The sequence below is a fragment of the Berkeleyomyces rouxiae genome, assembly GCF_048999995.1.
Source record: "Berkeleyomyces rouxiae strain 22BRR77 chromosome Unknown BrBRR77_ptg000003l, whole genome shotgun sequence".
Taxonomy (NCBI): domain Eukaryota; kingdom Fungi; phylum Ascomycota; class Sordariomycetes; order Microascales; family Ceratocystidaceae; genus Berkeleyomyces; species Berkeleyomyces rouxiae.
This window is the reverse complement of record NW_027396493.1, coordinates 3,101,654-3,234,617: the sequence shown is the minus strand read 5'-3', so window position 1 is coordinate 3,234,617 and position 132,964 is coordinate 3,101,654. Positions and strand designations below refer to the sequence as shown.

General features: G+C 54.1%; 43 protein-coding genes across 43 annotated transcripts; 20 read left to right on the top strand and 23 right to left on the bottom strand.

The window, feature by feature from the left end:
* Positions 1-5,147: 5,147 nt before the first annotated feature.
* Positions 5,148-7,160, bottom strand: BROUX77_004076 (uncharacterized protein; the record flags this gene model as incomplete). The annotated part of the gene is made up of 5 exons (XM_073748798.1): positions 5,148-5,336; positions 5,401-5,503; positions 5,566-6,430; positions 6,489-7,007; positions 7,085-7,160. The coding sequence occupies 5 exons, from the start codon at positions 7,158-7,160 to the stop codon at positions 5,148-5,150; spliced, it is 1,752 nt and encodes a 583-aa protein (XP_073606501.1).
* Positions 7,161-8,690: 1,530 nt separating this feature from the next.
* On the top strand, positions 8,691-9,119 carry BROUX77_004075 (uncharacterized protein; the record flags this gene model as incomplete). Its single annotated transcript, XM_073748797.1, has 1 exon — positions 8,691-9,119. The coding sequence occupies one exon, from the start codon at positions 8,691-8,693 to the stop codon at positions 9,117-9,119; it is 429 nt and encodes a 142-aa protein (XP_073606500.1).
* Positions 9,120-10,165: 1,046 nt separating this feature from the next.
* BROUX77_004074 (uncharacterized protein) lies at positions 10,166-11,636 on the top strand (the record flags this gene model as incomplete). The annotated part of the gene is made up of 2 exons (XM_073748796.1): positions 10,166-11,451; positions 11,516-11,636. 2 exons carry the CDS (start codon positions 10,166-10,168, stop codon positions 11,634-11,636), a joined length of 1,407 nt encoding a protein of 468 aa, XP_073606499.1.
* Positions 11,637-12,069: 433 nt separating this feature from the next.
* On the top strand, positions 12,070-13,017 carry BROUX77_004073 (uncharacterized protein; the record flags this gene model as incomplete). Its single annotated transcript, XM_073748795.1, has 1 exon — positions 12,070-13,017. One exon carries the CDS (start codon positions 12,070-12,072, stop codon positions 13,015-13,017), a length of 948 nt encoding a protein of 315 aa, XP_073606498.1.
* A 283-nt stretch (positions 13,018-13,300) lies between these two features.
* BROUX77_004072 (uncharacterized protein) lies at positions 13,301-14,928 on the bottom strand (the record flags this gene model as incomplete). Its single annotated transcript, XM_073748794.1, has 2 exons — positions 13,301-14,599; positions 14,668-14,928. The coding sequence occupies 2 exons, from the start codon at positions 14,926-14,928 to the stop codon at positions 13,301-13,303; spliced, it is 1,560 nt and encodes a 519-aa protein (XP_073606497.1).
* Positions 14,929-15,441: 513 nt separating this feature from the next.
* BROUX77_004071 (uncharacterized protein) lies at positions 15,442-16,718 on the bottom strand (the record flags this gene model as incomplete). Its single annotated transcript, XM_073748793.1, has 2 exons — positions 15,442-16,558; positions 16,657-16,718. The coding sequence occupies 2 exons, from the start codon at positions 16,716-16,718 to the stop codon at positions 15,442-15,444; spliced, it is 1,179 nt and encodes a 392-aa protein (XP_073606496.1).
* Positions 16,719-18,553: 1,835 nt separating this feature from the next.
* Positions 18,554-21,596, top strand: BROUX77_004070 (uncharacterized protein; the record flags this gene model as incomplete). The annotated part of the gene is made up of 7 exons (XM_073748792.1): positions 18,554-18,643; positions 18,712-19,044; positions 19,103-19,166; positions 19,224-19,323; positions 19,375-19,489; positions 19,549-21,132; positions 21,216-21,596. 7 exons carry the CDS (start codon positions 18,554-18,556, stop codon positions 21,594-21,596), a joined length of 2,667 nt encoding a protein of 888 aa, XP_073606495.1.
* A 165-nt stretch (positions 21,597-21,761) lies between these two features.
* Positions 21,762-23,176, bottom strand: BROUX77_004069 (uncharacterized protein; the record flags this gene model as incomplete). The annotated part of the gene is made up of 5 exons (XM_073748791.1): positions 21,762-22,180; positions 22,267-22,331; positions 22,392-22,509; positions 22,581-22,899; positions 22,988-23,176. The coding sequence occupies 5 exons, from the start codon at positions 23,174-23,176 to the stop codon at positions 21,762-21,764; spliced, it is 1,110 nt and encodes a 369-aa protein (XP_073606494.1).
* Positions 23,177-25,424: 2,248 nt separating this feature from the next.
* BROUX77_004068 (uncharacterized protein) lies at positions 25,425-26,113 on the top strand (the record flags this gene model as incomplete). The annotated part of the gene is made up of 2 exons (XM_073748790.1): positions 25,425-25,833; positions 25,887-26,113. The coding sequence occupies 2 exons, from the start codon at positions 25,425-25,427 to the stop codon at positions 26,111-26,113; spliced, it is 636 nt and encodes a 211-aa protein (XP_073606493.1).
* Positions 26,114-27,464: 1,351 nt separating this feature from the next.
* BROUX77_004067 (uncharacterized protein) lies at positions 27,465-28,295 on the top strand (the record flags this gene model as incomplete). The annotated part of the gene is made up of 1 exon (XM_073748788.1): positions 27,465-28,295. One exon carries the CDS (start codon positions 27,465-27,467, stop codon positions 28,293-28,295), a length of 831 nt encoding a protein of 276 aa, XP_073606492.1.
* A 596-nt stretch (positions 28,296-28,891) lies between these two features.
* On the bottom strand, positions 28,892-30,046 carry BROUX77_004066 (uncharacterized protein; the record flags this gene model as incomplete). The annotated part of the gene is made up of 1 exon (XM_073748787.1): positions 28,892-30,046. The coding sequence occupies one exon, from the start codon at positions 30,044-30,046 to the stop codon at positions 28,892-28,894; it is 1,155 nt and encodes a 384-aa protein (XP_073606491.1).
* Positions 30,047-32,321: 2,275 nt separating this feature from the next.
* BROUX77_004065 (uncharacterized protein) lies at positions 32,322-33,339 on the top strand (the record flags this gene model as incomplete). The annotated part of the gene is made up of 2 exons (XM_073748786.1): positions 32,322-33,063; positions 33,155-33,339. 2 exons carry the CDS (start codon positions 32,322-32,324, stop codon positions 33,337-33,339), a joined length of 927 nt encoding a protein of 308 aa, XP_073606490.1.
* Positions 33,340-33,948: 609 nt separating this feature from the next.
* On the bottom strand, positions 33,949-34,820 carry BROUX77_004064 (uncharacterized protein; the record flags this gene model as incomplete). Its single annotated transcript, XM_073748785.1, has 2 exons — positions 33,949-34,610; positions 34,676-34,820. 2 exons carry the CDS (start codon positions 34,818-34,820, stop codon positions 33,949-33,951), a joined length of 807 nt encoding a protein of 268 aa, XP_073606489.1.
* Positions 34,821-36,103: 1,283 nt separating this feature from the next.
* Positions 36,104-37,285, top strand: BROUX77_004063 (uncharacterized protein; the record flags this gene model as incomplete). Its single annotated transcript, XM_073748784.1, has 1 exon — positions 36,104-37,285. The coding sequence occupies one exon, from the start codon at positions 36,104-36,106 to the stop codon at positions 37,283-37,285; it is 1,182 nt and encodes a 393-aa protein (XP_073606488.1).
* Positions 37,286-38,181: 896 nt separating this feature from the next.
* On the bottom strand, positions 38,182-40,523 carry BROUX77_004062 (uncharacterized protein; the record flags this gene model as incomplete). Its single annotated transcript, XM_073748783.1, has 2 exons — positions 38,182-40,432; positions 40,486-40,523. The coding sequence occupies 2 exons, from the start codon at positions 40,521-40,523 to the stop codon at positions 38,182-38,184; spliced, it is 2,289 nt and encodes a 762-aa protein (XP_073606487.1).
* A 2,694-nt stretch (positions 40,524-43,217) lies between these two features.
* Positions 43,218-44,510, bottom strand: BROUX77_004061 (uncharacterized protein; the record flags this gene model as incomplete). The annotated part of the gene is made up of 2 exons (XM_073748782.1): positions 43,218-43,369; positions 43,502-44,510. 2 exons carry the CDS (start codon positions 44,508-44,510, stop codon positions 43,218-43,220), a joined length of 1,161 nt encoding a protein of 386 aa, XP_073606486.1.
* Positions 44,511-45,410: 900 nt separating this feature from the next.
* Positions 45,411-47,317, top strand: BROUX77_004060 (uncharacterized protein; the record flags this gene model as incomplete). The annotated part of the gene is made up of 5 exons (XM_073748781.1): positions 45,411-45,423; positions 45,516-45,595; positions 45,672-45,850; positions 45,980-46,135; positions 46,222-47,317. 5 exons carry the CDS (start codon positions 45,411-45,413, stop codon positions 47,315-47,317), a joined length of 1,524 nt encoding a protein of 507 aa, XP_073606485.1.
* Positions 47,318-48,024: 707 nt separating this feature from the next.
* BROUX77_004059 (uncharacterized protein) lies at positions 48,025-54,366 on the bottom strand (the record flags this gene model as incomplete). The annotated part of the gene is made up of 4 exons (XM_073748780.1): positions 48,025-48,191; positions 48,262-52,789; positions 52,856-53,140; positions 53,863-54,366. 4 exons carry the CDS (start codon positions 54,364-54,366, stop codon positions 48,025-48,027), a joined length of 5,484 nt encoding a protein of 1,827 aa, XP_073606484.1.
* A 1,819-nt stretch (positions 54,367-56,185) lies between these two features.
* BROUX77_004058 (uncharacterized protein) lies at positions 56,186-58,170 on the bottom strand (the record flags this gene model as incomplete). The annotated part of the gene is made up of 3 exons (XM_073748779.1): positions 56,186-56,312; positions 56,387-57,528; positions 57,601-58,170. The coding sequence occupies 3 exons, from the start codon at positions 58,168-58,170 to the stop codon at positions 56,186-56,188; spliced, it is 1,839 nt and encodes a 612-aa protein (XP_073606483.1).
* A 974-nt stretch (positions 58,171-59,144) lies between these two features.
* On the top strand, positions 59,145-60,579 carry BROUX77_004057 (uncharacterized protein; the record flags this gene model as incomplete). Its single annotated transcript, XM_073748777.1, has 3 exons — positions 59,145-59,481; positions 59,545-60,511; positions 60,573-60,579. The coding sequence occupies 3 exons, from the start codon at positions 59,145-59,147 to the stop codon at positions 60,577-60,579; spliced, it is 1,311 nt and encodes a 436-aa protein (XP_073606482.1).
* Positions 60,580-69,503: 8,924 nt separating this feature from the next.
* Positions 69,504-69,833, top strand: BROUX77_004056 (uncharacterized protein; the record flags this gene model as incomplete). Its single annotated transcript, XM_073748776.1, has 1 exon — positions 69,504-69,833. One exon carries the CDS (start codon positions 69,504-69,506, stop codon positions 69,831-69,833), a length of 330 nt encoding a protein of 109 aa, XP_073606481.1.
* Positions 69,834-74,574: 4,741 nt separating this feature from the next.
* BROUX77_004055 (uncharacterized protein) lies at positions 74,575-75,466 on the top strand (the record flags this gene model as incomplete). The annotated part of the gene is made up of 2 exons (XM_073748775.1): positions 74,575-74,917; positions 74,997-75,466. The coding sequence occupies 2 exons, from the start codon at positions 74,575-74,577 to the stop codon at positions 75,464-75,466; spliced, it is 813 nt and encodes a 270-aa protein (XP_073606480.1).
* Positions 75,467-77,722: 2,256 nt separating this feature from the next.
* BROUX77_004054 (uncharacterized protein) lies at positions 77,723-78,163 on the top strand (the record flags this gene model as incomplete). Its single annotated transcript, XM_073748774.1, has 2 exons — positions 77,723-77,767; positions 77,855-78,163. The coding sequence occupies 2 exons, from the start codon at positions 77,723-77,725 to the stop codon at positions 78,161-78,163; spliced, it is 354 nt and encodes a 117-aa protein (XP_073606479.1).
* Positions 78,164-79,631: 1,468 nt separating this feature from the next.
* On the bottom strand, positions 79,632-80,246 carry BROUX77_004053 (uncharacterized protein; the record flags this gene model as incomplete). Its single annotated transcript, XM_073748773.1, has 1 exon — positions 79,632-80,246. One exon carries the CDS (start codon positions 80,244-80,246, stop codon positions 79,632-79,634), a length of 615 nt encoding a protein of 204 aa, XP_073606478.1.
* A 1,122-nt stretch (positions 80,247-81,368) lies between these two features.
* Positions 81,369-82,472, top strand: BROUX77_004052 (uncharacterized protein; the record flags this gene model as incomplete). The annotated part of the gene is made up of 2 exons (XM_073748772.1): positions 81,369-82,136; positions 82,197-82,472. The coding sequence occupies 2 exons, from the start codon at positions 81,369-81,371 to the stop codon at positions 82,470-82,472; spliced, it is 1,044 nt and encodes a 347-aa protein (XP_073606477.1).
* A 395-nt stretch (positions 82,473-82,867) lies between these two features.
* BROUX77_004051 (uncharacterized protein) lies at positions 82,868-83,390 on the bottom strand (the record flags this gene model as incomplete). Its single annotated transcript, XM_073748771.1, has 2 exons — positions 82,868-82,983; positions 83,123-83,390. The coding sequence occupies 2 exons, from the start codon at positions 83,388-83,390 to the stop codon at positions 82,868-82,870; spliced, it is 384 nt and encodes a 127-aa protein (XP_073606476.1).
* Positions 83,391-83,886: 496 nt separating this feature from the next.
* Positions 83,887-85,844, bottom strand: BROUX77_004050 (uncharacterized protein; the record flags this gene model as incomplete). Its single annotated transcript, XM_073748770.1, has 4 exons — positions 83,887-84,246; positions 84,320-85,168; positions 85,481-85,558; positions 85,704-85,844. 4 exons carry the CDS (start codon positions 85,842-85,844, stop codon positions 83,887-83,889), a joined length of 1,428 nt encoding a protein of 475 aa, XP_073606475.1.
* Positions 85,845-90,639: 4,795 nt separating this feature from the next.
* BROUX77_004049 (uncharacterized protein) lies at positions 90,640-94,836 on the top strand (the record flags this gene model as incomplete). Its single annotated transcript, XM_073748769.1, has 1 exon — positions 90,640-94,836. One exon carries the CDS (start codon positions 90,640-90,642, stop codon positions 94,834-94,836), a length of 4,197 nt encoding a protein of 1,398 aa, XP_073606474.1.
* An 875-nt stretch (positions 94,837-95,711) lies between these two features.
* BROUX77_004048 (uncharacterized protein) lies at positions 95,712-97,042 on the top strand (the record flags this gene model as incomplete). The annotated part of the gene is made up of 3 exons (XM_073748768.1): positions 95,712-96,189; positions 96,253-96,484; positions 96,565-97,042. 3 exons carry the CDS (start codon positions 95,712-95,714, stop codon positions 97,040-97,042), a joined length of 1,188 nt encoding a protein of 395 aa, XP_073606473.1.
* A 224-nt stretch (positions 97,043-97,266) lies between these two features.
* BROUX77_004047 (uncharacterized protein) lies at positions 97,267-98,655 on the top strand (the record flags this gene model as incomplete). The annotated part of the gene is made up of 2 exons (XM_073748766.1): positions 97,267-97,339; positions 97,427-98,655. 2 exons carry the CDS (start codon positions 97,267-97,269, stop codon positions 98,653-98,655), a joined length of 1,302 nt encoding a protein of 433 aa, XP_073606472.1.
* Positions 98,656-99,123: 468 nt separating this feature from the next.
* BROUX77_004046 (uncharacterized protein) lies at positions 99,124-101,282 on the bottom strand (the record flags this gene model as incomplete). Its single annotated transcript, XM_073748765.1, has 2 exons — positions 99,124-100,965; positions 101,025-101,282. The coding sequence occupies 2 exons, from the start codon at positions 101,280-101,282 to the stop codon at positions 99,124-99,126; spliced, it is 2,100 nt and encodes a 699-aa protein (XP_073606471.1).
* Positions 101,283-102,610: 1,328 nt separating this feature from the next.
* BROUX77_004045 (uncharacterized protein) lies at positions 102,611-103,593 on the top strand (the record flags this gene model as incomplete). The annotated part of the gene is made up of 2 exons (XM_073748764.1): positions 102,611-102,641; positions 102,698-103,593. 2 exons carry the CDS (start codon positions 102,611-102,613, stop codon positions 103,591-103,593), a joined length of 927 nt encoding a protein of 308 aa, XP_073606470.1.
* Positions 103,594-103,882: 289 nt separating this feature from the next.
* BROUX77_004044 (uncharacterized protein) lies at positions 103,883-105,793 on the bottom strand (the record flags this gene model as incomplete). Its single annotated transcript, XM_073748763.1, has 2 exons — positions 103,883-105,608; positions 105,732-105,793. 2 exons carry the CDS (start codon positions 105,791-105,793, stop codon positions 103,883-103,885), a joined length of 1,788 nt encoding a protein of 595 aa, XP_073606469.1.
* Positions 105,794-106,604: 811 nt separating this feature from the next.
* BROUX77_004043 (uncharacterized protein) lies at positions 106,605-109,909 on the bottom strand (the record flags this gene model as incomplete). The annotated part of the gene is made up of 5 exons (XM_073748762.1): positions 106,605-108,334; positions 108,391-109,237; positions 109,303-109,433; positions 109,497-109,674; positions 109,889-109,909. 5 exons carry the CDS (start codon positions 109,907-109,909, stop codon positions 106,605-106,607), a joined length of 2,907 nt encoding a protein of 968 aa, XP_073606468.1.
* Positions 109,910-110,282: 373 nt separating this feature from the next.
* On the bottom strand, positions 110,283-111,139 carry BROUX77_004042 (uncharacterized protein; the record flags this gene model as incomplete). The annotated part of the gene is made up of 2 exons (XM_073748761.1): positions 110,283-110,998; positions 111,064-111,139. 2 exons carry the CDS (start codon positions 111,137-111,139, stop codon positions 110,283-110,285), a joined length of 792 nt encoding a protein of 263 aa, XP_073606467.1.
* A 577-nt stretch (positions 111,140-111,716) lies between these two features.
* Positions 111,717-112,244, top strand: BROUX77_004041 (uncharacterized protein; the record flags this gene model as incomplete). The annotated part of the gene is made up of 1 exon (XM_073748760.1): positions 111,717-112,244. One exon carries the CDS (start codon positions 111,717-111,719, stop codon positions 112,242-112,244), a length of 528 nt encoding a protein of 175 aa, XP_073606466.1.
* Positions 112,245-112,816: 572 nt separating this feature from the next.
* BROUX77_004040 (uncharacterized protein) lies at positions 112,817-114,647 on the bottom strand (the record flags this gene model as incomplete). Its single annotated transcript, XM_073748759.1, has 3 exons — positions 112,817-112,975; positions 113,050-113,652; positions 113,706-114,647. 3 exons carry the CDS (start codon positions 114,645-114,647, stop codon positions 112,817-112,819), a joined length of 1,704 nt encoding a protein of 567 aa, XP_073606465.1.
* A 664-nt stretch (positions 114,648-115,311) lies between these two features.
* BROUX77_004039 (uncharacterized protein) lies at positions 115,312-118,052 on the bottom strand (the record flags this gene model as incomplete). Its single annotated transcript, XM_073748758.1, has 4 exons — positions 115,312-116,506; positions 116,574-117,382; positions 117,442-117,627; positions 117,948-118,052. 4 exons carry the CDS (start codon positions 118,050-118,052, stop codon positions 115,312-115,314), a joined length of 2,295 nt encoding a protein of 764 aa, XP_073606464.1.
* A 537-nt stretch (positions 118,053-118,589) lies between these two features.
* Positions 118,590-119,186, top strand: BROUX77_004038 (uncharacterized protein; the record flags this gene model as incomplete). The annotated part of the gene is made up of 2 exons (XM_073748757.1): positions 118,590-118,745; positions 118,809-119,186. 2 exons carry the CDS (start codon positions 118,590-118,592, stop codon positions 119,184-119,186), a joined length of 534 nt encoding a protein of 177 aa, XP_073606463.1.
* A 248-nt stretch (positions 119,187-119,434) lies between these two features.
* On the bottom strand, positions 119,435-122,537 carry BROUX77_004037 (uncharacterized protein; the record flags this gene model as incomplete). Its single annotated transcript, XM_073748755.1, has 2 exons — positions 119,435-122,135; positions 122,206-122,537. The coding sequence occupies 2 exons, from the start codon at positions 122,535-122,537 to the stop codon at positions 119,435-119,437; spliced, it is 3,033 nt and encodes a 1,010-aa protein (XP_073606462.1).
* Positions 122,538-124,093: 1,556 nt separating this feature from the next.
* BROUX77_004036 (uncharacterized protein) lies at positions 124,094-126,512 on the bottom strand (the record flags this gene model as incomplete). The annotated part of the gene is made up of 6 exons (XM_073748754.1): positions 124,094-124,774; positions 124,836-125,144; positions 125,204-125,427; positions 125,788-126,005; positions 126,078-126,288; positions 126,365-126,512. 6 exons carry the CDS (start codon positions 126,510-126,512, stop codon positions 124,094-124,096), a joined length of 1,791 nt encoding a protein of 596 aa, XP_073606461.1.
* A 420-nt stretch (positions 126,513-126,932) lies between these two features.
* BROUX77_004035 (uncharacterized protein) lies at positions 126,933-127,968 on the bottom strand (the record flags this gene model as incomplete). The annotated part of the gene is made up of 5 exons (XM_073748753.1): positions 126,933-127,144; positions 127,229-127,396; positions 127,456-127,513; positions 127,572-127,796; positions 127,870-127,968. 5 exons carry the CDS (start codon positions 127,966-127,968, stop codon positions 126,933-126,935), a joined length of 762 nt encoding a protein of 253 aa, XP_073606460.1.
* Positions 127,969-129,218: 1,250 nt separating this feature from the next.
* On the bottom strand, positions 129,219-132,567 carry BROUX77_004034 (uncharacterized protein; the record flags this gene model as incomplete). Its single annotated transcript, XM_073748752.1, has 2 exons — positions 129,219-130,811; positions 130,876-132,567. 2 exons carry the CDS (start codon positions 132,565-132,567, stop codon positions 129,219-129,221), a joined length of 3,285 nt encoding a protein of 1,094 aa, XP_073606459.1.
* Between the last annotated feature and the right edge of the window lie 397 nt (positions 132,568-132,964).

The following is a 132,964-nucleotide window of genomic DNA, read 5'->3' as shown; positions in this document are numbered from 1 at the left end:
CAAACTTCTTTGGGCTTTGTATAAGGACTGACTTGGACAAGAACAACTAACTGGTTGACTATACAGAACACAGTTATCTTGGCGGTTATCTGTAGTTAGTTACTCGGAATGCACAACACAATCTTACTGAGTAACTAGTGCAATAAGTCATCTCACCACGAGGCAGGCCCTTGGCTGGAGAAACAACGCTTACGGGCCGCATGTTAGAGTCATCCGTCACTCACGCACGCATGGGTCAAGCATGTGGATGCAATGCGGTGCTTTTCTTTCGTGCTTGTTAGTTTCTGGTAGAATAGACCTAGACCGACAGGTTTCGACTAGCAGGGACTCCGCGGCTGGCTTACATGTTGTTGTCTGTATGTGTGGCGAGCCCCTAAACACCCCCGTTATGCCTTGAATTTCAGGGGAGGCGAAGCAATTTTTCCGGCGCAGTTCTAGAGTTGCGAGACACTGTTGCAGGGAACAAACAGTACATTGTTTTAGGGACCCCATTGCTTCAAGCCATGTAGAACAGACATGAACACTGCCAAAAAAACAGGTTGAGAGTTGGCTCCATGTCCATCCCATGTCTTGGACTGCAGGGCAGGTTGAGGACTTAGGACAACGGACGACAAGCCATTCAGCATCCAGTATCTAGTATTGAGTATTATTCAGCCCAGCGCGACCGACTAGGCCCGCCAACAGGGCATGTCCAGTGCTCAGCTCGGCGGAAACTTGTACTGAGCCGAGTGAGTGGAGTTGACCCAGCCTCTCCGCATGCTGGTTTTTCTTATGCACTTTACAGGAGAAGATATAGCAAGAATCGGATAATAATGCCATAGCTACGAACCTGAAGCGGAGCCTTGCTATAGATGGCTGGCCTATCACCAAGGGCTTGTCGAACTTGGCCGTCACAAGGTCTATAGCGCAACGACGGTCGCTATAGAGAAACGTGTTTTGGGACGTGTGACTTGGGCAGCTGGGTTATAGTGGTCTCATGTTATGGCCGAGTTAGTTGCGTGGACAAACACAGCTTGAGTGTCTGTTGGGAGTGTGAAGTCATAGCTACACATGTCCAAGGATAAATGCTGTGTTTTGTAACTAACTATAGTTATTCGGTATGCCAACTCTCGACTCTTCCTCTTGGTCATATGCGCACCACACTTCTCACTGCATTTGGGCTCTCCAATTTCCGGGTGTTTTTTTCTGAGCCAAAGCATGACTTGAGCTATCTACCACCGGTTGAGCGCCTCCTCTCTCTCGTACACTACAGAGAAAATGAATAGCCGCAAACAATGCCATGCTGATGTAGACTGACCATGAAGCCCGCGTCCACTGCAGACTGCCTGCACGGGTTTTCGTCTCGCGCCAGTAGATGCAGTGCGCCAACACGGCATGGCCAACTGATTGATTGCACTGCGCATGTCGTCACTACCATAGCACGCATACACCGCAGGACAAGCTCGCTTGTCGTCGTGCCCTCCCGCGGCGCGACGCAGTGCTCGCTGGAGCAAAGTAGTGAGTGCTTGGTCCGACGTTTCTTTCTTTCTTTTTTTTCCCCCGCAGTGGCTTCGCACGGCGCTGGTTTGTGTGGTTTCCGTGGGGGATATGAAGCACGGCATGCAGCGACGACCACAGCGGCGGTCCGCAGACTGGACTGGTGTATGGCCAGCACAAAGGGCTTCTTCTAGACCGTATGCTGTATACGGGCGTACCGCAGCGTCAGAATCCAATACATGGTCAGCGACACATGTCACTTACAATTAGTTGACTGTTGTGCTGCTTTTTGTGTGAGGCTCAGCATGGCACGCAAGGCCCCTCCCCCACATTACCAGGCCACTAAGGCGCGTGTGGGTTTTGTTAGCTAGTAGTGGTTAAGCTAGCGTCTTCATAGTCACCAATGATTTGTGTTTGTTCAAGTATGTTGTGTGGTTGGAGGCTACAAATTCCTACGACAAGAGTTGTGGCTCTCTCTATACGGAAGTGTATAACCACACAAATACTCGCATGTATATTTGTCTTCTCACCGCCTGTGACGCCGTCAATCACCTTGTTGCTGGTTGCTGACTGGTACGCCACGCATGGGGACATGAAGCAAGTCAGATATGCAACCTGTGTCTAGTTATTCGTATCTCCAAGGCCCCATAGAGTGCAATGTTTGTCCGCAGTCACAGTAGCACAAGCAGAACAACTGGGCCCAGCATGTCCGCCGCTCCGCCAGAATTCTCGTTTTCCCCCCGGCCAAACAAAGTGCGCGCTTCTTATTCACTGGCCACTAAGAGGACGATCTAAAAAAAGAAACGACAACGTGTTGCGGGGGCACTGCAGGCTGAGAGTGGCCGACATCAAGCGCCATGTTTGCGTATTGAAGTGATACAGGCTCGTGTTCCGGGCTGTTCTGGCCATCCAAGACAAGAGCACTCATTTCCACCAACGGGTTAATGTTGATGTTCGGCGTCCCGCCTTGATTGCCCCAGTGGTGAATGTACAGTCCAGCCTGTAGGTCGTGGGGCTAGGCGTATCCTGTGACTCTGGAGGTGGTATTCTCACATACGAGCTGGTATTCTATAGTTGGGCTATCATATCTCGATATCTACACTGTGGCTTTCCAGCGCTTAGTCATTGAGATGAACGCCGAAGCCATTCGCCCGTCACATGGTCAGCTATTACCCGTGTGGAAGAGACAACGGCCGTTGGATTACGGCCGTGCTTGTTCGTATTCACTCCCCAGAGCACTCAACATCTTCGTCTGATCAGTGAGACAGGGCATGCGGACTGGAGCTGGAGCTGACAGTTAGTTAAGCTATGCTTTGAGATTTTGGTAGTTAGTTATTGGGTGTAGGTAATAACACTCTGCTATAACGAACACTCTGTCTCCTTTTGTATAGTCAACTGTTGCATTGCATTCTTGCTTGTTATTGTCTGGCTCGTCACAGAGTTTTCACCTCGGCACAAAACGTGGTCTTCCTGCACCGGAGAGAGATCCCTTCCTTTTGGCTTTGTCACGAGGAAGGGTTTAGAATACGCGCCTGCTTCTGGCTAGGTCCCCCGGGACTGCTTGCGAGCTCCTGACTAACCCGAAAAAAGCCGGTCCGATAGAACAAGAGTGCCAGACGACGACGAGGACCCGAACAGGGTAAAATGAAGAAGGAAAACCCGCAACGGCGCAACAATAGACTAGCAGCTCTAACTAACCGTCTTCTTTTGTTCTTCATATCACGTGTAGCAACTATCACTAGTTGATTTGACCTATTTGGTAAACTCCCCTGGCCCTAGGACTAGACCATGTGAGCCGGAGCACTATATGAGGTTGGCCCGGTCTCCGTTCCGGCGCCACCTCTCTTGTCTCTTGCTCTGTTTTTAGCAAGCCAGAAGGCTATATTGCGCCATCGGGTTCGAAGAAAGACTAGAAGGTCGCTAGTGCTAGGCGAAGTGTGTCACTAGAGTTGTGACCGTCTTTGTTGAGCCAAGAAAAACCAGACGCTAGGAAAAGAATGACTAGATTTTTTTTTTTTTTTGACTGGAAAAAAAAGTCTTCAAAGTGGGACCAGGAAGAAAATTTAGCCCTGGACGTCAAGTGGGGTTGTTGAGTCGCCCTAAGCCTGTCAAAGCGGGGCGCGTTCCAGTACATGGACCAGCTGGTCGATAGTGGGTAGGTCCCACTGAAGCAACGCTGTTACAGTGGGCTCAAAGGTAGGGCTTGTTTTGTAGCTTTGAGCCAGCTGAGAGAGATATTCATAGCTAGAACTAGCTCTACTTATATGCGAATCCGTATAGCTCCGCTGAGGGTGCTGCCATACATCGTCCGAGTGGCCGGCGGGACACACAGCCAGAGACTTGCTCAATTGCTGCCGGGGAAGCCATCTCCGAAAACCGAGCTAACATAAGACATTAGGGTTATATGCATCGCGATATCTAGGGTTGGCACAATACAGCATGTCGAGATGTCTGTAGAGATGGCTGGTATCCGGCCTCCTTGTCCTGTTCTTTTTTTCCGACAGTAACTCGCCCCAACTTGACACGTCAACACTGCAAGACGGTCTGCGATAGAAAAGAAAAGCAACCATGCCATGCGATGCCATGCCACGCCACGCCATGCGCGCACACTTCAGGCGCTGGCCCGCTCTTTGCGCTGCTTGACTTCGAGGTTGCACACCTTGCAAGTAAGCGAGAACGAGAGAAAGAGAGACCCCTGCCTTTGATTTTTTTTCTATTGTCTTTATTTTCCCTCCTTGACATCACGGCCTTGGACCTGGTATGCGCGCTGTGTTGTGCATTACCGCCTTGAAAGGCGGTCAGCGTCTATGTGTCCCCTGCCCGTCCCCGGTTATGTACGTACATACATACATGCCGTCGCCGCCTGGTGGACCGAGTACTGTTGCAGCCAGAACCTCAAGGAAGACCACCAAGGCCACGGCCTGGTGCATCTGCCCTGTCCTGCAATGGACCACTTCCAATGGATCAGGGTGGAAGTCTTTTTTTTCTTTCTCTGATCCTGTCGAGTCCGGGGGCGGGAAGATGGGCCGGGTTGGCAGAGTGCCATGTATGTGCGCCAAAACAACATGTAACTATAGAGTATATAACTAGTTACGGGCAACTAGAATACCATATGTGCCTCTACGTACATAGGCGCGCATGTGAATCGCGGCCCAATTGTTTCCCCGCGCTCGTCACCCAGACAGAAAAGAAGCATGGCTGCGGATCGTGGTGCCGCCTCAACGCGCTGTCGGCCCTGGATACGTCACCCTGCGATGGAACTCCGAGATGCCCGATCTCGGCCTGGGGAGGGAGGCGGCTGGGAAGAGGGAAGTGGAACTGGTGCTGCGTTGGCATTGGCACTTGGGAAGTACTGCAGACAATCCAGGACATGTAGTCCTCAAGCAGAGCCAGCTCATACAGTGGTCAAGTGACACCGTCGAAGGATGTTGAGCTGTAGAATGCTGAGACTAGTTCGCAGTAGAAGGATAGAGAGAGTAGAAATTAGTTCAAGTTATAAATCATCAAGGTGTAGAAATCCAAGGCAAGTCTGCCTCTAAAGGGTATGCAAATCCGTGGTCCTGTCCTTCCAGTCCCCCCCAAACTCCAACGTCCATATCCGTGATCCAAGTTCCAATCCCGATGCCCAGATTCCCATAAGCCTCATAGTCCTGCATATCATATACATGCTTCTAAATTCCAGTTTCCCACCGCGGAGCGTTCATGATCACGCTCATGATGGTCCCAGAGATCATTGCCGTGACAGGCAGGGTTACCATCCAGCCCAAATAGATCCAGGCAACAAGCTTGTAGTTGATGCAGCGCCAGTCGCCGTTGGCGAGTCCAACGCCCACCGTAGCGCCCGTGATGCACTGGGTAGTCTGTAGTTTGCCATTGTTAGACCGAGAGACAGCCATGTGGCCGGGTCGGAGTGTGGTGACTTACAGATACAGGAATGCCAAACTTGGTGGCCATCAAAACAGTCGCGGCGGAGGAGAGCTCCATGCAAAAGCCTCTTGAGGGGGACATGAGAGTCAGGCGGTTGCCCCTGTTCCACACAAAGACATTAGCACGAAGAGATCATGACGAAAAGAAAAGACCAAGACTCACAAGTTGCGGATAACATGATATCCATACGTCAACAAGCCCACCACGATGCCTGTGCCACCGAGCACCAAGATCCACAGCGGCACGCCCACCTCCGGCTGCACACGGCCGCTCTGCCAGATACGATACGCCGTAGTCAGCGGCGCGACCGAGTTGGACACGTCGTTGGCGCCGTGCGTAAAGCTCGCCGCCGCCGCAGTCAGGATCTGGACAAAGCTGTACATGTGCTCAGCGCGGTTGTCGAAGCGCGGCGCACGCGAGTGCATGTCGGCAATGTCCCAGTTGAGCACACTGTTCATCTTTTGCAGGCGCACCACGTCCTTTTCGACGCCGCGGAGCAGGATCCGGTTCGTCCGCCACAGCAGCACGGCCGGCCGCGTCCACGAGCCCGGTGGGCGCGGCGGCACGTCCGACTCCGACTCGGAGGCGCATGGTGCGCCGGCTGTCGAGGTGCCGCTGAGGTTTGTCTCGGAGAGCGTTGGCGGCGGCATCATGCTGAAGGCGTCGCAGCATTCAAGGTCGGGCGCGCCGCTAGGGCCGTTGCGCACCGAGTTGATCATGGCCTGCGACGCGCGGATCGAGGCAAGTTCCTCGGGCGTCAGATAGCCGCGGTAGTAGTCCTTGATATGGACCTTGTCGTAGCCCAGCGGCATCGGAGGTGGCGCCGGAAGTCTGAGGAGAAACGGACCGCGCCACATGTCGTACCAGCGCAGCGTCCAGTCTTCGGTGATGATTTTGCGCCACATGTAAGGCATGAGGAAGATGACGCAGAGGAGGGTGGCCGTGCTGGCGGTTCCAAAGACTGAGCCCAGTATTTCAGCCGTGCTGGGATCTTTCCGGAGCTGGATGCCATGAAGGACAATAAGCACTGAGTTAAAGCAGCGTTAGTCTCAACTGGCTGGGGGGAAAAGAACAAATCTACTCACTTGAAACGGCTGCTACAGTGACAAACGTGTAGAACGGCACCGAGTACAGCGCCATCTTGGCCGCATTCTTCTGTCTTAGCACGGCGTTCTTGGTTAGGAGAAACAGACTCAGGCCGAGCACTCCCGCAATTCCCGGCGCCACAACCCACGCAATAAACACCTGCGAGACGCCGCCGATGCCCCAGTTGATGTCTCGCATGCCCATGGCTGCAGTGCTGGCGCCGATGATGCCGCCCATGATGGAGTGTGTGGTGGAAACCGGAAAGCCGTGGCGCGTGGCAATGGTGAGAAAGGTCGACGACGAAATCATGGTGCACATCATGGCCAGGAGTAGCACGCTCGGGTGGTCTCTGAAGTAGTCGTGCTGGATGACATTTGTGCGGATGGTGTCGGACACGCGAGATCCTACGGATACGGCGCCGGAGAACTCGCAGACGGAAGCAATAAACATGGCCTGCTTCATGGTCAGAGACCGCGAGGATACCGAGGTCGCAAACGAGTTGGCAACATCATTGGCTCCTGGTTGATGTTAGTTGGTAGCATGACGTTGGGTGTGTAAGTGGACTAGGGTTGATGTGTGACATAGGGTTACTAACCTATGTTCCAGGCGTCCAGAATAGAGAATCCAAGGGTGATGGCAAAGATGTAGTTGTATTGCGCAAGTGCTGCCATGCTGATGACGGCAAACGACGGCCAGTAGCTGAAACGAAGAAACAGACACACAGAAACTAGTCCTGTTGTTCAGTTACAGAGACATGGTCGCTGTATAAGCAGGTGTAGCCGCCGAGATAGGGCTGTATAAAGAGCGGGTGTAAATATTTGGAACTGTTCCTGACGGAATGGTGAAATGATCGGCGTGATTAGATTTGCAATGATATTCTAGAAGCATAAGAGAATAACGGGCGAAGTGTTGTATGTTGATTAAGAGAATAGAACCAAGGAACAACAGGAAGAAAAGATGCAAAGAAGTGAATAGAGATTAACGCAAGATGCTAGGTATACAATGACAAAGGAAATGAAGAAGAAAGCAAATAGCAGTGTGCCTCGAGAAGCCCAGAAAAAGAGAGAAAGGGTGGGCAAAAGGGAAGGCCGTTGTTTGGCAAGCAGGTCTACGCAAAGCATATAAGTAGGTTCTCCTTGGGCGAACGAGACAGCATCCACTCACACCCACTTCCATTTCCATTTATAGAGCGAACATGGCAAAGCAGGACTTTTGACAGCCTAGCAATGCCTCCTTTCACCAGAACCATACTTCTTTTCTTGGCCAACACCTACTAGGCCGGCAGTTGGCATGTATCAGTAGGGGGGTCTCCTGGCCAGTTTGCTCCTGCGTGCGCCTTGTGGTGGCTTCCAGCCGGCTGGATACCGAGAGACCGGCTCTCTCGTGCTCTCTCTCAGCGTTGCTTCCTGGCTTCTTCGTCTTGGACTTTGGCCCAAGCCCGCCCTGGCTCGCTCTCGAAACACTCGCTTAAAAAGGGTGTTCTCAAATTAGAAACACCCGCCAGTGGCACGTTTCTCGCGGGCGAATAAACAGCGCCAGAGATGGGCTCCTCTGTCTCGTGTATCGTGTTTTCCCCGAGTCTGTAAAGCCCGAAAAGAGTTGCCCTGCATTTCCTTTGCCATGCATGCTCTTGAAACTGCCGTCCGGCTTCACGAGATGAAGTGAAATTGAGAGAGGCCTGGCTGGAGGTTGTAAGCCATTAACCCTAAGGCCCGGAGGCTATATTTGGCATATGTGCATAATATGCGGGGCCTGCATCCATTGAGCGAAACAGTGCATCAAACGGGGCAGCCCCCTGGCTCTCTCCGGAAGCCCAGAGCTTTTGAAGATCGCAAGCTGTCGTCATCTTCAGACTCCTTTCTGGTTCTGCCCACGTGAAAACAGCTCTCTTTTAGTCCTTTTCTTTTTGGCTCTTGTTCGCTGTTTCTTTTCTTCTTCTAGCTGGGCGATTATCTGCACATACCTCTCTCGGCTTTTCTGTCCATTTATTCTGGCTGGCTGGCTCTCCTTTTGCTCAACACCCCGCCCGCATCCTCTCGACGACACATACCCTGAAGATCTGCCTCTCTGCCGGCATCAGCATCTCGTCAGTCTCTTCAGCTCACGCCCACGTCGCTCTTTCCTCCACCTAGGCTCTCCTTTGCCCTCCACCGCGCGACCCACCTCCCCACCTCGGTCCCCCCTTCCCTCCAATCCGGACCATGAACTCCCCCGAAATTGCCGCGGCCTACGACGCCGTGCGCTCCGACAAGGACGCAATCAACTGGCTGCTGGTCGCCGACGTGCCTGGCACCAAGAAGCTCGGCCTGTCCAAGACGGGCAGCGGCGGCCTGGCCGAGCTGGTCGACGAGCTGCAGGACGACCAGGTGCAGTACGCCTACGTGCGACAGGAGTACGCCAACGACTCGGAGAGCACGCGCGTCAAGTTTGCCCTCGTCATCTGGATCGGCCAAAACACCAAGATTATGCGCAAGGCGCGCGTCAGCATCGAGAGCGGCGAGGTCAAGAAGGTCCTGTCGCACCACAGCATCCAGGTCGATGCCGACGCCCGGTCCGACTTGAACGAAAAGGACATTGTCGCGCGCCTGCGCAAAGCCGGCGGCGCCGACTACAACGGCGGCCGTGGCTGATGCTTTGTTCTCCATTGGTGGCTGCTGCGCAGTCCTAGTTCCAGCTTTGTAATGACTGGCAGCTCGCCCAGAGACACTGTTTGTGTGCTGGTTGAGGGGGCTGGGGCTGCCTTGTGTATTCTTGTCTTCTTTTCGTCTTGAGCATTTTTCTGTAGAACATGGTCTCATACAACTTTTCAATATATCCCCCGTGTTTGTGTACCTGTATTGTGATGGTGTGCCAAAAGCAGATGAAGTTGGTCTTACACCGGCGGAAGAGCACCGTACCCTAATGCATGCTGGCTACTAGGGTACAAAGGTGTTCGGGTCTACAACCCTAGCTATGTGCTACATGATAAAGTTATAAAACTTCGACAACATTACCCGAGCCTCCGACTCTTCATGACCGGCATGACACGCTAGTAACCTCCTGCCATCTTTTATGCCCAAATTCTTCTTTGTTTGTTTCCACCAACTGCACGTCACGTAATTCTCATCGTTCCACGTGTGATGCTAGTTCTTAGATCACATTCTGTCTGGGTCTTACAGCCACGTTCGGCCGGACATATTACACACTACGATGCACTAGGACCTGTGCCGTCTCTTTCTCAAAGACAGGACAAGCTGCTTTGAAACCCAGAGCTCTTCATTTGACCCCACAGCTCAGCGCATTAATCCGACTCCACAGAGCTTAATGCTAGCCCGTGTTGAGTGAGCCGATGCCTGTGGCTGGACGCTGGACGCCGTGACCTCACTCTGCTCCTACAGAAACGAGAAAAAAAGGTGGTCTGTGAAAAAAAAAAACAAGAATCGGAGTGGCCTTGTTCTGCTGTCATTGTCAAGCTTTTTGGGAGGTTTAAGCAGGATCTGCATTATAAAAAGGCTCGTGGCGGCCCTAAACGATAGAACAAAGACTGGCAAAGCAGGGATGTGCCGGCTTTGAGGGATCTTGAGCTTACTTCTGCTACATCGAATCACATCACATCACGCCTCTTGCTGGTCCAGATCTTCGCTGCGGCTTACTTTCCGACTCTTTGTTCTTCTGCTGCTAACTTACACGCCGCGCCATGCAAAGCAAAACGAGAATACTTCGCCTGCCCGATGGCCAGGCCTTTATGGTCACGTCGAAGCCGTCGGGCTTTTTCTTCAAGCACCATCAAGACCAAGAGTCTACAAATGGTTCTTTTGAGTGGACTGTGAGCATCACAGTTGGCAATGAGAGCCCTCCCCAGATGGAATCTCCCCAATACCTCGGACTGATGAATGTCGCTCCGGACACCGAAGGCAGCAGAGGAGAAGCAGAGATTCAACCGCCGTGCCCGGGTGTCTTTGGCATGGCCACACGCCAGGACGATTATCTCTGCATAACCTCCATGCTCGCATCTCCCTCTGCCGTCTCATTTGAGAGACAGGTGGCCATGATGCTATTCGTCACGCTCTATTGGTACTTTGATAACATCCATCCCGCGCGGAGCACCAAGTCTCCCGCAGCCAAGAAGACCCCGATCGAAGGCCAGCCCTACGACGAGTGGCGCGTCAACATCCAGCGTGACGGCGCCTTAAAAGACGACTGTCTGGTTTCTATGTTGCAGCAGATGGGCCTGATAGCGTCGCTGGATAGCCTGGTTGGCACAGCCGAGAGCCCTGCGCAGGACAAGCTGTTTGTTGCGTCCCGCATGTTCTGGCAGCTCCGCAACGAGCTGTTCCTCTATAGAATCCGGGGCGACGCGGCACAAGCAGCCGTGTATTCTTCCAGCTCGCAGCTGTCTGTGTTTCGCCAGCCCCCGCCGCTGATGTACACCACCACCAACGGCATCCGTCACTCTGTGCGGCCAAAGCCTCCCCGGATGGGAGAGCTGTTCTACACCCGCTTCAGCCGGCACGTCAACGCATACATTTCCTTCCGCGTCGCCTCCATATCGCCCACGCCCGTGGCCTACAAGGGGCCGACGGGCCCGGAGCCGGCGTCCAACGCCCACCTACGCGACATGTCAGACACGGCGCTGATCAAAATGTGGATGGCCAAGCCACGAGTCAGCCACTTCTGGGGCGAGTACACCGACGATTTCCTGAACTCGGCGCTGAGCGACCCGCACAGTATCCCGGTCATTGGCATGTGGGACGGCGTGCCCTTTGGCTTCTTCCAGATATATTGGGTCAAGGAGGACATTCTCGGCCAGCACGTTGGAGGCGAGGTGGCCCGCGACTTTGATCGCGGCTTGCACGTGTTCATTGGCGAGGAATGGGCGCGTGGCCGCGTGCCATGCTGGCTGAACAGTCTGGCGCACTGGTGTCTGCTGGATGATAGCCGTACGATGAGCGTCTGCCTAGAGCCGCGGATGGACAATGAAAAGTAAGCTCCCCCTTTCCCCTCCAGTGGCGTCTGGTATAGGGCGATACTAACCCTGAATTATCAGTTTCATTAGACATCTGCGGAACAACATGTTCCACCAGGAGAGGCTGGTTTCTTTCCCACACAAGCAAGCGTGGATGGTGCGCTTGCGTCGCGAGATGTGGGAGGCCCCGGAAATTTGGTAGTTGACATGGTAGAAGGAGAGTAAAAGTAGAAAGTGGAAGATCAAATAGTTGGTTGACTAACTCCGATGTTCATGTTCAGATCACACTAGCTGGTTTATATGGCTAGTGTTGTGACGTCAACTAGAGCACAGTGTTGAGACCGTGCGTAGATCTCTAGCCAATACTAAATATCAATTGGCACTGTCCAAAACACTGTACTGGCGCTGACAATCCTGCAACATGATTGGCCGACCTTTACCATGGGCACATTTTTCTTTCCTTGGCCGCCCGGCACGCTCAAAAAGTATCCGGACGGGCTCTCCATCCGAACAAGGATTTTGTTCTTTGTACTCGCGCACCTCCTACCCCGAAACTCTCAACGAAACTCTCAACGGTCGTCCGTTTTTTTCATCGAAGAGAAAAAAAACCCAAAAACCTCGGCATTCGCAGCCCAATGTCTACCACTCCTGACGTCTGCCCGGTCGATCACAAGGCCATGGCCGCCGCCGCCGCCAAAGCGTCACCGGCTACCTGCCCGGTCGACCACAAAAGCACGGCTGCGCCCGCTCCCGCCTCCGCCGACGCTTGCCCCGTTGACCACAACGCACGCGAGGCATGGCTGCAGCAGGCCCGCGCCGCCAATGCTACTGCCGCCGCCAACGTCGCTCCGCACCCGAACACGCTCTCCTCCACACCGGCGCCACCGGCCCCGCGGTCATGGTCCTCGACACTTTGGTCCTATGTCCCGTTCACATCCTCGAGTGTCGCGTCCAACAGCAGCAGCAACAGCAGCAGCACGTTTGCGCCGCCCGCCCACGCCGCTGCCACACCCCGCCTCGGTATCGACCGCGAAGTTTCCACGATTCCACGCGCCTCCGCAGGCCCCAACAGCGCCGTCGCAGCGCCCAGCGCACGGCCGTCCAACCACGAGATCGAGAGCGGCGCGGACCCGGTGTCGGGCAACTGGATCTACCCGTCGGAGAAGATGTTTTTCGAAGCAATGAGGCGCAAGGGCCACGAGGCGCAGGCGGCCGACATGCAGACCGTCGTGCCGATCCACAATGCCGTCAACGAGCGCGCGTGGCAGGAGATCAAGGAGTGGGAAAAGCCGTATCTGGCTGGCTCTGCGTGCGATGTGCCCCGACTGCATTCGTTTTCAGGCATGAGCACGAAGCTGACGCCTAGAGCAAGGTTCAACACGCTGCTAGGATATCAAGCGCCGTTTGATAGACATGATTGGGTGGTCGATCGCTGTGGAGAGACGATTGAGTATGTGATTGACTTTTATCCTGGCCGGCCCAAGCCAAATGGCCAGCTCAGCTTCTATCTCGACGTGCGGCCCAAGCTGAACTCGTGGGAGGGTGTCAAGATGAGATTCTTGCGCAGCACTGGACTGGTTTGAGGAAGAAACGGCTTGCTTCGTGTAGCCGTATTGTATTATTATTCGGGGCCCTCGTTTTGTTTTTAGCGTTCTGGGAAGGGAAATATCTTGGGCAAACAAACTTATTAGACTCGGCCAGATCAGTCTGTATAAAAGATCTGTGCCAACTGCATTTGTACAAGTAGGAAAGAGAAAAAACTCCAATTTCATTCATAAACTCGTCATGTCTCGTGGGGACCTCTCTACACGACTTGATTGCTTTCTTTTTGGCTCATTGTTTCTTCTTCTCCTACTGATTTCCTATCTAGTTGCCCTTTTTATCGGCGGTAATGATCCTTAGGCGCACAGGGGTTCCCGTCTCAAATGCCGCTGAGTTGGTGTTCCAGCCTAAGCTCTGTAGCTCTGCAATGAACCGGCCATCGCATCCAGAGCCTAGACGAAACTGGCTGGCACCAATTTCAAAGTCGTCAAGAATTTTAGCCTTGGGCCTGAAAGTGCTGGCCAGCTGTCCCGCTGAATACAGCATATCCGTTTGAGCACCGTCCTTGTGAGGCAGCACCCACGCTTGATCCATGGCAGCTGTCCATGCCTTTAGGGAGTCAACAGGCTTAGCCGTATCTTTGAGCATGATCTTGATGTTGCAGAGGTTGTCGCCCTCGGCTTCATGCATCCAAACCATAAAGTTCTCTCCACGAGCGAGTATTTCACAGCTCTTGTGAGATACTAAATCTTTGTAGCATTTGGCAAACGAGATTTTGGCAACTGGTTGGTCGTGTTTGTTGCACACAATGGGTGACCATAAAAGAATGCTCTCTTGTTCTCCAACAGCAATGGGCGTCATAATGCGACCTGACCGAAGGAAAGATCTGTACAAGATGGTCAGGCGTTGGCGGTTGAGGACAGTCAGGTTGACGGACCGAACAGCGCAATAGTTCATGTACAGATGCGCAAGGACCAGGAAAATCATGAGCCAAAAAACAGTCTGGCGATCTTGAAAGATTTGGACAATCAAGGTGCCAACCAACAGTCCAATCAAACCAACAGCAGTCTCTTGACTAGCCTCCTTGGCGTTTAGCTCGGCCATGTTGTCCTGTTTAGCAAAGTGTGACGAGAGTGCGGCTTTGCTGGACCCAGCTGCCACTCCACACATGGCGCGCAACGCCGATGAGATGCACAGAACAAAAATCATGATTGGTGACGGAAGGGCAGGCGAAAATAAGTCTAGGAAGAAGGCTGTGTCGTTGAAGAGGTCGGCCAAGAAGCGATAGCGCTTGCACTCAGGTTCAATAGCCAAGCCGGCTCTGTGCGCAAAGGCGATAGTCGCAAGACGTGAAACGACATCGCGGAAGATGGTCAGGATGAGTGCGTATGTGGCAGAGGTTTCTGCATTGCCGACTCCAAGACCCTCGAGTAGCGCTCGACCTGATAACAACGAGCTTATTGTTGAAAAGAAGGCCTGGAAGGAATCATATGTCTGGTATGATAGGTAGTCGGAGGTAACAGAGTGTGGGAATCCTACAGGTAGGAAGGAATCTGAGATGGTGCGCTTGATCTGGGCAAGATTGAAACTCGTGGATTGAGTGTTGCCATCAACGGTGTAAACCTAGAAGCCATGTTAGGTTGGCGATCAGAGATAGTTACTGGCGTTTTTTTAGCCAATGGCCAACATACCAATTCCATAGAGTCATCCGACTCCTGCGCCCATTTACGCTGGAGTACGCCAGATCTGTCAATCTCTTCAACCTCGACCCTGGCATCGGATTGGAATGGCTTTTTGGCAATGAATTCGCTGTTGATGTGTCTCTTTTCATTGCGATCGCCTTGGAAGCCGGGGATCTTACTGAGACGTCCGTCTTCACTGGAATGCAGGCTTTTCTTGCGGCGCTGCAAGGCGACCGGATCTGCGGCCGGGGCGGTAGCAAGACGCGCCATTGTGGCGAGAGATTCGTTGCGATTCTGTGGCTCTCAAGTTACAGGCGCAACAGTAATTGTGTTTTGTGGTAGGCAATCTTTTGTTGATGAGGAAGCAGAGACGAGGCAAGGAGCTGCGGATGAGAAGAAGAAAATTCAAGGCAAAATGGCCTGTGGGAAAGGTTTTATAGCCAAGATTTCTGAATATTAGGCCGCGCAGGCAACTGCCTGTTGTTTGGCATAAAGTGAGGCACTTGCCATGTAGTTGCTATCCGTGGAGAGTAGGAGCACTTTCTGGCGCTGTCCTCAGATGAAACCATGAAATACAGACCGAGAAGTTGTAAAATGGAAACACTATTCTGCTAAAACGCAACCCATGTTTTGTACTACTATTGACATGCACCAACTTTACGAAAGCTTCGAGGTTGTATGTGATGGTCGTCTTGGCGGCATTGCCCAAAGCCGTTGACTATTTGTTGTGCCCTATAATACTAATGATGCTACTAGTGAAATTATATCCAAGCTAACAAGCGTCTACGCCTTCAAAACATCGCCTGTTTCACTGACAAGAAATTTGTCAGTCTTCTGGGGACCCTGGCCAACACTGGTCATAATGACACGCTGGACACCCTCGGCCAGAGTAGTTCCCAAATCTTCGAGGGCAACGGCAGGGCTGATGGAGGCGTAAGCCGCGGGGTCTTTCCAGCCGCTGGCTTTCTGGAGAGCCGAGAACAGAGTGCCGACAACAGCGGCAGAGTCAGCCTCCTGGTAATAGATGACGGGATTGGCACCGGCATCAAAAGTGTAAGCCGCGACCATCTTGCCAGCAGCCTCGTTGATCATCTGGACAATGCGGACAGCGACCTTGGAGTAGTCGTTCATGTACATGATCGGGGGGTAAGTATCAAGACAGGTAGCATGGAAAGAGTTGGAGTCGCGCATGGTGACCTCGGCGAACTTTTCAAAGTCGCGCTCAGCAATGGCCTTTTCCATGGCAGCCATGTGGGCGGGAACGACCTCGGCAACACGCTGCTTGAACATTCCAGAGGTGGCAACGGTCTGCTGCATACCAGAAGTAGAAGGGACCAACTTGCGGCCAGCGCTGACAACCAGAATCAAGGCACGCATCTCGGGCCAGTGCTCAACCGGAGCAACAAGATCAGCCATTGAGTCAGAGCCATCCTCCTTCTCACCCATTCTCCAAGCTACGTAGCCACCAAACAGGGAACGGCAAGCTGAGCCAGAGCCCTGGCGCGCAATCAGGGAGAGCTGAGAAGGGGTATCGGGGAGCTCGTAGAGATCGGCAATGGCACGAACCAGAGCGGCAAAGCCAGCAGCCGAAGAGGCGAGGCCGGCAGCAGTAGGGAAGTTGTTTTCGGAGACGATTCGCAAGGGCATAGTCGACAGCTTCGGCAGCGAGGCGTCCTTGTCCTCCAGAGCGGCGCGGCGAGACTTGAGCTCACGGAGACAAGCCTGGGTGCGGGCACCAGAGACATCTGAGTTCTCGCCGTTCAAGATCAGCACATCACCGGCGGGGTATGAGGCCGAGCAAGAGGCCGTGGTCAGGGTTCTAAGGTCGTCTTGCGACAAGGTGACTGACAGTGAGCTGTTGGTGGGGAGGTTGAGTTTGGCATCGCGCTTGCCCCAGTACCTATTGGGCAGCGAGGGAGAGGGTTAATAGGGGCCCATGGGAGACTTGGTGAGAGAACACACGCAGAGGGTGTTTGGCAGATCAGACCGACCACTTACTTGACAACGGCGATGTTGACGGGGGCGGTGGTGCTAGCCCGGTAAACCTTGGAACCGGCCATCTTAACTTTTGTGGAAAAATAAACAAAGGAGGGGTATCAAGAAGGGAGTTGAAAACAAGAAAAAGGGAACACGGAGCAAATATCAAGCTGAATGAAGAACTTGATGACCTAGCTGAGAAAATGCTGGCAAGATATGAGACACAAGAAAGAAAAAGAGACAAGACACGTGCCTTGTTGATAAGTGGCCAGAAGGCTATCACGAGCAAACGGAGGTGTTCTGAACGGAGATGTTGCCGTGAATAAAGAAAGCACTGACTGCTCCTACTAAGCGCTCCTGCTAAGCGTCTTTGTTTTTTTCGAAGGCTGGAGCATCGATCACGGCCTAAAACGGACTAGACACCCTGGCCAGCTGGACCTATAAGTATGTGTACACGATACATGCATATCTGGATATTCTTATGTCGGGGTGCTAGTCGGTGGCTATTGTGAATGAGGAAAAGAAAGGAGAGACGGCTTTCATTGTTGTGAATGGCAACTGGATTGTCATCAATCTTTAGCTAGTTATCCATGTGTTTGTTGTTGGTTTTTGTTACTCACACAAACTTCCCCCCTTCTCTCATTTTATCACATGTGACATGATATGCAATGTTGTCACGCTTAAAAAAACCCAACCATTGGAACGCATATTACAACATGAGATCCGCCTAGAGACTATGACCAACAGCTGGCTTGAGAATGCCTCCCCTTTTTTTCCCCCTTTTGGCTCACACAAGCACGCTTCTAGGTGCATCTCGGTGTAGTTATTGTGTTTGGGAACCATAATGTATCCAAGGCAGCTACCAAGCACATCAGTCTATATCAAACGGCTTGGACCGAAACTGACCCAAGCTCTCCAGCACCAACATCAGTCCAAAGACTATATTGGCTTTGGCTTGAAACCAAAACAAAAAAAAGATATTACGCAAGCGGGATCTACACAAGTAACACAAGTAAAAGTAAAAGGTCCATTGTCTAATGTAGTCGTACAGCCACAGGAGCAGAAAAGTCAGTCAACCCTCCATGGCTACGAGCCACGTCTTCCGGCAATACAAAACTGGAACTGCGAGGTACATTACACGGACATTTTGATTGAAACAAGCAGCGGTATGGAACATTTAGAATGAGACCGGCGATAGTAAGCATGCGAACTCGGGTGACACAAACATGGTAGTGCTTGAAGTAACTACTTGGATGGTAGCAGCTCAACAAAAGTCCAGTTGGAAAGAGCATCAAGGCCACTTACTTTGCCGCTTTCTTCAGTCAAAACTCGATGCCTAACAAACAAGGAAGAAACTCTAAGCCACATCACCGCCTTTACTCTCATCTTCAAAATCTGGCGCCGACTACTATCGCCACATCAAGGCCGGGCGCCCTCGTGTCGCGACAGCCTCCCCCTAACAAAATTGCATAAGCCTGTCTAACATGCTGCAAGGGGCAATGGAGATTTCGAGACGCCACTTGGCCGTCATACAGCCCGAGATTTGACGCACGGTGAAACTAGCCAACACCACCAAGTCCCGACCGTCATTCTTGAACACAGCCAGGGCATCCTCTCTCTATCCTGACGGTATGCATAGCTGACATGCTGTGTACCAAGCTACCCGCCCGATCTAATCTCCACATGTTGGGGGTCTCACAGCTGCCATGTTGCTCCCGCAGAAGCCAAAGGAGCCACAGGGACGGTGATGGATTGCCAGAATTCCAGTGCCGCCAGGGGCATGCAAGACAAACGGATAGTGTGAAGCCCTACATATAGGAAAAGTCTTGTCCACATCGGCAGGTGAGTAGACGTGATGTCTTGTGCTTTCATTCATGGCTTCCGTGGTTCTGAGTACTTCGTCTGCTCATCGTGAATCATGCATTTCCAAGAGCTGATACTCGGCCTACTAGCAGCCACACGTGTTTCTTGTACTGATGTGCAGAAATACATTGTCGAGTTCTCCAAGGTACGTCATAGTTATATGATTCTGTCCAGCACCACGAAAAGATTCGAGATACTGACCTGTTTTAATAGACGCACCAATCCAACCCGCTTGCAGCCCGTGATACTTCGCTGACAATACTACAAACATACGACTCTGATGTTTTCAAAGGTGCCTCTGTGCAAACTTCAGTGCTGACAGAGCGTGAAATTTTGGCACTGGATGGGGTTGAGAATGTGTGGATAAACCGTGTGGTCTCTTTACAAACACAGAATATCGCCGCCATCTTTGCAGACGATGCGGCCTCTCCTGCCTACTCACAGCACAACATCACGGGCGTTTCAAAATTGCATGATCAAGGCATACTTGGTCAAGGTATCAAAATTGCAGTCGTTGATACTGGCATCCAGTATACTCACCCAGCTGTAAGAATTCCAGTCTCATCTTTGGACATATATTTATTCAAACTACTAATGTTTGCAGCTTGGTGGATGCTTTGGGAAAGGGTGCAAGGTAGCTGGAGGATACGATCTTGCCGGTGATGGATGTGAGTTCTGATTCTTGTTCTGGGCTCTTATTCACTGCTAACAGCAGTCTTTTGTAGACTGGCCTGACAGCGGCCTTCAGAAACCCGATCATGACCCATTTGAGATGCAGTTCCATGGCACTCATGTTGCTGGTGTTCTTGCTGGCGAGAGCGCTAAGTGAGTTCCTAATAGAATCCTCTATCGGGATTATTACTAATGATTCTGCAGCTGGCGTGGCGTTGCCCCCAACGCAACTTTGTATGCGTACAAAGTGTTTTCTTCCTCAAAGGATACGGATGAAGCAACATTGATTAATGCTTTTCTACGTGCCGATGCCGATGGAGTGAGACACACACCACCCAACACTCCCAACGTTTCTACAAAGAGACTAACCCCCTTCAGGTCGATATCATCAGCTGCAGTGTTGGCAGCATGCTTGGTTGGTCTGAGAATGCCTGGGCCAATGTTGCCAATCGTTTAGTGATAGAAAAGGGCATCGTGATTGCTATCGCGGCTAGTAACGACGGAGCGGCCGGCCCTTTCTACGCAACTTCGGGAGCATCCGCTGAGCACGTCTTGTCGGTTGCATCAGTAGAAGGCGAAGTAGCAGCTCAACCTGCCATTACGGCAACCTTTTCCATGGGAAACAGTACTAAAAAGGTCAAGATTGGATATGTTCCATCCAATGTTTGGTTTGCTGTCTCAGTGGTGAACTGGCCAATAGTTCCACTCAACTTCAACACATCAATACCGGACGAAGCTTGTACACCTTACAAGCAAGGCGCATTCAACCTCACTGGCATCATACCGCTGGTACGCCGTGGTGGCTGCTTGGTGAAAACAAAGCAACTTAACCTCGCAGCTTTAGGTGCAAAGAAGATTCTCGTATACAACGATGGTGGACCGATGACAGCTATATACACCAATAACTACACGACTCAAGTTGGTCTTATCGAAGAGTCCGCTGGTCATGCAATCATCAGTGCCTACGCCTCCGGTGTCAGAATCACAGCTGACTTCTCAGCTGGGCCAAAGGATGTTGTTAGCATCAGTCGCGAGTACTCCAGTCTTCCCTCACGGTTTTCTTCGTGGGGCGGGTTATATGACCTTAAGCTCAAGCCGGATATTGCTGCCCCTGGCGGGACTATATGGAGCACACTCCCGACAAATTCATACGGTATCCTCAGTGGAACAAGCATGTCTACCCCCTATGTTGCTGGTGTGGCAGCCCTGTATGCGACTGTATTTGGTGGCCGAAATTCCCGTGGCCCACCAGCAGGACTAGACATTACACAAAGACTACGATCTACAGCAGGTTCTGTACGGTGGTGGGATCAAATAAGTCCATCGTATGCGCCACCAATCCAAATCGGCACAGGGCTCGTCAACGCTGAGAGTCTCCTTAACTCCAAGACCAAAGTCACAGCCAAAATGATGGCACTCAACGATACAAAGAATTTTGTGGAAACACATAGCTTTTTTATCACAAACCAAGACGATATAGATGTCAGCTACACATTTGATATTGAGGCAGCTGCCGGGATTGAGATGCTTGAATCGTGGAACCAAGATCTCAAGTCGCCTGTGATCAAGTCCTTTGACAATATTTCCCCCGTTAACATTCCTCTTGTAGCTGCCATTCCCAGCGAGATAACCTTGGGCCCAGGCCAGTCCGCCAATCTCACCGTTGATTTTCGACCACCAATGGTGGACAACAGCTCAGTTTTGCCGGTATTTAGTGGAAAGGTCATTATCAAAACAAGCACTAATGAGACCCATGGAATTCCTTATATGGGCCTGGCGGCAGACCTCCGCAAAGAATTCGACAACTTTTGGATGGATGGCTGGCCACGAGCGACAGTCACCAAGCAGTCAATCAGCATCTGGAACCAAAGCTCCTGGAATAACGATGTCTGGAATGCAAGCATGCCTTTTCTAGCCCTCGAAACCCGCGCAAAATGGGGGACGCGACAGCTGCGGTTCGATGTAAGTTCTTTTTCCCAGCAAAGCCAAATGTTTCAACGCCATCTATGTCTATCAGCAAGTCAATCTCTAACATGTCGTGACAGATTTATGAGGCGGGTTTCAAAGAGACAGACTGGGAGTACCCCCCTGTTGTTGGCTCCAAAGGCTATCTAGGCTCTGCCACGTACTGGAAGCGTAGCAATAGCCTGTTTTTCGATACCAAGCGGAACTCTTCGGATCCAAACGACACAGTCAACTTTCCCGAGGTCAATATGCCACGAAATGCCGACTATACAACGTACAAGCGGAGCTTCTTCTGGTTCGGTAAATTGGCCAATGGAAGCCAAATTGATCCGGGAAAATATTCACTGCGCATTGCAGCACTCAAACCGTTTGGCGACCCGGTGGTATCCGACGATTGGGCTGTATATAAAACACCGGAAGTTGAGATTCTGGGAAAATACGGGCCGGCACCCCGTGTATAGTAGACCAAGAATGAATAATTACAGGTAATAGAATAGAGGCCAGGACTGGTAATGGTTCTGGAAGCATGTCATGTTTCTACGCAACAATGGAATGGCTGGGGGTCTGAGACGGTAAATTTAGGTGTTTGTTGGAAACATGGAAGACTATCTATTTGCGTGTCAGGTTTATACTATCTGCGTTACTTTACTCAACTTAAATCCATCTTCTGAAGGCCGACGGCTATGGCTACCGCCATCCTCAGCTACAACCGTCGCCGTCCTACTTGTACTTGGCCGCTGATGATCCAGACAGCTTGAATCACTCTTATCCGTGACACTCTGGGTCTTTGTCACCAAGATATCCTCATCGGGATCCACGACACGCGAGCGCCTACCCGAGCCCGAGATGGTAGCGCCCTTGGAGCCGTTTGGATTGCTCGCGCCGCCATTGCTGGGGACCGAGTGCGGGAGCGAGCGCTTCTCGGCCGAGTTGAGGTACGATGTCTTCATGCGCGTGATGAGCACGCGCAGCACGGGGATCGACGCGGCCATGATGGACGTGCCGACTTCGGCGGCGGACCAAATGACGAGTTTGGCGCCATGGTCTGGCAGATTGTGTGATGTTTTGGTGAGTTTTGTGGCCCAGGCTTTGTTTTGGCGCGCGTGTGTGTAGCAAGACGGCACTACTTACATGTAAAGTCCCCGCTTGAGAGAGAAGGAACTGTCGAAGCTTTGACGCAGGCGGTGGCACAGGCGCTATGATGAGTGATAGTCAGTGTGGGTTGAGAGGACAGACTGGTTTAGAAGGAGACTTACAATACGCCCATGCTCATGGCGGCGCCAATGCCGATTTTTTCCTTGGTCTGCATTTGTAGGCCCCAGATGATCTTCCAGGGCAACATGGCGAGGAGCAAGTCGATAGAGCCCGACAGAACTAGAGGTGGGATGGTGTGGATGTTAGAAGCTGGGGCAGTCCTTCTCTGTAGGACCTGTGAAAGGACTCACCAGCACTGAAGATTCCATAGTCTACGACACCCTGGTTTCCTGCGTCGACCCAGATGAAGGCAGCGCTGATGCCCATTGACACGACGGTGACGGCAATACAGGCCCAGACGATGCCGCGCAAGACGCCTTTGGTGATTCGGAGAAGAGTCACGGCAAACGACACCTTACTCAGGATGGAAACGAAAATAGAGATGAAGCCCGAGACATTGCCGACGAGCGCCAGCCGGGAGAGATTGGTGGGGTCGATATAGTAGATGTGTGTTCCCATGCCAATGCGGCCGTTGTACTCGGTCATGCACACATTTGCAATAAAGATAGCCTGCGAATGTTAGTTTCAGTTGGTGTGTACCCAACAACACAGCTTCCGGCACACGTCGGCATCAAAGGACCCAAGATTTTAGACTCACATAAGCCAGCAGGAGGATATAGTCGTCCCACCAGAGCCCCCGCGCATTCAGCGTCTTGCAGTACACGCGGAGAGCAACAAACACGGTCGACAGGCTGAGCATGATCCAGCTGACGATGCGCATGCGGTCGCTGAGGTCGTCAGACGGCGGCTCAAGGGCCATGCCAGCCCCTTGCACGAACGCGCTCATCAATGGACGGAGAAGAGGGGGGGAGAGGTAGAGCAGGTTGCGGGAGTGACGGGGCGGCTCGATTGCGCCAAGGAAGAATAGACCAACCTAGCACCGGGGCACACCTCGCAGACGCGGAGGGGAGGGAGGAGCTGCAGCCGTGGTCTATATATACAACAACAGCTGCGAGGCATGGTGGCAGCAGAGCGACAAAGGGGAGCTGCTTTCTATATAACAGCTTGCTCCTCCCGCGTCAGCCATGCATCCCTTTGTCCAGGCGTCAGACGGTGACTCTCCGTGCAGAGAAGCCTTCTGGCATCGGATTCGAAAAGGGAGACACGGCTCGTTGTCTTGATATTTACACTGCAGAGCCCAGGCTCAGAGACAAGCATTTCACATAGGAGACCGCCAACACGCAGGCCAGACACTCACTACCTGGAAGAGACAGCTCGGCTACCTAGACACATACGTAGCCTAAGCCATTTGGCAGCGACGGCCGACGTGTCTTTGGGGAGGGTAGGGAGATGGCAACAGGAATCGAACGAGCAGGATCCCTTTGGCGATGCTGTTCCGTGTCCAAGAACAGTCTACGGGCGGCAGGCGACACCAAAACGGACTTGTTTTTTGTCTTTTTAGCTTGCGAGCGAGAATGCAATGGTAGTTTCTGTGAGACATTCCCTTGATTGTATCATTGTCGCCGACGAGACATGTCCATTCCTGGAGTCGGCGGTTGGACCAGTGGCCGGCGCAGTTATCGGCCATCCGCAGAGTTGGCTGACTAGACGGATACAACGCTTGTCTGATCTCCTCGATATTCAGCAAATACTCTGTCTATGATCTTCTCAAGGTTGCCGAGTGTTCGGGCAAGCCTCTGTTTTCCTAGCCTGCCGTGGTCTCGCTTGTCTCGATATTTTTCTCCCTTCCACCACCCGAACAAGGATCCGCCTCTGCCCCCCTCCCCCCATCTCACTCAACTGTTCTTTCAAGGGATGACGAGCCGTAGCCTACACGCCAATAAGACTCCGAGACAAGGGGTCCTCAAGCAAGGCTCTTTCGACAGCCAGTTCTTCCAATGCAAAGCGCAGGCAATGAATGCATGGAGCTGCATTTCTGCGTCGAACTGGCTGAGTCTGGCCGGCACAGGCACCTCAGCAGCACATTACCAGGGCGTAAGTGTTGAGACTGTGGAGATGGAGAAGAAAAGACCAAAAACACGGACAGAATTCTTGTTTCGACCAAGACGCTATGCGGGTTATGATGCGTGAGGTTTGATGATAGCATTGCCAACCCTAAGTACCATAGGGTCTGCACTCCCGTACGACCAGCCATGCCAAGAAGGCGCCTTGCCGGTCTCCGACGTCTCTTCGTCTTGGGTTCTTCAGCCTTGACAGTTGAGTGAGTGCCAAGGGCACTGCGTTTCCCTCTGTGACGAGGTCAATGAGCAGCCGAGCCAGCATTGCAGTAGTAAAACGTCAACAGTACTTGTTTAGATCTGGGGCCCGCCAAGCCCGGGGTCAAGTTCATGATGCCCCCCGGTCTGGGCGATACTGGCAGTGGAACGTTTTCACAATCAAGGCAGGTCAAATCGTTCAAGAAAGCCCAAAACGTTGGCCAGGTATAGAAGACTCAAACTCGTATACAAGTATAGCCCAGCGGCTGTTGAAATAGGGACAAAGCACCAGTATCACTACCACTACAGTCCGGACTTGGCGACCCCCCAAATGCGAATATATCAGGCTACTGAAACTTTGGGAGAACCTGTCTGTGTGCCCCTTTGGTGATCAAATCCGCATTGATCCTGGCAAGACGTCCCGTTGGGTCCGGGTCCTTAATGTATAAATGTTAGGGTTATGAAGAACCCTATAGAGTGAATATATAAGTAGAGCTTCAACAAAGAGATATTTGTGCAACCCAATAAGCTTGAACCAACACCAAGCCCATTTACTCCAATGTCCAGCACCAAGAGCCACCAGCCTTTATATTGAACCCAGAATCAGCTATCCTGTGCTTAGCTTTATCTTTTAGCTGCGGTCCGCTAAGCATTGTCGATGGTGAACAATGGGAGGTGTCACATGAATGGATAACAGGAAAAGGAGACACACCTTTGGACGCATTGGAGAAGAGGCAGGTTGATCATGGCGAGTACTTAAGGCTGGGATGCGTCCTAGACGAAGAAGTTTGAAAGCTGTTCTTCACCATCGCCTTCTGTCACCAGTTACGCTTCCTCCTGCCTTTACCACAATCACCACTTCTCCTTTTCACCACCAAAATGGCTTCCATTACTTTCCGCGAGGGCACCCGTGAAGATATCCCCGCCATGGCCAGAGTGTCCGAGGCCGCCTTTGCCTCATATCCTCTCGAGCTCTCGTTCTTCCCGCAGAGCGCGCGCGACTCGCCCGAATGGGACGACAATCAGCTCAAGTGGCGCATGGAGCAGGCCTACGTGCTCTGGGACACCAAGTGCATCAAGTTCTGGCTGGCCGAGGACGCGGGGGCCGGCGGCAAGATTGTCGGCGTGGCGGCGTGGCGGCTGAGCGACGAGGAGATGGACTTGCCGGTCCGGCCGTTTGAAAAGTTCCAGCCGCCGCCGTTGCTGGACGTTGCGAGCTTCAAGGAGGCCGTGGCCAAGGAGCGCGAGATGACGGCAAAGCTGGAGCCGATCATGCCCAAGACCCGAAGTGAGTTTAGTGGCGGGAGAAAGTGTCGTAAGGCGTGCTAACCCCCGTGATAGGTCTGAGTCTTGTTGCTGTCGATCCGGCTTACCAGGGACAACATGTCGGCAAACAGCTTGTGGCCAAATGTGTTGAGGAGGCCGATGCCGTGCAGAGAGGCCTGTGGCTGACTTGCCGCCATGAGCTTGTGGATTGGTACGGGTCGTCGGGGTTCACCAAGCTTGCATCGGTGTCTATTTTGGGATACAGATGCTGGTCGCTGGTGAAGGACGTTTCTCTGGAATAAAGAGAACTGGGAGGGATCCTGGGCGCACAAGAGACTGGACATAAGACGCCGGTGCACAAGTATACGGACATCTAGGAACATGTACTATGTGTGTCTGTTGCCGAGGAGAATCACTACTTAGATAGCCAGTGCTTGATGCTTCCGGACACTTGGTTCGGAAGGGAACCCATTAATGCAATTATTGTTGTCATGTGAGGCGCAGCTGTTGTCCATCCTTGGTGATCAGTCAGTCAGGATCTTGGAAGCTTTATGGAACAACTGTGTCTGGAAAGTAAGTTTACAATATCATGCTGTCATCAAGGGGCCCAAGCGCCGGGGGTCTACGCTCGCTTACTTGGTCCAGGAACAAATAGTTGCAAGTAATACACTACAAGTCCACGTCAATATCTGACATCACAACGGCTGCGTCTGTGTTTCTCATCCGGCCCTAAGCAGCCAGTAAAAGAGTGCAAGCCTCTGAATCCCAGTGGCCAGCCTTGGCGCCGCGGCCTTTTCACTGACACGCCGTTTTGCATCCTTTGTGATCTTGGTGATTGTGCCCACCCGCGACTGACTAGTGAAGCCAACGTGAAATGATGCTGGCCAGGGTTTGGTTTCAAGCTTATTCCACACTAGCAAGTCTTGGGCCCGAGGTGTTTGAGGTTGGGATCCTGACAGGGGGGGCTTTTGAGTAGACTTCTCTTCAGCCTCCGAGTCTCTCTTCAGGGCCCGTCTCCAGCCCAGAGCTCGCCCCCATTCAGGCCTTGGTATCCTTGTAACATCATGGAACAGCCCCTGCATCGTGACAAAAGCCCCCCTTGCCGAACATGCACCACGGCTGTCCGTCCAGCCCAGACAAGGACCCAAGGATTTGTCTGGCTCAACTCCTCGTCTGCCTCTCATTTCTCGCTGCGGGAGGAAGACGCTTTGCTCTGATACTTTATCCCGTGCTCGCCAGTCTCGGTGGGCTGGCTGGTGTTCTTCTCTTCTTCTCTCCTTTGTCTCTGGCCGCTGATATCCTCCGTTCCTTTGGCTTGTCAACCTCCTTCGTTTCTATTACTGTCAACTCTCCGGCCTGGTCTGCCCTTTCGTTTTCTCTGCTGTCTGCTTTCCACTTTGTTCTGTCTTTGCTTTTCGGCTTTAATATCGTGTTAACTCTGGTCTGCCATCGCCATCTCTCTCTCTCGCTTTGCGCGTGCAGCCTTTATATTCTCGCCCTATAGTCTTGTTACAGCCAGGCCTGTCGCTCTTTATACATACATACCTTCTCTTGTGTCTCTTTTGTCTTGAGCCCCGGAGGCCAGGTTCACTTACTCGCCAAATCCCACACTCTTTGTCACCGTTTAATCTTGCTGCTCTCCATCAGCCCACCATGCAGTACCGCCTTGCTCTTCTCCTGGCCCCGATGCTGGCGACCGTCAGCGCTCAGGTCAATGCCTATGCTGAACCTACCTACGAGGCTGGCGTGACGCCCTCCCCCATCTTCGAGCCCGTCACTACCACGCCCGCCGGAGCCTTGAGCAGCTCCACCACTACCTCATCTTCCCGCCAGCCTGTGTTTTCTCCCGCGCCCGCCGCTGACTCCTCGTTGCCGCTCGATGTGATTCCCACCGGTGTCACAGGCATCAACCCTACCTTTGCCCCCGGCGAGACTCCTGCGCCGATCCTGGTGCCCGTCGACGACCCCGTCACCCAGCCCACCAGCCAGCCTACCAGCCAGCCGCCTGCCACGCCCAGCCGTGCCCCCACCACGCCGCAGCCTCCGGCTGTGGTGCCGACCTCGGCGCCCGCTGCCGCACCGACCGCGCCGACGTACGAGCAGCCCGAGCCCGAGTACGGCAACGACGACGACGACAACGACCACCACTACGACAACGACCACCACTACAACAACGACAACGATAACGAGGAAGAGACCGAGCCCTCGACCCTTCCCACCGATCTTGTCGATCCTACCTTCCCGGCCGGTACCACCCCTACGCCGATTCTCGTCCCCGTCGACCCCGTCAACCCCGATGCGCCCGCCGCTACCACCCCGCCCGCTGGCACCACCACGTGCAAGTTGCCCCGCGCCACCCGCGAGAGCGCCAAGGCCAAGATTGCCTACCGCGATGCCCGCCGTGAGCGCAAGTCGAAGCGCGCTGCCAAGAGAGCTGCCATTGCTGCCAGAGCTGCCAAGCGTGCCGAGGCGATCGCGGTGTAAGGACGTGAAGTCTGTGTTTTGTGTGTTGGGAATAGCAGATGGGAAGGACAGAACAAACTGACAGGAAAACAAAAGAAGCTGAGGAGGCTTCTGGGGACATGTCAGAGTTGTCGTTGGGAGGAGTCCGTTGTCCCTGGAGCTGTACCTAGCTTCTGGTTAATTTCTTTTTTTTTTTAACCTTCGCACGCGAGACTCTGTTTCTGTTTCCTGTTTCCGTTGTAGGCGCTGCCGTTAATAAAAACATATCGAGTGTGTCCATCTCCAACAAAGCAAGTGAATAAACCGTCCAAGTGTGATGGGGTCAATGGCAAAAGAAAAAGCCCCCCTTGTAAGCGCATTAAACAGTTAGAGACGCCGTCCCTTTTATTTTGGTACCCATAAAGAAAACAAGACGAAAGAAAGAAGACAGCAAAACTACATCAAAACTCGGCAACAAAAGCAATGGTTCCTGAAAAAAAAACAGTAACAGTGACGGCAATGGCAGCGGTGCAAATCAAGACCACACCAGAACCTAGCCGGCTCACACTCCGGCGCCGCCGCATGATTCCGGCACGGAGCCACGCGCGCATCACTCGCTGCCCCCTCTCCCCCTTAGTCTATCTCGATTTCGTAAACCCGCCGCCCGTCTTGCGCATCTTTGCTGGCGGCGCCGTCTCGGGCTCGCTCTCGTCGTCCTCGCCTGACTCGTCGACGTCGCTGTGATCAACCTCATCCTCGTCATCCTCATCGTCCTCATCATCGTCTTCATCGTCCTCGTCCTCGTCGTCCTCGTCGTCATCTTCCTCGTCCGAATCGCCCATGATGCCGTTGGCCGTCGGCACCTCGTCGTAGTCGTCCTCATCATCATCTGCAGCGCCTCTCCGCGCCGCATTGTCGCCCGCCGCGCCCTCGACCCAAATGACATTTTCGTCGCCATCGTCGTCACCGTCGCTGCGCCGGTTCTCCTTGCTCTGCATCTTTTTGCGCAGTTGCATCTGAGACTCCAGCAGGTCCAGCTTGCCCTTGAGCACAAGCAGGCTGTTGAGTCCGCGCGACCGCTCGGCCAGCACCTTTTGCAGCATGGCCAGCTTGGCCATGACCTCGGGCTGCGACGCCAGCGCGCCGCCGTGCGCCACCAGCACCCACTGCACCCACTGCAGCAGGGTGCCAGCGCGACCGGGCCGGCGGTAGATGCGCGCAGCCAGCTTGTTGAGCAGCGAGCCGGCGAGCGCGCTGTCCAGCCGCTCAATCGTGTTGCGCACTGTGGCGAGGTTTGCCGTGGCTAGGCACGACTCGAGGAGCTCGGCGTCATCGGTGCGTAGCGCCTGTGTCAGCACTGTCGACAGCGACGACAGCGAGGGCGCGGCAACGGTGCGCGGCTGCGCCGTCGCGGCCAGCGCCTGGGCGGTCGACGAGCGCGTGGCCAGGGCAGCGTTCACGTCGACGGTCTCTTGGGTGTTGATGAGCTCGCCAAAGGTGGGCGAAGTGCCATCAACATCGGAATCCTCGCCGTCTGCGGGAGCGGCAGCAGCAGCGTCGCCGGCCTCGGCCATTTCTTCATCGGAGTCGATATCATCGTCGTTCGATTCGCTGTCTGAGGAAATTTCGATAGTCTTGAGGTCGCGCTGCTTCTTGGGCAGCTTGACAATGTCCGCCGTTGACACGGCAGTCTTGGACTCGTTGATGCTGGCCTTGGTGACGGGCTTGGCCGAGGCCTGGAGGCGCGGGGCCGTGATCTTGGACGGCGCTTTCCGCTTGGCTTGGGCAACCATTGTGAATGTGTATTGAGATGGAGAAGGAACGAGAGGGTATATAGGGGAGAAGAGATCAAATAGTCTTCCAGTCTAGGCTACAATGATACACAGTAGGCCAGGAAGAAGTAGACGGCCTCGTTGTCGTTGGAGTGTCGGATTACGTCAAGAGGCGGCGTGTAAACAATTGCGAGGGGGCCGGTCGGTTTTCCGGATGTGCGCTCTCGGGCGGAATTCAAGTTTCCGAGGAAACACAAGAAGCAAAGAAGCAAGAGGGGCGCAAAGTGAAAAAAAAAAGAATGAAGCTGAAGATCAAGAGCGCAGGCAAAATGCAGGCGAAGACGAAGCAGAAAAAAATCTCGCGCAGACTCAAAATTTGAGGCTATCTCGGTCTCGCTATTCAGGATCCTGTTGTTACTGCAAAATTTCCTGTGCTTCTTTTTGCCTTGCTCAAAACTTTTTTTTCTGCCGCATCTCCTGGCCTTTGGGTCTTGCTATCCGTCCAATGAGAGTCGCTTTTGGGGTCTCCACCAAAGGCGGTGAGCGGGAGATGTACAGAATACTTAGTCAGCCTTCTATCGATAAGCTGGTCTGGATAACTTCATCGACTCCAGGTCACAAGTGATGCTTTGATAGTGCTCACTGCACAAAAACGTCGGCCATTTAAAAGCGCCACATTCAGAAAACATCACCAATTACCTACTCATTGGATATTCCATCGTGTTGTAATTCTCGCACAAATGGGTAAAATCTCGCCAGAAATGGAAGCCATGCTGGGCCATGCGGTATCTTTCAAACAAAAAATCCCGAAATCTCTATCGCACAAGTGGCGCGTCAATTTGCCGTTTCGAAACACATCCTTGGTTCGCGTCTTCGTGGCGTCGGTCCGGCCAAAGGAAGGAAAGCGACGTTTCGGCTGTTCTCTGACGCCGAAGAAGCGGCTTTGGTTCAATACATTGATTTCTTCAACAGGATCAAGAACCCTGTGTTGAAAGAAGCCATCGTGTCTTTTGCCAATACGATCCTGAAAGAGCGGCGTTCTCCAGGCAGTACAGGCCCCCCACCCCTCGTCGGCAAGAACTGGATAAATCGATTTCTCGTCCGCAAAGGGTACAAAGTTCTACTCCAAAAGACTCTGGATGCAGATGGAAAAACGAAACCCCCAGGGATTGTCCCATTGGAGCAGACGGCCGCCCTTTCAAAGTTCGCCGCACAGTCTCCAGCTCCCGCAAGACCGAGCACACCACCACCTTCACAAGGTGCCGGTGGAAGCTCCCCTCCGTTTTGCCATACGCTCCGTAACAGCCGTGAGGTCATACACATGTGGGATAAAATCAACGATTACTTGGAAACGGCTAATGCACCACCGAAGCTACTGGACATGTCTGCTGTAGTTGAAAAAGGGTCAATTCTCGCAGCCATCTACAGAGAAGAGCTTGAAAGGGAAATTGCTAAGGAATTTGGAGTTTCATTGGATAGCGACGATGAGTATTATACGATGGACGACGCCGCGCAAGATGTAGCAGAGGAAGAGGAAGAGCCTCAGGAAGAAGAAGCAGAAGACGTGTAGTTGTTTTGTGACTGCGTTTTGTTGAAAGTGACGCTTTTGCGTGTACAGCCCAAAGTGCTCCGAGACTTGCTTCATGACATGTTTGATAACGAATATAAGTACGACGGGATCTTCTGCACGCGGAAGAAGCGCTCCTCATGCAGACGCCCTTTGGAAACGGCAATCTTCTAGACGCAGAGACCGCAACTGTCGTTGTTGCATGCTGAGACTTTGGCCATGGCTATGCTTGTATCACAGAGACTTGCAATACAAAATATGCGTGTGTAACCAAACTCCCAAACTTGCCCTTTGGTGGACTACACTCTTATAATGACACACGAGACGGCGGATGGAAATCCTCTCAGAAAAGGGACGCAGTGGATGTCGTGTTCTTCCCGCTACAAATGACTCAAGGATGTCCACCACCCGGTTTGCTTGTGCAACCCAAGATGAAAACCACAAGCAACAAGCTGATTGCGGTCCTTTGCTCGGCCCGGGTGCATCGTTGTGTTGGATGACCTCTAGTTTCCATGTCAGTCAGCAGACGTTTCTGTGTGATGTACCAACGGCCACGGTACGTTTTGTTATATCTACGATGACTCGTTTCTTCTTATCTTCAGTCGCTGTGTGTAGATAAATCCAAGGGCTCTCTCATGATTCCAGAGCACCAGTCTAACAGCTAGAGTCCAAGTCTACAATACCAATGCCTAAACGTGTTTTACTTCCATCGTAATACCTTCCATCGCAATGCTCATACTACTCTTGCTTCTCAACCTCGCCATGCTAGGCCTTGGTCACGTGCAAATGAAATATCCTCCGGCTTTCCGCTCCAAATTCAACCCCAATACCGCCAGCAACACCGACTACGACATAACCAGCCCGCTCCAGAGCGATGGCTCCAACTTCCCCTGCAAGAGCTACGAGACGCTAATGTCCGCCAGCGGGTCCGGCGCCTCAGTCGCCACCTGGGCCGCCGGAGACACCCAGACCATTGTGCTGACAGGCAGCACCATCCACGCCGGCGGCTCATGCCAGTTCTCGCTGTCTTACGACCGCGGCGCCACCTGGCGCACCATCCACAGCGTCATCGGCAACTGCCCCAGCGCTGTCGGCGACTCAGCCTATGCCGTGCCGGTGCCGGCGGACGCGCCGGCCTCGGGAAATGTGCTGTTCGCGTGGACTTGGTACAACAAGATGGGCAACCGCGAGGTGTATGGGAACTGCGCACACGTGGGCATTGAGGGCGTCAGCACCACCGAGGCGGCTGGTGATGTGCTTGCGAGACTGCCGGATATCTTCCGTGCGAATATGGGTAATGGCTGTGTGGTGCCAGAGGGCATTGATGTGGCATTTCCAGATCCAGGCCCCAGCGTTGAACGTAACAATGATGGCTCACCGCCCCAGGGCTTGTGTGGAAATGCATCTTCAAGCTCCAAGCCGCCTGGAGCATACACCCCCGGCCCAACCAATACATATGGCATACTCTCAGGTACTCTCTTGACTCCTCTTCTTTTCCAGAGTGGAAGCTTGATACATTGCTTGTATGTTCGAATCTCACGTTAACATGATAAATTCAGCAGATCCCACGATCATGCAATCTGCTGCCACCAACGCCACATCTGGAGCAACGCGCATCATCCACCTGCCAGGAAATGACTGGCCGTCATGGTTTGGCGGGGTATCTTCTTCGGCACAACGTCGCGCTACAAACCCGGCGTGTGCATTGTTTACTGTGGTCATATTTTGGTGCGACATATTTGCTTAACAGAATCGAATCGGTATAAACCAGAGTGTAAGTAGCATATAGCTAGTAGCACCGCATTGAACGCTTTGTCGTTGATGGCTTGAGGAACGCCCACAAGATTTGCAGCTTGAGATTACCGATGAAGTGGCCAAGATATTAGCAGGAGCACATGGGTCATGGATATGCGCCAAGTGTGTCGGCACAAAAAATACCACAGATCACTTTTTGCAGCCATAGAAAAGGTACAGTCCAAGACATGTGAGATCATAAGATCAAAAAAAAACGAAATGGTCTAGATGCAATAGTCTCAGAACAGGAACCCCAACAGAACGCCGACAAGTAGAGCAAGACGAGACAGGACGAACACAAAGGCACAGGGTCGGAATATCGAGGTCCTCTTAAGGAGCCCATGCAAAGAAATACGTTTAGAGTCGTCAGGAGAAGCGCGAAGGAAACAAGAAAAGGAATATCTAAAAATAAAAAAAAAATAAAAAAAGAGATTTTGGATTTTTTGGTGGTGGTTTCCCATGTAGCGTTAAGGGGGCACGAAATACGGTAGAAAGAATAGAGAGAAAAAAAAAAGGAAGAAAATAAAAAAAGAGCATCGAGCTATCAAGCAAACGAACTGCCCTAAGCAGTGCTTGAGAACCGCTTGGCGCGAGCCTCGGCCTTGGCGCGCTCAGCCGGGTCTTCGAGAACACCAGATCTCCTATTCTGGCCTCCGTTGTTTCCACCATATCTGTTGCCGCCACCGCCGCCGTGGCGGTTATTGTTGCGGTTTCCACCGTGGCGGTTCCGGCGATCATTGTTGCCTCCTCTGCGGTCCATAGACTGGCGCTTGTTTGCGCCGCCGCCGTTGCCGTCGCGGCCGCGCTTGCGCGATTGTCTCTCGGGCAGCGCCTCGTCGAGCATCTGGCTAATCTTGCTGTCATCGACGCCAAAGCGCGACGCCCGCTCGGTGCGCTTCTGGATCTCGATGTCTTCAATTCCGAAGCGCTTTGCGCGCTCGGCTCGCTTGCGCACCTCCTCGGCGGTGTCAGTAGCCGACAGATTAGCAGTTATAGTCGTTGCGGCATCAGCAGCAGCGGCATCAGCGGCGGGCTCCTCAGTCGCTGCGGCTGGCTCTGTCTCGGCAACTTCGGTGGCGGTAGAGGTCGGTTCAGCTTCCGGGGCCGCAGCAGCAGCAGGCTCTTCAGCAGGCGCCTCGGCAGCGGGCGCAGGCGGAGCAGGCTCGGCAGCCTGTTCGGGGGCGGCGACAGCGGGCTCGTCATCGCTGTAGTCAATCTCATCCTCTGCAGTGGAGCAAGTGGTTAGCAGCTTGATCATGGGCTCGGCATACGGGCTGCTCTTGACGTACCGGCAGGGGCAGGGGTTTCCTTGGCCTGCTCATCGTCGGCATTCAAGCGCGCAATCAGATCGGCCTTGTTGCCCGTGGTGGGCAGACCGCGCTCAGTGAGCACCTTCTTCAGCTCGGGGACCTTGAGCGAGGCGTAGTCGGCCATGGTGAATGAAGTTAGGGTTTCTGGTTGTGAGAATGGTTGCTGGGCCAGCTATTTTTCTATGGCAGCGTTGCTTCTGAGCGGCAGGAAGAAGACGCGGGCGTCGCAAAGGCGAAGCGTGAGTTGAGTCGGTAAAGAAATGCAGGCGAAGACTGCAAGTACAAGAAAAATAAGGGAGGGATTGAGAGGGAAGATTGCGGGTGGAGGTGGTGATGGCTGGATGGCGAGTGAGGATGAAGCTGAGACGAATGGAATGAAGCCAAAGAAGGCTCATAATACTGAGCAACGCGTTTGGGCGGGCGCGGTGTCGCTGATTGGCTGCACTTCCAGTAAGCTGGGGTTGGGCTTTAGCCATGAAGGGGTGTAAATTAACCAGGCCATGTTTTCTGTCCTGTTTTATGCATGCATAATAAGGGATGACGTGAAAGATCCCAAACAGGCGCCAACCAGCGATCAAAAAGACGTGGTGATAGTCCTGACTTTTGTAAGAGAGCAGCCCAAATGCCACGCCAGCAGGACAAATCACTGACGAGCCCAAGCCTTCAAAATGGCCTTGAGCTGGCTGTGAGCTGGCGCTGCTTTGGCAAAGGGACCAATAGTCACTCTGCAGGCGTGAATTTCGACTCTGAATTCCATGGAACGCAGCCATATTGACTGTGGCTGATACAGGGAGGGATCATCAGTTTAGCCTGTATGGATGTCCAGTACAGCACAGTACAACCCAAAGGAGGACGGCCAAGGGCTCTCCAGAGACCCCGGAGAATGCAATCAAAATCCCACAGAAACGGCGCCAGTCAGCCCAGTGAGGCTCAGTCCCTTGATAAAGAAACCAGCCCCATCAAAGAGGATGAAGCATAGAAGGCCTCCCGAAATCCAACAACGACGTCGTGAGTTGTAAAAAACAACCAAAGCAACTGCCTGCCCAACGCAGGAGTTCTTGCTTCCCGATATTCGAGAATCTGCAGTTACCGGTTCCGTGGGCTCCTGCCAACACTGCACACCAACTGCGGCCTAATAATTTACACCATTTTATCTACATTTTATGCGCACCTAATAACCTACATCTTCATTCTCTTTTGCTTGTCTTGCCTCTGATTCTTCCTTCTTTGCTTTGTTCGTCCTGTATCTTTCGAGCTGCATTTTTTGCTCCTTGTGGATCACCTTGCCAACATCTTTTTATCTCAGCTTCTAGGGTCTGCCTTTTTTCTTCGGGTTGTTTCTCACCGCTGGCTGCATCGACATCGGCGGCGCCCTCGCCTTTCCACTGCAATTCTGACGTCACTACGATGCCCTTTGTTGCTAATACACCCGAGTCGCTGCTGGCCCGGGCTGACTCCAAAGTCGCCTCCCGCACGTGCCATGGCATCACATCTGCCGGAAAACCCTGCCGCCGATCCGTCTCCCCGAACAAGGCACCCGCCGCCTCTGGGGCGAGACCCTGCAGTGCTGCGCCGGGCTTAGCCCAGTACTGCTGGCAGCACCAGGACCAGGCTGCCCATGCTTCTCCACAGGCAACGCCGGCCAAAGCTTCGTCCTCCCGGCCTAGCGCACAGCAGGCTCTACCCCGGACCAGTGTGGACACCCTGGCCGACCGGCTAAACATTATGGGCTTGAACGACAACAAGCAAAACAGTGGGAGACCTAGCAAGCACTCCCACAACACGTACAGCAGGCCACCGAAACCTTATGCTCCGGCCGAGCACCGCCGACCCGCTACTTTCTCTCTCTGCTGCTTCAGTTTTCCTTTGGACGATGGCCCATCATCACGCCCTGAGCCCGGGCATCAAGTGCTGCCACAACCTCGCCCCCCACAGGCTACCACCCAGCTGCCCCATCGGCCTACAGCCGGTATTCCTGCCAAGGTCCGACCAACTGCAGGCCACAAGAGACGACAGTCGCAGACGGGAGCCTTTATGAAGCTAATACCGCCGACGTTGGATCCTGGCACGGCGTCAATACTACTCTCAGAGCTGGCCAAGGGCTTTACCGAAGCCGAGGAGCCTGGCTACATTTACATGTTCTGGCTGACTCCCGAAAGTGAGCCGGCGCCGTCAAAGGAGATTGCCCGCTCTTTAATGGGTGCGTCCCCGGCACCGGCAGGCTCCCCGTCATCTATGGCCCGCAAAAAGCCACTTCTTCTCAAGATTGGCCGCGCGGCTAATGTGCAGCGACGAATGAATCAGTGGAGCCGGCAGTGTGGCCACGACGTGCAAATCCTACGCTTCTATCCATATATTCCCTCTGGATCCACCGAGTCTCCGCGGATGACACCGCATGTCAAAAAGGTCGAGCGGCTAATCCACCTAGAGTTGGCGGGCATGGGCATGAAGGCCGAGCTGGACAAGTGCAAGATCTGCGGAAAAGATCACCGCGAGTGGTTCAAGATTGAGCAAAGCAGAGAAGCTGTTGCGCGTGTTGATGAGGTCATAAGAAGGTGGGTTGGGTGGGATGAGGGCCACCGACGATGATACAAGTCTCCGACATTATGGTGTGGAAGACGTGGAATAGACTTTGGGCTATAATTAGAGTTTAGAATCCCGCATGGGGTGGTAGTATGTTTTTGCAAAGGCGTAGGTGTTGATATCAATTCAGTACAGTTATCTGATTTCTGGGATACAGGCAGCTCGGGAGAGCGAGTAGAGTTATCCGGATCATGACAGACTTCTTTTGTTACCGTAATATTCAGGCAACTGTTACTACTTTCTACGTGATTAGGAGGCGTCTTCAAGACACCAGAGGTCACATGGAATCACAGTTTAACGGAATTAGAATCTCTTTATATTTGTCTACGCAACCTATTTGTCAACAATCAGGATCAGAGACATCAATACCCTCTCGATATCCGAGAAGATAACTGGTCTACCCTTTTATGAAGCGCGTCGTGAAAAAAAAAAAGAGAGAGAAAGAAAAGGAAGTGAAAGAAATAAGGAGCACAAGAAGAGAAGAAAAAAAGATAAATACTCAGAGGCACTAATGCCCCAGGTTCTGTTCACGGTAGAAGGAGAACCGCGACCAATGGACAGATCGAGAAAAGAATGGGCAGCTAGAAATTGCCGGGTAAACGGCAGTAGCTGGACGGGGGGTTATTTATAACAAAGAAAAAGAAATACGAGAAGAGACAGATGCGTCAGCATCGGATACGTGCAGGTTTCAAAGATGGACACAGAAATGCAAAAGACCCATTCCAGGTTACACAAAACCCCATTGCCGTTGGCTTGCCAGCTGTCAGCACCTGCTGCTCTCCTTTGGCAGCTGTCCGAATGAGCCCTCATCCTGAGACCACCGTTGCCATCACCCAATCGGAGAGCTGCTGCTGCTCGTGATCAGCAGCTCCTGGCTCTCCTGAAGCTCTGCTATCTGCCGCTTAGTTGGCGGCGACAGCGCGGCGGCGCCAGGCACCGCCCTTGAAGCGCGAGCCGTAGCTGCCGTAGCTGTAGGCGCCGGGAACCTCCTCGGGAGCAGCAGAGGTGGTGGTTTCAGCAGGGGCAGAGTAGGTGGAAGAGGGCGTCTCCGTTTCAGAGGGAGTGGCAATGTCGCTGGTGTGCGTCAGGCCGGTGGGGTCGGCGGAGGAGACGGTCGAGCCGGGAGTGCTGGACTCAGCGGCAGACTCCTCGGGCCAGCCGTAGCCAGGAACGTAGACGGAGGTTGTAGTAGTGGCAGCCACAGAGCTGTTGGTCTCAGTGGCAGGCTCGGAAGGGGAAGCAGTAGAGACGGTAGTCTCAGAGGGGACGTAGGCAGTGCTGGTGGACTCGTTGGTGGTGGTGCTGTAGATCTCAGTGGAGACAGTGGAAGCATCCTCTGAAGAAGTGGTCTGGACAGGCTCGGCGGAAGACACGGTGCTCTCGACGGGGACGGTCAGAGTAATGTGGTTGGAACTAGTCAGGGTAATGAAAGTGAGAGGCTCCGTGAACGAGGACACGGGCTCGGGGCAGCCGTAGGGGTTGTTGCAGACAACGGAGGTGGTCTGGGGGACGGGAGCAGGCTCGCTGGTGGAGTAGACAGCCGAGGACGAAGCTGAAGACTCAATAGCGCTGGATGGAGTGAAGACGGGCGCGGTAGTGGGGACAGCCCAGGTCGAGAACACATCAGTAAAGGTGCTGGGCTCGGCAGAGGGGATTTCCGGGTGGGCAGAGGAGACGGTGGAGTAAACGACAGAAGTCGACGAGGCAGAAGCAGAAGAAGAGGTGGAGGCGGAGGCAGGAGCAGTAAAGCAGCCGTAGGGGTTGTCACAGGGCACCTCAGTCTCAACCGGAGCAGGCTCAGTGGTGGATTCGTAAGAAGACTCAGTAGTGGCCTGGGCAGTGGTCTCGTAGATGGGTTCATCAGTCGAGACGGTTGACCAGCCCGTGGTCGAGGGCTCAACCACAGACGAGGAAGAAACAAGCGATTCAGACGAGCTGTAGACAGGCTTGTAGCTGATCACGGTCGATCCCGGGGTGGTGGTCTCAGCGGCAGGCGTGGTCTCCTCGAAGCAGCCGTACGGGTTGTCGCAGACTTTGGTGCTGGTGGAGGAAGCAGCAGTGGTGATCACTTGCCCCTCGGTGGACTCGGAGCTGGGCTCAACAGTCACATAGGTCGAAGCCGAGGCCGAGGACGAGACAGTCGGGATGGTCTCAGTAGGCTGCGAGGGGACCTCGGTTGAGTAGGTGGGGATAGACGAGACGAGGCTCTCGGTCCAGATGGACCAAGTCGAGGGTGAAGCGGACTCGATTGTAGTGCCGGGGGCCGTGTAGGTGGGGACGGCCTCGGAGCTGGTCTCAATCGGGGTCTCGGTGGTGGCAGTCTCAACAGTCGACTCGGTAGCCTCGGAGCCGGTAAAAACGGCAGACTCGCTAGTAGGCGCAGCAGATTCGGTGGTAGAGTGCTTGTGGGTGCGGGTGCGGGTGCGAGTCCGGGTGTGGCTAGAAACCGCGGACGAGCTGCTGCTGCCAACCGAGATGCCAGAGTAGGTGGGCTCAGGGACATTGGTGGGCAGGTACGAAATCACCGTCGAATCCAGCGTAGTCAGGATAGGCGAGGGGGTGCTTTCCTGGACAGTGGACGACTCGGAGCTGTACACGGGAGCCGACGAGATAGTCGTGGTGGACTGGCCCTTGGTGCTCGACTGCTTGCCAGTGCACGTAGTCGACGAGGACAAGGTGGTAGAGCTAGCAAACGAGGTAGACACAGTTGAGAGAGTCGGGATGCCGGGGTGGGTGCTGTACGACAGGACGGTCACCTGGCTCGAAGGCACGCCGTAGGTCGAGGTCGACTCGGGCTCAACGGGCTTGAACGAGCTGACAGTCGAGTGGTGGGCGTCAGAAGACGGGAAAACAGCCGTCGAGGTCGAGTTGGTGTAGCCCGTCGACGAGGGACCAGGAACCGTGGCATACTCTGTCGACTGGGCCGGAACAGAGGTGCCGGGGGCCGAAGAGTAGACCGAGGTGGTGGCCGACGAGTCATCAGTAGTGGTGCCGGGAGCAGTGCTCGAGGCAGTAGCACACTCGGCGGCGGTGGTGACATAGACAGTCGAAGTCACAGTCGACACCGAAGTCGAGGCCAGGCCGGAGCAGCGCTGCACGCAGAACTGGGGGCAGGTCGAGCTGCCATGGCCCTGGGGGAACGCCAGAGCAGGGCTAGAGGAAGAGTTAGTACAGAAGATACAGACACGGAATCTGGTGCGTCTTACGTTACAGTGGCCGCAGCCAGAAGACCAATACGGAGCATGTTGAGCGGTGGTGGAAGTCGAGTGTGTACGTAAGGATAACGAGTGTGAGTAGAAGAACGAGTGTGGGGAGAGTAGCGATACTTGACAACGAACGAACAAAGAGCAATGGAAAAGAAGAAGCACGAGAGAAGAAACGAAAGTAGGGAGAAGGCTGAGAGAGATTAGCTTGCTTGCCTGGGGAGCAGAAGAGAAAGGGAAGAGGGAAGACTAGGACCCATCGGGGCTTCTTTATACTTTCCCGGCATGCTTGAAACTCGGCTACATCTCGTACAATCGGTGATGTATCTTCTAGCCGAGCATTCGTAAATCTTTTGGAAGGACTGTATCCTCTGTGCGCCGTCGCCTAATTCCGCCCGCCTCCATCTTCCCGTGGCAGTCTATTGTTCTCCGACTTGGCAAGCCCGAATCTGCATCTCATTGGCGGGAGAGACTTTGCCAGAGCTAGCACCAGCTGGAAAGAAAAAAAAACACCAAAAAGACACAAGTCGATCTCACTGCCCTCGGGATCTTGTTCCATTATGCTCGTGTTTCACGTGTATTTCCGCACACTGTTCGATAGTTCCCTGCCTGGGCACCATTGCAAGATCATTGGTGGCACTCTGACAGAACGAGGCGGCCCAAAGAAACTCGCCAAGACAACCAAGGGCCATGCACGGCTGAGTAACATCAAGAGCAGCAAGGTTGACTAGGCGGATGGGCTTTGCCGATAGGGCAGGCCGTCTGCTTGCTTTCTGCATTGGCCCTCTGCTTTCTCTCTCTCTCGCTCTCTCATAATACTTGTGTCCCCCGATTCCAATGCCACCCACCCTATTTGCTCCGTCCACGACGCTTCACTTGCCAATCTCCACCGCTCGGGCATAGAGCGCAGCCACTTGCATCGTAGATATGCAGCCACCCGGCGACAATCATCGTGCCGAGGGGGCGTGTGTGGGCCGGTGTGGCACTTTGCGTGCGGGTGTGCTGCCATATTAACTCTCAGCCACCGTGTATCAACTCAAGACCCTCCTCGTTACCGTTAATCTGCTCTGGGGTCTTGGTGATCTTCAAAGCAGGTCTTGTCGCTGGTACAATTACTGCGCGCCGTTTCCTCTGGGCTTCGGCTGTTTTAGACGTATCTGTCTCGCCTGTCTCTGTTTCCAGCGGCAAGATTTTCCGTCCCTCTCACTGCCGTGTACTCTTGGCCGGGGCCTCAATACTGCCCTTCCACCAGTCTCAGGCTAGCTACCACCTCTAGACTCGCTGGTCTTGTTTTTGTTTTCGGGAGCCGAAACCGTCTCGGTCGGGTGCATGGTTACACAGGCTCACCAAAACACTGAGCAAGGGGGGAAGGACGACGGCAAGAAAAACAAAGCAACGCTCTTTTGCGACGGGCTTCAAAGCTTCCTTTTTCTTCTTCCCAGGGTTCTGTTGTTGTGTCTTTAGAGTGCAGTCCAGCTGCCCTTGTCTTGATGCAGACTAGTGCTTGGCCTTTTGACTAGAGACAATCTTTGCTTGTTCCTGAAGCCACAGTTTCTACATTCAGCTTCGCCCCAAGGGCAGAGGGCACTTTTTCGCTAGATTCAAGTAGTCGGCGCCATTTACAGTTCTTGTCTTGGGACATCTTCCTCGTATGGGCTGCGCTCACTTTTCCAGCACCTGCATAGAGCCGCAGATGTGAGACCAGCTAGGCGCAACACGAGCATATTATACTTGGGACGATTCAGAGTACACACACATCTGTGGTGTGGTGAAACGGCCGTCTCGGCTTTGGGCCCTTGTCAGCTGGCATGGCGAGCCTGATGTGTGCTTGGGGCGATGGTTGGGATGTTGTCAGAAGCTGCCGGGTACACGCTATTAGATCTGTAGCTTGTTCGGCTTTCTTCTATTCCACTTCACCGTAATGGCACTGGCTCTGGGGAGCTCGTCATGCCAGTATGAGTAACCAACCACCCGTTTCATATGACACCACGCCCTCGCTGCTAAACACTATGCTGACCTCGCTTTTCTGCTCCTCTAGTAATGGGGAGCAATAAGCAGCTGGCCTCGAGTTATTTGCAGACGCAGATTTCATAAGATTCAATTGTGCGCAGGAACTATAAAGTATGCATGAAATAAGAGTAACTAATACTAGTTTGTTATGTCTCCATCAGGACAAGGTGGTGTATAAGAGGATGCCAGACCAATTCAATAGCGCTTTCCTAGGGTTAGACTAGTAGCCCTACTAGATATCTCGACCCCTCATTGCCGCAGCTTTAACTTTGGATCCGTCCCGTCCCTGCATTACATTGTATGTACATAACTACATATTACAAGTGTCCTTGTACACCTGTACATCTGCACATGCCACGTACAACCTGCTGTCTGTCTGCGGTAGCAATAAACGAGCTTGGACGTCTCAAGACGCCCCTGAGGCTTACATAGTCAGATGCGAGTATAGATGCATAGATTCACGCCAGGTTCCAGAAGACATGGCTCCCTTAGGGTTGCCCAGAGGAGCCAGCTGATTGAACCACACAAGTGTCCTTTGTGGGAGCGAAAAGGCGGTGATGCGCAAGAGACTAGATTTTTTTTTTTTTTTTCAAAAAGGCTAGTTTAGCAAATAGAAACAGCGAAGAAACAGAAAAGTGGTATCTTGATAAAATGCAAGCGTCCGTGGCACACACTGGATGGTCTATTGCCAGTATTATGCCGTAAAGTCGTGGTGTTGTTTTTTTTTAGTACACGCGCTCATCGTCCCAATAAATCCTCCCGTCAGACACATCATCCTCGTAGCCCTCATCATCAGTTAGATCGTCGGCTGGCGTCATGGTGGCTTCGATTTTGCGGATGCGGTCTCGCACCCAGCCGGCCACGACGTAGCTAGCATCTAGAAGAGAGGGTGTTAGATTAGAGCTCTAAGCGATTGAGAAGAAGAGCCGGGCGGCGGCTGCTAGCAGGTCCGAGAAGACTTGAAAGGCCAAGGAAGGGGGGACTTCAAAGAGGGGCTTCAAAGACTTACATTCGCGGGTGCAAAAGGCATGTGGGATATTGCCTTTTCGTTCGACCACAATCTCCGTCCGCTCCTTGTCCTTTGCTGAAGCCTTTTCGGTAGAGTTTCTCCTCCGTTGTGAGATCCACTCATTGCGTATGTCTGTGTTGACCCAGTGGTCGTCTTTGGCATAGAGAAAGTAGAACTTGACGGGGTCTACATGGCCCAAGGCCTCTGGTGGTATGTCCCAACCCTTGGGATAGTCTGCCGCGGGCCCATCATCAACGTCCATTTTCCAAAAGTCTGGGTCCCAGAGATCCTCCCGAATAACATCCATTTCGTCAAAGCCCATGGTCAGGGCCTGGCGCACGCCGTCGCGGCTCTTGAGAAAATCAGCAGTAACCTCGGCCGCGCGGGGCGAGAAGCCCATCCACGAGCGCAGCATCCAGGCCAGCGCTCCCCACGGAATGAGAAGCAGCAACAGCCAAGCGAGTAGGTAGAGGTTCTCGGCTAGGCCTGGAATGCAGCGCAGCCGCGTCATCTGACGGCCCTTGGGCGACTGGGCAATGTGCACAATGGTGGGGAAGAGCAGAATGCCCGCGCGCAGGTTCAGGTGCGGCGCGGCCTTGGGGTCGCGCTCGTGGCGCTTGAAGAGCTCGAGTGTGAGATAGGAGCCGACTGAGTGGCCGACGATGATGACAAAGTCGTACGGCGTGCCGATGCGTTCCTCGTCAAAGCTGTTTTCTATGCGCCGGCCGGCCAGGTCTTCATAGAGAGCATCGATCTGGTCGGCTACAAGGAACGGCTCACTGCCGTCCTTGCCAAAGGGGACGTGGTCCTCATCGTGGAAGCCGCAGAGGCTCCGGCCGTAGATGTCGTACACCACACTAGGATCTATTTGCATGAGAATAGTGTTCAAGAAGGAGAGAAACTGCTCATAGTAGTCGATGAGCCCTGGGTTGCCGGGAATAAAGTAGACCAGGGCATGGCGGCCGGTCTTGGGAATCCCCATGGGGGGGATGAGCAGAGACTGCGGCATCCGGGGGCCGCGCAGAGAAGCGCGGCTGGGAGCGAGCCGGGTCACGGGGGAGTGGAAGGAGGGGGGGAGGGGCAGAGGCCGAGGAGGGGAAGGGTCCGGGGGGGGGGGGGGGGGGGGGGGCAGACCAGACAGTAAGGGATCGGTGAGAGCGAGAGAAGGCGGTAGATGATGCGTGAAACGCAACAAGCGGCTGCAGGGCAGTCCAGCAGTGGCGCAAAAGCAGACAAGACACAGACGGACGATAAAAGGCACGGCAAAAAAGGGTTGCGGTGATTTATCAGATTGGAGTCGGTGAGCAAGTCGTCGAGGGTTGAGCGAGTGTTGAGGCGTCAAGCCTGGGACAGGGAAGTTGGCGATGGTAGGATGGAAGGATTCGGCCAGGGTTTGGGATTGGGGTTCTGGGTTCTGGCTGGGCCAGAAATCAGGGTTTAGAGCCCTGAATATGCAGGCAGGCACAGCTGGGGTGGTGGCAATTCAATTGGCTGGCTGGACTTGACGGGTGGTGCCCTGGATCTTGGGGGTCTTTTTTTTCTTCTTCTTTTCTACAAGCAGGGAGGATGTCTTGGTTCTCTTTGTGGCCTGAGAACACTGGCCAATACGTACTGAAAGCAAGAGAGAAAAACAATCCGCGCTTGGCATCCATCACTCTGTGCTCGCGGCCGGAGCTTGGCCTGTTGGGGGTTCAGCCCGCTATTAGCATGAATGCATGTAGCGGGATAGCCACTCCCTTGCAAGTAAACAGCCCACTGCCGCCTTTGTATGCACGTACCGGGGAGTCTACCCCGCCATCTTTAGACTACCTCAACGGGAGTTCTGTGTTCCGACTGCACTGCGCACAACCTTGCTCCGATCTGTGATCTGTGATCTGTGATCTGTGTTAATCGAGCGCACGCTTTCGCAATGTCTACCACATGTAAGGATACACCAGACCTGCTGTGCACAGGCCGAGCCTTGAGTCCGTTTCCCTGCCGTTCCGTTCTGTGGGCTAACATGCTGCACATCAAGCAACTCCTCCCCCGTACATGACAAGTGACCCGGGGTCATTTGGGTCTGTCACGGCGACCAGACGCTGGCCCATCATCATTGTAAGCCCAGACTGACAGCCCGGATACTGTGCCGGCCCAGCACCCCCATGAACTCCTTTCAACTGACGCTACTTAGACGTCCATCGTCAACGATGTGCACATCACTGTGGGAAAGCTCAAGCTTGAGGCTTCCAAGCTGCAGGAGGCTGGCAAGGCTGTTGATCCGCTGCTCATCGAAAAAACAGACGAGCTTGCGGAAATTCAAAGCAAGATTGGCATTCTCAACACCGAAGTCCAGCGTAACAAGCCCATGACGTAAGGCCCGGCCTCTTCCCCCCACGACCGGCCCCACTTTTCCGGAGCCCTCTCCTCCTTTGCGGCTCTCCTAGGCACTGTTACAAGAAATGCTCGCAACCTGGTGCTGACTAACCAATGCGATTATAGACCCATTGAAGATGACGGCTTTGACGATGTTGCCCTGTACAACAAGGAAATCGAGGCGCTCAAGTCCGAGGCTAACAACGCCGACGGCAAGAGCCCGGAGCTCTATGCGCGCTGGCACGATGCCCCGTGGCTTTTCACTGAGTGCTACTTGTTCCGGTAAGTCAGCCCGTGGACCGGCAGGTGTGTGATGCTGCACATAGGCTCAGCTTGTTTTGTCTAACATGGTTCTCGCCACACCACAGCCGCCTAAACACTTTCTTCACCCAGTCCAAGCACTGGAAGAGCTACGACGTCTTTGCGCGCCAGAAAACGTCTGCCTTCCACTCATCGCGCCCGGCCGTGCTGGAACTAGCCGCCCGCTACACCGAGCTGGTCTCTCAGATCTCTGCCAAAAAGGCCGACAAGGCCACCCCGCGTGACGCCAGCACCGACAAGGCAGCCGAGGCCCTGCTATTTTCCGAGATGGCCGAGATATGTCTCTGGGGAAATGCCACCGACCTGTCTCTCTTGACCTCGCTAACTTACGAAGACCTCCAGAAGCTGCAGGGCAGCGAAGCGCGCAAGGAGAGCGAAGCCAAGATCTTGGCCAACGACCTGCCCAAGGCCTTTGAGCTCCTCCATGCTGCTCGCGAGGCCGGCAAGAAGGACCGCCGGGTCGACATTGTCCTCGACAATGCCGGTTTTGAGCTGTACGTCGACCTGGTCCTGGCGGGCTACCTCCTGGCTTCCGACCTGGCCACCACCGTGGTGCTGCACCCCAAGTCCATGCCGTGGTTCGTCAGCGACGTGCTGCCCGCCGACTTTGGCTCGCTGCTGATGGCCGTGGGCAACCCGACATCCTTCTTCGAAAGCCCCGACGAGACCAGCACCGACGCCCGGCCCATTGTGCCGCTCCAAGACGCGGAAAAAGAAGCGCTCTACGACGTCTTTGACTCGTGGAGCGGCTTCCACGCCAACGGCCAGCTCGTCATCCGGCCCAACCGCTTTTGGACGCACGGCAGCAGCTTCGCCGCGCTGCCGACCGAGGCGCCCGAGCTGTACGCCGACCTGCAGACCAGCGAGCTGGTCGTCTTCAAGGGCGACCTCAACTACCGCAAGCTGACGCGCGACCTCGCCTGGGACCCGACCACGCCCTTCGCCACGGCCGTCGGCCCGCTCGGCCCCGGCAGCGGACTCAATGTGCTTGCGCTGCGCACGTGCAAGGCTGATGTGGTGGTCGGGCTGCCCGCAGGCAAGGATGAGGAGCTGCGCCGGATGGAGGGCGGTGGCGGGGACGGGGCGCGCGAGTGGTGCTGGAGCGGCAAATGGGCGGTGGTGCAGATGTCAGTGGGCAAGTAGATGTGGCGGGCGAGGGGCGGGTATGTGGTGCATGATAGACTCTGTATACATAAATGGAGGCACAGCGATTGTTTCACGTTGCTACAAGCACGCAGAATTTGTGGGTGGTGGGCGCATGAGCAGGAGGCCGAGATGCTCAAGACGACTAAAGTGATCGTCATGGAAGAACTTCACGGGACAACGTCGTGTGTGACGTGCAGATCATGAGAACGAAAAGGCAAAAAAAAAAAGGAGACGTCGAATTAGAGTAGACGAAACAAATGAAATATTTAATCTTGATAACTTGGCACCCAGCAGAAGGAGAAAAAGACAACAGATAAAAAACGATAGTATAACCCAGGAAGAAGAAAAAAAAAGCAACACCGCGTTCGGCATTCTCTAAAATTGTTTCAGTGTGCAAACAAGCAAAAAAATGAGAGTGATGACGAGAATAACAAGAAAAAAAGGAGGACAAAGCAACGCACAGAAAAACAAAGAACAAAAACTCCATCCAAGAACCAGGCTGGGAGATGTAGCCCTCCCCCTGGTAACCACACAAGGACCAAATGCCCACCGGGAGCGGAAGAGAAGAAAGAAAGGAAAAAGAAGAAAGCTATGGGCAGATCATGGTCTACTGCAGCCGGTGGTGATACATGCCTCGCAGCGCCGTGGGAAAAGAGACAGACAAAGACTATGCGTCAGGGCACATGGACCCTGTACCGGTTGCCTTATTCGTTATCGACATCCGCTGCCGCCGCCCGTTGCCGGCTCGATTTGCCCTTTTTGCTACCACCCGCCACTCTGCGCTTCTTGGAAGTCTTGCCGTCCGGAGTTTCTGTCGGCTCGTCGCCGTTGGCTGCTGCTGCTGCGCTGCCGTCATCAAACCGGCCCTCGCCTATATTTCGAACATGGTTAGCACACACACATCATTCACATACCTGGTTAGGTAGAAAAGTAAGACTCACCTTCATGGTACATGTCATCCAAACTTATGTCTCCGTTTGCAGCACCCGCACGCTTCCGCTTGCCGCCCTTCTTCTTTTGCAGCTTATCGTACTCGCCGCTCTCCAAAAGCTCGCGCTCGCGCCTCTCAATCAGCTCAGCCTGCTCGTCGTCGGCCAGCCACATAGCAATGTCTCGGTTTCTGTTCTCAGGAGGTCGGCGACCAGAGAAGTCGACGCTGGCACCGCCACCCTGGATAACTACGCGTTGCACCTCCTCCTTCTGCATAGCACGAGTACGGATACGCTCCTCAATAGTGCCAGACGTGATTAGACGGTACACAGTAACCTGTTTCTTCTGACCAAGACGATGAGCACGGTCCATAGCTTGAGAATCAATGGTAGGATTCCAATCCGAGTCGTAGAAGATGACCGTGTCGGCCGTTGTCAGATTGATACCCAAACCACCGGCACGTGTTGACAGGAGGAAGATGAAGATTTCTGGGCGTGTCTGGAAATCGTGCACCGTGTCACGACGATCTTCAAGTTTGGTTGAACCATCCAAGCGGCAGTATTTGTAGTTGCGATAAGTCAGGTACTCTTCCATCAAATCAATCATCCGCGTCATCTGGAAGTACAGTAGTACACGATGGCCCTCGTTCTTGAGTTTGAAAAGTAGCTCATCCAGCTTAGCCAGCTTGCCACTGTCAGTAACAAACCGGCGCATTGAGGGAACAGTGATGTTGGTGAAGCGAGACTTTTCCTTGTCTGGCGGCGGAAGTAGAGCTCTTGTCGGCCAGAAGGCAGGTCTAATCTTCTCGGTAACAATGGCCTTTTGCTCAATCGGGTTAGGACCATAGATAGCGCGACGGATCGGGATGTTGAAGAGCGTCTCAAATCTTTCAGGATCAGTAGCACTACTTGTACAGCTGACATCAATGGGAATGGCAGTAGCACCAGGGCGACCAGCTTGCTCCAGACGGCCGAGGCCTGAGTCATCGAATGACACTTTGGCAGCGTTCATCAAATTATGGAGGGCGCCTTCAGGAGCAATATCGGCGAGAACGCGACGGCTGTTGCGCTCCTTGATCAGGAAAAGTGCGTGTGCGGGTGTGAAGTCCTGGTCTTTGTCGTAAACCACGCCAAGATGCTCTAGTCTGTCGCTGCGCTCAGATACCTTGACAGCACGGTCAAGAATTCCTTGATGGGTTGCATTGTACACTTCTCCAGCACTCGTGTCAGCAAAACGCAGCCAAGAGAATGCTCCGTTGCCTTCAACGCTTTCCCTCAAGTTGTCGGGATGGTAGATGTTCATCAAATGATTCAAGTACTTGTTTCGCCAACCAACCTTGATGCTGTCACTGCCGGGCTTAGAAAGACGACCGCCATTACGCCAAATCAGCTGAGGCAGTTTGTACTCAATTGCTCCACGTGGGGAATATGATACAGTAACTTGGTTGCCCTCACGGATGAACGAAGCTGTCTCCGCAAAGTATCCCATGCTGAAAGCCGAAGCTGTCTCAGCGCGTTCAAACAAGTCGGGATGGTTACAAACCTTTCGGAACTGCATGACCAAGTTCATCAGTGTGCCGGAATCATTATCATCGCCCATAGTTGCCTTTTCAATAAGGTCCATGACACTGATTTGGTTACGCAGATTGCGGTAGTACTCGCGCTGCCGGTATGTGAGGTTGCAATATACGTCGAGCTCGATCTTGTCACCCAGTTCCTTCTGCACATGCTTCTTGACACGGCGTAACATGAAAGGCTTGAGAATCATGTGCAGACGTTTCAATTGGTCCTCATTGAGCTTCGTGTTGCTAGTGGCGTGTGACTCAATGTCCTTGGAAAACCACTCGCTAAACTCGTCATGAGAGTCAAAAAGCGAAGGCATGATGAAGTGAAGTAGAGCCCACAGCTCCTGCATGTTGTTTTGAATAGGGGTACCAGTGAGGAGAAGACGATTACGGCAGTGGAAGGATAGGAGGCACTTCCAGCGAGAACTCTGAGAACTCTTAATGGCCTGGGCCTCATCGAGAATCATGTACTGCCAACGCATCTTTTGGAAATATGACACATCGGAAACGACCATCTGGTAAGACGTGATGCAGACATGGAAAGGGGCATCTTTCTTGTAGATGGAGTGCTTGCGGTCCCAGAACTTTCTCAGCACCTTGCGGTCGCCGGCTGTGCCCCAGTATGGGAGAATCTTGAATTCTGGCACGAATTTGCGCACTTCCTGCTCCCAGTTGTGGAGAGTTGACGCAGGGCAGACGACGAGGAAGGGGCCCCAGACATCGTACTTTTCGGCAAGGTAGGCCATGACCGAGATGGATTGGACAGTCTTTCCAAGACCCATTTCGTCAGCAAGGATACCGTTGATGCCTTGTTCGTACAGATTAGCAAGCCAGTTGAGACCCTTGAGTTGGTATTCTTTGAGCTGAGCATTGATGAGCTTCGGTTGTTCAATCTCGACATCGCCAAGACCAGTCGGGTTCTGAAAGTTCATCTCGCCACTCTCATCCATGTCGGGTGCTTCGTTGTTGAAATCGCGGGCCTTCTTCTGAGCTTCCTCAATGGCATTCTGGGCGTTCGCCATGGCAGCGGCCTGGAGTTGAGTCTCATCCTCATTGTCGAAATCAAGGTTCTCAAAATCAGTGACCTTGCTAGAAGGTGCCACTGTTGGAACAGCAATTTCGGATTTGGGTGCCGCTGAGCCGCCAGCTTCTTTGGCAATTTCAGGGTTGTCAGTGCTGCGCTCAACCTCGTCAGTCTTGATCTTCTTGCCAATGAAGTGAGAATAAAGCTCGGTCTGAGAAATGAGGAAGTTGAGCTTTCTCTTCTGTCTAGCAGCTTCGCGGTCAGCTTCCTCGCGGCGCTGGTTCTCCAATTCTTGCTTCTCAGCAGCCTTGCGGTGGTCGCGTTCCTCGCGCTCGTTGCGCTTCCAGAAACTCATCATATCACGCATAACACGCTTAGCGCGGGCTTGTTGATCCTTGGTACCCTTGTTTGTCCGAAGCTGCCATCTCTTTGCTTCCTTGGACGCCAACAAAGCAGTCTTCTTAAGGTTGGAAGCTTTCGTAGCATACGAATCGGCAGCAATCTTGAACGTTTTGCTAACGTCCTTGCGAGCGAGATCCCTCCAAATTTGGTCGTAGATTTGGTTATAGCCTTTAGACTCAAACTTGGCTTCAGGAGCAGGTGGCTCGGCAGTCCGTTCCTTTTCCTTGGCTTTGTCGCGATCTTTGCCTTCCTTAGCTGGCTTCGCCTCTTTGGTGTCGACTTCTTTATCGGTTTCTTCGCCCTTTTCGGGTTTAGAAGCCTTGGACTTGAGACGGATGATTCGAACCTTGCTTTCTTCCTTGGAGGGGAGCTCTTCTCCAGCGTCGATGGCAGCCTGGGCAGCTTCGGCAGAGTCCTTTTCGGCCTGTTTTTGTTCCTTGGACTTCTTGAGACGATTTCCAGATCGACTCTTGGACTTCTTCGGTGTCTCTGTTTCCGAAGGCAGAATAGAGCTATTGCCAATGCCGTCCATTTGTTGAAGATCCACATTACGTACTGGACCCTTGAGGCCCTTTTGCAGAATGAGCTTGGTTTGTTGTGCCTTCTTGGACGCACGCTCCGCATCACGAAGATGCTTCTGCCTCTCAGTTTCATCTGCAGCGGCAAGGGCACGGGCGAGAGCGGCTTCCTTTTGCTCAATGGTGACAGCCATTGACTTTTCGCGGCGGCGCTTTCGCTGCATGTCCTTCTTGCGTTCCTTTTCAGCATGCAGCTCTTGCTCTTTGACTTCTGACAAGGCGGCATCATAATTAGTGTCGTCATAGCGCCTGCGACCAACTTCAGCATGAGCATGCAAGCGTTTGCCAAGAGTCGAGGCCAAGTCTTCGTCCCGACGAAGACAAAATGAAACATCGAAATCCTGTATCCGGCGACGGCGCTTGGCAGCAGCCTTGACAAATTCGAGACGTTGCGCCTCAATAAAGTCGAGATCGGTCTCGTCAGCCTTATTTGCCTCAGCCTCGATCATTTCCATGTGACGCGCAATCTTCCTTTCATTGTTGGCTGGGGCAGATTTGGCGCTGTTTTTAAGAGAGCCATTGCTCTGGCGCTTGGAAGGGGCTTTGCTGGTAGAGTTGCGACGTGACTTGGACGGCTCGGCATCTTTAATGTCATTTACCCGGCTTCGGATCTTTCTAACTGGAGCGGACTTTTTCCGGCCTTCTTTTTTAGTCTTGGCAGGAGCGTCAGATTCATCAAGAATCTCAGATTCCTGCTCCAGGTCAGCCTCAGTTTCGGCGGGATACTCGGCCTCCATGGTCACGTCGATATCGGGGGCTGCGAGCACGGAAGATTCCTGGGTGCGTGGGGATTCGGCCTTGCGCGGCCTGGCGTTGCTTCTGAGGGGAGAGAAGGTGCGTGTGGGTTGGTCGCGTTCACGAAGAGAAGGAAGCTCATGGTCGCGGTTCTGTTCACGTTCGCGGGTGGTCTCAACTGGTGGAGCCTTGGCAATGGGTTCTGAGCTAGTAAGAATGTTGGAAAATGACATGACCTTGGCGGCAGGAATCGCGGTGTTAGCAGTGGAATACAATAAGTGCGGGAGGCAATAAATACTTACGTTGGCAGAGCGCGCGGGCAGCGTCGGTGAGGCCGGCTTCAGCAGCGATGGCAGGCCACACGACGATGTGCCGTTAGATCTAGCCATTGTAGGAGATGAAGAGTCGGATGGCTTGACGTCTTCGGAGCCACGAGGTGGGCTACCGGCACCGCTCAGAGGGGGTGGCCGCGTCACAGCCCGATGGACGGAATGGGCGGCAGTGGATTGTTGGGGCGACGCGTAGTGGCTCTGGTGGGATCTGGACTCGGAAGTCGTGTTTCGCGGCAGATCAAAAGGATCCAAGGCCTGTGAGTTGGGTAAGAAGGTCAGATTTGGCGATGTCGATGATACAGAGTTGCGGTCGCGGAAAAGGCAGGCAGAGGGGACAACCAGGACAAGGCAGAAATTCAGGCAGAATAAGGGGGAACAGTGAGGTGAGAAAAAAAATGGGATTTGGCGATGATGGCAGGTGCAAACAAATTCGAGGTGTGTGCAAATTGCAGTCACAAGCAGAGAAAAAAACAAAACACGAGACAAAAATAGACAGACAGCAAAGACAAAGGGAGTCGAGAAACGATGGCGAATAGGAGGGAAACAAGGGGCAAAAAACGATGGAAAAAAAGCGAGGCCAACAGCAAATGCGCAGAAAACGACTCGAGGCGCCTTTGGTGTTTTGAAGGAAGACTAGCACCAAGCAGCTGGATGACGCCTAGGCTGGGCGAGGGTTCGCGATTTGGGTGTGGTGGCCGATCGCGGTTAGGGCGTGGCTCAATGGCTCAGAATTCTCGGCACGAACTGGCTGTAATCGCCATCTGGAAATGCCGACTGGGCGAATTCTTTCGACCGAGACTCTCGCGATGAGAAGCCAGGCGGCGGATTGACGGCAGGGGCTGATGACGCGGTGGTGGAAACGGGGAATGGAGAGGACACCTGGGATGGGCTGGGCGACGGTGGCGAGTTCCATTATGAACGACGCCTCAAGAGATGGGAAACGGAGTGCAAATCAACGCGGCAAAGTGTCCACGTACCTTGGAGACCGGGTCGTTCCACGGTCGCGACTCGGCGGTGATGGAATCGGACGTGGGATCATAGAAGCCGCTGCCCTCGCGCCGGGCCAGCGACGAGGTTTGCGCGGGCCGGGGCGCATACAGCGGCGGCGGTCGCATGGGCGATGTTTTTGGGGCCGGGGCGGCAGCGGTGGTGGTGGGGTGGGCGTCTCGGAAGGTCGAAGACGCGAACGGGTACTGCGAGGCCGGAGCGGCGGCCGCAGCTGCGTGGGCGTGGGCGTGGTGGCGGGCGGCGCTGTGCGAGTCGGGGGCCGAGTAGCCGGCGGCCGAGTGGGAGTGGTGGTGCTGGTAGTCAGGCTTGGGAGGCGGCGATCGAAGACTGAAGCCGGGGATGTGGTGCGAGGCGGGAGGAGGCGGGGAAGGCTGAGGATTCATCAGATCGCGCATTGCGTGGTGTTGTGGGCGGTCGCGTTCACCCTCGTCGTCAGGGTGTTGTAGAACAGTGGAGCGAAAGTTTGACTCCATGGCGTGGGCAGCGAATAAGTGCAGAGGAAGGCAATGCAATGGCAATACTGGGGATGGTCCACGGCAGGGATGGATGGTCAAAGCAAAGGTGCAAGCTAGGAGAGACCCGTGGGCGAGCGAGGAATGGGCAAAGCAGGAATGCCCGAGAGTTGCTGTTACTGGCAAAGCGCCCAACGACAATATTATCGCAGCGACGATGCACCAGCCAATCAGTCTAGGGCTGTGGGAGTAGGAGCTAGGAGCTGGGAACAGGCGTGGAAATCAATCGTTCAATCGAGGGCCAAACACACAGAGACACCGCCCAGAGTCAAATGCATGTCTCCGAGGCAGTTGGAGCGGGTTGGGGTCTGTGGCACCGGCGCTGGACAGAGAGGCCGCGGCGAGAGTCTTTTGGGTAGACGAGACGAGACGTCTTTGTGGTCCTTTTGTGTGTGCCTCTATGCGACTACGATGGCGATGACGATGACGATGTAGCGAGATCAAGACTGGGCAGCGCCTATAACAAAAAAGGGTGAAATAATCGGGCTTGTGCGAGGAGCCAAAACCAAGGCTACGGGAAAAATCAGGGCGTCGCGAGCATGAGCATCCAGCCAGGAGAATTAAAAGTAGGACGGAATGAATGAAAAATCGTCAAGGCAAAAAATTAAAGTTGGTGACAATAGCTTCAAGCTTGGTTTGCTATTTTCTGCGTACAGCTAGCTTCCTGGATTTTCTGCGATCATGCAGGCCTACAAGCTGGGCAGCTTAGAAGCCTGTGAGCCTGTAAGCTCAGAAGCCTGGAGCCCTACAAGTCTGCGAGCTTAGAGGCGTATAGCCTACAGCCAGCCTACAAGCCTACAAGCCTCTACCCTAGCAGCACAGCACTCCAAAACTGGCCCCCAAAAAAACACACAGTTCAGGCCTGTGCAAGCACTGTCCTCAGTTGGTCAGCTTGTCAAAACAAATGAAGCCATCACCAAGCTCAAGCCCAACGCTGCCAGCCTATTTCTGCTGACTCACCCAAACCCCTCGAAAATTAATTCCGGCACCAATGGTCGAGATCTCGTGAATTGTGTATTTAGCAACACGTTGTTTGTGCTTTTCTTTTTAGTCTTGTGGCTTTGTCACACCCAGCCCTAACCCTATAGATAGCTATGGTTTCGATCTCGTTGTATCGCAGTAGTCTCATCAACGGTCTCAAAGACAACTTTTTCAATTTTCACTCTGCATTTCATCACTGCTATGCATCACAACTAAGATCTGATCTCACCACCACAACCGCCACATTTTCCTTGGCTTTGACTCGAGCTGCCACTCTCACCACCACCAGACGACTCGGAATGGCTGTACATCCCAGCGAATTCCCATCAAGGCCCAGCCCCACAGAGAGTCCAAGTCTTCGGCTGTAGACTATCTCGGTGATCCAGCTTTTTCTGTATCCTGCAAGGAATTCATGTCATTTTCTTTTCTTCCCGCCACCCCATCACGACACCAACTGTCAAGAGCTTTTGCTCTTTTTTTTTTGCTCTCACCAAATCCCTACATCAGAGACAAAAGCCGTGCATGTAGTTAGTACATCGAAACTTTTTGTGTTTTGTTTGAATCAAAAAGGTATCCAAAATCCGACTTTCAACAGGAAAAAACAAAACCGAGACGTCGTCTAAGAGTGAACCGAACGGAAAGAAAAGAAAAGAAAGAAAAAAGATAGATCCAACCAGTAATGCAAAAAACGTGATGCACACAACCGAGGAAGAAACAAAATCAAGAACCCAAAGATACGAACAACCCTGTGCAAGTAAATGAAAAAAAACGAAGAGAATCCCTTGGCTTTTTTTTTTCCTTACACAGCACCCTTGTCGATCATGCGCTTGCGCAGGTAGTTCTTGTACTCGGAGATGGTACCCTCCCAGGGCTTGATGGTTCTGTTGTCGCACACCAGAATCTGGTTGGCAATCTTGTCAAGCAGACTATAAAAAAGAAAAAAAGAAACGTTAGCATCAAATCTACAGCAAATAGTGTGGAACTTAGTTTGTTAACATACCGGAAGTCGTGGGACACCACAACAACACCTCCGCTAAAGGCATTGATGGCATCGGCAAGAGAGTCAATGGTGGGGATATCGAGACCGTTGGTAGGCTCGTCCAGCAGCAGCATGTTGGGTCCGTCAATGGCGAGCAGAGCGAAAACAATACGAGACTTCTGACCCTCGGACAGAGTGCCCATCAGAGCAGTCTGGGACTCACCAGTCAGACCGTAGCGGCCCAGTTGCTGGCGCCAGTACTGGTAGTCCTGAGAGACATCCTTGTACTTGTCACGGACAAAGTCCAGAGCAGACTTGGTCAGATCCAGCTGCTCGGCACTGTGCTGTGAGTAGATACCGAGCTTCAGGTGCGTGTGGCGAGTGACACGGCCCTCGCGAGGGCTCAGCTTGCCAGTCATCAGACGCAGCAAAGTGGACTTGCCCACACCGTTGGGACCGACAAGGGCGGCACGGGAGTCCATGTCGAAACCAAGATCAATGTACTTGTACAGGTCATCTTCGGCCTTGCCAGAGTACGCGAAGCTGACATCGTCAAAAGACAGCACGGGCGGGGGCAGTTTCTCAACATCGGCGAAGCGGAAGGTAAAGACCTTATCGGGAACAACAGGCTCAATGAAGCCGTCAGCCTCCATCTTGTCCAGAATCTTCTGGCGAGACTTGGCTTGACGCACCAGGTTGGCGTAGGTACCAGCGCTAGCAATGAACTTTTTGATGTGGGTAATCTCGTCCTGCTGCTTGGTGTACGCCTTCATCTGGTTGGTCTCCTGCTCAGTGCGGGTCTTGATGTAAGAGTCGTAGTTACCACCGTAGTACAAGAGCGTGCGCATGCGCATGTCAATCATGTTGTTGCAGACACCATTGAGGAAATCCATGGAGTGGGAAACAAGAATCAGCGTACGCTCCCACTTCTTCAGGTACTCTTCCAGCCACACACAGGCCTCGAGATCCAGATGGGCAGTGGGGTCGTCGAGAAGCAGAAGAGTGGGCTTGACGAACAGAGCCTTGGCAAGAGCAACACGCATTCTCCAACCACCAGACATGTCCTTGGTCTTCTTTTGGATAGTTTGCTTGTTGAAGCCCAGACCAGTCAGGATGAGCGAAGCACGGGTGGAGAAGGTCGTGGGGTCCATCTTGTCAATGTGCTGTAGGAAAAGAGATAAGGTTAGTTAATTGGTTTTGAATCGCACTAAGAAATGCAAAAGGTGAATGCTTACATCGTACAGCTCCAGCAGGACAGGGCTCTCAGGGCCCTCGTCCTCCAGCAGTTTCTCGGCAAGGGACTCGAGACGAGCCAGTTCGTTCTGGGCTTCAGTGACAACCCAGTCAAGGGCACCCAATTCAGACGGAGGAGCACCCTCATTCAACAGGTAAATGTCGACATGCTCGGGAATGGGGTACTCGCGGGCAGCAATGGCCTTGAGAAGGGTCGACTTTCCGCAACCGTTTTCACCCAGGAGACCATAACGGCGGCCGTAGGTCAGCTCCATGGTGGCGTCGTTGATGAGGACACGGCCGTGGAAGACGAGCGAGGTGGAGGTGATCTTGACGTCACGGCTCAGCTTGCTCGAGGACAGGACACCAGTGGTGACACGGTCAGACAGACCATGCTTGTCCATCTGGGCAGCGAGACGCTGGACCTCGTCCATGCTCTCAGCAGAGGTGGCGGGGGCATCTTCGCCGTTAGCAGCAGCCTTGGCCGCCTTCTTAGCAGCGAGCTTGGAGGTCTTGCCCTCCTTCTCGGCCTTCTTGGCGAGTCTCTTTTCCTTGGAAGCGGAGGGAGCCATCTTGATCGTATGTCAATCGAGGTGGTCGACGGAAAAAAAAGAAAAAACGTGGGTTGAAGGAGGAGAAAAGAGGGTTGTCGTCGAGCCGGCGTGGAAGGATTTATCAGAGGGGTCGAATCGATTAGATGAATTTGAGCCCTGCAACTGAAGTGGGACGCAAAAGCAAGTTTCGTTCGGAGCCGAGATTGATTCGAGGCTCTTGGATGTGTGTGAATATCTGGAATCGAATTGCAGACAAAGATACACCAAAAATGAAAGACGAGAAGAGCTGCGATCTAATTCACGAAAAAAAGATGAAGAGGAAAAAGACAAGATCTCACTCCCAACTTTTTTTTTTTCGCCGTTTGCCTATAACTCTCACTTAGTGTACGGCAAAGTTTTGAGAGTGGGGTGGCGTTGGTGGGGAATGAGTGAAAACTTGAAAGTGATAGGCCAATCAAGCTCAGCAAATTGTGCATAATCGGTCCTTGGTAGATCTCAGGCGCCACATTTTCTGTGTGGCAAAAACCAGGTTACGTTAGCACAGAGTGGGAGGGAAAAGAGGTTGAGCTAGGGTTTGAGTCGATGCGCATATCACAACCCTAAGTAGCAGCAAGTCAGGTCGCACGTGACCAGCCACGTGCTGGATTTTTGCAGCAACCCTGGCACCATGCTAAGGTGGACAGGGAGCTCACGGAAGCCTGGCGACAGGCGACTTCACAGCTAGCTGAGCGAATCTTGCCAGCTAACTCGATCGCGGCTTTTTAGAGTGAACAACAGCAAGTCAAGAATAAGCAGAACCTGATCTAATGCGCCCGAATTTGCGCACACTCTCCCCATAGAAACCGAACCCAGCAGCTCTTCGCATCGTCGCCTGGCATCCCGAGCGCCCCTAAATTCGATATTGTGGTGGGCATTACCAATCCGAAGCTCCTATTCCAACGCCAAAGCCCCCTTCTTCCCAGCGACGCCCTGAACCAGCCCGCCCGTCCGCCATGCTGTCCGGAATCCTGATATTCAACCAAAAGGGCGAGAACCTCATCTTCCGCGCCTTTCGCAACGACTGCCGCCCGCGCCTTGCCGACGTCTTCCGTATCCAGGTCATTTCCAACCCGCAGGTCCGGTCGCCCATCCTGACGCTTGGCAGCACGACATTCAGCCATGTCAAGTGGGAGAACATTTACCTTGTTGCAATCACCAAGAGCAATGCCAATGCTGCGCTTATATTCGAGTTCCTATACCGCCTCATTGGCCTGGGCAAGGGTTACTTTGGCAAGTTTGACGAAGAGGCCGTCAAGAACAACTTTGTCCTGATTTACGAGCTCTTGGATGGTATGTTGCTGCTCTTCTTGTGCTGGTTGCTGCGTAGGCGTATGTATTACTGACACTGCCCAGAGATCATCGACTTCGGATACCCGCAAAACACCGAGACTGATACCCTCAAGATGTACATCACAACCGAAGGCTTAAAGTCCGAGCGAGCCGTTGAGGACTCAGCCAAGATCACGATGCACGCCACGGGCGCGCTTTCATGGCGCAAAGCAGACGTCAAGTACCGGAAAAACGAGGCCTTTGTTGATGTTATTGAGGATGTCAACCTGCTAATGTCAGCGCAAGGCTCTGTCCTGCGAGCTGACGTTACGGGCCAAATCGTTATGCGTGCCTATCTTTCCGGAACGCCAGAGTGCAAGTTTGGCCTCAACGATCGCCTGCTTCTGGACAACGACGCGCTTGGCCAGCCGAGTGGAAACAGAATGGGCTCCAAGGCGACCAAAGCCGCTGCCGGCAGTGTGTCGCTTGAGGATTGCCAGTTCCACCAGTGCGTCAAGCTCGGGAAATTTGACGCTGACCGCATCATTAGCTTTGTCCCGCCGGACGGAGAGTTTGAGCTGATGCGCTATCGCGCCACTGAGAACGTGAACCTGCCCTTCAAGGTGCACGCAATAGTCAATGAAATCGGCAAAATGAAGGTCGAGTACAGCATTGGTATTCGTGCCAACTTTGGTCCAAAGCTGTTTGCGACCAATGTTGTGGTCAAGATTCCCACGCCTCTCAACACAGCCAAGATTATTGAGCGAGCCACACAGGGCAAAGCCAAGTACGAACCGTCAGAGAACGTCATTGTATGGAAGATTGGCAGATTTGCCGGCCAGAGCGAGTTTGTGCTGAGCGCCGAGGCACAGCTCTCGGCTATGACTACGCAAAAGGTGTGGTCGCGGCCGCCTCTGAGCATGAACTTTAGCCTACTCATGTTTACCAGCTCAGGTCTTCTTGTGCGCTACCTCAAAGTATTTGAAAAGAACAACTACAGCAGTGTTAAGTGGGTGCGATACATGACGCGCGCAGGCTCGTACGAAATCAGGTATGTCTACGACCACATGTTTGCACATGCTTCGTGCCTTAGATGCTAACCATGTGTATAGATTTTAATGGTATCTGTCAGATGAGTTGACAGGACCCCTCCTCCTTGATACCCTCCTCCTCTTACTTTGACATGGCACCCGCCCGTTCACCCAACGTCTTTCTTTGTCTCCCAAACCGTGTACCAATCTCGCCCCTAGACTTTACGGCTTTACGTGCTTTACTTGTTTTGTAGTACCTTTTTTTGTTAGCATTGTGGCATATCTTTTCTTTTCTTCTCCTTCTACCGGGCGGCGTTCAACCAATCAATCTATAAACACCATGTCTTTGTACCTCTGTCTCCGCGGCACACTTGGGCGTTATTTTAGGCATTGTATTAATGCCGGCTCTCGGCCATCATAGCACCAGCATGGCCATAGCACTGGTGCTCGTGGACCACTTTTCATGCTTGGCGACTTGAGCACTTGGCCTGTGCAATGGCTTTGTGGGATATATGTAGAGGGGAATATATCATCGGACGATGGTATCCACAGTCGTCCATCCTTTGGGGGGCGTCGTCTGATGTTATTGCCGATCTCTGCCGAGGAGATAGGTGGTGGTCGGAATTCTCTTCTTTCTGCGTGATAATGATGCTGTGTTTTTCAAGTCTTGCCCCTCTGCTACACGGATGTCACATGTGTATTCAGAGTGACACTTTACTTGGGCTCTCACTGGACGGCTCCATCTCAAAATATCGCCACCCACTGAAACGCATGCGATGGTGCTGAAGAGCGATAGGCTCATTGGCTTAGGACTTTTTGGAGGCTTAGTTGTTTGTTATCTCGCATATTTCATATGATTGGAATAGAGTGAATGCAAGTACAACTGATGAGTGCTTTGGCATATAAGTAGTTTGTCCACGGCTTACAAAGTCCTTGTTTCCAAAAGCCCAACCACTGAGGTTGTTTTTGAATATAACGACCATAATTCGCCTGAAATTCCAAGCTCAATAGGCTTTCAACACGACAAGAAAGCCTCATCCACTGGGCAAATAAGCACATACGCAGAGACTGAGATGGTTGAAACGTTCCCAGCTTCGCCCTCATCTCAAGCGTATGAAAGGCGAGTACAAATCATGGCCGTCCTTTAGGCCCTTGTGTAACTCTGACGTTACCGCCCCTGTCAGGTGCCAATACCAAGTTTTCCCGCGTACAAGAGATTTAGGACGATGCCAATGACGACGAGACCATCCAAGAGTCGAACGCACAAGCATGTAGTTATGGGAAAAGGGCAACACGAAAATCATGGAGAAAGAGACCGGCGGCCCAGACCTCCTGGGTTCACCTGTCCGACTACTTTTGTACTCAGACGGTGCCAGCCCCGCCCACACCAGCACAGATGTACGCCGTCATGGGCGTGGAAGCTTGGCTTGTTGGTCTTATGACGGAAAGCAGAGAGCAGAAAAACGCTCTCAAGACCGTGGTCAAAGTTTGCCAGACAAAGGCTGCCGTACGAGTACCAACGGCTACAAAGTCCGCACTGCGTCTCTGGAAGGTCGAGCAGCCATGGAGACACTGTCGTACGCGGAGCTTTCTGCTGTCTTCTTTGTTGCTGCTACAGGCACCTGAATACAGGGAACATGGGCGTGTTCTCTTCACACTTGTGTGCTTTGACATGGATTGTTTCTCTCCCTCTCGGGATTTCTCTCGTGAGATATGCAGGCACATTAGCGAACTGCATCTTGCAAATGACGACAACCAGCTTCGTTCGGGGAGAAACAAGAAGCCCAGGCAGAAAGGAGCCCCCGTTATCGACTAAGCGCTCTCCGTAGCACACATTACGGTCTCGAACACTCGGGAAATGCAGCCTCTCCTTTTTTCAGCCGAGCTGAAAACCCCCCGGTCTGGCATACTTGTACCATACCAAACCCTCGGTCCTTGGTCTATCCTGGCGTGTCGACCGTCATCGTGGACAGGACGCATGGAACAGTGGCCATAACCCAGGTAACAAGATGAAACAAAGCACCCGTCCGCCTCCATGCAGTCCCTCCACCATCCCGACTTCCCCGGCTCTGGCTACGCGCACATGGTCAAGGCCCCGAAGTCGTCATTGAATATCTAACATACAGAATCTGCTCGATATTGTGACTGCCAAGGTCTCTCTGGTCGCGTTGCACGTCCCAGCTGTACATGCATCATCCGACTTTCCGTCTGAGATAAGCCGCTCTTTTTTTTTCTTTCCTGCATCTGTAGTTGCATATGGCCCTCCTCTTCCTGCTGCTTGTTTGCTTGCTGCTCCTGATTAGTGTACACCCGTTCTCCATCGTACACGCCTTTCATGTTTGGCAGCAGAAGACAGGGGAGAAGGGTCTCTGAGGATATGTTTATAACTGCTTTGCTGCAGGCCATCTCAGTACAAGCGCACAGCATTAAATTGATATCTCTCGCTTTGGGTTTGTGCGTCCTATTCTTTTTTCTTCATTCCTGGTCTTGGGAGCTCTTTTTCCAATATTTAATACAAACGCCATCTGTGAGCCCAGCATATAGGGAAAGTAACGTAATTGGAGTGTGGAGAGCAGACGCTTTTTAAACACATATAAGTATATGAGCGAGCTGGTGAAAGGCGAGACTATGCCCTTTCCTTCGCTCTTTCTTGAACGGCCGACTTTTCTTTGCTGCTCACACGAAAATTCACCAACAGCATTCCAGGAGAGCGCCAAGCTATCCAGTATCCTCCCCCCTACCATCCGTCTACTCTAGAGCTTGATTCAGCCAGAGTCTGAGCCGAATCTTTTATCCTGCCAAGTTTGCCATGCCCACACACAGTTGTAGAGACAGAACCTAACTTAAGACACCAACACACGCACTTTCTCTCTTCCTACTTGCGTGCTGTGATCTTTGTGCTAGCTGGTTGTTGTCATCTCGGTCTCTAGCTGCCTTGAGTCTGCGGTCTGCCTGCGGGCGCTTTTTGGCTTGGTGCTGATTGGCTTTTTCGGGGTCTATTTCTTTGTGCTGTCTCTGTCTTTCTTCTCCTCTTGCTTCCCCACCTCCCCTCTTCCCATTACACCTTCTCTTCTTGTTCAGCCTCGAAATCCATTTCTTCTCGCTTAACTCGCCTCTTTGACTTCATTTGTCTTCGCCCGATTACCTGAATCTTTGCTCCTTCTCCCCCTCCTCCCACAGCGCCATCTTTGCACATTGATTCCCAGTTTTCAAGTAACCTTTGTTACAGGCAACAAAGCGTCCCGGAGCATCAGTTTGAGCTTGTTCTGGGCATTCCGCATCGCTTCGCTGCCTCTAATTACCGATTGTGGTGTATCTCGCCGACAACAAAAAGAAGCAACATACACCCATAAATAGGTTCAGCTCAGTGCGTTCATCAACACAGCATGTGCATGTACTACCACGTTCATCACCACCACCTCCCACCATGTACTCGGCCCATAGACTTCGACATACACTACCAGTACTGCAATATGGCATCGTACTCGCCGGCCACGCCGACAGTCTTGATTCCATGCTCTCAACTTTTTCTCGACCCCCGCGTACCAATTATCAATCCTGCCAACCCTTGTGAGACCAGCCCGTGCACCGTTTCCATAGCATGTTTGTCCAAGCTCTGTCGCTTGGAAGACCTTCGTGGCCGGTGGATCTGCTGTCAGTGCGGCTTGGGCAACAACACTTGTCGTTGGTGCCGCCATCGCATGAAAAGATGCCCCGATACCTTTTGCTACCATTCGGTATGCTCTGATTGCCGCCACGATTCAACCGAAATGAACCCTTCACCAGCAGCTGTATGAGAAAGTGTTACGAAAGAGGTCAGGAGGGCAGTGGACATTGGCCGGAAGAATTTAGAGGTCTAGGAGACAAGCCGCATAGGTCATTATGGAGAGAGTTGACGTTTACCTGATTGTTGTCGTACATGAATCTCATCAGTAGTACTTTCATGTTTGATTTTTTTTTCTTCTTTGCCGACAACAGCATAATATGTTTATATCTCAGTATTGAGGCTGGAAAGGAAAACCGCGTGCGTTCAGTAGGGAAAGCCTGTTGTCATCTTTTTTGGCAAGTGCACTTGGCTTGTGTAACCACACTTGCTCAACCCTGGCCAATCATGATGTACAGAAAGTGGATCTGGTGTAAGTCATAACCCTTATAGCCCTATAGAATCAAAAGGGGCTCTTGTTGCCGCCAATACGAGCTTAATTCAACGGACAACCATGTTGGCTACCCGAAACAAGGCAATATCAATTGGAGATCCCCGCTCGAGGTAAATAAAAAAGCAGAAACAAAAACGAATTGGCGCTACTGCAGATACCAGAATATCCAAGACAAATGCAAGCGGGGCATAGAAAAAACGAAAAGGAATGAGGCAATGGGCTGGGTACCTACTGACGATTGTGTGAGTGGACTGGGGAGACGACGATTGATTTGCAATAGTCTCGCATGGTTCTTGGTCAAATTCAGTCTCATGTGCAGCATATGAAAGGAATGGATAGCGACAGAGAGCATAGGATGAAAATCAGGTGAAGGCTTTGATGGGAATAGAACATGGCTCGCTAGGAAGCTTCCAAGTTCCAGACTACGAAGTAGACGTTTAAGACATGTTGTGGTAGGAAACGATCTCGAGAGAGCCGCGGGCGGCGCTGCTGAGAGGGGGAGATATCATAGGGGAAAGACATGCAGTATCATTGACAAAGGCATTGGGAATGAGAACAAGCACCCGGGCACTCGGGGGGTTGCACTGGATTCATGGGAAACAAGCAGGGAAACATTGACCCCTGATTGACTTGGGTCAATGAAACATCCGTCAAAATGCTGCTTACAATGACTCCTTGTCTTTATTTTGACATTGCCATTCTTTGACACTAGACTAATGGGTTTGTGCTAAGGTACAAAGTGTAACTGAGCCGGCTCAGATTGCCCGATTGTTTTTTCGGGCTCGCCTGTTTACTCTCCCACACAGGGGATCATTACGCTACTCCGTCAATCAGTTGCCGTGCTCGCGCGTGCATAAGGTGTGAACGGAACTCATGGCTGGCTGCATTGCGGGAAGGGAAGCTGATCGGACTAGGTGCTTGCCGTGCCGGAAGACTCAGATAGAGGCAACACGTTCATGCATACTGTAGCTAGGACTTTGCACCACCCGTCTTAGATGTACTTCGCCTTTTATAGCAGGGCAGCCACATTGGGTTTCTGATCAACGACAAAAGAAAGTGCATCTAGGTGTGGCGTAGTATACAACTATGCCTAGATGCACATGTATCTGCTCAAAATTAGGGGTCCACGGGGGTGGCCGCAGACGCACAACGCCTAATCCCAAGACCTCTATCGTAGGTGCCAAGGTCGATATTTCTGTTTACGCTTAACAGACATGGAGAAACGCAGTCGATGGGGTCTCTAATTAGGCTTCGCTCGGGAGATCTTAGATCTGGGCACTGGGCTGCGTGGTGTAACTTGAAGCTCGGCGTATAACAGGCCTCGGCACCGAAAATGCACTCTAAGCAAGAGTGATCCATACCCGATATTAAAGAGCTTTTGCATTTTGAGTGAGATAGACAAGCAACGGGCACTAAAAACCCTCCAAATACGAAATGGGGGTGGGGAGAAAGAGGCGGAAAAAAATAAAAATAGAAAAGGTGTTTCCTATCGACATTGTATATGTCCTACAGATGCTCTCGCCAATCTGATGGTGGACCCGCTGGTTTCCGTTTCTCAGATCTCGACAATCATTTTTTTTTGGAGGGCGAGGAGAGCCCGGGCGGCGTGTCTTTCGCCTAACCAGCCCGACCATAGGGAATTTTTACCTCCCCAAAACGTGGTCTGTGTAGCTCAATCGAGGAGGCGCAATCGATGTTTTTTTCTTCTCCTTCTTCCTTGTTTTTTCTCTGGAGCTTTCTGGGAGTCAAGATAGCACGCCTTGTCTGGTACGTATCAATGGGACCGAGCACCTACACACGGACACGACAAACTCGAGCAACCTGTCTCTAGGTCTCATAGATAGTAGAAATCTAAGAGACACGGCCAAGACATTTGGAAATACTGCTGAGCAAAGGAGGAGAAAAAAGACAAATCTAGTACAAACCATTAGTCGAGGAACATGAGCAGTCCTGATGGTGGTTGTGTTGAAAGGGTCTCGCTCCGACCCACGCTTTTTTTTGACACGGCATTTGCCCCGGCTGGCAGGCCAGGATAAGGGAAACAGAAGGGGTTCTGACAGAATAAAACAAGGGTCCAGGCAGGCTAACCGGATCTCAGGCGAGACAGCACTTCAGAAAACTCGCCTGGATCTTGTCCATGGTGCGCCGTCAAGGAAAGGGAGAAGCGGACAGACAGGTGAATGGAATAAAAAAAAAAGAAATAGATTACAGAAGATGTGGTACTGTGTAACGCTTTCATCACTACTGTCAGTTGCATGTTTATTTTTATTTCCTTTTCTTGTATAGCTGAGTCTTGTTGGCTGTAGCCGGCAAAAGGCTCTTGGCCTACTAACAAGCCTCGACCTTGACTTTTCTGCGCTTTGTAAGCTAAGCAACAGAAGCAAACATATACAGCTTATACTGACTAGGCCGACCTCCAGCGGGCAACGTCATGTTAGCGAGCGCGAGAATTTGTGTCGAGAAGGTTATGCAATCTAGAATCGAGATGCACACAGCACCCACACAGCAGCTACTGGCGTAATATGATATCTCTCCCTAAGCCAAGATAGACAGTTCACGGGAGCCAAGAGCAATTAAGTCTGAAATCATGGACGCAAATAGGTCGCCGAGAAGCGAGAATGTGTCTCTTGCGGGATCCTGTTTTCCCGTCGGCCGAACCCAGATGATGTGATGTGCCTCTGGCACAGTGAACGGCCGCGAGGAGAATCCATCGGTTCTAATGCCAAGAGTGAACGGTACCAAGGCGAGAGTGATCGGGTGGAGAAAAAAAAAGGCAGGAAAAAAAGAAAAGAGTACAGCCGTTAACGAAAGCGTACCGTGCTTCCCGTTCGGTTGGGCTTCCGCAATGCCCCCTCCCTCTATTGGCTTTATCGTCTTAGTTTTTCTTCCGTGCAAAGGCCCAGAACAGGACACCCAGCTTGACAACCAAGACTTGGACTAACATGCAGAAAACCGCTCCCGCCGTACCTCGGGCAGGCCAGTCCTTGGGGGATACATATAAGAAGAGAAGTAGTCTTCCTTGATTTTATACCCTCCATCTCTCTCTTCTGTCTCCCAGATTCGTAGTCTTCAGCTCAAGAACAACAACAACAACGCCCAGCAAGCTCTTTTGTCTCCTTCTCGCTTGAATTACTCTCCATCCATCGTCCGCATTGTAAGTCACTCTCATGCAACCAGCTTGAAGTCCGCCGCTCAAAAAAGACTAACAGCTTGGTGTAATTCAAGTGCCTACATATCTCACGCCCCTCCTCCTTCACCTTCCCCCCCCCCCCCCCCCCCCCCCCCCGCCGCTATTTGTCACCGGCGCCCTAAAAAAGATCTCAAAAGACGCACAGACGAAACAGCTAAAATACAGGCTTGGAATTGAAGCTTCGCGTTCGGCACTCGCTGTTGGAGCAACTGACGCAGCATCCACTCTCCAATATCCCAAGCCCAAGCCCAAGCCAGATCGTCTGTCGGCCAGGCCAAAGCCCGCTATCTCTCAATACCAGTCCTTGCACCTTTTCTTGTGCTTTTTTTGCTCTTTAAAAAAAGAGGGAAAAAAAAAAGGCCTTGCCGTGGCCCCATCGAGACAGTCCTTCCTGTTGTCTTCTCCTCGGTGGCCTATCTGATATAGCATCCAAGTACAAGTCTTGGCGCTCCTCTCGCCTACCATCCGCATCGTTGTTAGTATCGACACAATCTCCAACGCCATCTCTTTCCTCGCCTTTCACCAAGCCGGTCCGGTTCCAGGTTTTTGCTCTGCCAAGACCTGTCTTGCCCTCCACTTTTATTTTCTTTCTCGACCTCACCACTTCGCGCTCCTCTGCTCCTTTTATACTGCCTGTGCTTCTGTGCCTGTGTTCTTTTTTTTTTTTACTCATCGCTTCTTGGCTATTCTTGTTAGGCCGCTGCTATCATCTCTCTCGGCTCTTCTTTTTTTTTCTTCGTTTTTTCCTCTTTACTCTCGAGTTCCTGGTCCTTGCTCGTCTGCTCTCTCACATCTGTTCTCGGCCAAGAGAACGCCCAGACACCTAAAGTCCACCTCAGCTGAAGGGCGTATTGCTTCCATAGAAGCCAGTTCCAAGTAGTAAGCGACGGCAGATCATACAATATCAAAAGCCAAGCCACAGCCAGCAATCTTGATATCAAGATTCGATTGACCTTTTCCTTTTTTTTTCTGGCCATTTTCTCATCAACCAAAGGAGTCTCCTTCTTCGCCCTAGCATCCTTCGGGAACATTCTCATCTGGTAAATATATTCCTAATGGGGTAAGACCAAGACTCGATCCTACAGCTACTACAAGTAGTAGTTGCTCCCACTTCCACGTTTTTCTCCTGCCGCATGTCTTTGTGCTCCTTCCTTGTGTTGACGACATCGAGTCTTGTGTTCTTTCCCGATTTTTGTTGCGTGCTTTCCTTTTGCCTTTTCCCTTAAATCTGTTAAGCTTCCTGTCTTTATCGCTTGTTTTCTATTCTAACTTCAAACTTGCATCTAAATCTAGCCTTTGTTTTTGTACTTGCTGGCCACGTCCTCCCTGCAAGTTCTCTCCATTCCCATTCGAATTATTATCTTTTTGACATATCACCTACGACTGCCGGCACCAACCCACAACCACAACAACAACAATAAACCTCTGGCCGCTACTTTGCTCTTGGCTCTCGGGGACCGCTTCTGCTATACCCCACCCTCCCACCTATCATCCTCTTGTTTTGAACTCACATCGCTCGTGTTGCATCTTGGTTCTGCATTCGATCCTCCAACCCTGCGCTGCTCTAGCCCTGCAGCCCTTGCCCTGCAGCCCAACCAACCCCTGCCACGCCAGGTGCGACCTCAACCACCACCCACGCCCAGGACGACCACCAGGCACGGCACCATGTGCATCCAAATTTCCTACGAGCTGCCGTGCGAGCACATCCGCACCATGATTAGCTATTGCGGCAACGGTGGCCCCCACAAGTCGTGCAAAAGCGTTCGTCTGGACCGCATGCCGTATCCACCGCCGCCCGGCGTCGACATCCGCGACATCCCGGCCTGCCCGTTGCCCAACTGCCCGTATGAGGTGCGCAACCGCTGCTGGAACTGCTGCTGGTGCGGCAAGAGTCGCAATATGGGCGGTCGCTGTGACTGTATCATGATCAGCGATGGCAATGAGTACCGCTGTGACCACATTTGCTGTCACAATTGCGAGGCCGGCTATCGCTAGCTGGCAGAACCTGTTTAAAAAAGCCCGAGGGAAGAGGAGTGTTGGAAGATCTGGCCAAGCTTTGGTTTTGCGTTTCTTGCATTTCCTGGCTGCCCCTCCCCCTCCTCGTCCAGCCCAGGCCTTTTGCTTCTTCTTTTTCTTCGCTGGCCTTGGCCAGCCTTTTTTTTTTTTTTTGCTTTTTTGACATGTGGACTTGCTGCTTCTGGTGCCCCTCCAATCATGTCTACTTGTACACACTATGTTTGGTGTCTTTCTCCGTCAGCGTTTTGGTGTTCCAGGTCCGCGATATTTTTTATGCTCTTTGTTTCGTGTTTGATACATGCTATGCTTTTTCGTGCTTGTTGTTCTGCTGGTCTAGCTTTCCTCCAACCCCCGTCTTCATTTCCCTGCTCCCGACGTGTCTCCCCTTTCCACTCCCCTGATGAATTCACTTGATAACCCTTTTAGAATATGGCTACCTTTTTTTGTTTTTGTTTTCATTTGATAGCTCTTTTTTAGCCAGACTTGTACATGGTACTAGACCCTTCCTTTTTTCATCTTCAGCTTCACTCTCGGATGTCGTCTCTGCCATTTCTATTTGTAGATGCATGTTATGGGTCGACTTGTACAAATATAGCCGTGCTTATCGGCACACTTGTTCCCGCCGATTCTCTTGTCTCTATAACCGCGTGGTGGTGAGAACGGACCTAAACAGTCGGCATGGCGGGAAACAAGAAGACGAGACCTGGGACTTGTCCCTCGCACATAATCGACTCCGTAGACCCGGATAAGTAGTGCAGTGTCTTTTTCATCCCAACCCAGCCCATCACACACATCCACAGCCATTCTGTTGTTTTTTACTCTTTTAGGCAGTGTTTCAGTGTGCAACCGGATGATCGGCGGGTGGAGACCCGGGGACTACGATTCAGCAGGCCCAGCAAGGATTTCTCGGCTTGTCCATGCTGCAGTTCACTTTACCTTTTTCCCTATTGAGTCGGGCCCTTTGTCTGTCTTTTCTTGGCCCAGTTCCTAACCTGTCCAACATTCGCCACATCTTTCCGTATCGGTGGAGCTGGCCGCCGACGCTCGTGGCTGCATGTGTCTTGTGCATGTGAAAAAAAAAAAATACATGTCCTCGCAAACCTAAACCCAGCTTGGGGATCCCTGCGTCCCACCACCCAGCGCCCAGAACAAAGAGCCAGCCCGCCCAGCTTGGGTGCTCCATAGCGCAAGGGTGTGGGGCGGCGGCATCTTGCTTCTTTATCTCGGTTAGTCTTGGCCGGCGCTTGGCTTTTCCTTGTGTCGGACGCGCTGCTAAAGCCCATCTCATGCCTTGCCATGCCTGCTCGGAGATATGTACAACTACTTTAAGTCTGCATATCCCCAGACAGCCTGCTGCCAGCTCCATCGACATCACTGTAGATCGGCCGTGTTTCAGCCCGCCGCTCCTCGCCCGGCCAAGACTCGCGACGATAGGATAGTAGCACAAAGGGGAATGCCTCCAAGCTATCCAAGCTGTCGTCTGGTCTCTCCCATCCATGATCTACAACTTCCGCTCATGGCCAACCAAAATCTCAAAAAAAAAAAAAAGATTCGCAAAACTTCTTGCCTCCCCCATCTTGCAGCCCAAGCCCAAGCTCAAGAGCTGTTGAGCAAGGGGAGACCAGCTTATGCTGTGTTACACTCCAAATTAAGCCTCCAAGTAGCCCCTTTCGTTCTAGTGCAGTAACACCTTAGCCCCTCCTCCCTACCGCACCTCCGTCATGCCGCCCCACTACAACCAGGCCTGTCTGGTTCCAGACACATCCGCTCAGCCGGTCCAGAATTATTTTCCACAGCTCACGTCTGAATATAGCACTGCTGCTCGTACAAATATATCCGTACAACTCTGCATGTACATATACATATAGCCAGCTAAAACCATGCCTTGCGGTTTTTTGCGCGCGCCTGAGCCACATGTGTTTGGCATTCAGCTAACCAGCATATGCCACTTGAATGGACGGGCGGCTACGGACATGGTGATAACGAAAGTGGTATGGGCAAGGTTCCTGACAGTCCGGCTAGAGTTTCTCATCTCCACCCACCACACACAGTCATTGAGACAAATGCGTGCAGTACTTTGCCGTTTGTAAGCATAAAGATGGTCGGCATGAAATATGAATGACCAACTGTCTGATGCTGAGTTCGCATCTTGATCACAATGAATATGGCAGCCTATGATCCCAGCATCCCCGCTGTGTGTTTTAGACAGGGGCCAGGAGATTCTCGGGTTCCAGATGCCCCCCTGGGTGCCGGTCAGCATCACAAGCCAGATTGGCAGCTACATGAATTCATAACCCGGCACTCCAGGCATTCCAATATGATACACCTTTTATATAGTTTGCAGCCGTGTGCAAAGTCTCGACAGATGTCAAATATTAGCACTTGTTCTCGATATTTCTGCATGTAACTATGTACAACTCGGCAATAAGAATCCTGCGATGACTAAGGCGCCACCAAATGTGGGTCCGGCCGAGAAACGTTGTTCGGCTAGTATCACGGTGACACAAGACTCGACGGATATGCAACTACCATGTTTGGCCCACAGCCTGGCCTGAATGAAATAAAACAAGAAAAAGACGCCCATATCTTCAGGTTATTCACCGTGGCTCTAACGACTATCTGCTGAGGTAGAAGCAATGTCGAGGCACATAAAACAACCACACAAATGCTTCAACTTCTGCCTTGAGGCGCGGCATAATCACATCTCCTCACAAGGAAACCAACTCCACTTCTCAACCTACCTTGCTTTTTAGCCCCAATACTGGCTGACTCCCGGTTTCACGCTCTCGCTACTGTTCTGCTATAGACTGATGCTAAGTGAGTACGAAGCATATGCTGCCAGCCGCCTCGGTGTGATCAGTCTCGCCTCCCGACATGAACAGTCCGGCAGGTGTAGCGCTATCAAAAAAAAGAGAAAAAGAAAAAGGTAAGCCACTCTCTTAGACACTTCCCCTTGTTGAGTTTGCATCAGGATTAGGATTCAGACGGCCAATTCTGCCTCTTTTCAAAACGACAAAACTGGCTGTTTTGGGTAAGTCCGATTCTGCACGTATCCTGTTGTACTATGGTCGCTCGAACTCGACAACCTTATATGATATCTGGGTGTATACAAAGTGGCGGGGAATTTTTTTAGAAAAGGTACGGGGTCAGGTATGGTTGTTCTACAGATTCACCAGAAAAGTTAATGGACAGAATAAGAAGAAGGGAGGAAAAGGAGGTGGTGATACTCCCACCGAGACCTTGGTGGCCGGTCTTGCTTGCCTGACACATCGACAAGATACCAGGGCTATCGAGCATATTGCTTAGTCTCTTTTAACTGGAGCTCGCCCTATGGTCAGACATGACCACCAATAAATGCACCCACCTGTGTCCCACTAGTGCATCTTCTCCTTTGTCTTTTTGGGACATCTCAGAGCTCTCGGTAAGGAAGTACAGGAGAGATACACATCAACCTTCTAGTACTCCGGCCACATTCTCATAGCTCCAAAAGCAGAAAAGCAAAAGAATTTATACTGATTGGGACATACATCTCTCTACGCCGGGCCCATCCCCGGGCCTATGCCTTGTATAGTTCCAAGAAATAGGGTTTCATGGCTGAAGCAAAATACGCCAATGGCAGCTGCAAAGATCAAAAGAGCGAGATGGGGATTCACAGTCGGAAGGAGACGCCAGCATGCAATGATGACTCTGGCGACTCTGTTCCCTCATGGTTTGACGATTCACCAAAGACTATTGAGGGCTTGATCTCACCGCGTGGCAGGCCTTCATATGTTTGTGTGGTCATATGCTAGTTGTACAATTTGTAGGGCTCTGTTCAGACCAACTATACAACCAATTTTTTCTTGTTCGGCACGACACCTTAACGTACCCCAAGACTCAAGAGCAGGTCTCTCAAGACGCATGTTATAAAGCTCCACGAAACTAGCCAATATTATCGGAGTCGTTAGTTACGAGACACTGCTGGGGAGGGACAGCCAAACAACCCAGTAGCTAGCCAGAAGCTGAAAACAAATAGCCTATACAACTCTTGTGGCAGTGGCAGTGTCTGAGGACAAGAACTAGCATTTGGTAACTAAGAGGTTTAAGATTCGCCTTTTATTCTCGCTATTTTATCTTTTTCTTTTCAGCTGCCGCGTCGTTCATGCTGTCGGCTGATTGGCTGGCTAATAGGTTGGCTGACATTTGACGAGGTATAGAGCAATAGCGAGGGCGTAGCCCATGGCGTCAGCTGGATGACAGCTGTTGGATATTCTCCCCTGTCTGTCCAACTTGCTATTGGCCGTCTCTTTGTCCCCCCCTCTCTTTCTCTCTCTCGACTGCCTTCTCTTATCAAAAGGAAAAGATGGAGGGTGGGGGGGGGAGGGGAAACGAAATGAAATGAAAAACCAGAACGCCGTGTCTACAAAGGGGATTCATAGGATAGGCTTTACAAGAGACAAGTGGTCGAGAAAAGAGATCCTAGAAGATGGCTTGCTGCCTGCAAGTGCGACCGAGACAGGGTCCGGAAGACAAGAGCGTTGGAAGTTATAAGAAGAAGGCAATGGTCAAGTCCATTCCAGATTAAACTACTCGCCAAGCTGTCTCCCTCTCCTACACACTTGCGCCTTGATTCCTACCCACCGCCCTCTCTGTCCACTACCACGATCGGCTCGTGTTGGCACTTCTCCTCCACTTCTACTTCTCTACCTCTCTCTGTCGACTTTTTCTCCCCTCGGCCGCCATGTGCCACGGACTGCCTCACCTGCACCAGTGCAGCCACACCTCGCTCAAGTGGAACTACTGCCTTGGCGCCCGACTTGACCTCCAGACGGGCTACGCCACGCCGTGCTCCAAGAGAAGCATTGCCTGCATCCAGCCCACCATGAGCAAATGCCAACTAAAGAGCTGCTTTTTCACAGACCTGGGAAGTCGCTGGACCTGTTGCATGTGCAACAGCGGGCCAAATGGGAAAGGATGGTGCGAGGCTATCCTTGTCAAGTACGTCAAGGATCCGCAGACTCATGGCACAAAAGCAGTCGAGACTTTTTGTAGCCATGGATGCTGTGAGAATTGCATGCAAGGCAGTAAGTTGTTGTGATGGCTATACCGGCTCACCGTTAGGGTTAGGAACTTACTAACACGACCTTTTCTCGCGGTGGCCAGGCCCAGATGATGACGATGATGGCGGGACTACAAGCAAGGACATTTTTTCATTTGATGGACGCAAAGGCAAAGGCCCGTATCAATACGGCAGCCAACTATACAACCACAACCATGGCTCAGCCATGGACTCATCGGTGGCTTCGACGCGATGGGCCAGTCACCCAAGTTCTGCGGAGTCTTCCTATGAGCCCGTCGATGGAGTTGCAGAGTACCAGTGGAGCCTACAACAACAACAACAGCAGCAGCAACAGCACCACAGGGCCTATGATAGCCAGGCGTATTCTACGGGGGAAGGATACGGGCACTACGGAAATGGCGAGTATGGCACAGAGGAAAATGTCTGGATCAATGTCTCGCCATGCTCGTCACGGACTTCGAGCAGCGGCTCGTTTCCAAGTTCAGGCAGGTCTGTAGTACTGGACTACTCATCGACGTCATGCAAGACCTCCAAGGGCAAAAGAAAGGCATGATGGCGGCAGATGCTTGCCATGCGCGGGCTGCCGCAAAAAGGAAAGAGATGGCGAAGCTATTGGCCGAAGACCATCATGTGCGTCATGCATGAAATAATATGGATGGGATGGGATGGGTGGTTCGCGTGCGCGTGAGCATGTCTGCCTCACGTGGTTGATCGGGGAATTACGTGGGTTATGACCTCTTTTTTTTTTTGGACTGGGGGAGCCGAAGCAGCCGAAGACGTTGGGGAGCTGCTTTTGTTTCGTGGTATAAAAAAAGATGAGTTGGATGGTGGCCAGGTGTATACTGGGTGTTTGTTGGATCGGCATGCTGGGGGGGAGCGGGAGCACAAGTTTGCAGGCAGAAGAGCACTGGGTAGCGTTAATCAGATGCTGATTTCAGTCGGCAAGATGAATGTATAAGCCCTGAGCCAAGCTTACTATAGAGTTCCCAAGCCAAGCCCGTAGTTGGCTAGGCGAAAACACCAAGATGTCACAGAAGCGTGGGAACTTGGTGGTGAGACGTCTGGAAGGCCCAGGGCCACGTGCAAACCATGTGAGTGTATCGACCGGGTGCTCTTGGATCGCGGCTTTAGTCCGTGCTGCGGCGGCTGCGTGTTTTACCGGCTGCGGGGAGGGAAGGGTTGTGAATCGGGGAGGAGAGATAGCGAGTGCCTCTGCCTCTCGGCTGATGTTGTGGTGTTTTGTGGATTTGAGAAGGCCTGGTGGCAGCTGGTTCTGGCACAGCACGACAAGCGAGTTGGGCAGCCGGCAGTGGGCATGCAGGGATACTTGGACTTGGATGAGAGCCGCAGATGGCAGCATCCATGCTGAAACGACGAATGCCTTGATTCGGTGGCTCTAGCCAACTCGCTTAGGGCGAGTGAATGATGAACGAGGTGGAGTGGTGTGATGCGTGGTCTTGGGCGAGAATTGGCCAAGCCAGAGTGGGCGCCGCTAGTATGTACTTGGCTTGATCTTGAGAAGCTGGCATCATGAGGGCAGACAGACAGCCTGGTCTCGGGTGTCAGGCTTTCTTGGTGGTGTCTCTCATTCTTCCTTCCAGTCTCCCTTGGACATAGGCTTTGTTTGAAACGTGGGAGACACAATGGAGAGGGTCCCTGACAGAAGCAAGCGCGCACATGGTATGCAGATAGTTCAGTGGAGTGTATCCCTTTGGTGCAGATCGCATCTTGCTTTGAGGAAGCGCCTCGGGCGAGAAGACGTGCCTGGAGGATGACAGCATTCCTGTTGTTTTGCTTGTCAGCATGAGCCAGCAGGAGGACGGCGTGGCTCTGACAGGGGGCCATACGGCATGCTGGATCTAGTGAGGAGGGCCCTGCTTTATCTGGGCGGCTTTAGCATGATGCCTTGCGGAATAGGGTTAGACAGGACGAGAGCAAGCCGGGATGGCCCTGGCTGGCGGAGGAGCCTGCGCGGGACGAGGAAAGATACATGGCCAAAGTGGCTTGCCCTCGTGAGACTCCAGCGACCAGAGACTCAGGGACCGCGGGACACGGCGTGCTGCCGGACGTCTCCCGGAGCGGACTGCAGAGCAGACGGCCGGGCAGACACGAGATCTCGGATGCTTGGACAGATAGCGCCTGCATGAATGAACGCCAGTCCCCTGAACTCCAGGCATTGTATATCGTTTAACGTCGTAGTGGCCTGAACTCCAGGCATGAACCTGAGCCTGCGGCTTGCGAGCGAGTGAGCACAGACCCGGTCACCTGTTGAGTGCGCGCAGGTGGCTGGAAACTTGTGGCCTGGGGATTCTGGGATTCTGGCCTGGACTGTGGCCTCGATTTCGTGGTGTCTATGCTCCGTCGAGCAATCAAGGCAGCTGCGCCGTGGCCGCCCTCTTTCCACAGGCGGCGGCTAACCCTGGGATCCCTGGACCCTTGGATCCTCAGATCCCCGAACCCTCGCTTGGAACCCTCGAACCCCGTGGCCGCCACTGCCAGTCGCGTGTTTTATCCGCCCTTCTTTTCTTCCTCAATTTCACAAACACCCCTGCGCCTCCTCTCTTCTCTTTTCCTCTCCCCCGTCCATCCATCCTCCATCGACCGAACCGCCCATCCTTGCTGCGCCAGTAGTCGAAGTCGCTCTGCTCTTTATTTTAGCGACCCGCCGCCGCTTCTCTGACGCTGACTGTTTTTGTGTCTTTTTGTTCATCCTTTTTGTTGTTTTTTTTTTTTTTTTCTCTTTCGTCCACCACTGATTATCGCCTCATCGCTATCTCCCCCCTTCCAACCCTCTCAAATCTCACTCAATATGCCTGTTTCCCTGGACTCTGAGCGGCCCATCATGGCGCCTTCGGTATGTTTTGCCCACTGATAACCGCCGCTGCTGCTGCTGCTCTGCTCGCCCGCCGCTCTTCTAACGCCTCCGCTCCTCTCTCCACAGGCCCGCAACTCCATCCGCTACAGCACCTTTAGCATGGCCCCCTCGATCGCCATTTCCGTCGACTCGACCACGGTGCCCACCGAAATCACCACCATTGCCTCGGGCCTCGCCCGCATGGAGAACAAGGCCCTCTCGTCGCAGCGCGTCGCTCTCACCGAGGAGCGCACCTCGTACATGGCCAAACTTGCTCTGGGCGCGAAGCTCGATCGCGCCCTGGACCGCCGCATGTCGGGCCAGGACGCCGTCATGCGCCCTCGCTCCAGCACGCTGCCCGGAAATAACAAGCTGTCCGAGAAGACGGCCGCTTGAACTGGGCGCCCCATCCCCTTCTTCCAACGCTGTTGATCTTCAATGGGGCCTTCGCCAGCGAGAGTCTTTGTCTCTCTGACTGCAACAGACCCAAACTTTCTGCACCCTTCCGCCATTGTTTTTTTGCTTTTTTTCTTATCTCATCATGATATGACTCTGAGACAGGCCTCCTTGGGGTACATGTTTCTTCACACTTCTTTATTCCCCTTTTTTTGTCCCTCGTCTGGCTAGTCCACGCTAGTCTATCTATGCCTGTATTGCGATCGACACTTGGACCCTTTGCCCAATTTCTTCGTTTTACACATGGCAGAATGGATATCGCCCTTCCATTTGGTCTGGTTCTCTGGGGGAAAAAGAACAGAAAAAGAAAATGCGCTTGGCTCCGTTAACCGAAATGTGGCTGCTGCATATCTGACCTCGGGGGGCTCCTCCTCATCTGGCAGACGCCTCTCAACGTGGCCGTCATCGTGGTGTCGGGTTGGAGGGAGCCAATCAGTCGACATTGCTGGCGCTTGCGTCTAAATCACTTTCCCAGGCGAACGCGGCCTGTCATCGGCGAAAACTCCTCGCTGTTATCTCGACCTCGATTTGATTTCTCTGGACTGGGAATTACTTGTGGATTTCTCTTTTTTTTTTTCTTTTCTTTTCGTCTCATTTGTTTTTTTTGCCCTGGCGTCTTTGTCTGCGTTTCATTTTTTTTGCTTATCCTTGCGTGTCTCCCCAATGCTTTTTTTTTTTTTTTTTTTTTTGATACACTGATATGTTTACTCGTCATGGTTCTTACGGGCAGGAGTTCTTCTCATCTGACGGCTGTTTATTGTAATATCAACACGTTCTGTTCTCGCCACCCTCCAATGGTCCCTGTCAAACGTATGACATCACGCCCCTTTGATCAACGTAGGCTGACGGCTCTCTCTCACTCAAGATGCATGCTCAAAATGATTTGTGTAGTTCAAGTTTAATCATGTCAAGTTTAGCAATGTCGTGATAGTCCCTGCCTGACATGTCCATCTGATTAACCCAAATAAGAAAGCGAATATAACCACAAGAAAAAGAAGCAGAAACAAAATAAAAACGAAAACAAAACATGCTCCAGACGCCCTGTACCTCCATTCTCAACATCGCCGTGTTGCCAACCCAATTTAGCCAAGCCAATGGGCGTCTCTTCCCCAACTTGTCCGTCCATCTCATCGTCTGTGCCGGGGATGAAAGAGAAACAATGTCTAACCATCAACATAGGGCGTTCAAGATCCAAGCAGAGTATGTCCAATCAACACAAACAACGACAAGAAGCCAAAGGGGACAAGGAGTACACGACGTTTGGCCAGCCTCGAAGAACGGCAGTTGCAGTAGGACAAGCTCTATGTTGTACGAGAGTCACATTGCACTGCCCATTATGGCCACAGGGCGCAATATTCGAGAAGCCAGAGTATCCCGCCTCTTCCCTTCCTGGCCTGGACCCGAAATCTTAGATTTGATCTTTGGTTTCAAGCTTGGCGTTGATGTCTTTGAGCAGCGCAACCAACTCGGCCTCTTCGCCCTCGAGCTCCAACGACCGCCCGACCCACTCCCGGGCCTCAGTCAGCCGGCCCATCTCAATCAAGCAGCGGCCTCTGCGCCACCAGGCCTTTGCATTGCCAACACGCTTAGCCTCGACGCTCGCCTCGGCATCGACAGCGCCCTCGGGCCACTGCATCAGGGCCATGTGCGCCTGGGCGCGGTTGGCGTAGAGCGCCGCGACCTCGTCGCGCACCAGCTGGCACGGCTCCCAGGCCGGCCGCTGCAGCGCCATGTCCAGCCCGGACGAGTAGAACCGGATGGCCTCGGCGTACTTGGCGCGGCGGAACTCGTTGTTGCCCTGATCGCGCAGCTTGGCCACGCCCGCCGACCGCTTCGGGTACACGGGGATCGGCGGCGGCGGCACGATGCTGCCGGTCTCAATGTTGATGATGCTGCGGTGCAGGTCGTTGAGCGCCGCGAGTTCAGCGGCGAGCGCGCGCGAGGGCGTCGTTGCGGCGCTGATGGCTTTGGACTGCGGGTCCATCTGGATCGGCACCAGGTCAAAGTGTGTGAGATTGGACATTTTTGGAATGCTGGAAGTTTGCAGTGTTGGTCGCGTAGGTGGCTAGAGATTCGAGGTGGTCGAGATTGCGGGGTATCAGTTAAAAGAAAAAAAAGTCAACTTAATCGCTGGAATGTTTGTTTGCAAAGTCATGACAAGCTCTAGATGAGGTCAAACGTTACCTGTCATTACGGAGCTTATCGATTACAGCCCCACTTATTCTACGGTCCGTCAGGGTTACTTACATAAGTGTGCATCCCTAGGGTTATTATGCCGCCGGAGTGAAAAGGCACCATATTTCCGCAGGGCCGGACATATTGGCCGAGGACTCCGCTCGAGAGCTACGTGAAGACATGCATGCGCTTCGGAACGGACCGAGAAATGACATTACGTAGGAACAACAGGACACGGAGGACTTGGTCTTGGTCCGAAGGACTTTTTGAAGAATTACCAAAGCCGCTGATTAAGCACGGCGGCATTATTAAGCCTGATCTGGCGCTAACCGATGTGCGTATTGGGGGAGACTAGAAAGGCACTTCGCTTTGTATCTTGACTGGTCGGCAGGACTCCCACGGCCGGAGTAAAGTCTGGTTTGGCCTTGTGTGGGGGCACTAGAGTTGCAGTCAAGGTTGAGGTGACGGGACCAAAGAGAGTTCTCCAAGGGCGGAAGCCGAGGCACGGTCCAGCTGTCCTGTGTGTGTTTAGGAGTTCCATGCAAGACCAAACTAAACAACTGGCTTGTAGACAGCTCCAGGGATGTACATACATTCCTGCTTGGCCCACCCGAATGTTCCAACGGGCTGCACAAGCCTGGAACAGAGTAGAATCCCGTGGAATGGGAGGTCTCGGTAGCTTCACCGCAGGGTCTCAACACCCAGTAGCCATGTATCCATATACATACATATGTATGTACTTGCCCATAATCACAGACCGGACATCTGGCCCAAATGGGAAATCAGCTTGTTGCCACTGTGGGTGCGGCAAACATCTGACGCTGCGGCAGGAAGCCAGAGGCCGGCTGGGCCTGCAAAGAAAGGTATATAAACTAGCAGTCCGTCTCCCCTACTGACGTCCCGGCACCTCTTCTCCCCATCCACACCTCCCACTCCTCTCTCACATCGCCTTCATCCATCACAAGACACAATGGTCCAAAACAAGGGCGTCATCTACAAGAAGCTCCCCGAGCGCGAGCCCGTCGTCGGCGAGCATCTTGTGCTCGAGGACCGGCCCATCGACCTCGACAACGTCAAGGCTCCCCCCGGCGGCCTGTTCGTCAAGGTGCTCTGGGCCTCTCTCGACCCGTACATGCGCGGCCGTCTGCGGGACCCCAAGATCCCATCCTATGTGCCGCCCTACGACCTCGACACGCCCATCAGCGGCTACAACGTGTGCAAGGTGCTTGCCAGCAACAACAGCTCCTACGCAGTCGGCGACTTGGTTGCCTCGCCGTCGGCCCTGGCTGAGTACTCGCCCGTGCCGGAGGTGGCCATGGGCCATGTCAACAAGATCAACGACACCTTTGGCTTGTCCCTCGGCCAGTTTGTGGGCGCGCTGGGCATGCCGGGCACCACAGCATACGAGGGCCTGTATCGTATCGGCAAGCCGAAGAAGGGCGAGACGGTGTTCGTCTCGTCGGCCGCCGGCGCTGTCGGCCAGATGGTCGGCCAGCTGGCCAAGATTGAGGGCTGCACCGTCATTGGCAGCGTCGGCAGCAAGGAAAAGGTCGACTTTGTCATCAACGACCTGGGCTTTGATGCTGCCTTTAACTACAAGGAGGAGACCCCCGAGGCCGCGCTGACCCGCCTGGCCCCCAAGGGCGTTGACATCTACTTTGACAACGTCGGTGCCGAGCACCTGGACGCCGCCCTGAACCACATGAACCTCAAGGGCCGCATCATCTGCTGTGGCATGGTAAGCGACACCCCGAGCCAGACACTTTCGCTTTGTGACATGCTAACCCCCCAATTCCAGATTTCCCAGTACAGCACGCCCGTCAACGAGCGCTACGGCCTCAAGAACGCCCTCAACATTGTTGCTAGACAACTGGCAATCGAAGGCTTCATTGTCCGCTACAACCAGGAGACGGTAGACAAGCTGCGCGCCTACGCCGGCCCTCTCATCAAGGACGGTAAGATTGTGGCTAAGCTGGACGTCACCGAGGGCATTGATGCGGCAGCTGATGGCTTTGTTGGCATGCTGGCCGGCAAAAACTTTGGAAAGGCTGTGGTCAAGGTGCAGGACGCGTAGAAAGAGGAGAATAGCACGACGTAATTTGTAATAACATGACGGCCAACAGTAATGCTTGGCTGGTTGCCACCAATATGAGGCTTTTGTCGGCTTTAATCGCCGTGTTCAATATGAGAAAGATGACTTGGTGAAACAGCATAAGCCTCTTCGCAGGCTTTCATCATCCCGCTGAGTGTACAAGTATGACATTCAGGCCTAGATTATCCCATAAACGCCGATGCCGGTGAAACGCCCTTTTTTTCCTTTTTGTCTCGTCAAGACACTTCCCAGTCTACTCCCGAATAACGGCAGGCCAGGTCTCGTCATATCACCTGTACTGCCGCCCGACCCATAGCACTCGATTGCTCTGCCGTAGCCGCTCCTTCGATGACCACAGTATTGTTCTTCTTTTTCGTTCAAGCAATGTTCGCATCCTCATCAACCTCCATCTCGTCAGCCTTGGCGTCTGGCGCGGCAGTAGTCTTGTTCTTCTTGAATCTGCCGCCGGCGCGGACTTTTACGGCAGACGCATCTGTACACGGGAGGAAGAGTTAGCTTTCCATTCACACCAACACAACACAAATACGAAACGAAACGAAACGAAAAATGGGCGCAGAGCAAAACCGGCCGTCTGAAGCGGAAAAGAAATAGAAAAATAAAAGCAGACTCACCCTTCATCTCCGCCTCGCCGCTCTCAGCCATCTTGCGCTCGGCCTCACGCGCCAGCGCCCGCTCGCGCTTCTGCTGGTTCTTCTTGCTCAGCTCCTTGCCCGGGCCCGTGGTCGGCCGGAAGCCGGGCCGCGCGCCGCGGCGGATGGCGTTTTTCGAGATGCCGCTTTTGCGCTGCGCCTCGGACTTTTGCCGCTGCGCGCGGCCCTTGGTGCCGCCGTAGACGGCACGGTTGAGCTTGGACTTGAAGTTGGGGTTTTTGATGGCCATTTTTTTTTAATTTAAAGAATCAAAGGGGGTGGCTTCGGGAGGAGAGGAAAAGGAGGAAAAGAGGGCTTTGGTGGTTCGGCTTTTGGGGTTTGGCTTGAAGACGAGTTTGGGTGTCGTGGACTTGCTTCATGGACAATGACGAAAGAGCCATGAAGAGAATTAGGCGGTGGGAAATTTTCTCGCCGGCAGATCAAGGGCCCACATGTGCTGACCGCCTTCATTTAAACGTCATAATCTAACAAGGACAAAAAAAATAAGCTTTGAGAATTCATACAGCATAAATGATTGAAAACGCCATGAACAAGGCAACTGAATATTGTCAACATGAACCAAGAAAATGAAATTGTACATGAACCCAAAAAGAAAATCGAAATCTATCGCCTCCACCGTAAACGCCAAGCCCAAGATGTGATGCCCTGGAGATCCCCAATGCCACTGTTGTATACAAATATATAGCATATATTTCACGTCCACCTATCAAGAAGCAGCGCCGTCTCTACAGCGGGGCCTGACCCTCGGATCGGCTCTTGGCGCCTTCGTCCTTAACCAGCAGGCCGCGCGCGTCGTCCTCGTCCTCGTCATCAGTCAAGCCCTCGAGCTCAAACTCCTCGGCGTGGGCAACCTGGCGCTCGGCCTCGGAGTCGTTGTGCGGAATGCGCTGGTGCTGCGGGGGCGTCGCGATGGGCCCTGATAGCTGGCTGTATAGGCGGATGACGTAGTTGGCAAAGAGGAAGGTCAGCGCGGCCATAGAAATGGTGATGAAGATGAAGGAGACGTGGTCCATGTCAGATTCTTCGATGAGGTCCATTTGTTCCTCGGTGGCGCTCATCAGCAGGAAGCCGGAAAGGTAGAGGAGCTGGGCGGAGAGAGAAGGGGGGCCAAGTTAGCAAGGAGAAGCCGCGATGTGTGTAGGGCAAAGCGAGACTTACAAAGATGGGCAGGTATTGAAAGCTATTGTACGAGTAGCCGTCGTCGGTCAGGGCAGTCTTGTCTTGCAGAATAAAGCAAATCTCCAGAATGCGCGTCACTCCGGCACCCATCAGGCACAGACCAAACATCTTGTGCACCATGGTCGACGTCATGGTTTCCTGGGGGTGCGACGACATGCCCCAGCCGGTGACCATCAGCACAAAGCCGGGAATAAAGTTTCGCTTGGGGTTGCCGAAGCGGTCGGAGCTGAGCCAGATTCCGACCAGACCGGTGGCCCACCAGATGACGCCAATGGTGGTGTGCTGCCAGTCGTTTTTGACCCAGGCGGTGCCCCAGTGGTGCTCGGTAAAGGTGTTGACGCAGCCAAAGGCGGCGATGATGATGGAGTCGAAAAACTCCTGCGAGCGGCCGCTGCGGCGGATCCAGTTCTGGCCGACGGCGAGAATCAGGGCCATGACGGTCGCGTAGCCGACAAAGGCGCCGCCCATGATGAAGTGCGCGGCGCACTGGCCCGTGTGGTCGCCCTGACAGAATCCCAGCGTGGTGATGCCGCCAAGGACCATCTGCACCCATGCCATGACGGGGAAGACCTTGCCCAGGATGCTGTGCACGGGGCGGATGAGAGCGCCGATGCGGCCGCCGATGCTCTTGCCGCCAAACGGCAGCCAGAGATAGAAGCCGGTCACGCACTGGGCGGCAATGGCAATGAACATGATGCCGCTGAACTTGGCGTGGGCGTTGTTGGGGCGGAACATGCGGCCCTTGTGGAAGTAGCCGAGCACATAGCCAAAGGCGGCCAGAGCGGTGGCCAGGATCTGGACGGGGATGTGCCAGCGGCTTTTGGTCATCTATCAGAGAGAACGGGCGAGACGAGACGAGAGGTTAGCTCAGAGCTGAGGTTACACGGTGCTGAAGCTGGCGACGCCGGCGTCAAGGCGGAGCCGATGCCAACATGTGGACTGTGTCATGGTTTGGGGAGGGGGGTGGGTGATCGTCGCAGGAGCCAAGACTGCACGGGTAGACGGGAAGAAACGAGAAAAAGGGCCAAGCAATCCAAGAGAAAAGAAATCGACATTTCAAGCGAAGCGGCTCATTTTCTTGGCATACGTGTGTAAGAACAACTGGAGAGAGGGCGAGAGAGAGACAAGAAAGACACTTACACCAAGAACCATGCCGATGGGGTAGAGAATGCCCACTGAGAGCATCATGACGAAAATGTGTAGCCACAGAGCGGCATCCTGTTCAAAGAGAGACACATCAGCGAGTCAGTATGTGTGCGAGGTTCCACGGACTATGCGGATAGTGGTGAGCCACGGAGGCGGAGCTTTGTCTCTAGTGGCAGAGACAGCGCAACGGACACGGGGGAAGAGCAGAGCGACGCACCAGCGGATCCGACGAGACAGTTGCGTCTTGGTCGATGCGGGAGTCGTCGTGGAAAGCAGAGGCGCGGCCGGCCAGCAGAGCAAAGACGGCCAGGCCGGCGGCGGCGGCTTTGGCCGGCTGGGCGGAGCGAGCCCAGGACATGGTGGATGGGCGGGAGTGCAACAGCGAAAAAGGCAGCAAGCAGGTGGCGAGGAGAGGCTGGAGCAGCAGAGAGATGCAGGCCGGCGATGTGGGCAGGGCGGTGTTGATATTTTTCTATGATTCCGTCGAACGCGAAAGGGGGCCGCAACGAATCAAAAGAGCGCAAATGAAAATAGGCTGCGCCTGGATTTGCCTGTGCCTGTGCCTATTTGTGCCTGGGGAATATCAAGATCGGATGGTATTACAGCAGCGCAGGAAAAAGAAATAGAGGACAGCTACAGCCAGACAGGGCTACCAGGGCGAGCCAAGGGGTCTTCGGATGCTGGCGCAACATAAGCAAAGCCGGGACATCCGGACTGAAGAGAAAGCAATTGGTCTGGTACTTGGTACCTGGTACGCGTAAGACCAGCGACGAGGCGACTAAGGTTGAAGATGCAAACAAAATATTCTCGGAAAATCTGCGTGCAGACTGTACAAAGGACGTAGTGGGCGGCGGGGCCCTGCTTAGCGGCTTGGTCGGGGGGCACTCAGGGCTTTATAGCGGGCTCGCCCACTGAAACGTCAGGCCGGCGACCAGCCTGAGGACGTTGGTGTTTCGCCGCCGTGTTTGAACAAGCTGGCAGTTCAGATCCTGGAGCCTCAGACCCTGGAGCCTCAGAACAGAACTCAGACATCAGACGCCAGATATCAGGCATGAGATATCAGCCAAATGTGCCTGCACTTGCGCTTACTCAGCCCATCTCGCCCACTACGCCTCACAATCTCCTGACTGCGGCTGCATTCGAAACCGACACGCACAATATTCACTGCCTCCAACGGCTTTGAGACTGGAAAATGGGCCGTCATAATGGCTCAATGTTTCAACTCCATCCTTGTCTGTGCGCCTGGTGCAAGAGGTTCAAGAGGTTGTGGTGGGGTCGGCGGCTTACCGCTAACCCTGACAGGCTAGGGTCTTGCAGCCCTATAACCAGGGGCGCTGAGTAGACCCTAGGACTGGGCTCAGGGAACCCTAGGCCTCGGGCTCAAGAAACCCCAAGGTCCCTATCGGTGATGACCTCATCGTGAAAACTTCCCCAGCATCCGAGGCCAATGCGCTACCTCTTTGAGCGCTTCAAGGCCGTCTCTGGGCTTCATTTCTTAGCTCGCTGATCTCTTGCAGACTCCCACAACGATTGGATGGTTATTCCCGTCTTCTGCCCAATCAACGGCGACGTTAAGAATCTTCAACCTGGTCTTGTATAATATGCTCATGGCGAGCTCGCCCATCTTATAGCGTCTTTATCTAGTGGCGCTTCTTTGCATTGGCGAGCCTCTCACAAGACGGACAGGCCTCGCCAATGAAATCTTTTCTAGCTGCTTATGCAGACTGATTATCCAAACAAGGTGATGACAATGGAGAGAGAGAAACACCTGCGCTATTGTTTCGACGATAGGCCGGGACAGTCCCTGTCCAAGGCGCAGTTGGAGTTGACTACGCGCAGCTAGTTGGCTGTCTTGGATAGCCCGCCTTGATCTTTACATGCGAGGGTCTGAATGGGGAAACATGGTGGTGAGGGAAAGGCCAGAGACGGGGCTGGTTGTGAATCATTGGGCAAGGAGGCCAGAGAGCCAGTGGAGATGTTTACAGCACTCGGAGACAAGCAGACAAGTAGAAACAGCTGCTTCCAAAGACACATGCAGGCCCTGTTTTCCTGTTGCGTCATTGGCAAGATGGCTGGCAGAGAGGTGACCCGAGAGGAGGAGAGCTGAAAAGAAGCGGCAGATGGCAGTGGTAATCAGTGACAGAAAGAGAAGCGGTGGGACTGAGGAAGTGCAGCTGATGCAAGCGGGTTCAAGTAGGAGCTTGTTCAAATGGTCGAGCATCGATGGATAGAGTCTACAGGTGGCCGGGGGCTATCTGCAGGTTTATCCACCGCCTTGGGAGTGTCTGGTTGTATCTAACTATAGTTACATGTTTCTTCAGCACGCCAGAGAGGACTCCAGTGTGCTGGCGTTTGGGCCAAGGCCCACGTTTACAGCGAGTCAGAGCCCGAGAGTCAGAACCAGAGAGAGTGTGCACAGGTGCTAATGCATGCATGCATATAGTGGCTTGATAGCAGAAAATAGGCCGTGGCTGAGGCGATGTCAGAGGCAGTGAGCAGAGAGCTAGCAATATAGATACTTGTAGGACTTGTAGGACTTGTAGGACTGGGCAAAAAGCGGTCAGGGGCGTGAGAGTTGGGTTAAGCTTTTAGGGGGGGAATTTGTTGTCTTTGGGAAACCCAAGACTGGTGACGTGAGTGAGGAAGAGGGAGGGGGAGAAGAAAAAAAAAAGAAAAGGGCCTTCTTGGCAAACTAGAACAAAAGGCAAGACAAAGACAGGAACAGACAGACAGACTTGCACAATAGTCGAGCCTAAACGAGACGAGACTAGAGCGGGCTAGAGTGGCAGCACAGGGCGAAGATCAGGGGACTGGCGGCTACTGGGAGAGAGTTCCATGACAAGAAAAAAGAAAAAAAAAACAATGACCTCCCCCCTCCCCTTTTGCCTTCATCGTGTCACAGGCACAATATACAACGACATAACTATAGTCAGCCAGTTATACACGACTACTCTGAATGCTCTGCAGTTTAATATTCGACAATGGCTGCTTGTCGTACATGTGTACATTGTACATTGTACGTACACAATCAATATCCCGTATACCAGCCGACAGCTATACATACACGGGGTGGACCCCCCCTCTCCCTCCCCCCTTGTGCTCAAGAAGAGATGGTGCGTTGCATAAACGCGCCTGCAAGTCCGTGCTGGGCTTTATGGCTCCAAGACTTTAACCTCAGGAGAAGAGAAGATGCGTTGTTTGTGAGTATCTGCACTCGCTCACTTGCTTGTGCTGGCAGGGAGCCAAAAGGCGATCCCGGGGCACCAACTGGCAGGTTTCCCTCTTGTTTCGGTAGGGGCTCCCATTGGCTTGTAGGAGGAAGCAAAAAGAAACGGGCAAGAGGAAACGAAGCGAGAAGAAAAAACAAAGCTATGACAGGACAGGGTGACAGGCCAAACAAGAAACAAGTCAGACGCTGTAACCAACTAACTAGTCAACTATAACGAATTACTTGCTTTAATAGCAGCTGGCGATATAGGGAGGCAAACATTCGGCAAAGTTGACCAGGCCGTTCAAGCGGACATGTTTCACGCCAGTTCCGGAGCCTGGCGTTTCTTTTGCGTGAACGGGTGGATTCTGGGGAGTCAGTAGCCGGACAGAGACGGCCAGGAGTGCAAGTGTATAACTATCCAGAGGACATGTGTCTTTGGTGGCGGCAAAAGATGTTCTGCGACCGCTGTCTTTGGCTGTGCATAAACAGAGAGGCAGACCAGCAGACTTGGACCGGTACAGACGGCACGAGATGACGAGCAGGAAAGACAGCAGCAGAGAGCAGAAGATGCGAGTATGTTAAAGCCTCTGTCTATATGGGTCGTCTTTATGCGTGTTCTAGACCCACGCCTCCCACCCTCCCCCCTCCCCCCATTATCTCCTCCGTCCGCTGTCACATCGACACATCAGGTCCTTTCTTTTTATTTTCTATTATTTTTTATTATTTCTCTTTTTTGCAGTTCCGCCGATGGCTGGAGTCCAGACGGACAGACGCCACGCCAACTATGCTTTTTTGGTGGCCGCTATAGGCCCGGCTTGCCGCCGTGGCTCTGATGACTGCGATTGGGCGAGGAAGCGGCCGGGGTGCGAGGATTTGCAGAGCCAGTAAGCTTCGACTCTGGCCTGCGACTTGACAGGCGGGAAGCACTGGCCATGGCCACAGAAGAAAGCGTGAAGAGAAAAACAGCGGCCAGAATGGTGGTGCTGCGTGGTGGGGGCCCGGCCGGCGGGGCAGAGGAGAGCGGCGGCGGGGATAAGCCGGGATAGTCAGGTTTCTTTTTATTTCTTCGAGGTGGTCTCTGGCCAAGGAGGATCGGCCTCTCGCTCTCCCAGCCCGGACGTCCATCATTGTGCCTGGGCTGATATCCCCTCTGCATCTCGTCTGCATATCTGCATCTCGTGCTGCAGCCCTCCCATCCAACACACCACCCACCCACACTCTAATCTTCCATCGCCCTCTTGTCTGCCTTGTGCCTTGTGTGGTGTGCTGCTTGCTTGTCTTTGTCTGGGATTAACAGCAGGAAATAGCCAGGGGAGGGGAGCCTTCACCCATAAAAACAGTCAATTAAGGGCCCGCCTCTATACAAGCACAAGTATTACCGTCAAGCGACTTATAGACGACCCTGTTCGCTCCTCTGGCAAGACACGACGAGACACGTCTTTTTTATAGCCCCATCCAACCAAGTACCGCTAGTATATGGTCTGGCTGGTGTAGCACTGCCAGTCTTCTTCTTGTTCCTCCTGTTCTCCTTTGTTCTCTGGTCTTCTACTTGCCATTGTCCTCCTCCTGCTCCTGCCTCACTTACACCGCCGCCCGTCCGTGCCACTCTAGCTTCTACATCGGTCTTTGGGCGTTCTGCGGCCATCTGCATACGCTGTTGCTCCTGTCGACACGAGCTGTGCATCGTGCCTTGTATCACCACAAGCTGTAAACCTGCTGCCGGCGGCCCTCCGCCTACCCGCTGCTTTATATACGCCCAGGCAGCCCGCCCCGAGGCTCTGAGTGAGCAGGCCTGGCCTGTCCCTGGCCGTCTTGCCTGCCCTGCATCTGCTTCTCCTTTCAGCATGGGAGCTTGTTTTGCTCTAGTCTTCACTGCTGTGTGTTGACCCTTGAACCCGCCGTCGGACCCATTGCCGCCCGCTCACTGCCACCGCGCACCACCATGCCGCCGCCTTCTGTGCACGCCTCGGTGGGCACTGCCGCCCGCTACTACAACACGCATCGCGCCGCCGCCACCGCCGACGACCGCCCGGGCTTTGCGCTGCCCACCGCCGCCTCGGCCGCCGCTTCGACGCCCCGCTTCCGATACCACCGGGACACGAGCGAGCCGCCGCGCCACACGCCGTCTGCCACTGCGTCATCAACGAGGCTTCCTACATCCACTTCTGGTCGAAGGGTATCATTCAGTCTTTCAGAAACCTCCCGGCCAGCCATGGCCCCGGCTGCCTCATCTCTTTCGCAGCAGAGCCAATCTATACATAGACCCCCCCTGTCACAACAACAACCGCAGAAGCGGACCCTCACTAAACGGCGCTCGGCCCTTGTCCCAAGCGTACCCCACATCGACACCCGCGTGCCCCCCACTTCCGTCTCCAGGGCCCGCCCCATCTCACCCATCCGCCCGCCGCCCGAGCGACCTTCCGCTCGCCGCCCCTCCAGCCCGCCGGCCTCCGCGACCCAAGCCAGCATCCGCATCTACCCCGAACTCGACCGCTGGCCGCGCCACGGGCGCCAAGCCTCTACCACCTCCTCCACCGACGGCCAGCTGAGTCTACTTCCGCTGCGCCTGGCCACCGACCTCCAACCACCGAGCACGCCGAGCATTCTGTCCGGCTCTAGTAGCCAGTTGACGGCTAGTCCCAGCACGCACTTCAGCGAGTCGCCGAGTCCGTGGCCGTGGTCGGCTACGGCCTCCGCTGCAAGCATCCCCGTCTTCGGAGGGCCCTCCAGCCGCGATGTCACGCCGATATCAGCACCGTCGCAGAGTCCAGCGCCTGGCTTGGACTTTGCCGGCCGTCATACCGGAGGCCGTGGAGCAAACAAGGCGGCTAGCCCTGGGGGAGGCGTCTCAACACCGATCAATGGCTCAACAACACCCGTGACTCGCGGGCCTCCGGTCAGCCCACCGCCGAGAAAGTCGTCTTGGACAAGTCCCAGGCAACGCAACCCCACCACCTCACCAATCTTGACAACCGCCAAATCTACGCCTAAAAGCCGCCGTCTCTCTGATGCCACACAGCCCCAGCGGCCCATTCCATCATCGGCCAAACCCGTCATTGTTTCCGCCAACCCCCGCGCCGACCGGCCCCGCAGACCAAGCCGCGACGGCATGCCCAACATTCTCGGCCTCCACCAAGAGCCCCCGCCCATCATCCAGAGCAACCTCACCAGCGCCCACGCTTCCCGCGGCGGCCCCTGCAAGCCCGTTGGCGCCTTGCTCTCCTCCCCCGACCGAAGCCGCCGCGCGCCCGCCGCCAGCGAAAATGTCGCCCGCGCCCCGATCTACGGTCCCAGCGTCCACCGCGAGCCGACTCCGGCGCTTGAACCCCCGCCGCGCCAGCTCCGCACGCCCAGCCCGGTAATAAGCAACGGCTCGTCGCGCTTCGCCTTCTTTGGCAAGAAAAAAACCGCCACGGCTGAGCCCGCGCCTGCGCGCGAGAAGCCAGCGCGCCGAGGCCCGGCCGCCGGCACCGGCCACGAAGGCTATGGGCGCTTCGGGGCTGCCCGGCGGCGCAGCGGGAGCTTTACAAGCGTGCTGCGCGGGCTGTCGTCGTCGCAGGAGAGTCTTCCGACGGACTCGTTCTTCCTGGATCGCATGTCACCTGTCGTGATTTCGGGCGGCGCGGTGGTTAAGAACCACAACGAGGGCTCGGTGCTTTCACAGACAAGCAGTATTAATAGCCTTACTGCGGAGCCTGGCGGCGTGGCGCCCTCGGCGGGAGCATCCAAATCTTCAGGGCTCCCGCAGCGGACACGCCGGCCGAGCGATAGTAGCGATTCAGAGGCTGCTGCGGGATCGTTTACTCTCTCTCGGCGTAAGTTTCGGATGGACCAGAAGAAATCCCCCATGCTCAAGACGCCAAATGCCTCTTCCCCGTTTCTCGACACAAGCGTCGGCAGTAGCTCGTACGAAACAATGTCCGACGATCCTTCGTCTGCCCTCTCCATACCGCCAGCCATTTCTCCCGGACCTAGAAAGCTAGTCAAGCGCTCACGCTCTCCCCGGCGCTGGAACCTCTTCTCATCCAAAGCCCACTACAACGCCGAGAAAGACAAGGAAAAAGGCTCTTCCGCGCTCCCCGACTCCTCTTCCCTTCTCCCGGCCGCCGTCGGGTCCGTTCCGACCCGGCGCATGGCGTATTACATGCTCGATGCGTCCTCACCGGAGCAACCAAGCCCCAGCGAGCCTGACATTGACAACGTGCGCAACGCGCTGCGCGGGGCCGACGTCCAGCTCCCCGGATCTGCCGCGCCGACGCCGTACGACACGGAGCGCCAAGCGGTAGTTGTCGAGCGGCTGAGTCCTTCAGGCTTCATCCCGCCGGTGAGCTTTTCGCGGCCTTTCAACCCAACTAGCTTCCACGCCGCAATGCTGTCGAAGCGTGCGCCGGCAGAGGCCGCGAGTGCCAGCACCGCTGAGTCTGGCTCTGTGCCGGCCAGCACGCTCGACTTGGTGGCTGACAGCGCGACATCGGCGACTACCATCACAGCGTCCTCACCAGACAGCTTGCCGCTGCGTCGCGGGCGCGCGAGTATTATCATCGAGCCCGGGCCGGACTTTATCCGCTTCTCGGTGCGCCAGGACTCGACGGCCAGCACGGCGACGACGTTTAGTTCTTCGGGTACATCATCCTCGGCGCTGTTCCTGCCCGGCTATGCTAATACAGTCGCCGTCCAGCCCACACCGGGGTCTCCGCTGGTCGAGGACGAGATCTGGGATGAATACAACGACCTCGTGGGCTTTGCGAGCCCGACAAGCGCCCGGCCACTTGCGTCGGCAATCTCTGTCTCTATTCCGATGCACCCGTACGACTACGACAACGACGATCAGATCCGCGTGCCGCAGTCGACCACGTCCTCGCGCGGCTCGCTGTTTCCTCTCGAGGCGTACAACCTTTCGCTATCCCAGCCGACCGCCGCTGCCGCCGCGCGCCTCACACAGACCTCCAGCATCGGAAGCGCCGACATGACGGAGCGGCTCGGGGCAATCTTTGCGCCAAAGCCCGAGCTGGCCTCCATCACAGCGCCGACTCCAGCGCCCACGCGGCCTATCCCTGCTCTCCCGGCGGGCGCCAGCTCGACCGCCGCTACTGCGCCGCGGGCCCGATCCAGCACGACGGGCAGCGCACGGTCCCGTGTTTCCTCGACCAGCTCTACCTCGGACTCGCCCCTGGAGCAGGTGAACCTCCGCATTGGCTCGATGACGGTCAGCAAATGGCTGACCTTTGGCCACGTCATGTTCTCGCCCGTGCGCGAGCAGCTGGTCGGCGAGACGCTTCCGACGTCGTCCGTGACGAGCGCGCAGACCAGCGTCCTCGTCCTCGACGGCCTCGGCAACGACGACTGGTCGTTCTACGCCGCCGAAACCTACCCAGGCGCGACCTTTTTCAACCTCTCGCCGCGCGCACCCGTGTCCGCCTCGCGCCGCGCCAGCTCCGGCTTTCCGCTCAGCCCGCCGAACCACCACCAGATCCAGCACACATCGCTCGCACACAAGCTGCCGTTTGGCGCCGAGACCTTTGCCGCCGTCGTCCTGCGCTTCCCCGCCGCCGGCCCCGAGGCGCACTTGCGCAACGCCGTCGCCGAGGCGCGCCGCGTGCTCGTGCCCGGCGGATACATTGAGCTGGCGGTGCTGGACATGGACCTGAACAACATGGGCAACCGGGCGCGCCGCGCCGTGCGCCAGCGTAAGGAGGCGCTGTGCGCGCGCGACCCCAAGACGGCGCTCGGATCGGTCGCCGATACGCTGCTGCGGCTGCTGGGCGCGCGCGGCTTCGGCGAGATCAAGTCGTGCCGTGTCGGCCTGCCGGTAGCCCCGCCAGCGCGCACCCCGGCGGGAGCCGACCGGCCGAGCGCCGGGACGGCCACCGCACGGCCGCGGCGCGACACGCGCAGCCTCGCGGAGATGATGAGCGACGAGAGTGCGGCGGCCGATGAGAGCATTACGCGGGTGGTGTCGCGCGTTGGGCGCTGGTGGTACGCGCGCTGCTACGAGGGACTCCGGGCTGGCTCGGGCGCCAGCATGTGGCATGATGCGGGGTTGCTGGCGGAGTGTGCTGATTGGGGCACGAGTTTCAAGCTGATGGTGTGCCATGCGCGGGTGCCATTGGACGCCGTGAGTCGCGTGGCTTCGATTTGAGCTTTGAGGGGTGGGTTTGTAATGATGTCCGCTGGCCCTCGGCCGGGCTTGGGACTCTTGGTTGTCAGGTGGTTTGATCTTCTGTCGTCTCTTCTCTCTTTTCTGTCGTCCGTGTTCGGGTTCCTTTCTCATGTCCCCTTTGCTTCTCTTCATGCGTTCGATATACCAGCCTGCCGCCCCCTTTGTATTCCCTCCTCCCGCTTTGATAGCCTTTTCTTTTGTTCTGACTCTTTTTCCCTATGATATCCCTTCTTGCATCCGTCTGATTGGGCCGGCCCGTAGCTGATCCCCCTGCTGGACTTGGCTCCTATTGGTCTCTTTTTTATGTCTCACGACGTCACGCATATCAACGTCCCAAATCTGCGGACAACGTCTGCTTGATTTTTCTCATGAATAAAACTGGTTTTAACATCTCATCTACTCACTGAGCAGGTCACCTCACTTATACGCACAGCTGCCTACTCCCAAGCTCTCCAGCTCCAAGTGACAGATGCAAATAAGACGCAAAATCGCCATCGAGCGATCCCCCGCCCAGCCGTGCAAGTAAGCTCATTGCCTGTTTGGGCATCTACATGCCTAGCTCGGCCCAGCAAGGTCTCACTTCGGCTATTCACAAGCGCTCAGGCCCGGGCCTGGATCTGTGGTTAAACCGCTTTTGGACACGGGCACGCGGAACCGTGACAAAGAGCTCATTGTAGTTACATACATAAGTCCACGAAGCACAAGTAGCCAGGCCCAAGGAGCTATGCCATGCCACAGTGGCACTAACCCAAGCTCTGTAACACGTTATATACCCCCGATCCCTCCCCACCAGGATTGGGCCGTCTCCTCGCTGTTGGTCAAGCCCAGCCTGACCTCACTTCACCTCCGCCACCATGCAGCCCTCAACAACCGCGCCCCTTTTCAAGCCCAAGGACATCTTTGCCACACTCAGCGCCCACTTCCCGCATGAGCAGGGCTTTGTCTTTGTCTATGACACCGATGTATCGCCCATCGTCTCCACGCAGGGCGTTCTCTACGTGCTCCAGGGCACATCACGCCAGCGATACTCGCTGCGCATCCCCACCCACCTGTCCCACCACTCCAAAGACGACATTGTCCGCGCCGTCCAGCACCAAGTGGGCCTGCTCCGCCGGCTGGCCGACAGCGGCTTCTCGTGGTCGCCGCGGCTGATGGCCGAGAGCACCGAGTTCGACAACCCGCTCGGCTCGCCGTACATGGTCGTTGGCTGGATCGAGGGACGGCCGCTCCGGTGGAACGATACGTCGCCGAGCGACCGTCGGTTGCGGAATAAAGTGCTCTGGCAGATGGCAGACATCATACTGGAGCTGGCCATGTGTACCCAGGAAACAAGTAAGTCGGGCGCCCGGCCGGATATCAGGCTTGTGCATGGTTAACCATCATCACGAGATGCAGGATGCGGCCATACTGCATCGTCGTACACTACAGAGTTGATTGATCGAGAGGTCATGTGCGTGTCTCGGGGCGAATATCCCGACATCACGCGCACGCTGAGAGACTGCTTCATCCAACGAGCCCTCGTCCATCGCGCCTTCCAGGGCGTCCCCGAGATCTCGTCGTTTTCTCTTTCTCATGAGTCGTTGAGTGCCGAAAACATTCTAGTCGACGACAACTACAACATTGTTGGGTAAGTTAGTGCGTCTTCATTTTGCTTCCGCTATGCCCTTCCACCATTACACACACTAAAACCTGGCCTGTCCCCCAAAGAATCGTCGGCTGGGGCTTCTCGCGACCGCTCCCAATCCAATACACGCTGCGCTTCCCGCAGTTTCTCGCCGTCGATTATGACCCCAACACCGTGAGCCCCGAGGTGTCGGACCTGAAAAACGAAGCCTTCCTCTCGCTCTCGGCCACCCTCGCCGCCGACCGCGTCTTCTTCCTGACCAGCGTGCTGACCAACGTCGAGTCGCAATCGCCCAACTCCGACATCCGCCGCTGCATCTCGTTCGCCTTTGCCGACCCCCATGCAACCTGGCGCCACCTCATCGTCGAGTCCACGCTGCGCCCGCAGGTGCAGTCGTGGATGGCCCGTCGCGGCTGGCTGCTTGACGTTACACAGGACGTCCGGCCTACCACCGAGGACCTGATCCGCGAGGTCGATGGCTTCAAAGAGTTTGTCGAGAGAAGCCCGGATGCGTCCAAGGGCCCTGATCGCAAGGCCCTCTTGAAAGCGATCGAGGCCTAGTAGGGACTGGCGGCGGGGCAGACAAGGGAGACCCTGGACGTGGCGCTGGACTGACGTCACTGAAGCTCTCTGGGAAAGATGGGCCCCGCACTTGACGATAAGATAAGGAATTTTCACATGAACTTTAAACGGCTGGTGGATAATGTAATGAAGGCTGGAATAATATTCAAATAGCTACGACAGTTAATGGATTCAATTAGACACAAAGCTCAGAGTAACAAGACATGTTGAGATATCCACGCTTAGCCGCGGCCACAGCAAGACGCTTCTACTCGTCGTCGCGCAAGCCCATCCAAGGTATCACTCAACAATACCTGCACGCTTCACTACAACCACAACCACAACCACACGTGCCACCTCCGACAGCCCGCTGACCCTCGCCAGAGTACGACGTCGTCCTGCTGCACCAAAAGTCGCCGACCGGCGGCAAATTCACGCTCACGCCGCCGCTTCGGCCCAACGAAACCCTCAAGATCGGCTACGGCGGCGAGCTCTCGACCTCGCTGCTCCTGCAGCGCCACATCCTCGACGCCGTGGCCGACTCGCGCGGCCGCATCGTCGACATCTACGAGCCCTCGCTGCCCGCCTACGTGCACCACGCGCCCGCGCGCCCCGCGACGCCCATCTACGCGCAGGACGCGGCGCTCATCACCTCGCTGCTCGACCTGCACCCAGACGCGTCGGCGCAGCCCCTCGAGATCTTCGAGGCCGGCACCGGCATCGGCGGCCTGACGCTGCACCTCGCGCGCGCAGTCCACAGCGCCAACGCGCCCGTGCCGCCTGCGCTGCGCGACGCCCTCGCCCGCGGCGCATACGACCTGCCGAGCGTGCGCGACGACGCGCGCGCCCCGCTCGTCGAGGACCACCACGCCATGCGCTTCGGCGAGCCGGCCCTGCAGGCGCAGCACGACGCGTACGTCGCCGCGCGCCGCGCCGTCGTGCACTCGCTCGACGTCCGCCACTCGCACAGCCGCTACGCGCACAAGATGGTGCGCGGCTTCCGCCGCGCCCTGTACCTGCTGGACGTGGCGTTCCACGTGGCGCCAATCGCCTCCTTCATCGAGCAGCGGCTCGCTGCGACTGGCGGCGCGCCGTTCCTAACGCATGCGTTCCTAGACCTGCCCGAGCCCGAGGCCCATCTCGACGCCCTCATGCGCGCTCTCAGGCCCGACGCTACGCTGCTCGTCTTTGCCCCATCCATCACGCAGATCGCCCGCGTTGCCAGGTGGATCAGCGACGGCGAGGCGCGCAAGCCGCTGCGGCTCGAGAAGACGCTGGAGCTGCCGCTGGCGACAAACAACGAGACGTCGCTGCGCATCGGCACGGGCGGCAAGGAGTGGGATGTCCGCTATGTCAAGACCAAAAAGGCCCTGCTGGAGGCGGCCCAAAAACACAGAAACACTGACGCAGCCGCCGATGACGATGTTTTGGTTTGCCGGCCAATGGTGTACCAGCGCATTGTCGGCGGTGGCTTTATTGGCGTGTTCCGCAAGCTCCTCGACCAAAGTGAGCGCGAGGTCTTTGAGGGTTCTCTCACCCCATTCCAGAAGAAGCCTCGGCGGTCGAAGGATGATGTCGCTGTCTGCGAGCCTGATCCTGAAATCTCGGCCTAGCTCAAATGTGTCAAAAGTCCAAGTCTCTTCGAACCCTAATACCAGGCAAACCCTGAGTGTCGTTGTACTATTATCTACATTCCTACAATATCCTAGAAGGATGAACCTGTTATAACTACCAAGAACTATTTCTACTGCAACGACATATTTACGAGTGAATCACTGTCATTTGTATGCGACACCAAAAAAGTTGCTATAGACAATATTTCCATTGAACATGGGCTTCGTAGAATCATAACACCAAAACAATAACAAGAAAAGTCAAGAAAATGCACTTCCAAACAACAGCCAGCAAGATCGTCAGCCAAGAAAGGGAGCCACAAGAAGCACCTCCAGCTCAGTCAGTGCCAGTCAAGCTTCCATGCCCACTCCAAACGCCTCGTAAAAAGCACTATGTAGAATTGTTATGTCTTTTTTTTATTACATCTCAACTGGAGACTCATCTTTGCTGCGAACAGACAAAGACATTTAGTCAACTTCCTCCATGTTGGAGTCGCCAGTCTCGACAGCGGGAGTCTCGGCGGGAGCAGCAGCAACCTCCTCGTCATCAGCGTCAATGTTCAGGCCAACCTGGACCAGCTTGTGGATGCGCTCAGCGAAGCTGGCAGGCTCGTCAATGGTGAAGCCAGAGACCAGCAGAGAGGTCTCGTACAGCAGCTGGACAATCGACTTGACGTTGCGGTCGTTCTCGCCGTCAGCCTCAACCTTGCTCTTGAGCTCCTTGATGATGGTCGACTTGGGGGAGATCTCAAAGGTCTTCTTGGAGGACATGTATGAGGACATGGAGGTGTCACGCAGGGCCTGGGCCTTCATGATACGCTCCATGTTGGCCGACCAACCGAACTGGCCGGTACGGATGGCGCAGGGAGCACCAGTCAGCTTTTGGCTGACAACAACCTTCTCGACCTTGTCGCCCAGAATGTCCTTGAGGACCTTGGCCAGAGACTCGTACTCCTTCTCCTCGGCCTCACGGGCAGCCTTCTCCTCATCAGTTTCCTCGAGCTCAAAGTCCTTGGTGATGTCAACCAGCTTCTTGCCCTCGAACTCCTTGAGCTGAGTCATGGCGTACTCGTCAATGGGGTCAACCAGGTACAGAACCTCGAAGCCCTTGTCCTTGAGGGAGTCCAGGAAGGGAGACTTGGAGACAGCGGCAATGGACTCGCCAGTGATGAAGTAGATGTTCTTCTGCTGCTCGGGCATGCGGGTGACGTAGTCAGACAGGGAGGTCAACTCATCGCCAGACTTGGTGGAGTTGTAACGCAGCAGCTTGGCCAGGGTGGCGCGGTTCTGGGCGTCCTCGTGGATACCCAGCTTCAGGTTCTTGGAGAAGGCGCTGTAGAACTTGTCAAAGTTCTCCTTGTCCTCGGCAATCTCGTTGAACAGCTCAATCGACTTCTTGACAATGTTCTTCTTGATGACCTTCATGATCTTGTTCTGCTGAAGAGTCTCGCGAGACAGGTTCAGAGGCAGATCCTCGGAGTCGACAACACCCTTGACAAAGCTGAGCCACTCGGGAACCAGGTCGGTAGCATCATCAGTGATGAAGACACGGCGGACGTACAGCTTGATGTTGTTCTTGGTCTTCTTGGTCTCGAACAGGTCGAAGGGAGCACGCTTGGGGACGTACAGGATGGCACGGAACTCGAGCTGACCCTCAACGGAGAAGTGCTTGACGGCAAGGTGGTCCTCCCAGTCGTTGGAGAGCGACTTGTAGAAGGCAGCGTACTCCTCCTGGGAGATGTCGGTGGGGTTGCGAGTCCAGATGGGCTTCTGCTTGTTGAGCTCCTCCTCCTCGTTGACGGTCTCCTTGACCTTCTTAGTCTTGGGCTTCTTCTCCTCGGCCTCGTCATCGACCTCCTCGATCTTGGGCTTCTTGTCATCGGACTCCTCCTCCTTGGTCTCCTCGGCCTCCTCATCGGGGACCTCCTTCTCAACCTCCTTCTGGACGTGGAGGTAGATGGGGTAGGAGATGAACTCGGAGTGCTTCTTGATGACCTCCTTGATGCGGGTCTCCTGCAGGTACTCGGTCTGGTCCTCCTTCAGGTACAGGACAATCTTGGTACCGCGAGAGATCTGGGGGCCCTCGGTATCGGTGGTGACGGAGAAGGTGCCGCCGGCAGCCGACTCCCAGACGTACTGCTCGTCATCGTTGTGCTTGGAGATGACCTTGACCTTGTCGGCAATCAGGTAGGCGGAGTAGAAACCGACACCGAACTGACCAATCATGGAGACGTCAGCACCGGCAGTCAGGGCCTCCATGAACTGCTTGGTACCGGAGCGGGCAATGGTACCCAGGTTATTGACAAGGTCCTGAAAACAGAGTTAGCATGTTGCACAAGACTTGGATATGGACAGAAAGAGCAACTTACAGCTTTGGTGAAACCAATACCAGAATCCTGGATGGTCAGGGTGTTGTTCTCCTTGTCGGGAATGATGTCAATGCGCAGATCCTTGTTGGAGTCCAGGACGCTAGGGTCCGACAGGGACTGGTAACGGATCTTGTCGAGGGCATCAGAGGCGTTGGAAACCAATTCTCTGAGGAAGATCTCCTTGTTGGAGTAGACGGTGTTGATGATCAGAGAGAGCAGGTGAGAGATCTCAGCCTGGAACTCGAAAGTCTCGGACATGATGTGTTGATTTTGGGAGGGTGTTGAGAAAAGAAAAGGGTCTGTGGAAAATTTCGATGTTAGTGACAGGCCAAGACTTGGTGGGGCACTGAAGTGAGGGGCAGAGGCAATGAGTCCGCCGATCCTGCATCATGGACAAAGCCACAACTTGGTGGGCTCGAGGGAGTAGGAGAGAGCGTAGCGCGAGGAGCCAATGGCCAGAGCTGGGCCGAGCCGCGAGGAGTCTCGTGAGTTGAGCGAGACACCTTTGGGTGTGCACACAGCTACCGGAGCCAGAGGGAGTGCGTGCCAGGGGAGATGGTTGCAGCACATGGACTTACATCAAATGCAAACGTGAAGGTCAACCAATAGACTGGCGCTGGCCTTTTTTTTAAAATGACAGGTGAAAGGAAAAGAAAAGATTCGAGAGTGTGAAGATGAAGATGAGGAAGAAAATTGCAGCGGGGAGCATCGGTCAGGATCAAGCACCCTTATATACAGCGTTCTTGCTTCTGTCGTGCGATTCCATGAGATTCCATAGCCCAAAAGGCCCAGGGCTATTCTGATGTCCAGTCCCTTCTGCCAGCCAGCGGACAGCCTCCACTTCTCCAGGAACCGCAGTTAATTGGCCCAGCTTCCACTACATTGGGGCAGTCTCTAGAAAGTTCGTTTTTGCATCCAAGTACTGTGGGTGTACCTTTCAGGGGCTGCCGGGTGTCTGGCCAGTGAAGTTGGCGGGCAAAGTAGCCATGGAATCACATGGAACCTGAGAGGATGTACACTGACGGTACTTGCAACAGCCGCAAAAACACACAATACAATGCCTTTGGTCACCTCCCCTCCTCAGCTTCTCTCTTCCATGGCAACGGCGGCAGCGACACGCGGACCCATTGCGAAGCTCCGTAGTAACTAACAAGCCCTGAGATTATGTTTCGGCCAACGCCAATAGCGCTGTAAGACTCACCGTTAGGGTGGAATTTGCGCGGCTTCCCAGCGGCAGAAAGACTTGGCCATGCAGCCACAGTGCTGACAAGTACTTTGGGCGTCGTCCAGGCCAACCGCTTTTTTCACGATGCGGAATCTTCTAGTTTTGCCGAAGGGATGCCTCTTCCGGCACCAAGACCGAGTGAGAGCCTGGAGATTCTAGTAGGTTCTAGAGCCTAGGAAGAGGAACATAGTCAGGGTTAATACGCTAGGGGGGTTACCGAACACGTGGGTTAAGCCACAGCACTAGGGTTGCCACATGCTTAGTCATCTCATCCTTAGAATAAGCTGCCAGTTTTCCACTGCCAAGTTTGGCCTGGAACACACCATGCAACGCTTAGACTGGCCAGCAAAGCGCCTTCACCATGGAAAAGTTCACCCAGTTCCGCGATCGCGGTGAGTGATGCACGGCGCCTATATTTCGCTTGTTCTTTGTTCTAACTCCTGCTCAGGCACCGGCGTGTCGCCGTTTATACCTGCAAAGTCCAAGAGCTCCATCTTCACCAAACTCTTCCAGACCGCCGCCTTTCTCTTCCGCCTACCGTTCTTCGTCGTCTACTCGGCGCTATACTTTTCCCTGCTGCAGTATCTGCCGCTGCCGCAGTTTGCTCGCAAAATCCTGCTATGGGTCTTGCTGGCTATCCCGGGCATATGGTGGGTTGATTTGCAGCTCGACGGCGTTCGCCGTGGTACTCTGAGCTCGCAGCCTCCCAGCCGGGTGCCTCGTGGTGGCGATATCCTAGTCGCAAACTTTACTAGCCCCATTGACGTCGTCTATCTGACCGCCGTGTTTGACCCGATCTTCACGCTGTCGTTCCCAGGGACCCGGAAAGTGCAGTGCATCGGCTTCCTCGGCGCCGTCCGTCGCGCACTGTCGCCCGTGGTCCTCTCGCCGCCCGATGAAGCTGCGCTAGTCGACATTGCTGATCTGCAGCGCAAGTACCGCAATCGCATTATTCTAGTATTCCCTGAATGCTCGACGACCAACGGCACTGCCATTCTGCCGCTGAGTCCAAGCATCGTCTCGTCCAAGGAGTCCTCTCGCATCTTCCCCGTCAGCCTGCGCTATCTTCCCAATGACGTCACGACGCCAGTTCCTGGGACTTGGGGCTCGTTCTTGTTTCATCTGCTCAGCCATTCGTCCATTCGAATTCATGTGCGCATGGCCGAGGCTGTGATAAACATCGTGCCAGGCGAGAAGAGCAATCAAGGCCCTATTGCCTACGACGAAGAGGAGGTGATCTCCAAAGTCTGCGATGCCCTATCGAGACTGGGCCGCAGTGCTAAGGTTGGTCTGACTTTGGAAGACAAGCAGGCGTTCACCAAGGCCTGGTCGTCTAGAAAATAGCATATACAGCATTAGCCAGCTGAGTGCTGGGTTTTTCGTGATTCGGGGCCTAATATAATAATCCTGCCTTTTCTTCTCCCATTTGCATGAGTACACGATATAACACCCAAAACTTAAGAATTAATGTAGTAAAATCAATTTTGTGCGCCTGAGACCGTTTCTCAATCTCCTCGTGTGCAACTACATCCTTTATATAGTCAAGCTTGGCAATCCACTTGCCACCCACCCATGACATGTCTATCATACAACTAAACCAACAAACAACAGCTCATCTTTCAACACATCTCGCTTATTTGTCAGTAATGCAGCCGTGGCTGGCATCGCTCACGAGGTTTGCGTACTTGCGCAGAGTACCGCGCAGCGCCCAGGGTCTCGGCTCGGGCTTCTTCCACGCAGCGCGGCGCTTGGCCATCTCCTCTTCAGGGACAACCAGGTCCATCAGACGCTTCTCGGCGTCAATGATGATTCTATCGCCGTTCTTGGCCAGCGCAATAGGGCCACCGACAAAGGCCTCGGGGGTGACGTGGCCAATGAGGAAGCCGTGCGAGCCACCGGAGAAACGGCCATCGGTGATCAGAGCGCAGTCCTTGCCCAAGCCAGCGCCCATGATGGCGGACGAGGGCTTCAGCATCTCGGGCATACCAGGACCACCCTTAGGGCCCTCGTTGCGGATGATGACAACGGTCTTCTCGCCCTTCTTAATCTCGCCGCGCTCCAGGGCAGCGATGAAGTCGTCCTCGGCCTCGAAGCAGCGGGCGATACCCTCAAAGCGGAGACCCTCCTTACCAGTAATCTTGGCAACGGAGCCGCCAGGGGACAGAGAGCCGTACAGGATTTGGAGATGGCCGGTGGGCTTGATGGGCTGGCTGGCGGGGCGGATGACCTTCTGGTCCTCGGGGAAGCCAGGCAGGCTCTCGACATTCTGCTTCAGAGTCTTACCGGTGACGGTCATAGTCGAGCCGTCAATCAGGCCCTCCTTGAGCAGGAACTTGATGACAGCCGGGGTGCCGCCAATCTTGTGGATGTCCTCAAAGACGTACTGGCCAGAAGGCTTCAAGTCAGCCAGGAAGGGAGTACGGTCCGAGACAGCCTGGAAGTCGTCAATAGTCAGCTTGACGCCAACCGCATCAGCCATGGCAATCAGATGCAGCACGGCGTTGGTGCTGCCACCGAGAACGGTAACCAGGGTCATGGCGTTCTCAAAGGCAGCGCGGGTCATGATGTCGCGGGGGCGAATGTCCTCCTTGAGCAGGTTGTAGATGGCGGGGCCGACGCTAGCACACTCGGCGACCTTCTCGGGGGACTCGGCGGGCTTGGACGAACTGCCGGGCAGAGTCATGCCCATGATCTCAATGGCCGAAGCCATGGTGTTAGCAGTGTACATGCCACCGCAGGCGCCGCCGCCGGGGCAGGCGTTGCGGATGATGTCATAGCGCTGCTTCTCGGTGATCTCGCCGGCAATGTACTGGCCGTAGGACTGGAAGGCCGACACAATGTCAATAGGCTTGCCGTCCATGCTGCAGCCGGCCTTGATGGTGCCACCGTAAACCATGATGCTAGGGCGGTTGACACGGCCCATTGCAATCACGACACCGGGCATGTTCTTGTCGCAACCGGGGATCGAGATGTTGGCATCATACCACTGGCCGTTCATGACAGTCTCGATACTATCGGCGATGATTTCTCTGGACTGCAGCGAGAAGCGCATGCCCGAGGTACCCATGGAGATACCATCCGACACGCCAATGGTGTTAAAGCGGTAGGGCACCAGGCCAGCATCAGCCACCGACTTCTTGATGGCCTCTGACTGCGCCAGAATGTGCATGTTGCACGGGTTTCCCTCGTACCACACCGACGAGATGCCGATCTGCGCCTTGTTCATGTCCGCGTCGCTCAGGCCCGTGGCGTACAGCATGGCCTGCGATGCGCCCTGCGACTTGGGCTGGGTGATGGTGGCCGAGATCTTGTTGAGCTTCGGCTCCTCGAAGCGGGTGGCGGCGGCAGAGAAGAGGCGTCTACAGAAGACGGGCAGGCAGGAGCCCATGTTAACAACAGCAGGCGCAAGATGGCCGGGCCCGGTGCTCCGCGGGACGGGCGAAGACCGGCGGCGGCGACCGGTGGACAGGGGGCAACTTTACCTCTGCGAAGCGCTGGTGGCTCGGAGAGCTTGCGCTCTCAGCTGGGTACACCGGCTAAACATGGTGATGGTGTGTGAATGTGACAGCGGAAGAAATAAAAAACAATAAAGAGGAGGGCTCTTTGCGTAGAAGCAGCAGTTTAAACAATCCGATTGACAAAGGCCTTTGCAGTGAGTCAGCGCTCTGTTTGCTTGCTAGCCACAAGGTTGTGATTTTTTTATCAAAAAACTTCACCAAACTCCAAAAGGTAAAAAAAAACCCAAGATCACAGGGACACACACACAAACACAAACTCCAAAAACCTGCTGCCCAGCGCTTCTGGGCATGGGCTATTATTATTACTTTTTTACGCCCTTTTAGGCACACCTGGACCCTATAAATCCACCAGTCCGGCCTGCTGCTACAGGCGATGTCGGCGGCCAAGGCCGCTCTGGCTTTCCACCCGCAATTTTTCCCACATCGACTGCATTTTTGCTGGCTGACGGTAAGAGTGGAGTGCTGCCAAATATCTGCCGTCTGATTGGCTTATCTGCTTGCTCGTAAGATCGCTTACAACAACCTGATCTGATCCGAACCTTGTGTAAGCACAAACCCTGACCCTAGTTTACAGATGACCGTGAACAACAATGGTACCAACTTCATTAAGCTTCCAAGAAAAAAACAGCCCATGCCAACAACCGACTAGCGAATAAGAACGCCTCCGTGACCCCAGGTATCATAACAATAATCATAACATGCATGCTTTTTCCCGCTGTACCTTCAACCAGTATCCCGTTTAGATCGCTTTGAAAGACACTCTGCCCTTCAATATAAAGCAGTCCGTCATCATGGACTGAACCCACCGTCCACCGCCCGGTCCCGGCCCTTGCTTACTCATGCATCGCGGAGCTTTCGTGTAGCCTTAGCCGTGCCAATATGCGTGTTGTGCACCTTGGCCGCGAATCTCAAGCTGGTCAGTGTTTCCTTGAGATGGGCTTCAAGTGGCGACATCATGACGAACATGAGTGTTTTGCTGTTGCCGCCGAGAGAATACTGCAGCAGGTGTGTCAGCTTGGAGTTGCGGTACGGGACGTGGGCTGATCCTCTGCCGAGTGCATCAATCACGTCGCCCAGACACGCCAGCGACTTGTTGATGTTTTGTGTCTCGCGCATGCGGTCTCCCTCAGCTTGCGAGTGCTTCAGCCGCTCTGAGCCGGCAAGATCGACTAGGTTCAGCGTGCCCTCGCAGCGCTCGCCTGTGGCGCTGTTCTCGCCAAAAAGCTTCAGTATGAAAACGCTGTGGGAGCGCGAGGATCGCTCGTTGGCCTTGGTCGCCGCGACAGAGCGGTTGTTTTGCGCTTCAGCGAGCATGCTCTCGACCTTGTCAGCAGAGGTCAGCTCCACGGCCTTGCAGTTGATGACAGTGGTCTGCTTGCGCACGTCGTCGTGCCGGATTTCCGGCTTCTTGGCCTTTCCATCAGCAGGAGTCAGGAGGTCGTTTAGCTCTTCGTTGTAGACTTCAATAAAGCTACCTTCCATGCTGTACGTCCATGATTTCTCCTTGAGCTTGGTGACGGTCTCATAAATCATGTGAGTGGCGCGAGGAATCATGCCGTCCGTCGACGACATGGTGTACGTCTTTCCGGAGCCGGTTTGGCCGTAGCAGAAGATGCACACATTGAAGCCATCGAGAGCGCTCTGGACCAGCTGTGAGATTTCGTCAAAAATCTCCTCGTTGTTAATGGCAGGAGAAAAGACACGATCAAACTCAAACGGATAGTCCTTGCGGGAGACCTGGCCAAGACTGCTACGTTCCTCTGGTCCCATGACGCTAATCTTGGATGAAGATTGTTCCGAGTCGGGGAACTCAATCTGGGCGCTTTCGCCTTCGGCTGCGTCAATAACCGGCCGCACCCGGCACATGACGCGGATATTGCCTCTGAGCTCTTGATACTTGTTAAAGAGAATGCGGCGCTCAGTTTCCTCCTTCATGAGCTTCTTCTGCGCTACCTCAACCTTGACTTGTGCTTCCTGTAGCTTGGTCTCCATGGAGGCAAAGGAATCACTCTGTGCCTTGTTGTCAGATTCGAGGAACTCGATCTGGGACCGGAGAGAGTTGATTTTCGCTTCAAGCGTCACATTTGAAGCAGAGAGCTCGGTAATGTTTGCCTGTAGTGTTGTTTTGACGGATTGCCCTAGCACCACCTCGCTTTTCAAAAGCTCAATCTGGGCTCGTAAATCATTCATTTCGCCGTCCTTTTTCGATACCAATGAGGCAAGGTCCTTGTGCTCATTCTCCAGCCTGACTTTGAGCTGGTCGATTGCCGTAGTCTTTTCGAGGCGTTCTTTCTCGAGCTCATTCGCGTGCTGTCGTTTTATCGATTCCACTTCGTCTTTGTGCTTTGTGGTGAGGCTATCAGTTTCCGTTTTTATTGACCGTTCCAAATCCTCCTTTGCGTGTTGAGTTGCCCTAGTCAGTGTTTCGACTTCGGTCTTGTGTCGCCATGATTGCTCTTCGAGTTTGAGTTTGAGCTGTACCGCTTCCTCGCGGTATTTGTCAAGATCAGCTTGAAGATCCGTAGTTCGACGTTCGTATCGTTCGCGCTCGCTATCCTGATCCGAGACTATTCTACATGTTAACACACAGTCTCATTCGTCGATTAGTAAAGGCGAAACTTACTCCTTGACTTGAGCATGGCGATTGTAGTTTCCATAACTGATCGGTCCGAGGCTGTGTCGTTCAAGGCATCCTTGAGCTGGGAAAACTGTTGCTCGATATTGACCAATCGGTTGTCGACGTCAAAAGCTGGATAGTTGCGTGTGTTAGACTCTTTTGTTAGGAACTTTACGGGGCATGGAGAGACACCAGCTCCGGTACCCTTGGTAGCGGAGCGGAAAGCTATGTATAGACTTTCAACTGTGGCGGAAAGCTCCAAAGCAGTTGGGGTCTGCATAGCTGTCTCAGCGACTTCGCTGGGTCTGGCAGAGCGTCGTTTAGGCGTGCATGGCTTTGGGACAGGCCGCCCAGCGCGGCATTGAGTACGTGGAGGGCCCATGCGAGTTGGCGCAAGATCAGAATATCGATGAGGGCCAAGAGGTTCATTGGCAAATGCATCTTTCTTGTTCTCCTTGAGACTCAAGCTAGCAAAATCCCGACTGAGTGAGGAGACACGGGACTTCCCGTGCGGTGAGTCCGAAGACTTTGTCGGTGTCGTGGATGTCCTGGGAGGCGCGTCTTGCGGCACAGCGTCGGGGGGCTGTGGTAGGGAGTTGGAAGGCATCGTACCATATTTGGGTTCTACAGGCTTTGGAGACGTCGTGGCTTCGCGTGTGTTGAGGGTTGTGAAAGGGCGAGTCGCTGTTTGGGATCGTGTGCGTGGACCGAGACGGGTACTCTGGGTTGTCTTTGGTCTGTCGTATGGACCGGGGCGTTCGGCATAGCTATGAGCTGTTCTTATGCTGCCAACGGACTTGGCTGCAGGCTTTACAGAGGGAGCCTTCATGCGGGTTGTCGAGGGCGGTTTGAGCTTGTCGCAGGCGGGTGTCAGTAGATGTTGCGCGGAGGAGTGGCAGAGGGCTCGAGAGTACTCACACCAGAAGCGCCAATGAGGGAGGTTCCTGTGATGTTGGAGCGCGATGAGCCGGCCGGCATGAGAACTCTCGACGGATACTCGGCGGCCTTTTCCGCCAGTGGCTTGCGCTTTGATATTGACTGCAAGGTAACTGTTTTCCCAAATCTGGAAGTTAGAACAAAGACGCGCTTGGCTTCGACAAGAGGAGACGCACCAGGCTGAGGAAGCTCGCGCTTCATGGCGATCTTAGAAGCTGGCGCAGGCATTGTCGACGATGTTTGTATACGAACGTTGCTTTGCGATTCGGTAAGCTCGTGCAGTTCTGGTTCTGGCGCGGCAGATCGTGACAGCGGGGGCAGACGCGGAATGGCGCTCCGGGACATGCGAAAGTCCTGCAAAAGATGGCGCGACGCGGTTAGCAGAGCTCGTGTTGGAGATGGGAGATCCAGCTGTAGCCAAAGGCTTGACGAGTTCTGGCATGAGGAAAAGGAAACAAGAGGAAGATTGTACTCGTCTTTGATCCTGAAAGCAGGGATGGCATTTGTGGAGCAGGCCGGGCTGCAGGCAAACATGGAGGCTCCTCTTCCTGGTGACGGCGAGACTTACTGGATTTTCGGACGGCTCCATATTGGCTGTGATGCTGAGGATGGTGGGATTCAGACGGCAGCGTGACGGCGAGGCTGTGTGTGGCTCAAAACTCGCAGTGCCTTTTCGGCGTTGTCGTTGCAACTGTAGTGGCGCAGATCTCGTGATAACAGGTCAAGAATGAGCATAATGTTTCTGTGTACTTTGTGCATGAGTTGCATAACTGTAATTGGTCGCAGCTCATGGGTGGCGCAAAAAAGGAGTTGGCGGGGCAACGTGGAGATAAGATAAGCGCCACATCAGCCCCCGGTACTTGTACTTGTACAAGTCGATTCTGAACATCCATTAACTATTGTCTAACATGTCTACAGCGACCTCACCCTTCTCTATAATACAATGTGTAAATACCCCCGACTCACGACTTGTTATCTGGTTCTGTGTGCTTCTGAACAATGTCGCCCTCGGTGCGGTACTTGCTATCGGCATACGTCAGTGCATATTCTGCCAGCGAGCCGGCTGCCACAACTTCCCGGACTTCGCCGAGAATAATGACGTGATCGCTGATTCTCACAACGCCCGCGTCATGGCCCTCGCCATCGCTGAGCAGGCTGCACCGCACAGTCGACAAAATGCCTTTGCCCGCGAGCACTGGCGGCTCGCCGTTTCTTAAAGTGCACGACCAAGCCCGCCCGGCATCCTCGAATAGGCCTGTCTGAAAGTTGCCCTTGGTGAACCACTCGGCGATTTCTGCGCCCTGCGAATCGCCCGTGAGGACGTGAATGTTGAATACGCGGCTCGCAACGACAGCATCGAGCGTTGAGCTGGGTGCCTTGATGTTGAATGTAACCAGCGGCCGTGGCGTCAGGGCGAGCGATGTGAACGATGACATGGTCATGGCTCTGGGAATGCCCCCGTCAGGGCCCGGAAGAAACGCCGTGCACACGACGACTGAGTGGGAAATTCGCCGCATGAGACTGCGCAATTGGTCTGACAGCGATGGTGACGAGGCCTGTGACAAAGGCTGTGATGGTGGGCGCGATATCAAACTTCGGCCAGGTTTCCTTCTGGCGTGGCACAAAGCACGAGGCAGAGACCCAGCGGTCTGCATCCCACGTTGGGTGTGATATATGTCTGCGGAAGGGTTAAGTGACTGGTCTCGTCTCATGCGTGCCGGATCTGGCGGTTCTGGTACTCACGTGCAAAGGTAGCTTGTGAGATTGAGTCGCAACATGTCCGGACACCGGACGTCTGGCTTGCCCTTTGCAGGAGCATCGTGGAGGGCATTGGCTTTCGGGTCCTGGGGCTGTGGTGCTGGGAATCCCGGGCAGCTTATTCATGTCCGACTCAAGAATGCGAATGCGAATGTCCTGGCTTAGCTAGAGAGGATTGGCGTTGTGCAACCCGCTTATCGATAAGCAACGCCAGACAAGATACACGTGAAGAAGAGTCTTTGGCCATTGTGAACATGGACAAAGTCTGGGTGCTGTGAGTGAATACGTGGCTTTAGGATAGCCAATTCACACGCAAAGCTCAGCGGCGGCCTTTTAATACTATTGTCCCTTCTCCGGTGATCCTCCGGGGCTTCCCACCGTGACCACCTTCCAAGGTCCGAGTGTGCAGGTACTTTTGGCCATGGTCCTATCACGAGATCAAGCCTTTTCCAGAATTTTGAACCGCACCTCACAGAACAACTGCCGAATGCCCTCCGCCCCAACGCCAATTGCCGACCGCCCGCTCCGGAAAAGAAACACCCCATTGCCTCCGGAAAAAAAGGCACTCCCGTTGAAGTGGCCTCCTTCTTAAGTCTTTTCACATCTCTCTCTCTCCCCCCACCCCTCGGACGAAAACCATGCGTTCCCAACTCCAACTAGCGCGCAACGCGCTGCTCCAGACGTCTCGGGCGCCGACCACCTCTTCTCCCGCCACCGTTCTTCGGGCGCCTGAGATCCTCAGCCAGAGCACGGCCCCGACAACGGCAGTGCACCAGGTGCGGCACGCGCGGCTGATCCGGCGGCCGCGGCGGCCGTACAGTTTCACGCAGATGATCCAGCTGAGCGACGGCAGTACGTTTACGGCGCGCACGACATCGCCGCAGCCGCTGTTCCGGTCGACCAAGGACACGCGCAACCACCCGGTGTGGCAGCCGTCGGACCGCTCGCTCAAGAACGTCGAGCTCGACGAGGCCGGCAAGCTGGCGGCCTTCCGTGAGCGCTTCGGCCGCGGCTTCGATCTGCACAAGGATCCAAGCGAGGAGGGCTACGTTGAGCCCGAGGCTGACTTTGACCTGGGCGATCTGATCTCGGGCTATGCTGCGAGCGAGGAGCCGGCGAAGCCTACGAAGCCCAAAGATAACAAGGGCAAGGGCGGCAAGAAATGAGCGGCGTGCTTGTACGCTCCAAGGTGCCTGGATAGACGGAACGACGACGACATCTTAACACCCAACTGTCAGGCTATCACCAAAAGTTACCGAACCCCTCCGGCCACCAGGAAGTCGGAGACCCACCCCATTCCGCCTCTTCAAGCAACCCTCTGCTCTGTTCGCCATTCCTAAGCCGATTTTTGGAGGAAACAAGGGAAACTCTCAGCGTAGTGGCGGCAGTTTTGGCCAGCTGCACTCTACCAAGAACAGATCCTGTCATGATATACGAAAGGAGGAAACCAAAGAGACATGTAGAGAGATAGAACAGCATGGCCGTGTATTCATATTTGTACAACAATGTCAGTCCGAAAGACCCCTACAGCCCAACAGAGTGCTTGTGACCCGCGTGACAAGGAAATCTATGAGCGACAAGTAGCAAGACGACGCTTTAGCTTTTCAAAAGAAACCAACATATCCAATATCAAAAAAGGAGCCCATAAAGCATGCAGTAAACATTAACCAAGGAGAGAAGCAAGAAAAGGAGAGAGAGAATACATGAACCCATCCAAACTACGGGCAAAAACGCCTGCTTAGTCCGAGTCGTCGTTAATAGTTGCCCGGGCCCGATCAATGGCCGTGTCGCCCGCAGGCTTGTTCGCCGCCTGGTTCTGCGAGGGCGTTCTGTAGAAAGCAGCGTCTTCGTCCTCGGCATCCAGCTGCGTCAGGAACGTCTCCCACTTTTCAATAAGCTGTGGTGGTTTCTTCGGTCAGCACATACATCAATCACATCGAGATCAGTTGTACACGAACAAGACAACCCTACCTCTTTCTGGGCCTCGACGGCGCCCTCCAAAAACGTCTCAACGCCGCTCTTAAAGTCCTCGACCTTTTCGCGCTCAAAGCGATCGAGCTCCGTGCGCATCAGCTTGCCAATGTCCTCAAACAGCAGGCGAGCCTGGTGCGTCTTGCGCTCGGCCTCGGCGACCTCGGCGTTGATCTGGTTGATTCTGTCCTGCTGGCTCTTGCCCTGGCGCAGCACCTTGTCCTGCGACGCCTTGCGCTTCTGCAGGTCCTGCTCGGTTGAGTGCCATGCGTGGAAGGCCTTTTGACGCTGGCTAAAGGCCTGCTTGACGGAGCCAATCAGCCGGATGTACTCATCGAGAATGATGCCAAATGTCAGCATGTCCTGCATGCCCTGCCGCTCGTAGACGTCGCGGATGGTCAGCTGCAGCTCCGAGAGCGCATCTAGAGGGCCAGACAGCGTGGGCGACAGCTCTACCGTCGACAACGCGTGCAGCGAGGCGGAAAAGTCAGAGGCGGCTTCTGCCATGCCTTTGCGCTGGTTGATCATGGACTCCATGGCCTTCATCAACGCACGCAGCTGGGCCTCGAGGGCATCAAGGTAGACCCTGCGATCATGGAACCACTACGTCAATTGTTAGTGTTATTTCAGCACACCACGCTGTGACAAACACGTACCTCGTCCTGCTCCACGAACTTGTTGCTCGAGCCAACGCCAATGCCAAAGCCAAACATGCCTTTGCTCTCCGCAGGCAACGGCTCGCGGCGCTCCTTGTGCTTCACATCAACATTGAACGACTCGCTCTCCAGGAACAGCTTCAGGTCTGCATCGTGCTGCAGCGTCGGATGTGCCGCAATCTTGATCAACATTTTCTCCAGCGCCGCTCTTCTGCTCTCGACAAAGTTTGTATCGAAGCGGTTAAGCGCCTGTTTTTCCGGGGCTGGGGGCACAATAACACCGGGATTATTGCCATGCAGCGTCGTGTACAGCCACAAAAAGTCGCGGTAGCGCCGCTTCACCTCAAACTCGGGCTGGCGGTAGGCCTTGGAAGTCGTCTCGGTACGGACCGAGTAGACAATGTGCGAGCTGGTCAGATCGCCCACCTTGTGCGGATCGCCGACCGTGATGTGGAAGCTCGGCTTCGCTGCGCGCTCAATGCTCACACTGGGCTGGCTATTCGGCTGCACGGGGCTGGCCACGGCCGCAGCCACGGGCGGCGGGGCCCGCGGGCCCGCGAAGCCCTCCGAGATGTCGTCGTCGTCAATATGGTGCGGGTCTGCGGGTCCGCGGCGAGCCGCCGGCCGCTGCGACGGCGGCAGCGTGGTGCGGACGACCAGCTGCTCCTTCTGCGGCGGCGGCGGGCCGGCCGCCGAGGAGCCGACGGTGGCTACAGGGCTGTCGCCGCCCAGCGGGCCCAGCGGGCCGAGTGGGTCGTCGTCGACGGACTGGAGCTTGGTCGCCTGGGCTACCATGCGGCGAGGGCCGCTGGATCGAGGGCCCGATTGGCCGGCTGGGGCCCTGGCGGTATTGGAGGGAGGGGCTGTTCCGGAGCCAGAGGCGCTGGGCGGTTGTTGGGGGCTGGAGCTGACGTCAGCCCAGGGCGATGGTTCTAAATCCATAGCTAGATGCAAATATGAGGATCAAGGGGCGATTGTGCCGTGCAAAGCTCGGAGCTCTGGGCTTGCGTTAAGTTCGATGGGGGGTTCTCTTGGGTCGAATCGCGCGGTTCTGGTGTTTCGGCCGCTTTAATTCAGACCCGGTTCGGTTGCCAATGCGGCTTGTCGTGTGGGCGGTGTCTTGAGGATTTATTCCGATTAGGGCAAGGAAAATACTCTGGAGTCGGAAGAACTACAGTCTTGGTTGTCGAGCTGAAGCATGGACAACGCTTGAGTTGATTGCGCTGGAGTTTTAGAGCTCAATCTCACCCCTCTAGCCTGCTTAGCTACGATGCATTAGAGTTCTGGCTAAATGACAACCCGATGTGACTAGATTGCACATGCGCAGCCTCCGGAACATGAAGCTCAACACTAGACCGGATACACGCATTTTATCTTGTTTCTGCCCTAAGGACTGCATTACTTTCCCTGCTGCAGTGTGTCCACTGTCTAGTAGTTCGTTGTTTATTAATGATACTATTGATATTAGGGTATCGTGCTGGACACCACTTTTTGACATGGCACTACCCCAGTCTTAACCCTAGCATAGCTTCCGTCTCTTCTGCTCCTGCTGCTGCTCCCGCTGAGAAGAATCACGAAGCCGCCGCAGCCCATCTTCCCTCGCTCCCTACCGCTCAGGATCATAACAGCCGCCCGCGAGCACCAGATTCATTCTCGTGAACTGCACCTTGAGCACGGGAGTCTGTTTTGTCGGTAGCGCCGAGATCTGGTCCGCCGTGATTGTGACCTCCTTGCCCTTGCGCTTCCCCGAGCCGCCGCCGGCCGCACCACTTGCGCCGCCCACATTGCCGCCGCCCGCACCGCTTACGCCGTTTGCCGCGCCGCCAGCAGCGCCATTACCATTCGCGCGTGACATGTCGCTGCCGGCCACGCCGTTGGCGTCGGCGCTGTTGGACGCCGCGTTGTCGCTGCCCGAGTTGACGGTGATGACCTGGGACTGGACGGTGGACTTGTGGCCCTGGGCGGGCATGTTGACGTCCCAGATGCGCACGCTGCCGTCGTGGCCGCCGGATGCAAGCACCAGCGACTCTGCGCCAAAGCTGAGCGACGTGACGCCGCCCTTGCCGTGGCCGCGCGAGCGCTTGATGCGCGTGCCCTTGTCAAGGTCCCAGTAGAAAATGTTGCCGGCGTTGTCGCCGCTGACCATCAACTTGCCGTCGGGCGAGCACTCAATGGTAGCTATGTAGTCGGTGTGCCCGGTAAAGACGCGGACGCATTCGCCTGTCACGACGGACCACATGCGGATAGTCTTGTCTGTTTCGTCCGACGCTGAGAAGGCGTACATGCCGTTGGGATGCCATGCAATGGCTGAGATGCTTGTGTCGTGGCCGACAAGCAGACGCTGGGCAGAGGCATGATCCTGCATCCACACGCGAGCAGTGCGATCCCACCCACCACTCAGGAAGTAGTGACCCTGGGGACTCCATTTTACGCGCATCACAGGGCCAGAGTGACCTCTGTAAACACAAAGGCAGGTCCACGTATCTAGGGACCACAAACGAATCTGTCCGTCGGCTGAGCACGACAATAAAAGTCTCGTCGAAGTATCTAGAGGGGCCGGGGCCTGCTTTCCTTCGTTGCCGAATGGTGTGCTATTCCACTTGGCCGTGCCGTCAGAAAAGGACAGGCCGAAAACAGGGGCTGAATGACCAATTAGCTTGCGGTTGTTAATCTTGAGATCCTTTTCATCTGTCATGCGGGTCGTCAGAGGAGATCCATCAAGAGTCCACACTCTAATATATGAGTCCATGGTGCCGACGGCAGCAAGCTTGTTGTCATTGGAAAACTCGAGGCAAGAAACCCTATGGCTGGTTAGTAATCTGGTCTTGGAACAGCGCCATACAGGAGAAAAGAAAAAGTCACACTTACATTCCACAGGTGTTGTGAAAAGTGTACATCAAAGCACTGACACCAGGGCCGACACCGCCTGTGTGATTCGTATCCATCTTGAACCGGTCTCTGTTTTCGCGCACTTTTTGCATCTCCATGACCACATCCCGAGCCCGAGAAGGCGGCAACGGCAGATCTGCGCGGCTAGGGACATCACTGCTCTCTTCCCGTTTTATCCGTCGCTCAAACTCATCGACAAGCGACGGCTTGCCGACGGCCGGGGGGTTGCGCTGGTCCTCTTCCTCGAGCTCAGCCCGGACATCACCTTTCAGGCCGTCTTCCATTGGCAAAGGGCCGAGTTTGAGGGGCGTGGTAGTGGTCAAAACATCCTTGTTCGAGAGGCCGGTGTAGTGGCCAGGAATTCCTTCGTCACGGTCAATGTCCTCGAGATCAAGCCCTTGACTTCGACGGTAGATGGCCTCGAAGCTAAAGGGTTCAATAGGGCCGCGGGAGACCGATTCGATCTGGCAGTAAGCTTGGACGACGTAGCTAATAACGGCACCGCCGTTATCGTTCTCACGCTCGAGAAAGTGGAAGAGTGGGCCGACAATGGCCTGATTTAGCGGAATCTTGTACTTGTTGTTCTTGTACAGCTGTGTGATTTGGTTTTCCTTGATGTGCTCAGGGCTCGTTATCGTTGAGAATACCCGCAGATCATCTTGGTGATAGCGCTCAAAGAATGGCTTCACAGCTGTAAGCAGATGTTTGGCATCCTCGCGGTAGTTTTGCTCAAGGAGTTCCATCCATGCGTAGACAAAATAAGGCCACAGGAGTTTTCCCAGTTCAAACTACAGATTGGAAAGGTCAGCAAGTGCAATGAACAAATCTAGCGTGACCAAGATATTACCTTGTAGATCTCGAGATTTGTCTCAACCCAATCCCTCAGTAGAGAAAAGGCTCTGTGGTACTTTCTAGGGCCCATTATGGCACTATCGTCATGGATAGGGCGGCCATCTGGGCCAATGTTTTTAGACTCATCTCGAAAGACCAACTCTGTGCGTGTATAGCCTCTCTTGAGAAGGTAGTCTGTAACCTGAAAGATGTGAAGCTTGTTAGTCTTGGGTTGTACAAGGTGATGGCCGGTGTGGGGCACATGAAGTAAATGAACGTCATGAGAGTTGAGTGACAGAAAGACTATGAAACCGCGAAAGCAGTTCAAGAGTAAACGCATGATCTGGGCGTCTCTCCCATTCCCCATGGCACTTGAGCATACGTTGCTGCCAGCCTGGACACCCAGGCGCATAGATGATCCACGAACAAAGCGGACTGCGCCAAAGCTTGACTTCAGACACACTGTCACCACGCCGCCCTCCTTGGGCACAAGCGCGCGCTCTCGCAGTGCGAGATACTTACAATCTGGTTGAGATTCTGGTTCGACATTGGCGCCGGCGCAGTCGCAGCAATGGCGGTTGCTCCGACTGCCGGGGGACCAGGCACGGCTCCGGGAACCACAGACATGGGCGACAAGAAAAGTCAGGGCACCGGAAAACCCTCGGCACCGGAGAAGAAGCAGTCGATTGGGTGGGGGCAGATTGCTGGCTCTGGCTGGCAAGCACCGCAGAATTGAGCTAGCGATGCGGTGTTGGTAGAGTTTGGCCCCGGCTCAGATGTGTTTCCTTCCAATAAGACAGCGATGAGGATGCGATGAGAAACTGTAACAGATTCAAAGGCCGTATCAAAAGCTCCGTCGGGAGATGCGATTAGAAACAAAAGAAAAGGGCGTGAAATAGACGTCAGTGTATCGATGGAGAATATAAGATTTCTTAATACAGGACTGGTGAGGCTGTAATAAAATGACCGCCTTGCATCGCAGTGTCTCCTGGTGCAAGCAGGTTTGTCGTTGTCGCGGTTTAGCCCAGAGCGCGGCATGCTGGCATCTGCCGAGGAATACCCGAAAACCAGATATTCAAAGTTCTAACCCTATGGCTATTCGTCACGTGGTGCAAAGTACAGGGGTTTACAGGCTATACCAGTTGGTGATGTGTAGTTGATATCATGGCAGAGACCCAAACCGCTACATTCCATAGTACCTTATCAACACCTTTCCTTTTCAAAATGGACGAGATGCAAGTCGACAATGAAGCCCCAGAAGCGCCTTTCGCGCCCTTTACAATTCCCGAGCGAATCCAACAGCTAAGAGAGATCGACAAGGTAAGTTCAGTTTTCAGAGCACCACCAGCGCCCAGCCGCTCCTAACTCTGTATATCCGCCCAGGAACTCGTCAAGCTGATGGAACACACGGGCGACGCCATGGCGTCACTGGGGTACACCGAGTCAGCCAACCCGGCGGAGCAGTCGCGCACGCAGCAGGCGGCCTTCCACCAGGCCATGAACGAGCTGCTGCGCACGCTGCACACGGTCGACGTGCACATGAAGCGCCAGATCATGGGGCTCAAGGAGGCCGGCATCATTGTGCTGGACGAGCAGCAGCCCAAGACGTCGCTGAAGCCGAATGGCATGGGCGCTGTCGGCAAGCTGGACGCCGCGTGGCTCAAGAGCCGGAGCGACAAGGTCGAGAGCGACATGGAGGCCGAGTTGTGGGCTGAGGCGCGCAGGTTCTTGGAGAAGGCTAAGCCGGCGCCGGGCGTGTAGGTTGGCCGTGCTCATGTTTGAGATGGTTGACTCGTTGATCATTGCCACTTGGGACTACAGGACACGTGGGGAACAGCGGACGGAATCAACATGAGATGACGTTTGAGAACAAGCACTAGGTACTAGAGTTCACAAAGCAAAAGAAAAAAGTGAAGGCAATCTGTGAGAATAAGACAGGACAAGAAAAGAAAAAGAACCCAAAAAGTCGGCCAAACACAACAATCAATCTGCCACTATCCACCTACATCTCAGAGGGTAAAACTACGTGTGCCTTCCACCAATCCCTCTGCTCTTTTTGTGATGGCAGCCCACTCCGGTGCAAAGGCCAAGAACTCATCCAGTACCGGAATCGTGCCATGGGCATTCGCATCCGACCAGATACACGCAACCCGGCCGCCAATCTTGTTCTTGGAAGCCTGCGCCTCTGCCTCCGCCTCCGCCGTCCACTCGACATCCAGCGTCCAGCTCTTTTCCCAGTCGCGGCGCCACAGCTTGACCTGGCACACCTCCTCAGGCTGCTGGGAGAAGCGCGTGTCCCACGGCTCGCCGCCCGCGACCGCAAACGCCGTGATGGGCGCATCGAAGCGCACAAAGCAGGCCTTTGTATTCGTGCCGTTGATGCTGAGCGAGGCCTTGCGCACGCCGCCCGCCGCCCGCGTAACGTTGACAGTAATCAAATCGCGCGCCATGCCGGCGTAGCCGGGCATAGGGCTGGGGATGGTCGACAGCTTGGTCGTGGTGTTGAACTTGCAGCCCACGAGGCCGGCGCGGCTGTCTTTGGTGTCACATGTGACGAGGGCGCCGGCGGATGCGGGAATCGAGGCGATGATGGGCCGGATGTAGTCTTCTAGGCCGTCGAGGCGGACGATGCTCACGCCCGTGTCTAGGTCAACGGTCTGCTGGAAGTAGGATTTGTAGCGCGCCTGGGCTGAAAACGGAAAGGCAAAGAGGTTGTAGGTCAAGGTGACTGCAAATATACCAATGAGTAGCAGAGGCAGACGCGACGGCATCCGGTGCAGAAAAGGCAGAGCCGGGACACAAATCAGGAGTGAAAAGAAGCCAGCAAAGGCATACGGTATCAAGGTTTCGGAGCCATCTGCGCCGGTCTGGTTCATGGAAGACATTAGGAACAATCCCGTCGGCACGAGGAACATGAGATTGATGGGTCCTAGAACCAAGGCCTGCACGAGCCAAGTCCAGCCATGAAGACTCGACGACCAATCCTGCTCGCCGCGATAAGCACCGGTCTGCGATTCCTGGTGGTTGCGCACAATCGCCGACACAGACCGCCGATAGCCCGACGCAAAGGTCGTGCGGAAGCTGCGCAGATTGTTAGTTGACACGCCTCCGCCGCCCAGCAGCGGCGTTTCTTCGCTGGTCGGCTGCTCCTGAGACTCTGAGACGAGGCTCCGGCTGTCGATTTCGCCGGGTGTCGGCGAAATCAGCGCGCTCTCCTCGCTTTCGCCGGCGTGGAGGTGTTCCATGGCTCGCTGCACCTCGTGCACGCGCAGGGCATATTTTTCCTTGCTGGGGAGGCTGAAGAGCTCAAGCAGCCCGATAATAAAGGCGACAAAAACGGTGGAGTGCATCACGACCAGCGAGTATCCGCTGACAACCTGCCACTGGCTCTCGGCAATGGAGAGGGCAAGTAGAACAAACCAGCCGAAAATGTAGAGCCACATCAGGGCATATGTACGTTGAAAGGCAGTCGGGCGCATCGAGTCGGCGCCACGGACAATGAGCCACAGACTAGACAGTGCTAGAGAAAGCATCATGGCCCAGATAGAATACTCATTGCCATAGGCCACCAAGGGGTTAAGCTTGTTGACCAAAAGCGCTGCGCCGGCAAGAAGCACTGCAGAGAAAGCGAGAGCAATGGGTGTGCGGAAGAAGCCACGGAAGCCGCCCATTGGAATGGTGTAGATGTCATCAACATCACGAACGCGAACTGAGGATGTAAACAAGTAGTACATGTCCAGGCGCACTAGGATGATGGTGATCAGAAACAGAACAACCGGCCCAGTCACCAGCAGTGTCACAGACCAGGCAAATAACCCCTGGCGCTCAAACACTGCAAATGTAGAACCAAAGATGTCGAACCATACGCCATCTTTTCCGTGGCCATTCTGTACCAGGTCATCGCGACCATCGCCACGCGGCCCTATGAAAGTCTTGCTCGTATCAGAAGTAAGACCATCGAGCGTCGCAATCGACGCAGAAAGCATGTGCCACAGGCTCCCGGTCGACGCATGGCGCGCGTCGTCTTGGTTGGTGTGGTACCTCGCTCGAGGCTTGTAGAATGCTACGTCAAGCCCACGCTGGCCGTAGACGCCGTCGAGAACGACGTAGTCCGTCTGGCTCTGGATGGCGCCTGAGCGGAACCCTTCGGCCGCGATCACAGTGCCAAACGGGTGCTCGGAGTTGGCATACGGCCTCGTAACCTGTGCATCCGACGAGCGAAATAGGACAGCGCGACCGCCACCCCCCGCACCCTCGAGGTTAAGGAACGTGTGAATAAACGGCAACAGAGGGCTTTTTCCAAAAGCGCGTGCGCCCCAGAGATAGTCCTCCTCGCCGTTGTTGAACATTGCGACAAGGCCGTTCTTTGGTTGATTTCCAGGCTTGGTGAAGTGGTTGATTATCTGCAGCACCGAGACAACACCCATGCCGTCATCAGTAGCCCCAAAGCCCGTAGATACACTGTCAAAGTGGGCGTTGACAAGCACACCTGCGCCGCCATAGCGCTTACCGTGGACAGGGGGCGTCTGCCACCATGGGCCAGGCTCGTCCTCGGTTCCCCGAATATAGACATAAATGTTGGAGCCTTCAAAATAGTGAGCAAGTGGGCAGAAACCGGGCGCGCTGCGCACGCCGGTGCCCGTGGTGATATTGGACTGCATATCACTGAAAACGACGACAGAGGCGTTGGGGCTTGTTTTTCCATGTGGACTATGAAAATGAGGACGCGTTAGAAGGTCATTGTCCAGAGATGCAGTCTGATCTGCCTCTCAAAACTTACGTATAGAGGCCAGCTTGGTAGCCTAGCTTCTCTGTCCCAAAAGACACACCGTTGCGATCCAAGATATTCTCCACGCGCGTCATGACGTAGTTGCGCACATCGTCGTTGGCATGCGACGCATACGGATGGTACTGCTGCGTGATTTGCAGCAGATCAAGCCACGCTTCCGTCACGTTTGTGCCGGCAAGCGCATCGGCGTCGTGGGTCGACGGCGGCGCAGGCACGGATTCATGCACGTAAATGCTGGGCACCAGCAGCGTAGCGTATATCGCGACCAGCCAAAAAGTGACTTGCGCGGGGCGGAACGCGAAGGGGTTCGCGAGCGAAACCATGATGGAGGGGAGGCGCTGGCGGGAGTGGCTCGGGCCGTCGGTCGGTTGTCGGTGGCGTTCGTCGTCAAGCACGGCGGGGGGTGAGGCGCTGGCAGAGGAAGAAGGGCTAGAAGGAAGGGGTAGAGCATAAAAGTGAGAGCAATAACAAGCTTCCCGGTCTCTTTGGGAATGGTAGCAAGGCGCCGTGAGCTTTTTAACAATATTTTCTGTAACTCGTCGTCGGTGCTGTCGCTCTCAAGCTGACGCTGTCGATGGTCGCATGCAGGTTAGAGTGAAGTTGGCACCAGCGATAAGCTCGGTCGTCTGGCAGCTTACTCCAACAAGAAGCGGACCGGTGCGTCTTCTGCTGCGACTCTGGCTGCTGCTCCTGACGCGATCTGCAAGCACTGTCTGAAAGCTTGAAAGCCCAAAGTTGCCGGCCGTCTTATCCTACCAACATGCCAATGCACAGCAAATGCAGAGCTTAATCGGGTATCCCTGCCAATGCAAGCTGCCGCTGAAACATGCGGTAAATAGTTAGTTGTAGAAGTCGTCTGACGAATTATCAACAATCAAGCGCAAAAGAGACGGCAAGACAACGAGAAAGGGAAAAATAAAAAGGGGGGCGAAAGAGGGAGGAAGGGCTGTTTTATGTCTGCGATGGTCGCGTCGCTGAAGTGATTCACACTCGTGATAAAGAAGAAGAAGATTTTTCCCTCCTTCTTTTGCTGCGGAGAAGCGCGTCCGTCCAAGTTCGAGGCAATCACGAAATCATCAAGAAACTGCCCTCATCTCCAAACAGCTCCTGCCCATTCCCAATGAAGCTGGCGCGAACTGCAGCCATCCCGGCGAGTGGGGCCGCGGTCTGGAATCCTGACACCGACCTACTATATTACAGAGACCCAGGCCTATAATCAGAAGGGCTGTAGCGCACTAGCATCCAAGGAGATACAAGTTACAAGCACACATGTGTAGAGCGTCACAGAAATTTGACAAACATATTTTTTTCATTTCTTTTCTAGATATATGAAATGTTAAACAGCAAGAAGAAAAAAATCAAAAAAAACTATAATAACAGATACTTGCAACCCCAGAAATAGCTGACAAGTTAGTACAAAGACAGGGAGATTGGATTACTTGGTTAGCCGTTTGTTCGTTAGCATCGTCATGCCCACTTGTACACCCAATACAAGTTGCAAAAGAACGACGTCATAGAGTCTCTTTTTTTTGTCTTTTGTCTTCGTCAGACAGTGCCCAGTCCAGATGAAATTGCTTGGCGTGGCACGCATGGGTGATTGTTTTTTTTTTTTTGAAAGATACAAGAAACCCTCAAGAAAGAAAACAAGAATGATCTTTAGCCTACCCTGTACAAAACAATAAGGAGCCAGTTTCCGGGTGCTGTCCAGTAAGTAACGTCCAGGGCTTGAGTTCTTGGTACGAGGCGGTTAGTCGAGTCAGTTTTAACAACGCTGTCAGAAGCAGTTAAATCTTCCTTGATTTGTAAAATGTCAATGCAAGCTTTAGTACTTGCAAATGATCTCTTCAACAAGCGGCGCAAATGATACCACATAGTTCCTTTACGCTCCGGGAGGAGGAGGCGGTGGGCGGCTATCCGGAGGCGGCGGAGGAGCCGAAGACGACGGGGGCGGGGGAGGCGGCGGCAGGCCAGGACCACTAGAGTACTGCGAAATAAGATCATTGAGACCAGCCATGCCAGGCGCACCAGCAGGCACTCCGGGAGGAGCACCCATGCCAGCAGCGGCAGGGTATCCGGGGTATGCGCCATATCCAGGGGCGCCGTAGCCCGCAGCCGCAGGCTGGTTCCAGGGGGCCGCGCCGCCGGCTGCTCCTGCCAACGGGGCAGGGACACTGGGAGGGGGAGGGGGTAAGCTAGAGTTATAACCGTTGCTGCCACCGCCAGAGTAGTCATTGCGGTCACCGCGGTCTCTGTGATCACGGTAGCGGTCGCCACGGTCGCCGCGATCACGGTCGCCGCCATAATCATCACGGCGTCTGTCACGGGCCCACGGAGCAGGACCGCCACCGCCGCTGTTGCTGTTGCCATTGTCGGCGTCATGGTTAGACTCTTCACGGCGGGATCTCCAGGGCGCAGGGCCGCCGGTGGGCTGGCGTTGCCAAGGCCTGGCGTTGTCGCCTCCACGGTCATCAGGGCGATCGCCATTGTCGCCAGGTCCAGCTTCAATACGCGCAACGGCGTCGTTGCTGGCGGGCCCACCGCCAAGTTCTTGCATAAGTTGCTATTCAAACAGTTAGTCGTATTGCCCAGACAAGAAAAAAAAAGAGAACAACGCAACATACCTCGTACTCGCGATCAACTGCATCGCCTTGAGTGATCGCAGCACGGCCACCACGCGGACCATCACGCCAGCTGGTTCCACGTTGTCTATCAGGACAGTCACGAGCCATGTGACCAGCATTACCACAGACGCGGCAAATAATATTCGCCGTGTAGTTGGGCTTGTCAGGGCAGTCATATTTACGATGACCAATCATACCACAGTTCTGGCAGGCTTGGTTTTCATCATCACGGAGGGTACCGTTGAGAGCAGCAAGTTCTCGCAGCTGATTACGCTTAAGCTCGTTTTGGCCTTCGGGGATCGAGGCAGCCTGTGTGGTTGATGTTAGCAAGAGTGTCTCAATAGTCCGCTAGACACACGGGTGCATACCGTTTCGATGACGTTGTGGATCAACTTCTTGGCTTTCTCGACCTTTTCCTCAGTGTCGGCCATGACAAGGCAGTGGAGGTCTTCTTCCTGGTTGCTAGAGTGAGCGGCATCAGATCGACCCTTACCCTCCTTGACGGAGCCCTTGCCACGAATCGCAATCTTCGCGCCGGACTCGGTCTCCATCTTCTTAAGGGTATTTCCACGGGGTCCAATCAGTAAACCAACTTGAAGTCTATGTGTTAGTTCTAAATCATGTGACGCAATTTTGACGACGCTGTTGACAGTTGAGTAGTAGAAGAGCAAGTTAGGTTAGAACGAGCTGGGGGGGCAAGGTAAGTATCGCGCAAGTTAGGCACTTCATGTACAACCTAGTACATGAGCCAAGGCTGGCCCAACATGTTGGCAGACTACAGGTAAGGAGCCAAACAACAACGAACTGTATCAAAAGGGAAGGGAAAGGGAGGGAAAAGTTAAAGAACAAGTGTGCGGAATAAAGCAGGATAACTCGCGCCTGTTTCGAAAGGGGAGGGGGGAATACAAGCACGGATAGTTAGTGGTGTGGGTTAGGGGGTTAGTAATCATACTGAAGTTGATCTCGGGATAATCGTTAACGGGAACGTAGACCTTTTCCTGGGTCTTTGTCGGCCGGCGATAGTCCTGGGGCGGATGGTAGTTGGGGATGGTCTTCATGGCCTTTTCGATGAGCTTGTGGCGCTCGTCTTCGAGGCGCTTTCGGTAGCGGTACTCGCGCGTGTTGATACGGCGACCATGGCTGTCGTACTGGGGCGCAGGAGAAGGCGAACTATACGAAGCAGAAGTTTGGATTAGCACGGGCGCATTTTCAATGTCACAGTTGTACTGTTTTCTTTCTTACCGGTCGCCATCAGCGGGTACAACATCGTCAATCTTGAGCTTCTGGCCGATTTCCTCAATACGCAGATGCAGGGTGTACGCTTCAAGCTGCTCGCTAGTCATGTTGGCCGTAATAGCAGTAGGGAGGCCCATGAGGCCAGCGGCTTTGTTTTCCGACGCGTCGCCCCAGCGGTTGCGCTTCTTGCGCCGACGGGTGCCATCTGCTTCGAGTCCTGGAGATGGGAAAAAGACGTTAGCAAAGAATCCGAGCTACAAGCCACCAAAGAGAGAAAAAAAACAGAGACGTACTGGGCTCGGGGCTCCGGCCGCGCTTCAGATCCGGCGACTCGTGGCGGGCTGGCGAGCTCTGGTCGCTGGCGTCATCGCCCAGCCGACGGCGGACTTTTCCCAGGGGGATGTTGTTCGAGCCGGTGATGCCTTGGTTTCTCCACGACATGATGAATCCGCGACTTTAAAGGGCTGCAGATGGGATTGTGTTGAGTTCGGTGGTGGACGAATCGCGACGGCAGGTCTGATAAAGTCGAGTCGAGGCGAGGTTGTGGTGGCGTTGCAGATGAAAAATGTTGCATCCGTAACAATAATTTTAAGGACACTGAGGATTAGATTACTAAATGGGCAAAGCGACATGCTAGGGTACACTATCATGTTTCAGTTGGGCCATACGCGGAATATGTTAGCCGGCTAAATGCCGGGACATTATACATCCTAGACGTGCCTCACGTCATCATTTCGGCAAGAAGGGTTACAGTGACGATTTCTCCATGTTACGCAGTCAAAGATACAGTGCAAATATCCAGTTCAGAATTTATGCCGCCAGTAGTATACTGCATGCGGGTAGTAGGCTTCTGCAGCCAGTCTAGGCACTGGACTTCTTTGCCTCTTCGGCCATGGACTTCTGAACCCATTCGCGCGCTTCCTTGGCCTGGGTGTCCATTTCCTCGGCCGTAGCATCCATCTTCCTCCGGGGCGTCGGCACATTCCAGCCCGCAATCACGCCAGGACGCTTCTCCATTCGCTCAAGCCACTCGCTCACTTTGGGAAACTCGGCGAGAGACAGACCGGCCCATGCTGCGAATTATCCACGTGTTAGAAGCCGACTCGTTGACCAGCAGCGTCATGTGTCTGTATGAAAGGGGTTGATGGAAGACCTACCGTGGGCGCCAACCCAGCCAATTAGGACCAGGTCAGCAATGGTGCATTTGTCGCCCACCATGAAGCCAGAGCTGGAATTGCTCAGATGGTCGTTGAGCACGCGGTAGAGACGGCGGGTCTCGTTCAGGTACCGGTTGATGCCGTAGGGAATCTTCTCCGGGGCGTAGCCTACATCGAGTCAATATCGTGTACTTGGACCTCACGCCAGCCAACTCGGCGGCACTTACGAGAAAAGTGGTTGGCCTGGCCCTGCATTGGGCCCAGACCACCCATCTGCCAAAAGACCTATTCAACCAACCAAAGTCAGCCACAGCCTTTAGAATCTGCCGAGCACATCACCTACCCAGTTGTTGACCTCCCACTCCTCGCGCGAGCCGCGGGGGTACGACAGCTTGTGCTCGGTATCATAGCGCTCAACGAGATACTGCATGATGGAGGCACTCTCGAACAGGCGAATAGGCTTGCCATCGGTAAAGGTATCCGTCAAGGCAGGGATTCTTCCGTTCGGGTTGATCTCGAGGAACCAGGGCTCCTTGGAGCCGTTGGCCATGATGTCGATGTGGGTGACCTGTCATGCTAGTTAGGCTCTGTCCAGCCTTCCACGGCAGAGGGAACAATCAGAAGGGCACTCAATAACGCACCTTGTACTCGAGGTTGAGCTCTTCCAGGAGCATGGTCACCTTGACACCATTGGGAGTGTTGGTGGTGTACACATGGATGTCGGTGGGAATCTTTGTCATTTTGGCTATGTATCGTGTAGCTAGTCAATGGAAGTAGGAAAGAAAAAGAACGGCGTTGTTCTGCACGCAGGCGACTGTATAAAACTTGTGCGGATATGTCTGTCTTCTGATCTAACAAGTCCAAGTTCATGATACGTTCCGAAAGCGGGTTCGAGCCTACTACTTGTACTTTGCTTTATACACAGTTATACCAAAGCTCCAGCTCTAGCTCCCGCTCCAGCTCTGAAAAAAAGCCCCCGCACTTACATAGTGCCCGTGAGGGATTTCAAAGCAACATCAACACCTACCGAGACTTTGAAATGCGACCCAACCGTACCAGACCCTTTCCTGACATCTACGAGCAAAATACGGGCTTCCTGTTGTCAGCTGGAGCAGAGAATGAGCAATCCCTAACCCGGTTAGATACATAATAATTAATGTGGGCCGGAGGCGGATTGGGGAAAGGAGCCCTTGGTCCTTAGTCACGGCCAAGAGCCACGATTATTAAACATGGCGCTGTCAAGTAAGCAAAGAAAAAAGAAACCAAAGTGCAGGGAAAGCCGACTTTTTTTATGCCTCAACCTTTTTTACTATCGTAAACTATCGTAAACTTTGAAGTCTGTGAGGCCTAGGAACACATGCCCAGACGTGCTCTTCTTTTATCTAGGAACCCAAATCTCCCATCTCACGGCTTATCTAGAGCATACAAAAGAGTAGATGGCATGGGACACGTGACAACAACACGTCATCTCGTAGATGAAAAAAAAAAAAAAAAATAATACAATGATCTCATCATTGTAAGATAGGCAATTGTTATGTTTAAAAAGATTCTAGAGACCTCTGGGGAAACAAATAACAAGACAGAGTAGCAAGAGCATGTGGCTTCAAGAAGGGGGCTGCTTGCTGACTGCCGAAAGAATCAGGAATACGATAAAAAAACAACAGGAACTGGAGTATACGCGCAGCATGGCAGACAAGTAAGATAGAGTGTATAGTGACTGACAAAAGAAAGGAGGGGAAAAAAGTGAATATGCCAAGTAGGCCGGAAGATGCATCGGCACTGGTCGTCGGACAGTCACGGACTGTTACCGGTGTGCCGAGAGATGCTATGTTAGATGGGTATAAAAAAGGAAAAAAGGAAAAAAACAAATGAACGCCAATATCGCATCGCGTGGCCGGTAATAATAATAAAAAAGGGAAATGAGAAGAAGCATGGAAGTATGAGATAGTAAATACAAAGGGAAACAGATAGGCACCGTATCGCAGAAGCATCAAGACCAAGCAAAGCCGCCCCCAAAGCCGCCCTGCAGCTCAAAGGCTGAGGCAAGGGCAGCTTGTGGGTTGTGGAAGCCTTGGTTGGAGCCATGGCCGCTCCCGCTACCCCCAGCGCCGCCTGTAAAGGAGTTCTGAGAGAGGCCGGTACCCGGTATCGAATGGTCGGTGTCATGCATATCTTCTTCAAAATAGAACTTGACATGAATATTCTCGTGTCTCTCGAGAAGCTTAGCAACAGTCTCATATCTATATCTGCACCGACGCACATTGGGGGTGACCTTTATCGGGTCATGGTAGCAAAAGAGGCCGGCAGCGGCAAACTGACAGGGGAAGAGGCGACCGTCCTCACGCATATGCCGATGGAGTGTCGAGGTAGCAAAAAGGGTAATCGGAGCGTCGGGCGCAATAGCGTGCTGCATCTGCAGCAGCATATATCGCAGAGCCGTGGCATCGGTCGACTGTATCCCTTCAGCTGATTCAATGTTACCAAGCAAAGGCTGAAGCTCGGCAATCAGCTGGGTCACGCGCGAGCGGTATTCTTCGAGCGTCTGGTCTGGTTCTTGGTGCTGGACCAGGAGATATTGCTGCTCGGCAAGCTCGAGTAGGTCAAGGAGCGAGTGGGCGACGTATGGGTGTTTCCGGCCGTAGATGGCTTCGAGGTCGTCGACAAATGATGGCATGGTGGTCCATATCAGGTCTGATAACGTTTGCGTGCCGTGCTCCTGCTGAATCGAGTAGAGAGCAGTGAATATCGGGCGAAGAGGGTGTGATCGTTCGAGATGCTTGGCTGTCCAAGCGCTAAAGAACTTGCACAGGGCAGTGACCACAGCAGGGTCTCTGTTGACAAGTCCTAGCAGCAATTCCTTGATAACCTGAGGCGTCATGGACTTGAGCTCATCGTCAAGATATCTAAATGCGTCGTTGAGAACAGACACACCCCGCTCAGGGTGACCATGTTTGATATTATAGTTGGCGTTCCACATGATGTCACTCGAGATAGCGCCCCAGAGCATAGTAGTAGACCATGGCACCACGGTATCAGCCTGCGCCTCTTTGCACATGAGAAGAGCCTTGTGCATATTCCCAGTGATTACTTCTTGGACGCGCTTGACATCGGCAGCCATGTGGCCCGGCAGGTTAGGAAGAGGAGGGGGAGTCCGGCAGCGGGTGTGACCGGGCAAATTGGCATTTGCTTCGAAATCATACAGATCGTATTCAGTCTTTCCCTTGCGCTTGAGGTAGGTGCGAATGTTGACAACACGACCATTCCGCACAAATTCCGACGTTTTGCCCTCGGCATCACGCTGGAACTTGATGGAAAGAAGACGCTTGACTTCTTCTTCCGTATTGTTCTTGGCAAAGCCCCATTGTGAAAAGCGCGTCTTGTACATTTTGGGCGTTGCCCGAAAGCCGTGGCGTTCTACCATAAGCTGCATGACTTCCTTGAGTGGGCGTCTTTCATCCAGATACAGTTGGCGAATGACTGCTTTGTGGTTTTCCCATGATTCAGCTGGAACCTGCTCTCTTGTTGGCTTTGAGGCGGTTGGCCGAGGTGGAGGCGCAGGCTTTACCTTGGCAGCGTCGTGGGGCTATAGAGAGCATGTTAGCTGTTTGATTGCTTGGTTTAGCATGTGATCTGGTGGTGATACTCACGGAGAATTTAAGATTAGTATGAGCTGAGCTTCCCTCGACTTGGGTTGACATGAGATTAACGGAAGAGTTGCCCATGGACACTGGCTTTGGCCGAGGAGGTTTTTTAGGTGGTATTTCTTCAGGCTGCCGCTGTTGATGTTGTTGTTGTTGTTGCTGCTGCCGTTGTTGTTGCTGAATCTGCTGCTGTAGAACGGCTATGGGCTGGCCCATGATAGTGTCACCTCCTGCAGTCTTTTGAGCGGTCATGGGCTGAGGCGCAACAGCAGTCGATGGTCTTGCGGGCAGCGGCGGGGCTTTGGGCGTCTTTTGATTTGGGGGTTTCCAAATGTTGAATCCGGGGGTGCTATGACTTGAGCTGTCAGGGGTAGGCATGGACCCAGGAAAGCGTGTGTGCTGCCGCGGCTGTGGTTGAGGCTGTGAAATGGACGGCGAGGCATGCGATGGAGTGAGGTTATTGGAGGAATTCTGCTGTTGTGGCATGAAGAAGTTGGTGGTTGCAGCAGTAGGCATTACGTTCATTTGGTAGGGCAAACTGTCGGTACGTATTCTGGGGTTGGTGTTCATGAAAGCTGTGTTGTCGATGCTTCCAAAAGTGTTACCCGCGAGAGCATCCATGCCAGGGCCATCGATAGAGACAAAGGAGATGAGGTCCTGGCCAAAGGGATCGTGAAAGGCGGAGGAGGAGGTCTGGGGGTTGGCGAACGAGGAAGTCATGGCGCCGATGCTGGCGTGGTCCTGTGCGGGGGTTTTCATGTCGCCAAAGACGCCCACGTTGACATTGGTTGGGGTTATCGGCGTCTGGTTAAAGGGCATGGCATACGAAGACATTTGGTCTGGCGGGCTGGTCATACGAACTGGATTCAGGGCGGCAAACGGGTCGTTGGCGATGGGGCTTCGCAGCTGGGCTTGTGGCGATGATATGATGGGCGAGAAGGCGCCGTTCACCGAGCCCAACATGGACGCGAATTCAGGGTTTGTTGGCGGGTTGCTGATGGGACTGGGAATCATGATATTTGCGGCGGGACTGGCATTTACGGGAAACGAGTGTGTTTCTGGCTGGCGCGACTTTTGTGGCAGGCCAAACTGCTGGTGCTTCATGGTTCCCATGACGGCCATCTCGGCGGCTGCGGCTGCTGACGCTCCCAGGGCCTGGTGATTCTGGAAATACGAAGCAGGCTGCTGGGCGCTGACAGAAGCAGGACTGTTGGCGACAGCGAGATTCAGGCTTTGGCCAGACTGGCTCATGTGCCTCTGCTGTTGAGCCATTTGCTGGAGAGGCTGGTGCTGCTGGTGGCCTTGCACCATGACGTGCGTGCTTGGCTGCGGAGGATGTGGCGGTGGCTGCTGGCTTTCTCTGGGCGAGGTGGGCTTTCTTTTTCTCGGGAGGCCATTGCAGGCGGTGCTCTCAAAGCGGGCAATCAGATTGGACACGCCGTGTGCTGCGGGAGGCGGGTTCTGGTCGTTGGCGGCTGGCGGCATGGACATTTCCATGTTGGAGGCCAGACCGCCCATGGCCATGGCGGTTGGAGACAGGGCGTCGAAGCCTGTCATAAAGTCGAAGCCATTGGCGTCCAGGTTGAGGCCATTGTGCTGGGAAGGGTTGTCGGCGTTGGCGTTGGCGTTGGCGTTGGCGTTGACGGGACTTTGGAACTGGCCACCAGCGGACTGTTGGAAGAAAGAATTTTGAAACATGGTGCCTCTGCAGAGAAGGCTTTAGGCGGTAAAAGCCGGGGATCGAGCCGGTTGAGCAGCTCGACCCATTCGGCTCAAGTGTTGTGAGGGATACAGCGGATCAAGTTTGCGATTCAGAGAGGCCGGGCGGTGGCGGAGAAGCAAGCAGCGCGAGAGACGATGTTCCAGAGGCGGCACACGGACGGAGTATTAGTAGCAGCAACGGCTAATATTGACAGCAGCCAAGACTTTTGGGCGTGGGAATTGGTGAAAGGATGATGTGTGCCAAGTCTGGGTGTCGTTAATTTTGAGGGGGGAGATCGGAGGCACACAAAGAAACAAGCGACGACGGTCAAACAAGAAGCCGCGAGGGATGTAACCGAAAGTAGACAGCAAGTTCGAGGACCAAGAAAAAAAA